Source organism: Tyto alba, unplaced genomic scaffold (assembly GCF_018691265.1).
Source record: "Tyto alba isolate M040663 unplaced genomic scaffold, T.alba_DEE_v4.0 Super-Scaffold_22, whole genome shotgun sequence".
Taxonomy (NCBI): domain Eukaryota; kingdom Metazoa; phylum Chordata; class Aves; order Strigiformes; family Tytonidae; genus Tyto; species Tyto alba.
Genome location: NW_024881296.1, coordinates 33,066,459 through 33,174,510, shown reverse-complemented (window position 1 = coordinate 33,174,510; position 108,052 = coordinate 33,066,459). Strand labels below are relative to the sequence as shown.

The following is a 108,052-nucleotide window of genomic DNA, read 5'->3' as shown; positions in this document are numbered from 1 at the left end:
TTTCCTATACAGGCAATCAGAAACACCAGATACTAGCACCACTTCTGGTAAATATAGCTTTCTTCTGACACCAGACTTACACACACAAGGCCTGTGCTAAATCATAGGACTGCACGCATAGCTGTCACCTGCAAGCAGAATGAGCTCAGACAAGAAATTTATTGTTGTAACAGGATCATCTGCTCAAGATGTTCAGGGCTCCCTGGCACACTTTCCCAGGTTTTATAGCTCATGTGATATGAGTAGTTCAAGGACTTTAGCTGCCTTTTCTGTCTGTCCCAGAAACACAATGGCAATGTGGGAGCCTACAGCCCAGGAGCAGTGGAGTTTTCATCCCCTCGTAGTAATAACATTTATTTCTTTCCAAGGGGGCTGCTCCTCTGTTCTTGCCTTATAAAGTCAAGGCAGGAAGGAACAAGGAACAAGGCATTAATAACAATGGCAGGTTTATACAGTGAAGACAGAAGGGAAGTGTCAGGAGAGTAACAAAAAAGTGGAGGAGGGGAAGAAGGTGTGTGGGGTGTTGTGCACAGAGAGCTTACTTGACCTCACCAAGACAGGAGTTAATCCAATCTATTTGCAAAAATGGCATTGGTGGGTCAATACTTTTGACATAAAGCAGAAGGATCCCTTGCTGTGGCCATGCTTTTTGAGCTTTGCAGCTTCAGGGCTTGTGCTGATAGGTAAACACTGTCTGTGTCCTATATCAACACCCAGGTGTCATCGTGTCTGGGGTGGCTGTATGGAACATGTCATAATCTATTTACTGAGGCTTGGGTGAGAAAACCAAGATTAATTTCTCTAGCATGTAACACTTCATGGTGACCCAGCTGGAGAAGAAACCAGGAAGCAATCTGTGTTTAGATAGATAGATAGATAGATAGATAGATAGATAGAGAGATAAAGATAGAGAGATAGATAGATAGATAGATAGAGAGAGAGAGAGAGAGAGAGAGAGAGAGAGAGAGGGGTGCATACAAATGATATTGGTCCAGTTTGACCTCACCATGCTCTTTGAAATAATGACGTATTTTGATAATCTTGAGGTACCTACTCTACAAAGCCTTGCCTCGTCATAAAACAAGAATGATAGTTTTAGCAGGAGGACCATCCTCTCTTTTGAGTTAAGGGTGGATGCTGAGAGCAGACACACAATTATTGTCTGAGCATGTCCTTCAGCCTCAGGTTCAGGTGCTGCACTGAATTTCTAGAGGCAAGTGCAATGAGGGGCTCTGTTTAGTCCCAGGGACTCAAAAGTCATAGAAACAGTGTGATTCATTGCAACATACCATGTAGCCCAGACTCAGACTCAGCCTACATTTGCCCCAGGACAGGGGTGGGATTGCCCCTTTCTTTCCCAGCACGAGTTGCTGCAGCCATGGCAGACTGGGGGAGAGTTTGCAGCACGGCTGCCTGCAGCTCACCGAGGCCAGAAGCAGAGGCTGCAAGCTCTGGTGCTCCTGCTCCCACCTGGGACAACCTGGGACCTGGGTCTGGGACAATCACTGGGTTTGCTTTAAAACAAATAATGGAGGAGCTGCTGGTTTTCTCAGCATTTCTGCCATATTAAACAATGTTATTAATCATTAATAGAGTTACAGGCATTCCTAAAGTAACTGAGTGATACTTTAACAAAATGAAATGAAAATACAGTTTTCTTGCAATAATAAGTCAATTCACATTTCCAGTAGGGTTAGACAAATGGGGAAGCCTAAAGTTTACAGCAGGACAGAGGAACACAGGACATCATAGCTGGGTGCTTTGATGATGCTAATGATACCAACTCCAGGAAAGGCAACACAGCAATCAATACGAATTTTAGTTTGGCCTGGTATTCACAACACAGGCTTGACTTCAACAAGGAAATAGCACAAAGCCTTGCACCTGAGGCTTGCCTCAGAGTGGAGACTTCGGGAGTTGCAACTTCTTGTTAGGAAAACACCTCAGCTCCTCATTTACTGCTGTCCTCACCCGGCTGTGAGGGATGGCCACGCTTTCCACAGTGGAGATGCCAGAGTGATTACACGGACAGGCAGGCGCTCGGGTACCGCTGAGGGTGACAGGCGAGGCAGGCAGCCCAAGCCTGCAGCACTCCTCCCACAGGAGCTGGGCTGAGGCTTGTGTATCACGTACTCCTTGGCTCAAGTTTGCCATCCTCATGCCTGCACCATGAGGAGGTACCAGCTTCTACATGGCCCTCTGTGCCAGCAGGGGAAAAAGTCATGATGTGGGCCAACGTGAACCAGTTAATACCAGGTGACAAATCTTTCATGTTTTCAAGCAAGAAAATAGACGCACGTTTTTTAAGCGCAGGGGTGGACTGGGAAATCAACCATGGAAATAAAGTCCAAGAGAACCAGTGGGGTTTTAACTCTTGGTGTGCTTTTGACTCAAGCGTCTTCCAATCAAATTCCCAAATAACTACACTCAGTGTAGGAATAAATGGGTGAAATGCATTGCTCTGTTTTTGTTCAGGCAGGCAGATGAGATGGTTCCCACTTTGTCCTGACGTTAGAGTTTATAAATCAGTGTCCAATACTGAGTGCCATCTTGAGTACACTGTGTTACAGAAGGCCAAATGCTCCCTGGGGATAAAAACAAGCATATTAAAAATATCAGTGTAGGCAAGGAATGTATGATGATATAATCTAAACTTCAGTCAATGGTGTCCAAAACTACTAAATGTGACTGCCCTACAAAGCTCTTCTACAGCTGTAGCCGCCAGAACAGGAACTGCCAGCTGTTTCTCTGTAATCCAGTATCACACCCTGCCTCTGGCCTGACTCCACTCCTGCCCTCACAGGCAGGCAGCAGAAGTTACATCACTGTAATTATAAAACGGCTTGGACACACTCATCAGACAGAGGCAGTTATATGTCCATCTCACTGTGCTATAATCCAACACAAACCCCATGCAATGTGTTTTCAGCTGTCTTGCAGGAGACTCTTTTCCAGTCCTGTTGTGGGAAGGAATCAGCTGCCTGCTGGCCATGAGCTGCTTTTCCAAGGTATATAGAAGAGGTGACCGTCTGTGATCAATAGCACATGGAAACTGGTGCTGTATAACCCTGCCAAAGTTGGCTCTTATTAGGGATTTGCAAAATGACCATGATTTGAGCAGATGGTTCCATCACCCTAGACTGAATTGCCTCTGCCCAGCCTTGGCTTTTTTCCTTGGTGATCCAGCTCCTCATTGTGCCTAAGTGATTTGACCAGAGAAGGTGGCCAAAGAGCCAATTTTCTAACATTCTGTGCAGAACACATATATCTGTCATTTTAAACTGAGATTTTCCAAGGTGCCACGTTAGGACCAGATCTGAGTCACTCTGAGTCTAAAGCTACATTCAGTTAATGACCTGAGTCGTCCACTGACGCACAGCAGCTACAAAGCACATTTTAGGAATACAGCCACTGTGTACCTGCAGCACTGCAAAACAGCTGCAGCAGGTGGATGGATCTGACCAAAGTGATAACCAAATATTTGGGAACCTGTGTGGAAATAAATGGGGTAGTGTAAAAATTGTTAACTGTGGGCAGGGTTTTGTGGGAGAACTGAGGAAAAAATATCCTGCAGTGGCAAAGACTGATGATATTTTTGAAACTGCTCATCATGAAGTTCAGTTATTTCTCTGTAGATCTATGCCAGGGAATACTCTATTCTCTCTTCCATACAGTTACCAGGGAAATTAAATAGGAGGTTGCTACTATTTCAAGACTCAGAATGAAATATGAAAGTGCTAGTTTGCTGCAACAGAGTGAATTTATAGGAAGTCTCTGGGCCAGGCTGTTGAAACGGACTGAAAAGTGCACATGGGTTTTTATTTTTCATGTCAAAAGCAGTCTTAAGCTCTGATTTTCCAAGCAGGAAAATTTTTAGTGGAAGTGTGTGCCCATTACCTTGCCTACAGTGTGAAGGGAAAGAAGTTAAATGTGCAGATCCTATTCAGTGAATCACAGCTCTGCCTAGCTGAAGGTGTTGCGAAGACTTTAATGGGAGGAGTGCTTTTCTGCTGTTAAATGACTGCTGTGCCTCATTTGTAACCCCTGGTAGCTCCTCTGACAGCTGCACACTGATACAAGAGGGTTGCCAACAGAGACCGAATGCTGCTCACAGGCCTGGAAGATGTGCTGGGGCTGAAGTAAGAACCAGAGCTTCAAACAGGAATTTCTGCAACATGACCCAAGAATGTTCCCTCCCCTTTCCAGGAAATCTAGTTTCTTTTTCATCACAAGCTTAAAAAAGCTCAGGTATATATATTGATGCAGGGATCTGGCATTAAACAATGAGGATAAATGTGGAGAAGCAGAGCTATTTGTTATACAGATTTATTAGGCCAAGTCACTAGAGGAAGAGCAGTGGCAAGCAAATCCCACCCCTAAGTTATATTTTGATAACTTCATAAAATTAATGACATGTTATTACATCCTGAAATTCACTTTCAGTTCCTCTGAAACTTCCTCTGTGCTCTGCAACGGCACATGAAAAATGCATCTTACTGCTCCAAGTCAGAGGAATGAGCGATCTCCTGTGAGGAACTGTATCTTCACTGCATTGACAGCATACCAAATGTCAGAAGTCCTTGGTGACCTCCAGAGCACCTATTTAAATGAACAGTGGGAGATGAGGGTAAAGAAGAGCAGGATGCCAATCAGATACTGCCAAGGGGTGTCTCTTTGCTCCAGCGACATGCTACCTTCACAGACTCCGGTGATCGCTGGGGCAGCGTGGAGTTAAATGGTGTCACTGGAAGAGCACAAGACCCCTGAAAACAAAATAGTCTCTCGGCAGAGCCCAGAACTGTCCTGTCAGGTTGTGCACCGCAGGGCAGCCGATATCACCTCTGCACCTGGAGGTGCAGCACTGCTGTACGCTGAATTCATGTCAAAAGTGACACAAGTCATCTTCAAATGCTGCTTCAAGACCTCTGCTGCCTTCCTCCCTCTCCCTGCCTGTAGCTACAAATGAAACATGTTTGTGCCTGTCATTTTGCAAAATATTTACTGTAAACCTCACAAAATGTGATTTTTACTAGAAATGCCACAAGGGTGAAGAATCCTGTTATTTACAGGGCATTATTCCTTTGAAACATTTGCTTTGTTCAGTCAGATTAAGACTCAGATTGTTCTACAAACCCTTTGTTGAGTGAGGCAGAGAGGGAACAAGGAGAAAGGATAGGGTCAAACAAATCCTTAAAACCTGAGGAAAACTCAGTCAAACTCTTCAAACAACTCTGATTTTGTATCCAGATGGGGCAAACTGAATTCCTGAATCATATTGGTAATAAAAGAAAAAAAAGTCTGGCTGTGCAAAACCAATCCCTTTCAAAAGCAGGCATCGTTTAACTCTTAGACAAACTGCTTTTGCTTCAGTTTTCCACTAATCTGTTCAACAAAAGATTATAAGGGTTCAGTTTAACAGTTTGCCCAGCTTTATAACTGACAGTGCTTCCTCTGATTTTAATAATAAATCATTTAATCCAGCCTCAATAAAGTTCATGCCGTGGCAGCATGGCCAAAGTGCCTGTAGGCTCAATGGGTATGATTCTCCTTTTAATTTTTTTTTTTTTTTCTTGTCACTCTAACAGTGTCTGAGCACCTTGGTGGAGAATGAAAATCCCAGCCCCGCACTTCAAGTTTGTTTCAAGGCGGCAGCTCTTGCTTAGCAAGCAGAGCTGTACGTTGTGCTAACTCTGCGCTCCACAGCACATCTGTATGACGATGTGGTGCTGGGTTTTTACAGAAAAGAAACGGAGGCCAAACCAACCTTCTGCTTCAGATTAGCGCATCAGCTTTACAACCTATGAGCCATAACTCCTAGAAATGCATGTATACATATACGAGTATCGTTATGCTTATGGATTGACATAATGAAGACATGCTTGCATGACGTCGTCATTTGGATGCTCTTAGATAGCTGAGCAGTTCAGTGAAATAGTGTAATGAAATACGGAGTGCTATTTGCTTTAAAATAATCTTGGATGTTCCCAGACTTTTGCCTGAGTGGTTTGACTATAAGAAGAGAAAGAAGAGAGGCACAGAATTAGCATTCCAGGGAAATGAATAAACAGTTGCAGCCCGATCAGGAAGGCAGACGTAACATTTTCTCTCCTCAGGAAGTAACGAAAGCTGAGTTCGTACTGCAAAACATAACGAGGGGTATTTGTCGTAAGTTAAAAATCAATGAACTCCATCTGTTCCTATGGTCCTTTAAGGTTCATTTTCAATAAAGAAACATTTCTTCTGGCAGGAGCATTCCAGAAAACAGACTTTGCCCTCAGTGACAGTGTGGAAAGTCAAATTGGATGGGGCACAGTTTTCCAAGCTAGTAGAAGCTCTCTGATGAGCCCTTAAAATGAAAAAATTAACATGCCAAATGAGGACTTTACCCCAATTTATACAATTAGAAAGTCAGCAGAATGATACTTGACTCTTCTTTTGAACAGAGGTTCAGCCTCTATTTCGAAAGCTGCCTCACGGCTCGCCAAGGGGCACTTTCTGTCACCAAACCATCACACTGAAGTATGCAGAAGTCAAACCAACTTCTGGCATGAACCAGACTAGCCTTAGGGTGACTATCTAGTAAAACATTGACTTATCTAACCAAGGAATTATCTTACTAACTGGAAGAGATGAATCATATAGGATTTTGGCTTCTCCATCTTCCAGTCTGGATCTGCTTCTGCTTTATCATTCAAGAAAGCCTTTTGGTTAAGTGTCTTGCCTCTGCACAGGGATTAAAGATGCTTCAAGTCCTCTGTGAATAGGAGGAGTTGCATCAGTGGTAGAAGGCATGTTAGGGATCTGGATCTCCAGTTCTGCTGTTTATTCCATATGGACATTGCAATAAACCTGTGTGATGGGGGGGAGGGAAAATTAAATGCAAATTGTGTACCCAGGCAATAAATCTGACAGAACCCTCTTTACTGTTGGAAAAATATCCCACATAGAGCCTGTTTGGTGGAAAACAAATGATTTCATAGTTTCTGGAGTTCTTCATTCCCATTTATGACAGTGTCTCCCAGAGAAAAAAAAAAAAAAAAAAAATCAAAATTCTAGTTGGATTTTTAAGCTGCAGTTGGAGCCAGCCAGCTAACCATCTGAAGCAATCACGTCACTCCTGAGAGCAAACACAGCAAGAAGCAGTGTCAGGGGGAATGGCTTCTGTGTCCAGTTTGCAACCTCTAATAATGCCAGCGCATGAGTGCATTTAGCCAAGAAACACACTGGAAGAAACCCACCTATACTGCAGGCAAATAAAGATCAAAATCACAGAGCAGTTTGGTCATTAACAATTATTCACACATAGTGAGTCAGTAGGAAAGAAGACAAGGGAAGTTACAGTTAAGTCTTGGTTTCACATTCTTCTTTTAAGAAATATGAAACCATAATAATTTCTTAGGGAAAGTGGGAATATTCCTGAAATTTCCTGAAATATTTCTCAGATTTCCTTTTATCCAGCATTTATTCAAAGGATCCCCAGCTATAAGTTGGAGCCATGACCTTCCAGAAGCTGAAGGCTCATAACTGATTAAAATGTAATGTTTCACAAATTTTATTATTTTCTGATGGTGATGCAACCAAAGGATTACATGGTCTCACCTACAGTGATGAATTTAGGTACTTCACTATCTATATTAAATGGTAAGTGTAAGTTATGTGCATTGATTTGCATAGTAAAATTATTAAAAAATGGGAGCATTTTTTTTTCTGTTTCCTCAGGCCACACCTTTCTTGTAAAGCTAATCCTTGCCACCAACTGCAGTAATAAGCAGTACTTGCCCACAAATGCATTTCTCTGGTGTCATGGATTTGGATTCAGTGATTCTGCTTTGGAATATGTTACTATAAGTTAATTCAATTTACCTAAACTGATGAAAAAGACATTTTTTAAACTACAATCAGCTCTCATTTAAAAAAACCCCACAATTTTGCAATCAACATGCACAAAATGTTCCAGAAAATAATGCATTTTTCTTAAAAAGATTTAAATAGGTTTTTTTGAAATCTGAATATGCAATACAGCCTGAGTTTTGATGGCTTTCATCCAGGAGTCATAGAAAAATAATTTGAAAAGATCAATGGCCTTCTGTCATTATTTCTGATAAATCTTAGTGTACCTGAGAAAATCCCAAGTCTGGAAGTATTTAAACAGAACACAAAAGAAGACTCAAATAATTACAGGTCATCTACCCTGATATCCCATTCCATGTAGTATGTGTGGACAGTGTCAGTCAATTCACATAGTTTATGGAAATGTTTAGTGTAAGACAGCTCTGATTTCAGCCATTGAAGTGTTCAGTTGATAAAAGTATCTTGCACATATAAAATCATAGAATTATTTAGGTTGAAAAAGACCTTTAAGATCATTGAGTCCAACTGTTAACCTAACTGCCGTGTCCACCACAAAACCATGTCCCTAAGCACCATATCTATATGTCTTTTAAATACCTCCAGGGATAGTGACCCCACCACTTACCTGGGCAGCCTTTTCCAATGCTTGACAACCCTTTTGGTGAAGAAATTTTCCCCGATATCCAATCTAAAGCTCCCCTGCCACAACTTGAAGCTGTTTCCTCTTGTCCTATCACTCGTTACTTGGGAAAAGAGACCAACACCCACCTCGCTACAATCTCCTTTCAGGTAGTTGTAGAGAGCGATAAGGTCTCTCCTGAGCCTCCTTTTCTCCAGGCTAAACCACCCCAGTTCCCTCAGCCACTCCTCACAAGAGGTGTACTCTAGACCCTGCACCAATTTCGTCGCTCTTCTTTGGATGCGATCCAGCACCTCAGTGTGTTTCTTGTAGTGAGGGGCCCAAAATTGAACACAGCATTTGATGTGCAGCCTCACCAGTGCCCCAGTACAGGGGGACAATCACTCCCCTGGTCCTGCTGGCCACACTGTTTCTGATACAAGCCAGGATGCTGTTGGCCTTCTGGGCCACCTGGCCACACTGCCGGTTCATATTCAGCCGGCTGTTGACCAACACCCCCAGATCCTTTTCCGCCAGGCAGCTTTCCAGCCACTCTTGCCCAAGCCTCTAGCATTGCATGGGGTTGTTGTTGACCCACGTGCAGGACCTGGCACTCAGCTTTGTTGAACGTCACACAGTTGGCCTTGGCCCATCAATCCAGTCCACCCAGATCCCTCTGTAGAGCCTTTCTACCCTCGAGCAGATCAACACTCCTTTCCAACTTGGTGTCATCTGCAAACTTACTGAGGGTGCACTTGATCCCCTCATCCAGATCGGTGATAAAGATATTAAACTTATGTAACTTGTCATTGTTTTGGATATTCTAATAAGAGATATGATCTTAAGCTAAAACTTTGTCCAGTTGTGTAATGCAATCAGCTTTCAAAGGCACAACATTCTTGTTTTAAAAATGAGTTCTCTCTGGCACTGTGGTCACTACGTGACCCCATATCTCAAAACTGGTTGTTAGTGAGGAATCACTGTTGAAAGAGGATGCATCTGGTAAGCTTCTGCAGACCTTAGCAATAGTCATCGTTTTCGTGTGGACCAAGAAGTGAATATAAAATCACTGATGCTAAAAGCAGTGGATGAGACAAGATGAAACAAAAAGATAAAATCAGACTTAACCATAATGTTAACCATAACGATCTTGATCTTGATCATTTGGTAAACTGGAACTATTCAGTGAAAATGGCTTTAACACAAACCTGAAAATTTTCACGTCAAGGAAGAAGAGATACAAGCGAGGCTAGCAGACTGGAAGGCACTATCCTAAGAAACAACTAAAAAAGCCAAAATGACCTAAAGAGGTCAATCATGAAAAAACAAGATGACACAATTACATGGTGACATTTCGTGAGGAAACACATAGGCTTTAAAACATCTCTAATTGTATAGACACGGTGTTACAAGAACAGTGGCTGGAAAATGAAGCCAAACTAATTAATGTGAGAAATCAGACATATAACTATAACCTGCTTTGCGTATGTGCGTGCACATGTGTATGTGTGTATACATATATAAACCCAGCAATCGAGAACATACTGAATGGTATGACAGATCCTTCATTGCTGTTGTCTTTAATTTCTTTCCAAAAGCTTAGCTAAACACATTACTTTTGGTTCAGGCATGAATTATTACACTCAATACAGAAATGTCTGGATGAAGTGTCATGGCCTGTTGTTTTAGAGGAAGCCAGATTTCAAGATCTAAAGGTTCCTTTAAATCACTGAAGCAACAAACTGGCACCATTAGCAGGAGTGTTAGCAACAGTTATTCAAAAATCCAGTCCCAAGGAAAGTATTCAGTCAGCAGCAGTGCTCACATTTTGTACTGATGCCCCAAAATTATTCTCTGGAAACACCACGATATGGGAGATTGTGTCCAGATGTTCAGAGACCCTTGGTTCCTGCGTGCCCAGAGAGGGGTTAGCTCATGGATCTGCCATCCTTTTTTTGCTGGTGTGTCTTTTTTACTGTGGCTTATGAAGTAGCTTGGGGAGGCAGAGTGGACTGAGTGGGCCAAGGGACTGCCTGCTGCATGGCAAAAAGCTTCACATAGCTTTTTACAAGAGTTTGTTTCTTATAGGTTTTATTCATACATATTGATTCAATAAAAGAAAGTTATACTTGAAAAGCAGATCTCCAATTCATTTTGTAGAGTCTAAACAGATTTTCCATTTAAATGGTTGCGGAGCAGGGACGTGGAGAAACACAAAAGAGAAAAATCAAAGGGAAGATATTATAAAATATGTCATCCTCAGTATGTACTAAAAATTTCTGCTGGGGTCCTTCATTATTATTACCATCATGACTTGCAATAGCAACAGTAACACTTAGGAATAGAAATCTTTATTATACCTACTTAAGGGCTGACAACAGACCTTATAGTTTGGTACTGATTTTTAACTTGCATGTTTCGTATGCAAAGTAATATATCCTGGGACAGTGTGTTGAAGCCTTTCTTGATTTACTGACTCCTAATTTTACTTTTTTTTTTTTTTAAGCATCTAGCCTGCCACTGAATTTAAACCTAGTGACAATAGGCTTAGTGCCTTCTCACAGAACTTTTAGAATTAGTCTACAAACCCTGGGTAAAAGACACACTGTATGAGCATGTTGAGTGGTTAGGGCTTGGTGACTTTTATCTTCACAGTATATAATGCCACTCACAGCACAGTAGGAGCACCCAGAAATGCTTGTGCCTGCTGGAATCGGGGAGCTCACTGGCATTCAGTAGAGCTTTTCTCTGACCACCATACCCAGTTGCTAGTGGTACGTACTTGGTGATACCTATTTGCAGCAATGTGTGCAGAAGGCTAGGACAGCTGCTGACAGATGACCATGTCCCTCAGTGGGGCGCACAGAGATGATGACCCCAAGAAAGCTGATATGTAAGTGCTAGGAAAATCCCAGGTGCAAAAAGAGACCAGAGTCTTTCTTCATGTAGGCAACACAATTGGAAGTACAGCAGCTGCCATCATCTAGAAATCCAGGTGATCATGTACTCCGATACCTGCTAGTGTCTTCAAACACTGCCTTAGCACTGCTTTAGATTTGGCAGCCTGGTTTGATGCGAGTACCCAGCGTATGACGTCAGCATTTGAAAGAAGACTTTAGTGGGGTAGGAAATGAATGATCGGGGAAAGCCCAGGGTTGAAGTTGGATTTCAGAGGCAGATAGTAAAACCCAGCAGCCAGGAGATAAAGCAAATTTAGAGCCTGCTTCTGCATGCCCTGGTTTTCCTGGCTGCAATAGAAATGCTAGTGAGGAAACTAATCCAGCAGTTAAAGGCAAAAAGGAGCCATCTGGGTTGTGATGGAGCACAGATATGTAGTAAATCTGTCAAAGTTCACTTCAGCTAACCAGGTCCCACCTATTTTTATATTTTACTTTGCAGAACACACAAGTTCGCTATCAGTTTACAAACTTCACACATCAGGGGGCCTCTCTCCTTCCATATCATTTTCTTTAGACAATGTAAACGTCAGCTGTCAGTTGTAAGTATTATTATATGAAGCTGTCGAGGAGGGAGGGGAAAATGATGCAGGCAGCTCACTTCTGTCTTGTTAGCTCTCAGGAAAGCTTAGTAGATCCCTTCGAAAAGGACATAGTCAAAGCTGAACCGTCTCCCCAGATCCACTCTGCAGAAACAGTGCAAGAAAGCACATGCTTTAATGTAAGGTAACACTGGAGTGCTGTTTTTTTCTGTTGTTGAAAAGCATGATTAGAGACTACTTGTGGTGTAAGAACCCAAAGTGGCCAGAGAATGGACAGAGCTCATGCTAGTAATTGCATCCAGCTGCATTTTGTTTGTTTTGGGGATTACTTTTTTTAGCCTTCTGTTTCACCTAACTTACATCTGAGCAAATGTCATCCTCTGATGAACATCCCCACTTATTCCCATTTCATCCTCCCTGAGCTGCCGGTGCACAGAGTGGCTCTCCACCCCACGACATGGATGGGAGCAGGGGAAGGCCTTTCTGATCTGTGCATCATTTCTTACCAAGCTGTACAGCTGCTAGCTCTAACACACTGAAGTAGATTTGGTCCTTGTAAATTCAGCAAAGGAATATGGGATGTATGGCTGAAAACACTAAGATTCAAGGCAGACTATGGCACTTGGCTGTGGATAGGCTGACCAGAAATTTTGTAAATGCAAAAAGGAGATCGCTTCACAAAGATTTGGCTTAAATCCCCAAAATACTTAGATGCCTAATTTCTAAGGATATCAATAGTGATCAAATGGCCTGTTACATAAAAGAAGCAGAAAGAAATTACTTTAGCTCTCCTGTCAGAATTTCTGGTACAATTCTGTGAAAATCTCCCCAAAGGGGTCAAGATTAAAGAAGGAAAGGCAATTTTCAGATGAACGCCATGAACAACTTAGTATCCAGAGGTGCTCTCTGAGGAACATCCCAGCCCAGAAATGCTCTGGAATAGTTTCAAGCATGTTGGGTTTCAGACTATTAAATCCACCTTCTAGTTTTTTGCTTCATCCAATTAAAAAAAATCAGAAACCCCTCACATTTCCCTGAAGACATCTAAAAGAGAAGAGACACCCACTTACTTTTGCCACGACATAATACTTCAAGAGACCAAAAATGAGCAGGGCTTTATGAACTCTGCCCACATCAATATTTACTGTTCTGGCTCCTCCTTAGCCAGATTCATGTTGTTAAAGAAATTAGATCTCTCCCCAGCAGGATGTGGGTGAAGCCATATAGGAGTGAGTCCCTCCCTCCTGCTCCCGGCTTTCCGATCCAAGGGCAATGCTGAGCCAGAGTGCGTGGTTGCGGAGCCTTCCTCCTCTCGGCATGGATACTCTGTCTATTTTTATTTTACTGGTGTGCACAGCTGTTCTTTTTCCCCTTGGCCTGCGCCATGCTGGGATCTCAGCTTCTGAGCCCTGCCTTCAAAATTCACAGACAGAAAGCACTGAGACAGAGAAGCATTAAAATTAAGAGTAGTTTCATGTGCACCTAAGCCTACCGTTACTGTGGGGCCAAGTCCTTTAAGAACACTGTGATGTGCTTAAATCAGAGATTGAGGAGCTTGCTTCCACTGCTGTTTCTGATTCTGCCATAGGAGGTCCTCAAGGAGCAGGAGCACATGAAGAAAGACAAAAGCCCACTGCCAGAACACATTCTGGATGAGGTTATCATGGCTTGAAAAATGCACTGCATGTTTACGCGTGAAGCTCTTTTCCCTTTGACACAGAGTTTGTCTTTGCTAGCAGATACTGCAAGTTCACTGGGAAGACTTGCCAGAAGCTGTGCTCAGCAGGGAGGGGGAAACGCTGATTCTTTGGTTCCTCCAACTCTTTGCCCTCAGTCATGCCCCTTCTGGGCAGCCCAGCAAGCCAAACACCTTCCAGTGGGAAGGGGAGACCACTCACCACAGTGCCTCAGCTCCCGGCTGGAGAGGGGGGACCGTCTGCTGCTGAGGCTCAACAGAGCTGGCCCGGGGTTTGCCAAGGTTTCCTGCAAGATGCCGGACAAACCCACCACCCACATATGCCCATCTTCACCTCCCCACCTGTAAAATGGGAGGAGGAGTGTTTACCCATTGCATACACTGCCTCTTTTTATGTCAGCGATGACTGGAAGTGCTTTGGATTAAGGGTTCATCAAAATATCAGTCCTTACCCTTTCCCCTCACCATGCCTATTTTGGCTATTTATCCCCAAAGAATTTTATCTGGAGTTTATTATTGCTCCACTTTTACGTACTCCCTGGAGATTTACATCCCCCCCCAGCCCCCTTTTTATTCCTTCAGTTTCTCTTTTAATTATCTTGTGCTCTTACTCTCCAATAACTGCCTGTGCCTTCTCTCAAGACTGTAGTTTCATGATAATTAGTACTAGCTACTTGTCCTAGCAGGACAAATGAGATCAAACAATCACATTCCTGCCAAATTAACCCAAGCCCATAGCGGTGGTTTCTGGCAGCCTGAAGCTTTCACACGAGCTGCAGGAGAACAGGCAGTACCTGATGTGGTGTGAAGTTAAAACAGTGATATAAAGCCAGCTGATAAAAGCTGAACCCACCAATGTTCTTTGAGCTACTGGGAGCTGGCAGAGTTTATTGGTGTCAGATTGGTTTTAGGGGGCTGGGGAGGTTTTGATCCAGTACTAGGAACCCCAACTTTCCTAATCTTAAAGGTCTTGTATTACCAAATTGCAGCCTTAGGTGTGTAAACACACCAGCTCTTCTCCTTGCCCCTCACCACTGGTGGGCTGCGCCCTTTCCCACATCCCTGCCTGGCTTTTCTGGTGCAGGGGTGAGAATGGGGGTGAAGAAAAGCAATGCAGGGCAGAGGGTGCTGAAAAGGCTTTCACTGATGGTGTAACATCTGAGCTTCTATTTAGCAGTTGCTCCCTCTATAAATAAGAAATGAATAAGAAATAAATAAAAAGGATCGGTGCACTGAACCCAGTAGCGCTGGTCACAGCGAGCACTGTCCTGGTTCGTGGAGGAGAGTGTGTGTGTGAAAGTCCTTGCTCACCCTGGGGGTTAGCTCCCGGGCTGCTTGTGGGCTCGTGGCCGGGCTGCGTGTGCCTCTCGGAGCGGTGAGGCTGGCCGGGCAGGCGGCTGGAGCTGCCGGTGCTGCGCCAAGCTCCCGTGCCTTCTTGGCCACCACGCGTGGCCCTTACAGCCACCTGGAGGGCTGTGTGAAGAAAGGCCAAACTCCCAACACCTCCCCCCCATTGCCCCTTTGGAATGTCTGGCACTGAGAAGCCTACTATCCCCATGCCTAAAAATCATTTAGTCCTCTCTGATGGCAGCATGGCTCTGGGACTAGTATTGTTAATCAAGTATTGCAAAAGGAGGCTTCATACTCATTGACATTTTATAGGTTCTGAAAACCTACTGTAGTTAAGAGGAAAATCAAAATTACACAACCACACAGCTCAGATTTATTGTAAAGATGGATTTTTAGAATTAAAAAATGTTAGAATTTAAGGGAAAGAGTTGTAACTAAGAGAACAATTTTCATATAGATTATCTCCGTGGGCAGTTTTGTAGGTTTATGTAAGAAGTTAAATTAATCCACCCAAGATGCACAGTCAGCTCTTTTCCACAAATAAAATAAGCCATCCAATCACATTTTGATAATAGGAAACAATATGTGTGTTGCAAGCTGGTTTGGCTGGGACTGAGTTAAATTTTAAGTTATTCCTATCTGTTTCAGATATCCTGATACTTTTATCACAGTGAAAATACTGAGGAGCATCATTTAATGATAACCCGAGAGAATAAACCACTTTACCTGGTTCTATGCACTGTCCCCATTTCCCTGACCTGTGAAAGTTGCTTTACAGTTTTTATGCAAATAAGCCAAAAGCCAGCAAAAATGTGGGTTGCCTTGGTAGAGGAACAGCCGTGTGTGTGTGTGGGGAGGGTTGTTTGAGCACAGACTATCCTGAGCAGACAGGTTTTTTTTTTTACATCCCTCTGGCTCTGCTTGTGCTCTGACAGCACCAATGGTTTAAATGAAGTAAAGAAGTCTGATCAAAGGTCTTGTCTAAAGCTGGTGCAGGACCATGTTGAGGCTTTCTACAGCAGAGACGCTTCTGGCAACCATTTTCTGCAGAGGGCAGACCAACATGGACAGGACTGCCCTGGAGTAGGAGCTTTGATGCAGAGACCTGGTGGACATGAAAGCGAATGCTGTGAGGAGAAAGGGAAAACCAATTCTCCATGGCAATAGCAGGTAAGACAAAAAAAGAAGGGTTTTAAATGAAGTCCAATACCAGATGTCCTGTTCAGCCTTTGGAGAAAGCTCTCCCAACATCAGGGATAGCAAGGTGTGGGAAGAAGAGCTCTCTGAGGCAGTTCAAGTCTTACTGACCTTGCCTTGATACTTGAGACTCTTCCTGAAGCTGCTTCCTTCCCTATTTCCTATCATTTTATGAGTTATTCCAGAAAGCAGATACATTTTCCTGGGATTAAGCTAGCCTGACCAGTGAAGCTGTCCTCTGTTTCAGACCTTGCACCATACAATTTTTCTTTTATTAAATCTCAAGGCATCAGAGAATTTCCCAGGCATTCCATGTGCTAATAGTTTTAGTGTCCTCTGCTTATGTGCAGAAAGACCTGCAATTCCCTGAGAATTCCTGCCTTAGCAGGTAGTCCTGCATCAGCCAATAGGCAGAAATCCACAGAAAGTATAGCTAATGTCCATGTCACCTATATATGACCATATAGCTCATACAATAGAAAAAAAAAAAAAAGGAGAAACAACGGCAGCTCTATAGCACACTCTGGCAAAGCCACAAGCATGTAAACTCACAGGCAGACCTTGCTGAAGAGAATCTAAGCTATCCCAGTCCTTTCCAACTTTGTTTGTTTTCAGAGCACCCGGCATCTCCCAGAGAAGGAAACCTTTCTTCCTCACTTTCCTTAGCTTGCTTTTCCTTCTATGAACCCCTCAAGAATCAGTCCCTGCACACAGCTGACCACAGATACTGCTAGGAGATAGAGCTAGTTCAGACTGCATTTCTGAGCTAATTGGAAATACCAGGGTGCAGAAGGAGAAGAAATGGACTGGCAGTTTCCATGGCAATTCATTACCCTATTAAAAATAATCAATATAATGAGAGTAAGAAGTAGCAATTTGTTACCACAGAGCACAAAGCAGGGAAGTGGGGAGCCGGTTCACGTTGTCCACACCATACCAACATGCTGTTCTTGAGATGTTGAAGTTGAACCAGCAAAACAGAAAACTACATTTGACCTGATTTTTAAAAGGTTGGTGCATCCAGAAATGTTCCTAACATGAACAGGAACATGTGTCAGCATCTCTGAAAAAACAAGGCCCTAACAAGTGTATACAGGAATGCAGTATCAGGATACGGACCGTGACAAGAAACAGCCTGCTCATATGCATGTGTATTTACAACCTATTTCAGTCAATGCAGTTCTATTTCTAATGCGATGCCAGAGCCTAAACCATTTCCCAAGAACACTTACATCAGTAAGGAAAGACTTATAAAAGCAGATGAAGATCTCAGGAGGCTTGTTTTAAGACATTATAACCTTGACATTTATGAAGTAAACAAAGCTGTTTTCCCATCTGTAAACAGAGATTTTGAAGAGTCAAATATTCTGAGGATTTTTACTCCTAATGCCAGGTATTCGTACTATTTTTTTCTTGTTCAGTAGAGATCATCAAACGCATGCTCTGTTTTTATGTTAAGTGATTCTCATTCCAACTTCATGGAACAAATGCCATTTCTTCCAGCTGGATTTCCAAAAGAGCTTGCTGATCAGGCACATCTGATTTTTATGGATTTTTACTTTACTCTAAGGGAGTCGCTGCCATTGGCAAATGCCTCCCCACCCAGTGTCACCGGTGGGCTTCTCACCACCATTCTAGTGTGTTTGCAGGGCTACCTCACAGCAGTTCCCCCTGTGCACACTGACATACATACCTCTTTGAACACGACATTAAAATGTGGCTCTGTAACGTCACATGCAGTAAGCAAGATACTTAAAATGCAGGAGCGTACTTAACTGCTGTATTTGCTAATGCCTTTTAAAGCTTTCAGCACATTTTAGCACAGAGAGATTCCTTTGGAGGAGAGCTCCAGTGCGTGGTGTCAGCCCGTGCCATCTGCTGAACTCGTTCAGCAGCAGCCTCTGCTCTGGGGTGCTAAAACACAGCGGCTTTTGTTAGGGGTGCACGTCTCCGTGGGCACTAGGAGAAGGGAGCTGGCACAGCTGGGGGGGGTGGGGTGTGGGGGGTGGCTTCCCATACAGTCGGTGGTACCAGACGAAAAGGTTTTTCCGCCCTGTGATCGGCCCTGCTCGCCGCCTGTCCTTGGCACACGTCCCAGGGCAGCCACACTCGCGGCACCGGGGCGGGGGCGCGGAGGGGGGGTGGGTTGCAGGGCACGGGGCGGGAGCACTCGTGGGAGCGGCTGGTGCATCCTGCATCCCGCCTGGCTCACCCACCCCTGCGTGGCCCTCCGGGCTTCAGCCGAGAGCCTCTGGGGACAGCGGCTGCAGAAATGAGCCAAAAATGCGCAGGCAATGCCACGTGCACCTCTTTTTTTTTTTTTTTTTTTTTTTTTTTTTTTTTGTGTGTGTGGCCTTTCCTTCCCCGTGCCAGGAACGGGGTAAGCTGTGAACTACTGAGGAGCCAAAATTCAAATGCCCTGGGTTGAGGAGCATACGCTAGAGATTAAAAGCAGCGCCATGCTATCAGGTAGGCACCTTGTGAAGCTCATGACAGCAAGGCATCCGATGGAAAGGCTGACCCTCCAGTCTCAGCCTTGCTCTCACGGCACTGCTTGCATGCAATTAAAGTCTCTGCTCTGAGAATTTGGCAGTACCAGAGGACGTGGAGAGTTGGCTGCGTTCGGGGCTGAATTCCCTTCCTTTTGTTCAGCCTTGGAGGCAGAAGAGGCCAAGCCAGCGGGAACTGGCTGGAAACCAGCCCCTTCCCAGCCGGCTGGTGACCGGCAGGGATCTGGGGTCCCCCAGGCAGAGGGGAAGGCATTGCTCCCCGCCAGGAGAGGAGACATTTCTCCCCTCAGACCCTGCTCTGGGAGCACAGCCCATCCAGCAGCACTGCAGCACTGGGCTGCCTAAAACCACTGGTGAAACTGCACCTCGGCTCCCCACCTGCTACCACGTGGTGTATGGCACAGGCATTATCCTACAGCATCCAAGCACTGGTTTGTCCAGCAGCAGGCAGTGATGCAAACACAGGTTGGATAATCTCTTACTACACTATGGTCCTTTTCCTCCCCAGTGACAGTTAATAAACAAAAATACTAGAATGATCCTTTAAAAACAGTTCTGCTATAAGAGCATGTGGTTGTAATTACTGTCTTTATGGACAAGTCTATTATTTTCTTTCCTTCCATCTCCTCTGTGTTATAGGAAACATGCCAGTTTTCAAGTATCCTGCTTCATTAGTATTGGAAGGAAATTTCCAAAAAGCAGTTTGTTTAACACAGACTCCTGAGCCCATCCCAAGAGTCACCCCCAAAAACTGGGCTGGAACAAGTCTGAATGAACTGAAATTTCTAAAAGTCCTGGGTACTTCCTTGCTTCTTCACTTTCATTATTTCTTTCCATTACATTAACCTCTTGTATGTTTTCTTTCCTTTTTCCTTCTCACGGTTCTTCTTACCCCAAGTCCAGCTTCCCTTCACCTCGTCCCCATTACCTTTTCTCTGTTTCATCTCTTTAGCCCACATCTTTCTCATCATCCCTCATGCTGTCCCCAATGCTGGTCTGCTCCCTGTGTCTCTCTGTCCCCTTAGACAGTTCCTTCCATTTCCCAGCATCTGATTTCCCTCCAAGGAGTCTGAAATCATCCGCTCCTTATTTTCCCTCTTCTGTCCTCTTTTCCATGGTTTCCCTTGTCATCATCTTTTCCCTTTCCTAGACCCCTGTCCTTACCCTGTCCCCCAGCTTTCCATCCCTCTGCTCAGCCACCCTCCAACATCCCTCTCCATCCCCATTTACCTTCCCAGGGGTTTTCCTCGCAGGTCTACCCCCTCCCACACCCCATTGCCCCCATCCACCACCCCCAGCCCTCTCTCGTGCCTCCCGTGGGTGCCGCCAGCGCTGGGGTCCCCACCCGGCAGTGCTCCATCGCTCTCCCCCAGCACTAGCTCATGCTCCAGTGGGGCTGGCACCGATGCAGCACGGGATTTGTGTGGGGCCACGGGGTCCGGACGGCTAGCCAGGGGGGCTGCTGCCGTGCTGGAGCAAGCACTGCTGGCTGGAGGTGTTGGCAACTCACTTTCCACCTCTGTGGTGCCCCGGGGAACCGCCGCCGCAGCCGGCGGGCACAAAGCAGCACGGGCTCCAGCCCGACCGTTAGAGGTTTGTGTATAATGAAAACAGTCCCGCTGGATTAGGGGAAGCTGCCTCTTCCAAAAAACACATCAGATTTCAGTATTAGATGGGGAGAAGTGGCCAAAGTAACACGACCCACGAAATAACTTTGAACTTTTGAGTTTTTGGCTTGATGGCAGCGGGCACGGTGTTGCATGCAGCCACGAAACCAATCCCGCTTGCATGGCTAAAACCACTCCTGCTACTACTGCTAAGGGTGACCGCAGAGTCCTGCCTCCCACCAGAGAATTTCAGAGTGCAATACAAATGCTAATTAATGAATTATCAGAACACTGAGGGCAGATAAATATTTTCATTATTTTCTCACACACAGGGATTCAGATCAGATGCAGTATGCATTTCCAGCGCCACTTGCCACCTTCATTCTCACATCATTTTGGTACAAGAAAGATAGTCTAGCAGGTTGGTGTGAGGCTTGATAATCCAGGAGAGTGGGACACTGGGCAGTCACTGGAGAACTCAGAAAATTAAAATGCATTTTTTATAACAGTATTTTTGGTTTAGAGATTTGGGGATTTCTTTTATTTTTTTGGAAGCATGAACACCACCAAAACCTGAAAATGCAAATGTCTGTATTTAGGATATTTCTATGTTCAAGAACTGAACCTTTTTTTAGGGAAAATCTGCTCTCTTACAATGCAAGGCTTGCATCTGCCACCTTTGGTGAAACCACACTGTCACATACCTGTCGCACGTGTAGACACGTATGCACACACAGTCAGAGTACTCCTCCTAGGTAATGGACTCAACACACCCCATAATGTTAATTGCCAGTCTTTGCAGGGCCATAACTGATCATTAATTCATAGTTTTATGTCTTTCTAGAAGAGAACAAAAAAAAAATGAAAGCAAATAGAAAATACTGGAAATGTACATGCTTCTAATTTTCCAATATTATTTTATTTCTTGATATTATTTATTATCAAAAACTATTGGCTCAAAGTTGGTTTGAGTTTCAGGGAGGTTCTCTGGCCTCTGAATGCCCATTGCTGGCAATCTCAAGTCTGTGCACATACAGACGTTTCAAGGCTGTGCACGTACTGACATTTCAAGGCTGTACAGACTGTTTTGCTGCAGTTCAAAACAGCTCCCAGAAACTGGGTGACCAGTCTGGGTCAAGCCAGTAAAAAAACGAGTAGTTGTACAGGGAGAGGGATATGCAGGGCTGCACATGGAACTAGGGAAAGGAACAAAAGGAAACAACACTATCCTGGCGGACAAAAACAGAACGGAAAGAACAAAGTATAGTATAAAGAGAAAATAATTGGACCAGGCATGAACAAACGAAAGAGAGAACCAGAATGTAAAAGCTGAAGAGTGGAAAAAAATACACAAGTACCAATACAAATACTAACCTCAGTGTTGCCCAGTGCAGACATGAGATACTTGCAGGACTAAGCCTCATGTAGGCAATGAATGGGTTTGTTGCATTAGAGTGAATCTCTGGCTTATATATGAGAGGGAAGAGAGGGCTGTACAGGGCTGTTCTCCTCTGCTATAGGGTACTTATGCAGAATAAAGACATCAGGAAATCAACCTCCTGAAGGTCTGTTTTCAAGAGTGTATAAGTCCTGACAGTTTTGCCTGTCCTAAAACAAGACTACGTGAGCGACATGACTGCAAACCAGAGATGTGGCGTGCACCTCTCCTGACTCAATGGGAGCAGCCACCAGCTGCTGTTAGGAAAACTTTATGAAAACAACAGGAGCAAACAGTGAAGGCTGCACAACACATTGTGGTGCTGACGTTTGCCAAGTCATAAGCCTGGGACGAGCATATCAGCTAAAGATAAATGTGTGTTGACAGCAAAAACCAAAGAGAAGTCATCATGGGTCTTTCTGGGAGGCAACAGAAACGGCTTCATGGGCACAGGGCTCGCAGGCGTAACAGGCTGGGGGATGCTGAGCATGGGAAATGCCCACTTCTTCCAACTGTGCTCAGGAGATCAAGGTTTTGTGCTCTGTAGGTTAAATATGTTCACACTGAAGGACACATGATTCATGTAATTGATTATTTCTCCTTATGGAAATGATCCCAAATATCAGTTGACTGCTCCAGCTGGACAAGACATCTCTTATTTCAACACCTCCTGTCTGCTGGCCACCAAGAGAAAGCAAGCCAAGAAAGCAAATCCACTGCATTTTTAAATTGTGATTGTCTCACTCAAAAGTAACTACAAAGCACTAGCAATATCAAAGGCTAAACTAACTCACCTTTCACTGTTTCTGCCATTCACAAAACAGGTCAGGAAACGCACTGTTTCAGACCAAAAGGTGGCTGTTCTGGGGCTGCTGTCCCAAAGGGGGAGCCTACACTGTTCCACGCACAGACTGCCACCGTTGCTACTCTTATCTTCCCTGTTTCCACCCTTTTCTGATGCAAAAGGAGTGTCAGTGCCCTGGACTGCTAGGGAAGAATTCATTTTCTTTTGATGGGTTAATGTGCTGAGGATTTAACACGCCAAACAGTCAGCATGGGGGTTCCCAGACCATTACAGCAAGGGGGCAGGACACAGCTGGGGAGGGGAAGGGAAAAAGGGAGAGAAGCCAGCTCAGCCAGCAACTGGGCTCTCAAGTGGCCTAAATTCATCTAAATACCTAGGGGGGTAAAATTCTTCGTGGTTAATGCTTATTTCTATTTTAGTTTAAAAGGACGGTCCAGATAAACAAACCGTCTCCTTGAAACAAACCCTCGAATGCTCCTCCAAGCCTGACCTTCATGAACCTGCCTGGGGTTTCACGTGGAGTTACACAGATCTGATTTCACACCGTCATCAAAAGGGACAAGACTGACCCTGCTGCACGTGTCCAAAGCCTCTCCTGCGCTGCCACCAGCAGAAATGGGACCCATGGCAAACTGAGTCAGGGAGAGCCTCAGGCTGAACATGAGTCTTTATTTTCCTTCTGTGTCAGTTTTCAGCTGGACCACGCTGGTGCCAGCCGCCTCGGGCCGCGTGTGCCTGAGCCGGGCGTGTGCCCTGTGCCTGCGCGACCGCGTCCACGCGTAGGTCCTTTCTCGTAGACATAGCAGAGCTGTCTTCACAGGCACGGAAACTGGCACGCGTGTGATTTTTGTCCTGACTTGGCAAGGCTCCCCCATCTTGCTGCCATCAGTGCATTTTTTCCTTTCAGTGGTCCAGCCCTGGAGACCACCCCGAGCTCTTCGTGGGATATGTTTGGCAGCGGCAAGAGTTTGCACGCCAATTGGATTATATTTTATGTATCAGCAGCCGTGCCTGGAACAGCGCCTGATCTTTTGGTTTCCTTTTGTGGTGACCTTCTCTTTCATTCAGCTGCTGCGTGCTCTGGTGCCCACCAGACCGTCAGGTGTCAGGGAAGCAGCAACAGGACAGAAATGCTTCAAGAATTTATTTGCCCTTTCCACAAGAGTTCAGGCACTACAAGTAGGTTCATGAGGAGCAGCTTATAGAACAATTCAGTTCATGTTGGACAATGTCCTCTGTGTCAAGCAGTGGGCCAGCAGGAGCTTCTGGGTTTGACAGCTTTGGCTTGTCTGAGTTAACAGCCATGCAGTCAACCCAGCTCTGGCCCATAAAAAACAATGAGAGCTCTTGTCATCCCTTAGAGATGATATATGTCCTTTGGCTAGTGGCCCTGTGAAAGTTTGTATGTTTTTACAGATCCTGCCCTAGCTGTACAGCAATTTGCATGTGCTCTCTAGCACTCTTATGCTGCTATGGGCCATCTCGTGACAAAATAGAGTGCTTACGATCAAACTCATATCCCACACCACATGGACCAAAGGATAGCGCCTGACTTTTCACAAACCACAAGACACTGCTAGCATCAAACCATTCCCTGCAGATGTAACAGATGCTAATCTTTCACATGGGGCTTCAGACTGCTCAGCATAACTCCATGGACCACATAGAGTGAGGAGTGGGACCCACATGTTCTTCTGGGACGCACAGGAATCTGACATGAGATGATCCAGCAGGCTTTTCCCACTCCTGCATCTCCTCCTGCACTTTGCCCTGTGCACTGGGAATGACAGGCACTCTTTCCTCTGGATAGATAATTTGCTTTCACCCTGGAGACACCTTAACAGCTCAAAGCTCATGATGAGCTATGGTCACTGAAGGCATGGGATGACAGCTCCTTCAGGGAGGAGGCAGGAGCACTGCTTTGTGGTCCTGCTCACAGATGCCACTGAGGCAGTGGGGAGCCTGGAGCGTGACAAGCACACCACTGAGGAATGTGGCTGCCTTTGGCACATTTTACATGAAGCAGAAAGTGTGAAAGACCTTGAAGTAGACATAAATTCTGTATCAACTTGATTGGTACTTTTACTGCCTATTTAGCTCTAAATGATAGCCAAGCTCAAAATATCCAGGTTAATATATCATAGCAATAGAATTTCATGTTGTGTCATACCATGAAGGACAAATGAAAGATCTAGTCCTGCAAAAATATTTAGTACCTTCAGAAGACTCTCAAACAGCCCTTGGTGGCTATTTATAGCAGGTGTACATTGCTCTGTGGTGCTCTGAGGTCCGGGATCAGCTATAGCAGAAGGGTGCACAATCTGGAGCAAGCTGTATTTGCTCATGGCTAGTAAACAACAGAGTTTACTGCATTTCTTCTTCCACTGCTGTTTGCTACTCACTTTTAAATACTGCTCACTTTCTCTGCCAGAAAAGCACACAATTATTATTAACAATCAGAATAAATTACACTCCTAAAGTAATTTTGGCTGAAACAGAGATCCCTCTAGGGTGAATCACTCCAGCTTAGCCCTGCATATCTGTGCAAGGGCACAAGCAGGGACAAAATAAAGACTATATAGAATGATAGGAATCTGAAAGAATTGTCATGAGCATTTCCAGTCACACACTTCTTTTCTTCTTTTTCAGTTGAATGTCCCCTTTGCTACCACTTTTTCCATCCTCTGGCTCCAGATTGGTGAGCTGCCTGGGCAGTTAATCATGTGCTTATATGCTTTGCTCACTTGGTAGCCTGATTATTAACTACCTGCTTCATACGACGAAGTAGGGCTGTGTATGACAGTAAGCATCTGCTAACCTCACCTCTGGGGCTCTGTGAGGTTACTCTAAAACATTGGACCAAACGGACTTGTTCAAGTACATTACAGTTGCTGTTTCCCCTGGGAGCACATCATGCTGTCTGTTGTGGTTTGAGCCTGGTCAGCAGCTAAGCGCCCCGCAGCCGCTCACCCACCCTCCCCCCACTCGGGAATGGGGAGGGAATCGGAGGGGCAAAGGGAGACTCGCGGGTTGAGATAAAAACAGTTTAATAACAGTGACAGAATAACACACTGACAGCAGTATCAGTGGGTAACGTACCACACAGCTGCTCACCACCCACCTGCTCCCAGCCGGCGATCCCCAACACAAAGGCCCCACAGCCACACCCCCAGAAGTGAGAGCCCCTCCCAGCCCACTCCTGCCTTTATATAGTGAGCGCAATGTCACATGACATGGACCATCGGCCAATCGGGGCCCAGCCCTCCAGCTGTGCTCCCCCCGCCCCCGCACACAGGTGAGGGCACTGGGGCCTGGGGAGCCCCTGGGGTCTCAGGGGGCTGCAGCTCCTCCCGCTGCCAGACCAACGGGAGCTCTAGGCCAGCCCCAACCGGGACACTGTCATGGTGTCAATCTCGGCCTATGTAATCCTCATTCTTGAGGTGGTAACTTTCTGTGTGCTTTGCAGAAAGCAGACTTTAAATCAGAGGCTTTGTGTGATACTGCACTATTACCACCCTGCAGCAGCAGCCCTGAAGAGAGCAGTCACCAAGTTAAACCGTCCATGGCATTCAAAGCAAGGGGTAGGAAGAGTATTTTGTCAGCACATTAGTTTCTCTCTAGTTGTGTGTGCAGTTGCACTGCATTAGCCTGAAGGTACCTTCCTGCTTATGTGCCTGTTAATATGCACCTCATTCAGTTGACTGCAATTTGAAGTGAATTTGGTCTGGCAGAACACAAGCCTTACTTTCCACTGCAAGCCTCTAAGAAAGGTTCTCCTGGGACTGCAGTTTCATGGAGGGAGTGGAGGGAAAGCTGCAGAGCTAGGCACAGAGCCACTTCTGCAGGGAGAAAGGACTCATGTAGTGCCATCTGCCCAGTAAATGTTTTTGGCAGTGTAAACACACATACCATAACTTCAACATGTAGCACGCCCCGTATAGAGAAAACTAACATGCTTTGCTAAATCACACCCCTTCTCCCCTGGATTTCACTCTACTTGGGTAGATACATACAGAAATGCTAAGTGCTAAATTCTCCAACTGACTTTAGTTCCTGTCATTTTTGACAGGCCTGAGTTAGTGTGCTAACAGGAATGCGTGTTTAGTGCTTTGCTCATGGTTGTGCAATGAGGATGGAAAAGCTGTAATGACTGTTCCATGATGCAGACACTATAAATAGTGTATGGAAAAGGATGCTCGCTAATGCATTATGTTCTAATCAATAACAACAAGCTGACTTCAATTATATTTTATTGTCTCTGGAAAAAGTATTTACATCGCAGAATGGCTGCGAGTCACAGCAGTGGTTTAGTTAGGAGTCAGATTCAATTAGGAATATTTCAGACTAGTGGCTATTGTCTTCTACACTCAGGCACTGTACCATTCACTGGTCTGGCTGCAGTTAATATGTAATCCCCTCATTGAACTTGCACTACTTACATACATGGCTCTCTTCACAAGGGTGTTCTCTAAGGTCATACGAGACAAAAGGTTCATATCTTAGTTGGCTGCAAACCTCAACAAACATAAGAATTATTTGCATGGGGAAGTCTATAGACCCCAAGTGCATATGATTCTTCAAGTTCTTTATTCTGAAGTAAACAAGACAGAGAAGAAAAATAAAAGAAAAGAGAGGAAGATGACAGGTCAAAGTGATTTGCCCAAAGTTGCACAGCAGATGAGTGGCAGAGAGGAGAAAACCCCAAGTTTCCTAACCCCTGCATTGTTAGGTCAGACTGCAGCCCTTGGGTAAGATGTTTTATTTTCACAATGATCTGATCTATGTTGCATTACCTTGTATCTATGGCAGACTAGCAGCTGGTACACAGGATTACTAGTAATACCCAAACCTTAGGTGGCACATGGCAATTAGCCAACAATTTAGCCATGTGGAAGAGACCTCATGTGTCCACATGAGCTTGAGGAAAACCTTCACAGAACATGATCAACCTGCAGATTTCAAATATTCAGAACACAAGTAAATAAAATCCAAATAGTGTGCACTAACACTTCATGAGAACTGAAGCTGGGAGAAGCATGTAGCTTCAACTTTCAGCATTTTGCTCCTTAAGACATGATGAGAAATACTAAGAAAAGTGCATGTTTTAACTTATTTTCCTAACAGATTTAAAAGCTTGGCTAATGCTTTAAAAAAAAAACCCTTCCAATTATACACTGTAGCATGGTAAGTACAATGTCATAACTATGATATAATTATTATATTTACGTTTACATTTACATGTGTATTTATATTTATATTTTACTATTATATAATAGCATATTATTATATAATTGTTATATAATTATTATAATTTCATATATCTATTTTTCATAGCAGCATTTGCATCCCTGGTTTCTCCAGAGCACTTAACACATTCTGACAGCCAGTGAGGATGACTTGTTGGGAGGTGGAAGGCAGGGAGGCAGAACGCATTTGGTATTCCAGGATAGCATTCATATCTACGTGGAGGTTGCCTACAGCAACTAATAGTATAAAGTTCCTTTTGTCTCCCTAAAGTGACAAATTTTAAGATACTGCTTGTGCTTTCCTGCTCTTTTCAATTGCTAGGCAAGGAGAGAAACATGGAGAGAGAGATTGAGAGGCAGCAAGAGAAATAGGTAGCAGTCAAGACCAAAATATAAGGTATCCTCAGAGATAAACCAAACAGATTCATTTGTCTCTTGGACACAGTTATGCTTTGGTGAGAAGAAACTCACTACTGGCAGTGAATTACAGATATCAGAAGCCAGGACCTGAAAAATATCCATTAATACATTATTGGCAGGCTGGGTCCCAAAATAGCTTTGTCTTTGAAAAAGATGAGGTTGGCTTGCTCTTAGTCAGTACTTCTTTACTGTTGACATTAGGGACTGTGACTGTGTCCCGGGGAGTTGCTAATGTCTGGAACCTGATTTCCAGAGAAACTGTGCATTATTGGGATGTACATTTTGCCAAAAGTTGTTCTTTCCCCCCTTTGTAAAGTCTTGGTAGTACTCAATTACCCAAAGCAAGCAGAGGTGCCAACATACACTTTTGCTAGGGATGTCCAATGGTTATTCTGACATAAAATGTGAATTCACATTACCAAATTACTGTTTACCCAGTGCTTTGGGGATCCAACATGCCACATAAGCATCAGGTGTGCTAAACTATCATGGCTGATTGGTGACATCCTCCTCCTCCACTGCTGGCAACACTATCCAGTTTCACAGGCAGTACTGAGGCCCATAGGGACAGAACAACCACAGCTACATAAATAGCATCACCAGGGTAAATAGGTAAACACACAATGTTAGGAGGTGTTCACACCTGATACTTCCAAAACAAAGCAATAGTTAGTACCTCTGCTATGACCTAGTCAGTCAGAAATGAGTTGCTGCTGATCTCTTGAACTTGGTGAGCTTATGAGTTCATGCAGAAGATTCATCTCGTTTTGCAGTAAAATGTCTTTTAGTATTTGTCTGCACAGTAATAAGAAATGCAGGGCGTAGGATGCCTCTTGGTGTGATAAATTACACTAGAGTATTTGGAGATGCAGTAGTTACACTCAATTAGGTTATAACATTTCCAGCAATAGTTTCTATCTGATTCTGCCTAGAGTAGGAACTTTCAGCACAAGGATAAATAACTTTTTTGTCTTTCCATCTCATCCATTTAATGCTGTATGCTGTTCATGCCCACAAGCTCTGATCAATGTGTGTTTGTAAGTGCCTGGCACAATGCTGTCCAAATCTCCCCTGGTGCCTCCAAAAAGTACTCAACTAGAATTGTGTTTCTCACATTAAAATGCATGTCTCTTAGTATTCTGATATTTTTAAACAATTACCCAGCATATGATTACCTTCCTACTTTCTTTTGTCTACCCTATTTTAAAGGGCAGCTTTTTCTCAACCCTAGCTTGGCAGAACACTAAATACTTAGCCTCTGGTAATCTAAGAGAATGGTTCACTTACTGAAACAAAATTATCCACTTAAACACTTCTTTAATAAAGGCAGGGATCAGAAGCACTAAACGGGATCAAGGTCTAAGCAATGGGATTCTGTGTACTGCATTTGCATGCTTTAATTACAATTTTCTTTAAAAATAGGTTTATATTTTACCAAACAACAAAACTAGCAACTTTAATGAGACGGTATGACAAAAATATCATGGCAGCGTGTTTCAGAGCAAGGGCTAACCTACTTTGTACCTGTGCAGGCTGCACTCTCATGCCTGGTTTTGGCTTGAACTCAGCCTCCTTTCAACCATCCCTTGCCCCATGTCAGGTGGCTCTTCTAGGAAGAGCTAAGGAGATTATTCCTAGGCAGGATCCAGGATCGACTTCTTTTCACCCGTGGTCTGCCAGTACCAGTGGCAATGGGGCCATGGGGTGCTTTGCACAGCAGGGAGGTGTGCCAGGGAAGCTGCCGTGGTGGAGGGGTCACGTCGGGGAGCATCATCTGGCTCTCCCTGGTGCCACGTCCCGAGATGCTCCCACTGGCAAGTGGTGCTGGCAAGGTGAACTCAACCCCATGGTTAGTCCAGGGGCTGCTCCTCAGCAGCTGCACAAGCCCAGCTGGTGAACTTCTTACGAGCAGGACTAACTTTTACATACATATTTCAAGCACAGCTTTCATCTAGATTTTTCCCTATATGGTTCTAGTGTTTGTCTGACTCTGAGGAACTTCTAGTATTTCTACTAGTCATTGGCAAAACTCCCATGGACTTCAATACAAGTTAAATTTGGCTGCAGAAAGAGACATGTCATTTAGTCTGTGTGATGGGTTTTGGTCTCTCATTAGCATTTACTGCCCACTGATATACAAAACAAAATTATAGGTTTCTAAAAGGAAAGCTTGTTCTTTTGTATGTGTGTTTTCTAACCACATGAGTAACAAATAGACGTGGTAATTTCACTGCCTGCAAATGAAAGGCTGGGGCTTCTTGAAAATCATCTTTCAGAGGCACCACGTGAACCTGCAGGACTCACTAACTGGGACCCAGGTGCTAATTCCATGACTAAACTGTGTTGAAGTGACTCAAAGACAACCACAAAGTGACATTTGGTGGCTTAGCAGCTCTCAGGTCAGTGCGTGCCCCAGCTCCATTTTGTTGTGTGGATGTGCTCCAGGGCATCTGTAACCCATGTTAGGAATTAACTTGGTGTTGGCATAGAGAACCACAAAAAAACCTCTGCCCAATTCACATCAGTGGTGAAAACAGCTGATGTAGGTCAGAATACAAAAAGAAGGGGATGCAGAACAGTATGAAATATCCTCTGTCATTTGATAATGCAGGGATAGTTTCTTATCCAAAACACATTGTTTACTCCTGCCTATTTTGAGAGGACAAAATAGTATTGGAAGCAATTCCAAAGCATCGTTAGAGGCAAGGCAAAATTCCCCTTAAAGGATGCGTGAAAAGTTTGAGACCATTTTCTTAGACTAAATCAAAAGTTTGAATAAAAATAAACAAGACTAAAAGCATATAGAATTACCTAGACAGAGAAATTGAATGAGGAATTTGCATTCATTCTCTCTCTCATTAGAGCAAGGGGAGGAATGAAAGAAAAGCAGGTTAAAAAAAATGTACATTTTCACCATATGCACAGCTAACCTATGTTGTCATTAAAGCAGGCACCTCCTAAGGCAGAAATGTGAGTTATGTATGTTTACAGCTTAAAGCAGTTTCCAGGGTCATAATAGTACAAGTAAACAGGGCTTAAATCCCAGTCTTAGTTGGTGGGGATGTAACTATAATGGTGGATATGAGAGGTGTGGGTTCAATTTCCTTCTCTACCCTGTAATCTCAGTTTGGCCAGGGAGGGAGGAAAGACAATAGCCAGCCAGATGCTGAAACTTGGTTTGGAAACCTGACTCCCACAAGAAGCCTCTGGAATGACACAATTCAATGCCTTTAAAATATGGGTCTCTCTGTGCCTCTGCTCTCCAGCTACTGAGTGGGAACAATGGCATTGCAATCCATCCAAAAAATATGAAAGGGCCAGTCCATCAATGTGCATAGATACATATTCCTGTGACCAAGAATAGGAGAAACATTATCTTTAGAACAAATAAACTCATGTTCCTACTTCTGGGGTTTTTTGTTGTTTGGTTGTGGGATTTTTCCCTCTCCTTCCCCTAAAGTACATGATACTGCTGACTGCTGTCAAGGTCTAGCTGGCCTAATACTGCAGCAGCAGAGATTATTCTAATGCCAGAGAGTCAGGAGGGCAGAAGCAGTGCTTGCTAAGTCTTGCCTGTGACTCAGCATTCCTCTCCTCTGCCTGTGTTTTTTAAAGTTCAGCAGCTGAACCTATATCCATGCTTTTTCTCCAGCATGGACCTTCAGTAACAAAGCAGCAGAAAGCATAGCACAAGTGACCTCATAGTGAATCTAGGAACCAACTGTTGCCACCAATGTGTTGATCCTTTACTTCCATACACTGATATAGTGCTGAAACTACAAGTCCCAGCATGCAATAGCACATTGTCATCAAAATGGAATATTTGTTGCCTAGCAATTAAAAATGTTGGTAACAAAACACCTATACTTATGACTATGTGAGCAAACATTACCTGGTTTGGTATTGCTGCCCCTTGTAAACTGTGTTTGAGGCATTTGGTAGAGCAAAATTCAGAAGTCAGCAGGTTCAGAGCACCAAAAAGCCACTAGATTCACATCAGAGGAGAAAAAAAGGGGATGCAGCACTTTTTGACCACACTCTGCAGTATATATTGATATGTAAATCACACACCAAATATCAGAAGATGCAGTTTGGCATTATGTCTGACCATGCTTGAACAATCAGGTCAGTCTTATTTGTTGCTGTTCCAACTTCTCCTACAAATACTAGCTTCCTTGTTTTATTCCGATTCACGCAGGCCCTATAGCCATCTGCAATTTGGCAGCTTCTACTGAGTCAGAGAATGTCAGCAGGAGAGAGGAGGGGTGATTAAAGAGAAGAGAAGAGACAGAAACTTTTCCAGCCATTAGCTTGCCTGCCTTTTCAGTGTGCTTTGTGTGAGCTCTGCTGGCAATACCTACAACTTCTTTCTTTCATTAGAACATCTGATTGTGCTAACTGTGGCTGCCCAGCACTTGATTAAAGACGTGTTTTTAACAGAGAAGAGTGCAATTAAATGTGAGAGCTGTATGGATCCAAGACCATAATCAGTGGCAGGAGAATAAAGTATTGCAGATTTGGAACCTGCTGCATGGAATCTGTTAAATCATACTGACAGTCACAGACCAGTCCCTTTCTGAATCCAATATGCCTTATTTGGTAAGTTCAGCAATATTTTAATAACTTTATCCACTACCTTGATAATATGAAGTTCTTTTGATCACAGTCTGCAAGACGGTCAGCTAGCCTTTGGGGTACCCACATTTTCCCAGAACTAGGACTAATACTCAGAAAATTTTGCAAAGGTGCAGTTGGAAGATATTTGTTAATCGAAGAAAATAATTATCTTTGCATCTGTTCAGGCCCTTCTTTCATGGCTCCTTTCCTTAGTGTTCTTAAAAATTCAGTGATAGGAAATGTTATCTGAAAATTGATCTTAAACACACAGGGCATGATCCAAGCTAGAAAAGACTTCTAATAATTTCAGTGGATTTTGAATTTGGTACTATTCATTCTGCACTGAAAGGGAGTTCCTGTTGTCTCTCTGCTATGTCTGCAGAGTGACTAACATAATCTAAACAGACCAGTCAGCCAAAGAAAGTATTATTATAACCATTATTTTGCACAAGGGGAATAAAAGCTGAGGCCCACAGAACTATGCAAGTGCCTCACTCACTCCTGTAGAAATAAGCAAGCGCTAGGTCCCTTTTTGAGAATCTCATGCAGTGGTTTGAGCAAGATCTCCTCAGGCATGTCCTGGTAGATCAAAAAAACTGAGCATAGATCTACAAAGTCCCAGTCCCCAAATCCATCTTGCTGCTGTTTCTGTTCTTTGGATTAAGCCCCTACAGATGAGCAAGAACAGAAAACTAATAGTAAGCATGCAGCTATTAGAGCAGAAATGTACATACAAGGGTAACCCTCTGTAAAACATACATCCATTTTGGAAAAAGACTCTTAAGATTACTTACAGAGCTACTTACCCAATTACTACACAGTTTGCTGGCTAGAGTAAGCTTGACAGAGTTAACAAATTACTTGAGATAATGACCAAATCTCTAAAAAATTCTTTCCTTGCTAATCTATGGAAGTAACTAAAGACTGTACCCAACCAGAAAGTTACTCAGTGTGAAGTGAGTCTAAACAGAACAAATGGTACCTCCTCAGTCTCCAGTAAGATCTATCATTAATATAATATAGATCTGAACTACTTAATAAGTTGATATTTCAAGTTGAGGGTGGGAGAGAAAGAGGTCTAAGAGTCTGAGGACCCACACAGAGAAGCAGGACGCAAAGCTCAGAGAACAGGTCTGCCTTCTCGTCTTTTCTGCACTCTAGCCAGAGACCTGCCACTTACCCATGGGTAGCCTGGTGCAGATCACTAGGGACTGATTTCTACCTCCCCCTTGGCTGTTCTTCCTTTGGCTATAACAAATCAACATGCTGCCAGACATATTGCAGGGTGTGTACAGGAACACCTTACACGGTTTTTCAGGCCAGGCTAATGCATTATCAGATGTGACCAACTCTACTAGGGCAGTGGTGACAGAAAGTCTTCCGTACCACAGCAAGCGCATGTTAATGGCACAGTAACATCTTTGGACTGGAGCACTGCTCTGGGCAGGGGAACCCTGCTCAGGGCGCAGTGAGTGGTCACATCAAGCACAGTGGTGCTGGCCCAGCATCAGGTGCCCCCTCCCACCAGCTGCCTCGCCTCCCCCTGTGAGAGTCACCCACCTTCCCAAGAAGAGCTGCTGGAATGTATCATACAAGTCCCTCACCCACTTCGATGCAAAATCAATCAGGTTTTCCCTTCCCCAGCGTCAGGTGATCTGACATCAGTCTCAGCACTTGGACTGTAAGGTGGCGAAGGTTTCACTCTTTCCTTCTTAAAAGCGTAGTAAAAAAAGAGCATGGCACATCTTACATTGCTACAGCTGTTTCTGCTCTGATCTTCTGCTTCACTTCCTCCCTCCCACTTCCCCCCAGAAAGCAGAGTTTCCTGCTATTTCTTTTTCTGCTTCATTTTCCTTCACTTCAAAAACAGGAATGTTAATAATTGCTCCACAAGGGCTGCAGAAAACACAGCTAGAAGATAAACATGCACCAGTGCAGTGCTTTAAGATTTAGTGTCTCATATCTAGTGTGCTCTCACATTTTAAGCTGCCTTTGGGGAGAAGCATGGTCTTCCCAACCCCTCAAATTTATGACTTAGCTGGATCACAATGATTCTATCCCCAAACAAAGCGTAGTGATCAGAAGTTCCCCTTGTGTGATAGCACTAAAGATTTCTGCAGATCAAGACCTGCCTGAAGCAATGGAGATGGACAAATGCTCTCTCCTCTTGACCAAATGGAAGCTAAAAGCTGTGTGTGTAATGAAAACCAAATTCTCTGTCTCTGACAAATAAGAAATTCAAGAATGGCATTTCCTCATTTCTGACCTACTGCAGCTGGCCTTTTCTGTATTATTCAATTAGTCAACAATGGGCAATATCGCTGTCATGAGGAACAGTTTTAGTCAACAGTGACGAGGTGTGTACACATAGCATTTCAGAACAAGTAGAAGTGAAGCTGTTGGGTTTTCTACTGTGTTTGTTTAGGAAAATAAATGCTGCAAGATTCACCCTTTGGCAATCCTAAACTTGCTATGGGTGGCAAGAAGACCCTTCTTTCCTCCCACCTTTCTTGTCCAGTTTGTTGTTGTTCTTTCTCCTGTGGGTGTTGGGGTTCATGGCTTTTACACAGTTGGTCTTACAGGCTAGAGTGGAGATCACCAGTGTGAAATATTAGCAGGAAATTTTGAGCTGCATTAAGTGCTTTGAGATTCATTACAGTCTCTGCATGCTGATAATACTTACACGTGCATGTAAAATTTGAAGTTTGTCTCTGCAGTCATTCAAGATTCCAACTCTGTGGGAGGTGTCGGGACTAGCAGATTAATTTGAGATTTGCTTTCGGATTTTAGGGAGGTTCAAGCAGCAATTAGACTAAACCAAAGGTCTGAATTTGAAGCCTCAGTTCCCCTCCAACTTTTGATAAATTCTGATCAGACACAGTTTACATTTGACCCCTGTGTGCCAAGTGAATGAATTGAATCCAGTCATCTTGAATTTGGGAAATCTTCAATCTTATTCAAAGTCCTTTTTCTACAGCCTGTTTTTCTCCAAATCGCAGAAAAATGCAGGTAGGGAAAAATATGAATATACTCAAACTGGACCTGTAAAGACAGCTACCAACCTATAATGTTTGAATGGAATAGTATGAGAAAGGATGAGGACTGCTTTAGCTGAAATGAATATTAAATGACTTGGTTCAGCTCCCTACCCTAAAATGTCTCAACATTTCCTTTCCCTGGGATTTTGGTTGGGATCCCAATTCCAGTGTAACACCACTGTTTGTTCCAGTTTAGCTAAAACTGATTGTAACTGTGTACAGGCCCCGCTGTTGCTGTTTCCATACAGTGGAGTGACAGCAAAGAGCAAGAAGGAAGCAGTAAAGAAACTGGGCAGTGTATGTATACGTGTGATGTGTACCTGTCTGTGCGTGTATAGGCATAACAGGAAAGCGGGCACTCAAGTCATGAGCTTTGATTTTCTCAAATGTTACAGATCAGAGAGATGGTGTCTTCAGCATTATATCAGCCTGGTTCTGCCAGATATATTTAAATGTATACCTCCTATGAAACTCAGCAGTCTCAACCAAAAGACATTCAGGCTGGCACTGAATGGCGTCCTTGGAAAACCAGAATATCTAACATGTAACTACTCACAGGAGGCAGTACAAGCAGCATAGTGCTACTTAAATCACTAGACTGCTCTTATCTTCATTTCTGAATGTTGCAAATTACTTTTATCATCCACTTTCCACTCACTACAACAGAAACAAGTTGGTTTATTTCCCAGAGCCAAGCTTAAAGAGACAGTTCAGTTCTAAAACCCTTGGTGGGCTGACTGCAGATCACTTTGGCTGCAGATTTTTAAACAGTTTTAAATTCTTCTTGGCCCTTTGTACATCTAGTTCAGCTTTTGGCTAACTTCCAACAGAGAATGAAGAATTCTTCACTTTCTGTCCAAACTGCTGGGAAATTTTGCTGTAAAATGAATTAAAATTGCAGAAACCCATCCAAGAGGTGGCTGAGAGGGAGACGGACTCCCGCACAGAAGAGGCAAAAGCTTTCTCCACACTACAATAGCAGAAAACCCCCATAAAACTACTCAGCCCCAAACCGGCTGCTTTAGTGCTTGTTGCAGAAAGACCACAAAATGCATCTTTCTCTGGCTTCTCAGAGCTGGTCCATGGAAATGCCGTGTGTTTTGTAGGTCTGGAGGCCTGCAGAATTGAAGCTGGAGGGTTAAGAGAAGCTTCCAGGCAGCTATTTTTACCAGGCCTATTTCTCTTCTCCTTGGGTGGTTGAATCTTCACCTCCCAATAGAAGGAGAGGGATGGAAGGAGTAAAACTACAGAGAGGAGCAATGGAAGGTCAGCTTCTCTGCCAGAACAATACTGTTTAATCTTCAGCTGTGAAAGTCTCATACCCATGTACAGGCAGAGCAGTACCAGTCATTTTGCAGTACCTAAGCTACAGGATTTTTCTGATATTTCTATTTCCACTCACTTTGTTTCTTTTTTTTTTTTTTTTTTTTTTTTCCCCTGCAGTACAAGAGGCAAATCAGGATCAAAGCTGTAAGGTAGGCTTACAATATTTGAAAGGTAAAGGTGTCATGCATAAGCACATTTTTTTTTTCATTAAAAGATTAGATTGCATTTACTTATATGAAAATGGGCTTTCAGAAACTGTTGGATCCCATTGAATCACATACTGTTTTTAATGTAAAGCATTTCAGTACCATTCTTTGGGAGGAGTCTGTTTACACAGAATATTAGACATCATTTTACTCTATGCACTATGTATCTGACTGTGTTACTCATATATGCAGTAAATGGTATCTTACAGCAAAAACAGCTGCATTGGACACTGTGGGACTTCTGGATGAAAAGTTCCTAAGATGTATCTCATATATATGCGCGTATGTGTATATATATATATGTATACATATATATATACACATATACACAGAGATGTGACAGTGTGCAAGCCAGTTGTGAACATCTTACCTCCTTTGGTAGCCAGCTACTTCTCTGAGTAGACGTTTCGGCTTCAGAAGAACTCCCTGTGTAACTTCTTACCAGCAGTAGCTTGGGTAGCTCAACTGTCTTCAGGTGAATTTGGAAAATAAATTCCCAAACTCCCCAAACAATGAGAATATCTTTGTGGAAACTAGAAAGGTTCTGCAAAGAAACAAGCAGACCGTATGTACACATATAGCTGCCTGTGGTGCACTTCCATCAATAATATCTTAAGCATCTCTACATCATACATGGTACCAGACTTGCTGCAGATATCTTGTGATGTAGAAGCAAAACTCAGTACTATTTTCTGTGTCACCATGCCAGATGGCAGTGTCATGTTTGCGGAGTTCACATATGAGTGCAATTTTCTTTAATAAAAGCCCTTTTCTGCTGTGAATATGATTTAGAAATTCTAGCTGCAGTAAACTACTTAGGGAAGCTTGAGGGGTGCTGGCAAAAGACTATGCAGGCACATCTGCCACAGGCAGTTGCATACTTCCAGCTGGAGGGGCAATCAAAACCAGACTCTTTAGCATTAAGATCCCTGTGACACGTTAGCGAGTTAGTAGAAGTCTATGCATTCCCTGACACCGAATACTAAAGACATTCCCTGAGATCAAATATTAAAGAACCTCTGGATTTACTGGTGTGACTAGTCCAGGGATTTTAGCTCACCCATTGTCAGCCAGTACACCTTGCTTAATTATATTACATGCCTTAGACATATCTGTGCAGTGCCTGCTCTCTTCCCCCCATTCATACTGGGATCACATCTATTCCATAATAAAGGGAAACATTAGCTCATGCAATAAGAGCAGTGTGTTTTGGGCTCACGCATTAGATAATCTGATTTAAAAGTGTAAGATGTATGGACGCTCCTACAGTGTCATTCTTCAGTGAATCTCGGCCATACACACACAAACATGCACTACCAGGAGGAATCAAACTCCGGACCCTTAAACAGAAATATTGTAGACTGTGGTTAATAGAGAAAAGGCATAAACCAGCAGCCCCTGAATAGGTACTAGGAAAACCATATGAACAAACACTTATTGGTATAGTGCAGTCACTTTTTCTTTCTCTTAATTTGTCTTTTCCCTCAAAAGCAGTAAGGGATTTAACACTACATGAATAGATCTGATCCAAATTCAGGAGATGACCCTAGGACAGGTTCTACTTCTTTGTTCCCCAGCTGTCCCTAGAGAAGAGCATCCCTCTGCAAAAGGGCTTAAGACTAATTTTGTCACAGTGTGGTAAAAAACATCCTATACTGAGAACTGAAGTTGCTTGTACTCTAGTCACACAGCTGGGCATGACCAGTGGAGTGGAGGTACAGTCTGGCTCTTGTTGTACTCAAGCACAAGGTTGGTTCATATTTATCTTCCAGGTATCTCCCCATTTCGGCAGCATGACTGTGCGCCCTTGTGCAGTGCTGGGAATCCAGCATGGGTGGGAGACAAAATATGTTGTGCATTCCATAATGTTCATGCTGTCAGCACCGCCATGCATCTCCTGGTAAAACTAACTGCTGCTACAGAAAGAATTAACAACTGAAACCTAAGCATTCTTCAATAACCACCACACCATCAAATATGGGAAGAGGAAGGACTGTTGTTAATCTGACAGGACTAACATCAGCCTTTCAGTGCCTCTTGCTATTATCGGCTCACACAGCAGGAAAAGCACACACATAAAGACACTGATTGAAAAAAGTCAGTACATTACTGGAAGTTTCACGTGGTATGAAGTAGGCAGCTCAGAGGGATCTTCCAGTAGAAGCAAAGAACTATTCACAACATTTACTACAAGTGTTGCACCCTCCTCTTTGATTCTTCTGTATTCTTTTTGATTTTTATTTGCACACTTTCACTTTGATCATATCGAGGGTTCGATCTCTTATCCCATGGAAATTCTGATACAATTCTTTTTAGAGTAACATAATTAGCAAGGCACCCTTAGGTATGAGCTCCCATAACCACACAGCAACTAGATCAACCATACACATCAGAAACATGTCTCTGCTGATGCAAGTACTTTGCAAAACAGAAAAGGTATGAGGGAGAGGGGTAGAAGCAAACCTCAAAAGCAGATTAATTGTCATTTCAAAAAAACAAGAGCGCAAGTTTTGTATCATGCATGCCACTAACAGTTGATGAAGAAAGCGCATTTTCAGTGATGCAAAACAATAGATAAAGATCTAATATATTTGTGAATGGCAACAGTAATATCAGCACTTTTTAAACTAGGCTGACCAAAAAATATTTTGACCGCGGTACAGATAGAAAGTCCTATGGTATGGCATATACAGATAGACCAATGGCAATAAACCACATAAAAATATACATCCACTGGAAATCAAGGAGGGATGGAAAGACCAAAGGCAACAAGTAGCTTTGATTTAGTGCATTTAAAGCAAATGCATTCTGCCTTCCAGTTTAAAGAGCATGTACACAACCAAAGACACCATTACAGATTAGCCCAGTAGAGAATATCAATAGAATAATGGCTAGAGTTGTATATTACAGATCTCAAAACCAAAGAAATTCTTTGCATAGCAGCACTGTGAGAATTGTCTAAGTTCTCGCATGCTAGGAAATTTAGGCTTGGTCCAGAAATAACAAAACTGTAAGGGAAATGGCCTGCCTGCTGGGTTGCTGTTGATCTTTGCTAAAATGCTGTTGAAGCCATCTGGATACAAAATCCCAGTTTACAGAAACAATTTTTCAAATAGATGACTGGAGAAATAAATTGGTATTCTGAATGCTCTGGAAAATTACATTACGCTGATTGCCAATTCTTTGCTATATATAACAGCTAACTCCCTTACAGTATGTGTAATAGTGAAAGATAATTGTGTTGTTACTGGAGAGCAAGCAAAGTACATCCCTTTAGCAACATTTTAAAGATACTTAAGAAGTCAATCACTAACACTGGAAAGACAAAACATTTAATGGAAAAGTACTCTGAGTTTGAGGAATGATATCTAGAGATTTTAAAGGAAATTTTTTTCCTCTACTCCTTCTGCCTCTCATAGAGGCTCTGAATCAAGTCAGTTTTCTAGCCTTCAGGTTGGCCTGCTTTGTTGAATGTGTAGGTAAGGTCTAACTGACTCCTCTGTGTGTTTCTACCTTGCCATACTCCTCCCTAAAAGGGTCTCTGGGAAAGATTATGGCTCCATCTCCCAGCATGAGGGAGAATAATACTTTTTCTCAACTAAGTACCAGCCAGCTGATTCCTAGTGGCATCTCCGTTTCAGTGGGCAGCAGACTCTGTGTGTGCAGGGAGCTTTGCATTTATTTCAGTATTAAAGCCCATAAACATGCAATAAAGAGAGCCTTAGACTGGTTCAGACCACAAGTAAGATGAACCTGTATCTGCATTAATACTTTAGACAGCATATGAAGGAATAATATTAACCTATTTTAAAAACAGGCTTATAAAACTCACCATTGGCATAGGTGACACTAGACTTACTAGGAAGGTCTAGTTATACTTAGATCACTTGTGGTTCTTGTGTGTGTTTGCGTGTGTATAGAGAGTCTCTTGCTTCAGAGCTTCAAATGTAACTACATTTCCTTGTCAGAGTTAACATGGGGAAACCTAAAAGTCCAATGGAGCTCTTCCCCCTATAGTAAATAAGTGTAATAAATACATCACTATAGTTCAGTAATCACAGCTCTGGGAACTAAAAAATTCACCACAGTGCACTGGCCCTGTTATGGGTGCAGCTGAAGAGAATATGTGAACAGTGTCAGTGTCAATTTTCTAAAATTGGCATGTCCAACTCACCACCTGAAGACCAAGATCACCAGTTTTGATACTTTTGGGCATGAGAACAACTGTCTGTAATTAGATGGACACAGAAAATTTTGACAAAATGGACTTGTCCTTGACCTATTAGTTTATTTCAAAAACCTTCTGTTCATTAAACTTACATACATCAGGGAATGTTGTAGATATTTGATCCTTTCTCTGTTATTCAACAAAGTGATATATGTCAAAGGCGATCAAAGAAACTGAAGGGAACTAAAGAAACACCTTCACTGACTAATCAAGGGAAATGCTTTCGTAGTTACACACTTCAAACAGAAGTGCACCACCATTTTTCAGAATAAAACTTCTTAACTTTACCATGAAGGTAATTTAAAGAAGTTTTATTGCAGTCAGCACTGACTGAAATTAAGAAACATATTTTTTTTACAATTCTCTCATATTACCCTTTCCTCAGCCTTAGGCATTTAAAGCTGCTCAGCTACTGAGGCATTTAAAAGGTCAATTTGCAAGGCATTTTGGTTTGCTAATTTCCACAGTTAGCTAGAATCTTAAGCCATGTTCCAAATTCACTATGAATCACCCCTAATTTTTCTAGTTCTAAGGAAGTTAATGGAGTGCAATCTCTAAATTAGGGCAAACAGGCAAATTTGATAGTACTCTTGATTTTTCACTCAAGCACACAGATTTTTGTCTCTGTCCAAACTGTATAAATTTTCTTCAAGATTTTCTGTCCTTGTATCCTTTCCAGTAATACCTTTGCAAAAATGTCTGAGTAAATTTTGATAAATTGTTTCCTGTTTGAGGCCTTCATACACTGTTGTGGGATTTTCCCACCACTCACACCTAGAAAGGACCAGAAGTCTTGATTGGGCAAATAACTCTGAGCATGTTTTTGCCATGCAGGCAGTCACAATGTCACGATAAAGTGAGATTTATGGCTCCAATGCCTGCTCGCTCCAATACTGGCATGCCTGAACAGTTACTGATACTACTATCCAGGCTATATTGCTCAGAACATAGGGCCTCTTGTTTTCTCTCTCTGCAAAACCGAAGTTGTGCAGAGGAAAGAAGAATAAGGCCCTGAAAGGAAGGAAAAAGATGTGGATTCTCAACATGACTGGAGTAGGACAATAGATCACTATCAAATTAAGCACAATTAATTTTCCCTATATTGCCACATATACAATTCACTAGGACAAAAGCCTACACTCTCTCTGAAATCCTTTTTACATTCACATAAGAAGATGTGCACATTAATGGATCCTGGGGTGATTTTTTAAATTCCTTTGAACACACTATGTTTTTCCAGGAGAAGAAGAAAAGTTGCAAGACAAGATCAGGCTGATGCTGAAGGAGTGCCTCTTTACTCCTTTTAACCTAGACATGCTGTTTAAAGGTAACATTTATCATCATTACCACACTGTGCATCCAGCAAAAGCCCAGAGAAGGGTGCAAAAATTCCAGGCTGAAGGACACTGTCTTTCTGAAAGTTCAGCAAGAGTCTCAGCAGCATCCATATTTCTTTCATGCTGTGGGAAGGAACAAGCCAGGCTCTGTGCATGTCATTCAGATGGCCCATAATACCGAGTCAAGTGATGGCAAAAACATACTTCCAACACCACGTGTCTAGGATTTTGGGCACCATTGTGATCATACCTTGATGCAGTATTTCCGTACCAGATGCAGCTTGTTGCCAGAGTGCAAGTAAACTTCATAACTGACTGCCACGAGTCAGTCCGGGAGCAGTACATTAGCAAGTGGCTCAGGCACTCTAGTCTAGAAGAGTAAAAAAGGAGTGTGGCTGCAGCACTGGGAACAATGGTCCTTGTTCTCCTGCCTTGAGTGAAAGTAAACAAGTTCACTGTTATCTGACTTTGCCAAACCTCAAAGTATAATGCTAGAAGGAAAAATAAATTTTACAGAATTGAGCATATACAACCCTTTTCTTCCCTTCATAAGTTGTGTGTTACGCTAGTTGAAACTACCGAAGTGTTTACAGTATGCTATATATATATATATAATGGCACATTTAAGCTTTTCAAAGGGATTGGAACATTTCAGGAATGTCTCTGGTGCTGAAAAAGGCTAAGGTATTACAAATCATATAGTATTTTAATTCAGAAAAAAATATGTTTGGGTATTTTGACCTAGCATCATAAGGGTTAGGAAACCGAACGAGGATGCCATGAAGCATGACTGACGAATCAGTCGAGCTAGTCTGCTTCAGATACATATTGTGCAAGGCATTATCGCTGCAATCAGTCACAAAAATGCATATTTAGTTTTTGTACATTAAATACTACACCTGTGAATCTATGTAAAAGATATACAAAATATAAATGTCATCAGGACTGTATATTTCAAACTTTTTAAAATAAACACAAAGTATATATATATGTAGGCATATAGGTTGTAATTTCAATGTCAACACTAGCACAGTTTGTCTCTTCTAAATACAGACCTGTATACTTCCTAGTCCAACACATGCACCTACAAACACATGATCATGCATACAGCTTTACGTTCTGCTGTTTGCAGAAGAGTCAGAATATACAGCACTATACATTGTATCAACTCAAAATTGATTGGCAAATTAGGGAAGATGCCATTCAAAAGAAATTCCTTGTGAGCTATTACCAAAAAAAAAACAGAGAAAACCAGGGGTATAGTTATTTTACCTCAATAAAAACACTGAAGACCATGGTGATGATGACCTAAGATTCAAAGCGCTTTGTCCAGCTTGTGGTGGGGGTCACTCCTGGACGCGATACAACAGTGTAGAACTGGTTGCTATAACACATACTGAACACGGTTATAGTGAGGCATAGAGCTTTCACAACACCGTCTAACCCAGCTCTGGGTTCAGACTACTGAAGTCTCTGACCGAAAGGAGACAGAGCAGTTGTACGCCGTTCTTCTCACAGCAGGCGGTGCTGAAGGTGACCTGGATGCCCATCTGGAAGGTAAGCGTCGATTCGCTGGCCGAGCGGGCCGGGAGAAACCCTTCCCACTTGGACATTTAGCTGGCACAGACATCTAGAACACAAAGGCAATTCCTCGCTTTAACAAGTTATGGCTTTTGTGGAATGCAGCGGGAACGTAGGAAGACATTTGGGGTGACCTCAGAACAGGTGGTCGGACGCTATTAAAAGGAGCACAGCAATGCGCAGAATGCAAAAGAACAGCTATTTCTGTGTATAGGGATATCTCACATCGGTTGCAGTTTAAAATACAGGGAGACAAGTGTCAGACACAAGGGAAGATATAAAGTGTGAATGCAAGCCAAAACTGACATTCACTTCTAATTTCTTTTCATTTTTGGAAGTTTCTTGGTGGATGAGCACTGTATAATGTTCTAAATGTAGCACTCAGAATACCATCTTATGATACTGGAGTATGATCTACATACTTTTCAGGTATTTTTTTGATAGACCCTATTTCAGCTGTCACATCTTGCTAAGAACTCAGTTTCCATTAGTGCAATGTGGAGCTGTTTACACTTGGTAACTAATTCAGAATGGTTATGTATTAATGCAGCATCATGTCTACATGCAGAGCCTTATATACACAACAGATTCTGATTGTACAGTAATGTAAATTGGAAAGAATGAAAATAAACCAGATGCCTCATGCCATGCATAGTTCTCTACATCTTTGTGATACGAATTCTGCTGGACCTGAAATGGTACCCCCTAATCAGGCAGTATTTTACGTTTAGTTTGTACAGAGAGAAACAACAATATAAAGTGTGAGCCTATGGACAAAAAAAAAAAATCCAATTGGCTTAGTAAAGTTATTCTGGGCTTACATCAATGTAAACTCAGTCATTATCTAATCACTATTTCTTCCCTACATATTCACTGATGAAAATTTGTTTTCCTACCAAAAGTTCATTGGATGAAAAAGAAATCAGAAGCTTCATGTTTTTTTTTCTTTCTGTACTGTAGTTAAGATGTGTCTGCTAAGCACAATGTTGCATCACTGCAAGGCTGTCAGAAAGACATGCAGAAGAAAATTTGCATGGTCAGATTCTCAGCTGTTTAAATCCCCATAGCTCCACTGAAGTCTGTGAATTTGTGACATCTTAAAGCATACCAGCTGACAGTCTGAACCCATTTAAGTTCCCCAGCTCCAAACACATTTGCCTTCTCTTTTCTGAGATACTAAGGGGCATATCTCCTTGTGTTCATTGGCTAAGGAGCTCTTCAGGAAAATAGGTTTTTCTTTCTTTGTGGACTTTTACAGAACCTGAAACTTATAATGTATTTTCAAAACCATGTGTTTCTCTTTTCATTAAGAAAGAATGTTGGCAAAGGCAATATTTCTAAACTTCTGCAAATAAAATTCAGCCAAATATAAATTAATTAGTCATGCCACACTCTTCTGTTTCTGTGAATCTATGCTTGAATATATAGGAGAAGCCTGGTACTGAGACATGAGTAGGAGGAGCTCACATTATTACCGGAAACTTTATGGAGCTAAAATACCCCTTTTCATAGGCAGTTCTAAGGAAATCCTGAACCAAGCAGTACCTTGGATGCTGAAGAATACTATCTAAGCCTGCTAGGATTTTGATACAGCCAAGTGTGCTTAAACCTTTTGGGAAGGCTTATGAAATAACTTGTCAGCTAAAGGAAGGAGGGAGGGAGCTAAAACCTGGTTGCAGTTCTCACAAGTTCAATCCTTGAGTAACTGCACTGCAGTTAAAATCTAGCTTTGCACAACAGCAGCAGAAATCAGAATCTGTCACGTGTCTTCACTGGTCATTCTTACTAACATGCTTTTGCCCTCCCACAACTCTATTATCTTCAGAGGAAATACTCCCAATTCATCCAGATCCTGGCCTAAACTGTCTATCTTCATGTAATTATTTACAATATCACATTACCCTGCCTCACTTTAGAACCTGAAGCTTGGTGTGAAACAATTATTTTGTTACTGCCATTCTTATGAACCTTACCTCTGGTAACTTCTGTCTCTCTTTTCCTTGCTTGAGTTGCTGCCCAATATGCCTGGCTGAATTCCTTGGACATTCTTGCTTTCCTTGCTCAATCTGGAGCATTTCTAAATACTGACTCAATGTCTCACAACCCCCATCAGTGATTTCAGAATTTGCCTGTGTCCACTTATCTTTGCAGCATTTCGCATTACACGGAGAAGTCACTGTTGATTTTTCATAGTTTTTCAAAAGCTTTTCAACAACACCATAGTTCGACCTTGAGTCAGCTGAACGTGGGCGACCGGATAAATTACTTGGTCTCCAGTCATGCTCGTGAAGCATGTGCCTATAACCACTAGTATTTGGAAATCCATTTATTGGCTTTTGTTGCCCTGCCGTTCTGACAGCTTTGCTAGGGTTGCTAGTTTCTTGCTCCTTTGCTGCAGGGAATTTGGGATTTGAAACACAAGATGTATTTACAGTTTCAGTCCCGCTAATAGCTGAGTCACACAGTGGGCTGCAGGGTTTGTGATCTTCTGATGCTGTTCGAAGCACCTGGTTTTCTTGCAAAGCATTGTTACATTTATCTGTGTGAAATACAGTCCGGTTAAACTCATCAATCTTTGCTGCTAAAACTTCATTTTTTTGGGTCTTTCCCAAAGTGTACCTAGAGTCTTCCAAAAGATCATTGTGCAGGGTAGCAGGGGCATAAAAGTCATTACTGTAATAAGGGCTGCTGTGAGATTTGGGATTTTGTTTCTGGTGCATCTTGTTGATTTGGGCCATATTTCCATCTGAACAGCTCTTTTGGGCTGACAGTGGGGAAAGTTCACTTTTATTGTCTTTTCCAAGTTTGCCCACATCATGTGCCCATGTGTTGTGGCAGAAACTTATTGGTACATTGCACTCATTTTTGGTTGCAGGTATTGCAGCAGTTACTGTCACAGGACCTTTCACAGCCTGCCCTTCATTTGCACAGGCTGCTGCAGTTTCACTCTGGTTTATAGGTTTCCTTCCACTCCGACAGTCCTGAGCCTTGCAATTACTTTTGATGCCTGGATCTCTTATTGGTGCTTCAGCAAGCTGTACAGCTGCAGAAAGTGAGTTTGTTAGGTGCCGAGAAGTGCTCCGTGGAGGAACTGGTGGAGCTTCTTTCTTCTGCCAAGATCTGAAGTCTGTTCCTTTGTCACAGGTAAGACCACTGTAAGACATGTCCTTGGTGGAGCTCATCAGATTCTTCCTATTATTATGTTGCTCTGTTTCAAAAGCAACTGCAGTCTGTGATTCATTTCTGGACACGTGGTTCATATCAGGCAGAATAACTGTGTTTTGGGTTTCCTCAAATTCCCCCAGGAAAGGAAGTGACTTCATTCTAGAAATAAAAGAAGAAGTGTTTTAGGGATGAACAATAATAGTATTCCCCCAGGGGACCACAGCATGGATTCATTCTCCCCTTCAGCAGGTGTTTTAACATTGCTTAAAAAGATTTGGGAGCAGTTTTCCTGCAGCTGGTACACCTAACATATTTGAAACATACATGAAGAATTGGAAGAAAGCTCAATAAAGGGAATCTTGTAGTCCTTTCCCTTGCTACTAAAATCCTTTTTCTGAGTTCTTGCAGATGATTGCTTGTTTTCTTACCGATCCTACAGTAAGAACAGTGGGATCTTGTGAGTTCTAATGACTCCAGTGAGAGTCTACCTGACTATGAACCAAAAGAAGAAAGCTTTAGGGCACAGTGCATCCCTTGTGTAAGTTACCTAACATTACACATGACAGTACAAAACGTGTCTTCTGAGATCTGTTCAAAAATCACTTTTCTCAGTCAGGATTTAGAAACTATGCATCAGATATGAATTTATTTGCTTTAAAGATACAAACACTAACCCAGATACAATAAGAAATTAGTGACAGCCAACTGATTGTATGAGGGAGTGTAAGAAGTCCCTCTGCTCTTTGGGAGAATCTGAGATGAGCTTGTCATGATGCAGACTTCCATGGGGTCTCAGCTGAGACTGCATCTTCAGTCTTACCTTCTAAGAATTTCTGCACAACTCTAGAGGAAGACTGGTGGTTAGTTTGCTAAAGGAGACCATGACCATAGAATTTTTAACAGATGGTGGAACGTTCATTTGACATACTTTTCAGGGTCTGGTTTACCATCTTTCCATTAGTACAAATGTATGGCTGTTCTTCCTTTTCTTGCCTTCTTCGCACTCTTGGATTGTCAGTCCCTGACACATCCCCCACACTTAAGGCTAGATCTGGACTTAATGAAATAAACCTCCCAGCCTAACAAACCTATACAGCGTTGTGTAGAACTGCATGGAAATGGGACCAGGGCAGACCAAAATATTTGTTCACTTTCCCAATCCTCTATATAGCCATTAGACACAAGTACAATTTCATCTCATATAAATATTGATTTCATTTTGTAGGTTCTATAGATAAACTCAATTTTGCTAATAAAATGTGCCCTTGTATCATATTTCAGTACATTTCATTTGAATGTTTTAAGCTGAGCACTGAAACACTAGGAGGATAGGAACAACCCAACTCCTAATAAATTCAAGAGCAAACTCCCTTTCAAAGCGAACTGCAGCACAGACTCATTATTCATTTTCTTCCTCTAATATAAAGAGTCCAAATATGTTTTTACCTTCTGTGGTTGGACTTCTTTCGAATTTCCTCTTGATAGCTGCATAATTCTTCACTGACTCTGGCAAGTTCTTTAAGAGCCTTTATAAATATAAAACCAGTCCTTTAATGTAAGACTTTCAAGTGTTATCTCCAGAATTATTTTGAAACTCTTGGTGATTTGCAGTTAAGACTCACAGCAGAGGAGCACAAGGGAAGACACAAAAATGCCCCCAGGTTGTGAAGGCAGGTAAAGAGCATGCTGTTAACACATTTAAACAGTAAGAAGACACTCATCAATAGCAAACCAAGGAGGAAGTAGAGACAGTGCCTTACTGGAAAGCTAAAACCAGGGAGATCAGTTCTTTAGGTTAAGCTGGCAGGTCAAAGCCCTCAGTATTTTCCCCACCCTTGTAACTGAAACATGCTCATACTTTACTTACTACATTGAGATCACCAATATAATTCTTGGCATTTTTCTCTGAAGTTCTGATGCTGAGGCTGTCTTCAGGTTCCTCACGGCTCTCAAAGGCCAGATTGTCCATTAACAGAGTATCATTTCTGCTCTGGGCTCTGGTTTCTTTACATTCGTGTCCTGTTTTACTGAGCAAACTCCCTTTTTCCATCCCGTCATTTGTCACATTTTGTTGATAGTTCAGCTCCACCGTGTCACTCTCTTCCGAAGTAGGGCAATGCATGGACAGCTGCAGCATCTTGCTCTGAATGGCCTTATTATCATGGATGTTCATATTGCCCTCCCTTCTAAGTTTTACCTCCTGGTAAAGCTGAAAGAACAATAGAAATGTCTAGTACTGTGATGAACATCATAGTAAAAGAACATATTCATCTTCTGTTTTGAATGATGCATTCCTCAGTAGCATCAAGTAGAAAGATTTTAATAGATGTGTTAGTAGAAAAGTGTTCAGTCACACACTGTGATTGTTCACAGACCATTATTGCCACAGGATGAGGGAAGGACTGTTACCATTCACAAACTCTTTGCCGTGGTTTTAATGTATGGCTTCCACCCATCAGATGGGATCAGAAGAGATCTCATGAGGTCAGTGGCCTTGCCTTGAGCCAGAAGCTGTATGGTTGTCTTCCTAGTAATATCAGTGCACTGTGTGGTAGACACAGCCCTGATCTGATGGATGGGGAAAGTGAGGGAATATGAGGGAAGGAGAGGGCTCTAGCCATGTTACAGCCTGTTAAAAGTATATTAGTTTAAGGAAGAGAAGTGGATTCTCGTCACATACAGCACCATCTGCACTAGAGCAGACTCTTCTCATTCTCAGGCAAGTGGAATTCTTCCCTATGACTGGAGTGATAAATCAGTACTGCAGAATGGTATTATTTGGCAATGTGCTGTCATTCTCCTATATTCTTTCATGCTATCTGCTGAGATACAGTGGCTTCATTAGTAAATGAAAAGGTGTTAATTCCTGTAACCCAGCACATTCAAACTAGTAAAATGTGATAAATTATAAATTAGAAAAAATAGCATCAGAAAAACCTCTTCTGCTTACAGTATCTTTTCCAGTGCCAAGAATCCCATGGCTCTTTGTAAACATTCATTCTTAACTTGCTCTTCTGAAGAAAGTGCAGAGCAGGCACCTCTGAACAGACATCTGCCTGCTCTCTCGCAGTGCACAAGGCCGTCACAACAGCTTTTGGAAGGATATTGAAAAAGAATAACAATATGAAGAACATGTGGCCATTTCATGCGTAGTGCTGTGGATTGGAAGTATTCTCACATTCAGAGACTTGACACTTGACCTCATCCTGGGCTTTCAGATTTCACTGCCCAGCTGCTCATGCAACCTGAGGGCTGAACTTTGTGATTTCCAAGAAATGAGGGCCTCACACGGACTCAGCATAGCAGTAAGAAGGAAGGATACCACCTCATAACTGTCCTGGTTTTGGCTGGGATAGAGTTAATATTCTCCCTAGTAGCTGGCACAGTGCTGTTTTGGATTTAGTAGGAGAATACTGTTGGTAACACACTGATGTTTTAGTTGTTCCTAAGTAGTGCTTAACCTAAGTCAAGGACTCTTCAGTTTCCCATGCTCTGCCAGAGAGCAGGTGCACAAGAAGCTGGGAGGGAGCACAGCCAGGACAGCTCACCTGAACTAGCCAAAGGGATGTTCCATACCACGGAATGTTATGCTCAGTGTATAAACGGGGGGGAGTTGGCTGGGAGGGGCGGATCGCTGCTCAGGAGCTGACAGCATCAGTCAGTGAGTGGTGAGCAACTGTACTGTGCATCACTTGTTTTGTATGTTTGAATTCTTTTATTATTGTAATTTTATTATTATTACCATTATTTTCTTCTTTTCTGTCATATTAAACTCCCTTTATCTCAGCCCGTGAGTTTTATCTTATCTTTTTTTTATTCTCTCCCTGATTCCACGGGGTGGGGGGGAGTGAGCAAGAAGTTGTGTGGTGCTTATTTGCCAGCTGGGGATAAACCATGACAATAACTCAACAATATCATATCCTAAACCACTTAAGTCTTCCTGGAGGAATCCAGGAATTAAGCTAGGATTTGGTGGGCTAGAGAAAACTACCAAACAAAAATACAAGCTGATAAGGTAGCACAAGTTTTATTGAGGAAATCCCTCCAGAGATGATGGCATTGAAAAGGTATCATCTCCCTTTTTCTCCAGCCATGTGGCTTTTGGCAAAGAAATGTCAGGCAACTGAAATCAAGGGCAGACACAGACACAGCTTAAGGGGGGGACGTTAGGATACCAGTAACCTCGGGGTATCATTTGCAGTTTTGTCTGGTCCTACAGCACTCAGCCATTTGCTTCATTCTCTCCCCCGCAGCCCCATTCCATTCTTTATCTCTTCTGTCTCTGTCATGCTTTCCTAATCCATGTGCTAATAAAGAACATGGAAAAAAACATGGTCTTCGCTGCCATTGTCAGGACTACTAATAGCCAGAATCCCTTTTCACAACACATTACCGTAATTCCAAAACAGCTGATATACCTAACAAACTGAAATTCAACTACACACACAGATCACATTACTAACTTTTGAAGCACTTTCACCTTGGCAGTGAAATTAGGTAAGACTGCACAGAAATGTCCTAACACTGAAGACAAAATGTGGTGAAGACTATCATAACAAAGTCTGCAAGAACTGCAGGTAAAACATAAAAGAGCTGACATTATGGAGTTATGCTGCAGGCTGGTTTAACGGGCAGTGTACGGCTGCAATTCATTTGGCTCTGATAATTTTCCTTCTCGTACTTTCATGTGAGCAATCTCTGTCATACATTCCTGTGTTGCTCAGCCACAGGACGGTGTTGGCAGAAAGCAAGCAAAACTATTCCATGTGTATATTAGAATGAAAAATGTGGAAACCTCAATGGCAAAAAACTTTGCTTCTGTATGTTGCCAAGGCAAATTCAATTTATGCATTACAGAGTGCCAGAGGGTTCTACTGCAGGGACAATTTTGGGATAAAAGAATAATAATTACCTTAACTATTTCTGGAAGATGTATTAGAAATGGCAGGGAGTATTTGTTAGTATGTGCAAACACAAGTGGTGTCAGGACTTTCATGCTATTGATTGTAGTTGTTTTCTCTGCTAAAAGCTGTCCATAAATGGAGCAGGTTCTAGACAGAATGATTCTGCATCATGCAGTGTTTAATGTATGATGTTCTTTTTAATATTATCACTTACCCCAGCAGACCTGTGCCATCTAATTCCTTTTTGCCAGAGAATTATGATACCTAGATTTTTTTGTTACTGAATATGTGTTTTCCTAAACCCCATATATGCAGTTGCTCAGCATGTACTTGTAAAAAGCATGTATAATATAGGCAGTGTGGCTCAAGCCCAGCAGAACTGGTGGCAGTACATACAGCCAACAGTATCATAGAAAACTTCACACAAAGTGACATTTAACCTGCTGCTTGATATTCATGATTATTAAATGAGCAATTGCAAATACTGCTTAACCCTAGTCTTTGAGCTATTAGAAACTTCCAGTGACAGATAAGAAATAGACTGTAATTCGGAAAAAAAGTAAAACGAAGTGAAACCTAGTCACTTCACTCCAAGTGAAAATGTTAGTGTTAAGAGTTTTGTTTAAAAGTACCTCTTCTATCTTCTTCTGCATGACCTTCCATTGACATTCCCATTCTTTCCTTTCATTGTCAAATCTCTCCAGCAATTCCATCTTCTCTTTATTCCAGTTCCTCTCAGTATTCTCCAGTTGTTTACGCAGGTCCATGGTTACAGTCTGTGTAACAGTAAGAAGACAGCTCTGCTTTTTCTCTTTCTTCCCTAACTGTTTCCTGGAAGTTTATCAGAATAAGTCTTAATTGTGTTTGATTCTAGCTTTCAGGGAAAAAAACCCCAACAAGCAAAACCCCGAAATAATTAACTGTAATGTGCTTCCAGTAGACAGCATCACACAATTTCATGATATAGATCTGGAGTATGACTGGAATATGGGCAAACTAAGCATTATAGGACACAAACCCAAGGGCAGAGAGGCCCAATCTGGAAGGGGGAAGAGGGACACACATCCAGCATCATAGAATTCAAGAATGTCTGCCACAGCGGGCTCTATACCATGGCCACTTCACATCTTTGCCATCACTTTTCACTGCAAACCTGTTTTCAATGAAATTCGAGTCTACATGATACTGAATGGCACTTCAGGACCTTGAGATCCTGCAACATCTGCCCTTGAGGGTGAAAGCTATTTTCACGTTTGTTCAAAAGACAACAGCGAGTGTAAAGGTATCATGTTTGCTCATGTACTTTTTTCACACACGCATGTAGCACAACAAAGACTGTGACATTCTTTTGGCAATTGAAGGCTCTACACTCGATACATGCAGAAAATTCTCATGGCTGTACGAATGCTTTAGAATACATGAAGGAAAACAGGACAGAAAAGCTAATAACAGGTAACAAACATACAGAGTAGAAAGCATCATTCTACTATATAAAGGACTGTAAGTCACTATAAAGACTTCATGTATTTTGGATTTACAAATCTAAATCTATAAATGCTAGTTCCAGGACCATCACAGGGAAAACTAGAAACTATTTTCCAACAGCATTAACTCAAATCTAGTTCAGAACCTTGCTCAGAATATTTAACTAATTTGTGCTTCAGTTTCTCCCCCTTCAGCGGTCTTTAGTATCTTAGTATCTGTGAATGAAAAATTATTCAATGAATCACTAAATAAATATATTTTAAGAGAAATATTTTGGATCTGCTCATCTGACTTTGGTGCAAAACACTTAGAGATTTTATGGGCCTGGTGTTGCTTTCATAGGTTTTACAATAGAAACTCCACTACCATCAGCACATTTACTATGCCAGCAAGGCCGAAATAACACTCCTTCATTCAGTTATGATGGCTCCGGTGGTACAATGGCTGGTACACAGACATTGATATTTGAGTTTGTTAACTCTGGCTCTCAAAGCTAGTTTTTGTGTTACTTAGGTGGTCGCAGAATCTACTCCTAGTCACAAAAGTCTCTGCATTGCTTTGGTCTCCTGACAGAAACCAAGCGTATGGGCAGGCAAATGAATTATCAGAGAGTTACCTAGGGATAAGCCCAGTTTACCTTCCTGGAATTTGTTCATTTCCCTGACTGATGGTCAGTGATGGTCAACTCACGGGAACTGCCAATTTTATCGCCCACATTTTCTTTGAAATAGTGAAAATTCATTCTTGAGCTTCACGCGAAGTTCTTCCCCATCTTGTATTTTATTGGACAAGTCTTGTTGACTCAACTGTGGCTACTGTGTAATCACTGTTTACCAGTGTCTGCATTATTTCAACTGACTGGGAAGCTGATGCCAAACTTGGAGTCAGCTTCTTTCATGAGCAAGTAAGCAGAAGAGCTCAGTTGAAGCCCAGTGGGTTACCCAGGTCTTCGGTCACAGGAAGTCCTGATACAGGATCTCTCAACTGACAGTCATCATGGGCCCAATCCTAACTCAGGGGTGGCAAAAACTGTTTACCCCAAGCGATTTTGGACAGAGGACTTAAAGAACAAGCCGATTATTCTTCAGACATCTCCATCAGCCCATTTCACAATGGTGTAACCATGTCACCATGTAACGTGGTATTGAAGCTTACTCCTGCAAACTCTGACTCGCCTAACTTGAAGCTCTGAAATGGCAGTATGTCCCTCAACTGTCTACGAACAGATTTCATACCCTTCTTCTTCCTTCACCTGACTAAAAACATACAGGGCAGTTTCATAAAAAACTAAAAATCCTTGAGACTAAGCGCTGCTGAAAGACAGCACAGCATTCTCATCACGAAAGAAGTCAAGCACTGGTTTGCTCATGGCTTCTTAGGGAAGGCAGCCAGGCTATAGAGACTTCACCTCTCCAGGCCAGCATTTCAGCTCTGTGCCAGACTTCAGTAAGGGTTGACCCAAAACAACTTACAAAAAAATTCCACTGCACTTAAGACTTGTTGCAATCTAAACATCTATTGCTAATGAACATTAAAACCATTTTAATACTTTTTCACTTTGATAATTCAAAGGTTGCAATTTTCAATTTTAGTGCAGTCATTTTCCTTTTTTTTTTTTTTTGGCTACATTTATGTCTTTATAACCTTTCAAGACATCTCTGAGAAATAAACAAAAGTCAATTCCCTGCTCCACTAGAATCCTTCAAATATCCTTCAAATACATGTCAGAAAGAAATAGAAAGAAGTATAAATGCTGCAAAATCATGAACAAAACAGGCAGGCATAATCTGTCTATAACTTGCACATATGGTGACTTTGCTAGTGCACCATTAGTAATAACGACCATGCTTCAATCAGCAGCATATTACTAGAAAGAAAGTCAGTTTCTTGGTGCTGGGAACTACTGTTGCCATATTTGCATGCATCCTAACAATTTCCAAGTTGTTTCATATGGGACTCTGATTATAAAAAGAGATTGGAGACCATCACAAAGAAATGAAGCCTTGGAGGAGGTTAGTTACAGAAGTTACAGATAGTTACTTGTAGCTCTAAGATCCACAAAAAGCTTGTATTGCTTCTTATGCTTCACTGATTTCCTCTTGACATAAATTCTGAGAAGAAAACTCATGTTTATTGATGTTAGCAGCTAGATGACTATGCAGTTTTGCTGCTATTGTACAGTGGATAATTTCATCAGAGAGTTTTAACTCTTATTTCTATGACTCCTTCCACTTTTTTCCCTTGGTGTGTGGGTTGTTGTTTTGTTTGTTTGTTTTTCTGTGGGGGGACACACATTGCTGTTTTTTTTCCCAACTAGCAATAAAATGCAATTTGTAGCCTGGGTAGTATACCTTCTGTCTGTACAGTGCACTGAGATGTTCCTATGGGTATTTCACATGGCTTAAGCAACCCAAAGAGATGTAAAATGCCACATTATAATTTACTGTGTGGATCAGAACAGTATCTGTGCTCTTGTAGTGTTTACTGCATGTCCTGGACAAGGTCAGAAGCTCATTACAGCAATCAAATTCAAGCAAATAATCAATTTTGTCCTCATCAGCTGCATTTTCCCTTAACGTTTCCTTTAGCCTTTCCTCCTCTTAAGCAAAAAATTTTTAAGCAACTATTTGATGTTAATGTTATTATTTCCCCATGTCTTACCCATGCCCCTTCTATCCACATATTAAAAATGTAACAGAGTTTGCAACCTACCGCTATCAACCTCTGAAAAAAATCTGCAGTGACATCAGCTGAGACGTTATTTTTCAACAGAGATTAATTAGATTGGATGTGCACAACCATTCCTATACACAAATCTTCCCTTGATTTTAGAGAAAAAAGCAATTAAATTATATTTCCAACAAAGTGCTATATTTTGGATGACTAAGGAAATTGTAAATTTACGTATTTCTTCAATTATAAAAGTGTGTTGTGTGTCACAATACTGTGCACTTTATACATAAAAAGAAACTATGAGTGAGAGAGTGAAAGAGAGAAGGGAAAAAAAAAGAGAAAGAGATAAATGAGAGAAAGTGAAAGAATTAGAAAGAAAAAAGGAAGAAAGGAAGGAATAAAAAGTAAAAAGGAAGTAAGAGAGAGAAAGAAAGACTCAAGTGCTCACAGTACTACCTGTCATCCTTGTTCTGTTCCTATATCTGTGCCTGCTCTGAAGAAACTGAACTAATGAAGAGTCCTTCTCTAAGAATAAAGACCATATATAACAAACATCAACACCACATGACATATAAATAACATTAGAGAGATATTTAAATAACTGCTTGCCACATTTGTAATTTGCTTTCTTTTTAAATCTTAACCATTCAAAAACACTGATTTAAAATAAACCATAACCATACCTTTCATGGAATAAGAAATCCTTTAGAAGTTTTTCAGTCCATTTCTAAACAGCAGTGAAAGCAATGAAACGCATAGCTAGCTGGGATCCAGTTCTGCGAATCTTGATCTTTAAGAGAAATAAGAAAGCTAAGCAAGACACAACCTTTCAACTAGGGCAGCATTTGCAACTCTCTTTGAATAACTCCGTAACTTTTGCAAACTGAAAAACAGTTCCGTTCAGCATCATCCCGGCAGCTGGCTTCCACGTGACGTCAGCGCATGGAGGATGGTTTTAAAGCCATCTCTTCCAACCCCCAGCTCTGTAACTTTATATCTCCTCATATTTTGTGTAAACAACTCCAAGTCCAGGACATTTTTAGGTTTTATAGTGCAGTCCAGTCTTTAACGCTTGCCAAAGCAGCTAGTGTTAATATTAAAGCTATGACAATAGGCAATTTTTTGTTTCTTTTATTAGCATCCAAGTTGTAAAGGAATATTTTTGCTGCCTTCCAGACCCAGTTTTCAAGGTTATATTTTTTAGTATGATCATTTTGAGCTTTGCAATTTGATCCTCATAAACTGCTCTGTAAAGGTAGTTTGTCTAAAGCAGCAGTTTTGTTGGTTAACAGCTATCCTAAAGAGCTAAAAGCAAACCACTCCTCCCTAAAATCTTTTTCTGTATTCTAAATATGCTATCACTTATGAAGTGCAGAGTTACTGGGCACTGTGTAATCCTACTGTCTTGCATTCTGGGAACAGTGATAATGGTTTCTTTGGGTTATACCCAAATATTCCTGCTACTTTACAGGGTTTCTGGATCAGATTCTCCAGTCTGTTAAGATACTTTGTGTCTCAGCAAAGGAAAGTGCTTGAAATTGGAAAGAGAATCTCCCTTGCGCCGGGAAACTCATCCCTGGCATAAGGCTAGCATGGAAGGTCCAGAAACACCTCGGCCTGGATTTAAAGCACTGGGAGTGCCAACAGCAAGTGTCAGCATGGGGCGAGGGAAGCGAGCATATATGATAAAAATGATCCAGCAAGTGAAAGTCCACAAGAGACCCTGAAGCCAGGATAGTGAAATTTAACTGCTCCCCCTGCTGAGCCACAGGCAGGAGGAGCTCAGCTCTGTCTTTGCATCTCTGCCCACTACAGCAACTCTCCTGTTGCACTCTGTGTTAAACCGCTTTCATTCGGCACACGGAGAGAGACCCCGGGCAGAAGCTTCACACACATACCACTGCCCTGCTGGGTAGTTGTGCTTGGATGAGTCTGTGGACAGTGACTGAGACCACCCATAGTCAGAAAATTCACATTTCAGGGAATATTTGACCCCATGTGTACCTGGATAAGGGCCACAAAGTACTTGACTCATGCAGCATAAAACTCTGGACAAATTCTGCTACCAGATGGGTGTCTTTGAATGCACTAAGCAGGAGTGGCGTGTATTTTTGTGGGCAGAGTAGCTGATGAAAAGAGGATCAGTGAGACAAAGGACACGATCGGAAGACTCATACATCCTTTGCTTAGTCAGCACTCTCCTCTTTAGAACAATAAGGTTTTATCTGTGATAAAATCCATGCACAGCATAAAGATTTTAGTTTTGGGTGCATTTCATAGTAAATACAAAAGCAGGTTCCAGGGAAAACACATATTTTCTCCTTATATGGTCGAGCTGTAAGTCTCAGTGAATACATTACTGGGGTGCTTATGCTGCTCACATGTGACATAAATAAAGGGACTTGGGCTGTTTGTGAAAATTTCAAAGATGATCTAAAAATTGAACAAAGATGCCCAAGTACACAACTGAATGTTCTTGAAGAAAAACCCCAGCCTCTAAACTGAGGATTTAAAAATTTCCTGTTCAGAAAGCAACAGTGTGACTTTCTTTTAGGAGGCTAAGTCCCAGCACGCCAGCTGACATGGCTGTGAGAGAAGCCCAAGGGCCTGGGAGCAGGACTCAGCCCACAGCTGGAGGCTGGGTGCCACAACACTGCCTCGTCCCCAAAGCCAGCACAGCTGCACTGCTGCAAATGCAGACGGACTCCGAAGACATGCTTGGTTTTTTTAGTCTTATCCATCAGCACAGGCTATTCTTCTTGCGTCTTTAATATTGCTAACTCAATGCCCCTCATCTTGTTACACAAACTCTTTGGAGTAAAACACAGTAAAATTAAAGAAAACAGTGGACTAAATCCCGTATTTCTGTCAGTGTAAGGAATTAGAAATGTGTGAGACTCCTAGGTCAAACGGCCGTGTTAAACTCATCCTAAAATGGGAAGGGCAGAAATAAAGTTGGGAGAAAGAAAACATGAAACTATGTCTAAAAATCTGGGCTCATTGCTCTGGACACCATTAAGTGTAGCAGTAGTGACTTCTGCTTTTGAGGAAAAAAAGTTATCCAACCGAGGTTGTCCCTCCTCCAACAGCAGCAGACAAAGCAGCAAATGTGGTTTTCTGGCCTCCCGCACAGGCAAAACAAGCAGGAAGGCTACTGTATGTTTACTACATCTGACACACTGCTTCCACAGGCAAAGTGTACTGTCTGTACCTGGTACCTGCTCTGCTTGTGTTAGAAGTCAGCACGTCAACAAAAAAAAACTGCGAGGGCACTTTAAACAAGCCCTCTGCTAAATTTCTCTTCATCATGCAGGACTGAAGACAAAGAAGTATGAGCTTCAGCATGGGCTATAATCTGATTGTATACTCAGGGTTAATAGTCTGCACTCAAGATCATTTTTGAGCATCTTCAGTTCTGCCGTACTAGCTTGGCTATGGCACACCCATTTTGCTATGCCCACATAAATTTGGTAACAAGAAGGAAGAACGGCACTGCTGCCGCTGCAATCAACCCAAACACAACATCAGATTCCTGAATGATGTATAACTTGATAATCTTGGCAAATACGTCTCAGGAGTGGATACATAAATCGGGAAATGGGCAGAAAGGAATACAAATTCTGACTCCTCTTACAATTACGCACTCCTGCCATAGTATATAACTTAGTGGAGAAACAAGGCCAACAAAGTGTTATGTCATGTCACTTCTCCAAGGTTACATTGGAAATCGGTGGCAGATACTTTAGATGTTTACTTTAAATAGAGCCACTGTAATTTTCCCCATAGGCAACTGCATGTGTAATGGCAAAAGTTGGGTTTGAGTATCACTTCCCCTGGCATTAAATCAGAGACAGAAATGTAAGCCAATGGGAATTACGGCCCTGATACTGATGCCTTTAGCAGTCTCCTACTCACCTATCAAATTCTGGGGTGATTAAGGAGAAGGGCATCTAATACCCTAAAGCTCTGCTTGTTTTTGTAAACAACTCCCAAAGTTCATGTGCAGTTCATCTCTTTTTAGAACACATATTTAGACAGCCATGTTTTTGACAATTTTCTATTTTCCGACTGCCGGGCATATTTCTGCATTATAGCACCTGCTCTCTCCGAGTTTTGATTTTGAAGCACTGGTGACATGTGTCAGCAGACACTTATTCTGTCTCTAACTGGAGCTTCAGGCATGGATATTTTTGGCTGAAAGAAATATCTCTGATCCTGGAGAAGATGATCATTCTAGTATCATGGGAATTTTTCCATAACAGTAAAGAAAATATCTGTAGAGGTATTTTGTCAGGGCATTCAGAGACAATTCTATATAGGAAACAAATTTGATTTAATTTATCTGGTTGCATTAAAGGAAAAAATGCATCTATTTTCTAAATGACATAAAAATTCATTGGTGTTACTGACAATTTACACTAGCGTAAAAATGTCAGAATTAGATCTATAGATGCAAGATCTCTTCCTTCTGAAAGAACACGGAATTAATTCCCTGGGAACACAGGAAACAGAAATTTAACCTTTCAGAGAAATGTAAAATTAAGACAATCTAGAGGTTCAAATTCAATTACATTTTTGCCAGAATATTAATATTTCACCAGAATATTCCAAAATGGGAACTGTGAATCAGCTATTTATTTCAAATCTAAGTGAAATTTGAACTGATAGGTAACCTAGCATATCCAGCTTGTTGCCCCATAAAAGCAAAATCTTACATTCTCTTTATTATCTCTTTTCAGAATGAGATGCTGTGCAACAGACAGAATCTAGTGAATCAGCAGTGTTTTGTCTGGCTCTGCCCTGCCTGACTCCCACGCACTCCTGCCAGAGGATCTGAACTGTTCAGCTGCATTTAATCACTCACCTCTGAGGTGGACTTTGCCCACCAGACAAATAACTGAGTGGGGAGAATCTGCTTCCTTTCTTGGCAGGTATAATTATTGCATTTCTTTGTAAGACCAAATTAATTCAATTTAGCAAGACACAGAACATTTACTTCTTTGGCCAGATGCTATCTTCTGGCTATGGATAGGTGTCTGTACTGATTTTATTAGCTTTCTCTGCAGCTTTTAAATACTGAAAAATGGAGGGCTGCAAATCTCTTCTCTGCAATATCTGGTGCGAAACAGATAAGCGGCTCAAATCACTCCCTTCAAGCTGAATGCAGAAAGACGTGAAAAAAGAGATTTCTCTGTACTGAGGTTTGCAGGGGTCCTCACCCTTCTCCTTGCTCATCATAGATTCAAAGACTGTGGGGAGCTTCTAGAATGATTTTGTATGTTTTAATTTCAGATTGTAGCCTGTGCAATAGCTCCCTAAATGTCCCCAAAGGTGTCACCTTTTATTTGCTTTGTTGATGCCTGACAGAATTAGGATGAGAAAAGCTCCAGCTGTATTTAAGAAAAAACATTGTGAGAAATCAATAGGGTTATAATTGCCACTCCTGTGCAGAGGTTATTTCCATCTTTTCTCAAGAGGTTCATCCCACCATTCTGATTCCTGAGAAAGAAGCAAATCTTTCCCAATTAATTCCAAGATGTATTCAATGTATGAATTCAGTGTATTAAACTTTCCTACTATTCTACAGTAGTACCGTTACTGATACACTCAGTGTAAATCAAACCCTCTCTACTCATCTTTATTACATACAAAGCTGAGAAAGGTGTAAACAAGAGTGAGGTAAAATCTGAAAGCCCAGAACTTCAGATCAGATTTAAGTATGATTTTTTTCTCTTTTGTGGGATTGAGCCCATAACTCTTAACAAAACCCAAATGATCTTTCCTTCCCCCAAAGGAGACAGCACAACAGAAAGAAACTCAAAAAGTCAGTCTGGTGCTAAGATTTGATATGACAAGTTTAAGCCTCAAATTATTATATTTCTAATGTCCAAATTGCAAATCCATGGGGAAAAAAAAAAAATTTCTCAGGCAGTTGCTGAAAAATTTCTTAGAGCAGTTGCTGAGAGAAAAGCAGCAAAAGGGCCTTTTGCCAGTGATTTGAGAACTATCTTTACAGTTACGGAAATATACTGTGAGGGGATGATATGCTTGACCATATCTTGCCATGATAGTTTCTAATATGTGGAACTAAACTTTTAGGCAACTGAGCATAAATTAAAGCATCTTAGAAACTCCTCAAAATTACTTTCAGCCTGACTTTCTCTTTAATCGGGACACCAGGCAAGGCTATCTATTAATCTCACATATATTAATTATCATTTTCTTTAGACATATCTTGCTAACTACAAAAATAAATAATGACAACATCATCCCCTGGTAGGAATAAATATTTAGATTAAATCAAGGTTAAGTGATTTAACTGATCAAAGTTACTACACCTGCAGAGTATGCTGAGGAAAAGCTAAACAAGGAGAAAACCACAAACTTTGCTTAATACTGAATATTGTGAGTTTACTATTTTTTTCATACTCATAAAATAAATTTCATTGACCAACCTCTGCTTCCTTCTGAGAGGTTTCCCCCAGAATGCTGTCTCTCTACTATTTCAGGTTGCAGAGCATGACCCAGATGTGGAGATGAACTGTTCTCACTGGGGAATGGGCTAAGTGAACAGAGAGCTATCATGATAAATCAAAGGGAATCCTTATTGCTAGCTAGAAAAACAGCTGCTTTATTTATTAACACTATTTATTACTAGATATTTTTATCATGGCATTTGCACAAAAAGATTTAATTCATACACTTACTTGTAAGTAATCACCTTTGGAGAAATCACATTTGTGGGACTCAGTGGTTTCAACACAGGTTGAATAAAACAGAAAAGAAAACTAAGCTCCTTCGGTCATTTCAGATGAGGTTTTCATAGTGGGAGATCTACTGTTTGTAGGAACTGCCTATGTTCAGTGTGATAGAAAGATCACGAGTCTCCTGTGCTCTCAGTGCAGCCTCTTGTAGGCAAGCCAGGAATATTCAGTGACTATTGATGCACAACTATGTACACAAGCTTCCCTCCCCTATGGTCGCTCACTACCAACAGCACAGTTAGACAGGTGTCACTCAGCAAGCCAAGAGCTACCATGTTCATTCAAAACTTGTTCTGATACCTGGAGAAGTAGTCCAGAGACCTGGTGCCTACAGACTGGAAAATGTTGCCTGATGAACTAGGTTGTCTGGAGAAAATATTTGACATTGGACAAAGTAACCAGCATCACTCTCTTCAGTTCGTCAGGCTGCAGTGTGGCCATTTTTCTAGAGCACAGGGAGAATGCAGACAGCCCAGCACACATCTCTCAGAAGACTCCTCGCCTACTCTGGTACCTCCTCCTCATGTATCTCATTCTCTGGGGCCCCAGCTCCTTGACACATTTGCAGATACAGTGCTCTATACAACAATCATTCTGCAATTGTCCCCTCTGTGGTGTCTAATCCACATAATACAGTGCTGAAAAACATTATCATCACGATCATGCAAAATATATACAAGCTGTGACATACACAGAATACACACTGAATGTGGTTTTACTATGCGTATGTGGCTAGAATACAAATTCTTTTTCTGGGAGTGGGAAGAGGAAAGGAAAAGACTCCTCACACCCACTCTGCACATTTCTGGTTCGCTTCTGATTTGGTGCAAATTAATGAATATTAAATTGATTCCAGTTCCTCAGGAAATTTTTATTCAAAAATGATAAAACCAGAAGAGGTAAAAATATCATTTTCTGTTTGCTTACCTGGAACACCATGGTGAGCAGGTTTCCTATTCAACTGGGTGACTTTTTGGTATCTTTTTTGCAGTTTTTTTGGTTTTGTTTTGGTTTTGTCAAACAAGTAGTCTTCAGTGTTTTTACAGCAGTGGCTATTACAGAAACTATGTCTCTTGCACTTCTTATCTTGGAGGGTGGACAAAATAAACAAACTGAAAATAATACTACAATGAACAGTAAATGATGAATGGTTTACAGTACAAAAAACAGTGTAAAAAGGAAGACAAGTTTAAATATTGTTGTGTATGAAAGGGATGAAAATAATACAAGGATGAGAATAAGTAAAATGATAGGCTGGAACATCTGGGAAAGTAAATACAAAGACAGAGAGAACAGTCAATTAATGGAATAGCAAGTCCAAAGTTTCAACAAAATAAATAGTGAATCAGACTATGCTTGTGGAGGGACCAAGTGTCCATCTCCCATTGACTTCAGTAGGAGTTCTGCATGGTCAAGTCCTGAAATGTCCAATTTAACTATTGCTGTTATTTGTTTAGAGAAAATATGAATGGAGTTTGCTTTAAATTTGTATAAGTCCATGCAGCGCTCTGCCTTTAAGCTAATGGGAGCTCTACAAGCTCAGAGCTATTGGTAGGTCAGAAAGTGAGCATGCTAAATGCCGTTTCTGTTGGATTTCATGCAATACATGTATAGTAAGTGATTAGCTTTAAACTCACTGCGTCTGTGACTTTCTGATACAAGGAAACAAAAGGCTAATTAGTCAGCATAGCAATAAGACATAATAGCTTTCAGCTTCACCTCGCAACTACTTAGACTGTAAACTAGTAGGACAGCACAAAGTAAATTAACACTGCAAGAGACTTACTAAAATATTGGATAATACCACGAGCAGTAACAAGATTTGTCAACTATAGCAAATGTACGATAAGGTAAGGGTAGGTAATTTTCATTTTTCATGGCAAAAGATCTTGAGTCAGCACGGAATTTGCTCCCCAAAACACCTCTGGAACAATTCTGCATAAAAATGAACTACGGAAAAGATACCCCTCACTGCTGCATTTAAGCAGTGACCCAAAGGCCTTCAACAAGATACAATCAGTTACAGCAATTCCCGTATCCACACTACCATGTGGCTCTGTGACTCTGTAAAGGAGATTTCACATGTTTTATTTTTCTCTGTGGTTTGTCATCTTCTCTATAATTTTGGAAATTTTATGTTTCCTCCTGTTTAAAATTAGTAAGATTTTCTTTCTATTCATTTAACAGGAACCCAACCACTAAGAAAACAATCATGGTAATTTGTGTGCCAAAAATGCCGTCTGAACTGCCTTTACGGGTGATGAAGGCACAACTCTGGCAAATGTAGCTGCAAAGACAGAAAGGAGTAAAATCTTCCACCTCCTAGAGCATAATTCTTTTAAATTTTCAGGAGACCAGACTTATTCACTGTTCACAAACAGCCCCATTGGTAGAACAAGGTTTCATATGGCCAAATGAGGATTTGAAATGATTTAAGAAACAGCGATCTCTGTCCACTGTCTAGAATAAAGACTTTTCATGTGCCAATCATCGAATTTGAGGTTTAATTCACTCAGCAGAGCCTTTTTACCTGTAGGCCGTAATAAGTAAAAGTCTACCTGACTCACTGACAAAGGTTCATCTGCACTTCGATCATCCGAAGACTTTGGAACTTCGAGTCTGTCGATGAAAGCCTGGAGCTCTTTCCTGAAGGCCTTCATCTGTGCGTTGATCCGGTAAAGAAGCTCATGCTCGCGTATTCTGCTGCCATCGTCTTCCTCATCCATCAGTCCAAAGAGGTCCCCGTTAGCTACATAGATTCTCGCCTCTGTTATGATGGTGCTCGTGTCAGAAATTAAGCGATCTATTGTCTTGCCCAGCCGCTCAGCTTCCGAGCGAATGTCCTTCATCTGCTGCCTGTCAGTGAAGCTTTTCTGCCACCCTGATGGTGTTGGATAAAAAGACCTCGTGGGTGTCAGGCACCGAATGTTGCGTACCTCTTCGGAGTCGCTTTCCCCACCAATGGGGCCTTCCCTTTTGCGGTGAGGGGGGCGGGAATCATCATCGCTCTCCTTTTTTCCTGCATCGCTTTCAGCATCACTGTCTCTGGGACTGCCACGGATCCCAAGATGAGAGGCCAAGTCGTAGCGCTGCATGTTGGACATTAAGACTCTGTTCTCATACTGGAGTTGCATGACTTTGCCACTCAGCTCATTGATCTGCATTCGTGCAGCTTTTAGCTCCTCCTGTAAGGCTTCTGTCTTGGCATTATCATGGTGCCTAGAGCTCTCATGGGCCCCGGACTTGTACTTGTATTTGTTCAGCTCAGCTGTTATGCGCTTGTTTTGTTCTTCCAAATCAGCTAAATTTCTCCTCAGCAATTCTGTTTCATCTTCTACTAGCTGCAAATGCTGCCGTAATTCTGAAATGGATTCACTCTGCTCTCCCAGGAGTGGATTAGCTGTCCCTGAGAAATCGTCTCCTCTTAAATCATCAAGCTCTGCTTTCAGTCCTCTATTTTCTACTTCTAATTCCACTATTTTCCTCCCAAGAATGTTAGCTTCCTCCTCTACAAGTCTCAATCGAAGCTTGAGTTCAGCTTCTCTTGTGGTAGGTGGCCCACCTGCTTCACCTTTTGGCAAGGGGCTGTCCAAATCCCCATAAAATGATCTATACTTTTGCAGCTCATGTTCAAATCTGTCTTTCTCTTTATCAATCTTAGCCATTTTCTTCCTCATCAAGGCTGCTTCTTCTTTGACAAACTGTAGCTGGCATTTCAGGTCTTCGTTGTCCTCCTTAGAAAAAATAAAAAGTAGTATTTGAAGAAACTTGATATAAAACAGGAGACCTCCAGTGGATGGTCTTAAATTACGAGATTAACAATCACAGGTACGTAGCTTTTGATACTAAGAGATTTTCCTGCAATCATTTTTTCACGGATCAATAAATTAAAGAGAGGGAAATAAAAACATACATTTAAGAGAGAGGAAAAGACTGTTTTACTTGTGACTAAAGTTTGCGCAGTCCCCAGAAAATACACTGTGGGGGCAGGGGGACCTTGTAAAAAAATCCTTACAGTTTCGAGGCTTTTAACACTGTAATAGACTTTACAGTCTGCACACAAAGGGTCTATAATCTTGTCTCACCCGTGCTCCCATTTACTTATTTTGCCTAAAATACAGAGTATGTGAAAGCTGGTGGGTTCTGTTGCATCAGCAGCAGTTTGTTTAGGTGGTCCTTGACATAGCGTTGTCTTACTGCAGGTCTGGGGTAAGAGCTCTCAGTTTCACAGCATACAGGAAAACAAAGAGCAAAGCAAACAAGCAAGCGAAGTGCAAATCTACAAATCACGTACATAATTTCCATAGTGTTCCTGAATCCTCCACAGGAGAATCCAGGCTACAATTATTACAACATACCTCTGTCGGTGTCTGCTGTGACTTTTTTTCTGATTTCGGTAGGTCTTTGCTCCCTCTTCTTTTCAGTGATTGCTGCAGCAACAACAAAATGAGATGCACTGAATATTTCACTAAGGAGGTAATATAATTCATATTTCATTCATTTTAAAACATAGCAAGTCAAATGCAACTATAAAAGACTTAATTTCTTGTAATCCTTGAGGTACCAAATACAGAGGGGAGACAGAGCTGCCCCAAAATGACACAGCAATGTTATACAAGTAAAATATTGGTTTAACCACCTTTTTTATTCAACACATTTTAAGACTAGTGCATAATGACTGTTTAACACATGACAAGACAGGTAAGAAAGCAGGTGTCCCCAGTGGTAACTTACAGATGGGAAAGCTGAGGCAAGCAGTGAAACCCAGCCTGCCCATTTGACATTAACCCTAACGGGGCCAAGGCACTTAGAGGTGCGTGTAGCCAGACGTGTACCCTTAGCCTTTGTGTAGGCAAGCTACATAAAACAGTGTCACTGAGATGCCATCAGCAGACTTGAGTGTACACCTACATGCACACCTTTCTCTCTGTCCCACCCGCCGGCTTTGAGCTTGCAGTGTATGGCGCTCGCACCTCTGTAGGTGTACACTGCAGACAAACTCTGTGCAGACAAATTCACACACAGATCTGGTCACTAGGTTTGTTCGGTTTTCAGAGCATATTCAAGTAAATACAATTTAAAACTGCTTGGACTACAGAGTCCTAGTGAGAAACAAAGTATCTCAGCTTAAGGGCAGCACCACACAAACACACCTATGCACCACTATATGATCAAGTTTCTTTGGTGTCTTCTCATCTGCTATGTAGCCAAAGTGAGTAGAAAAGAAACTCCTGCTTTTAGAGCAGGATGCACTGGGATCAAAGCGTACTAGTATTTCCAACAAAAACCTTGTAATTGCTGATGGTAGGAAGTTCATTAGTGGGCAAGTGGTAGCAGTGGAAAACAACTGCAACCATCCCCCTGTCAGCACTCAATATACACACCATCAGGAAAACAGCAGGAGAGAGGAAAGCGAGTGAGAGAACATGTTAATACGTAACATCCCACTTGCACTATTCCCAGTTTTTATGCTCCCCAGGTAAAAACACCATCCCCCTGTGAGATTATTCTCTGGTAGAAGGATCCTTTGTGCCCCTGAGAAACATGAATTTTGCCACAGCAGCTGGGAGAGAATCCAGCTGTATCCAAAAGCTATCCAGTTCCGTACAGCGGGAATTAAAATATGTTCATACTCCAGGAAGAGAGTACAGTGGGTGAGTATGCTGTACATAGCAGTCCTGTGTACCATAATAATACCACTATGGGTTATCACTTTGAAAAAACCCTTTTCAAATCAGTTAGCACTACAACATTATTCACCTGCTGGTACCAATTGTTTTCTTTCTTATGCAGATCATGCCCATAACAAATACTAAGCTTGTGGACTGCTCGCTCCAAAGGAACAGTCAATGCCATAGAAACGACTCACATTTAAGTCTGAGCAACCACAAGAGATGATTTCTCATGAGGCCTTTTGCTCAAATTTACTACAGAGTTATGCAAGAATTAAGAAAAATGATCTCAGATTCAGAATCAGAACTAAAATTCACAGATGGGTCCACCAAGAACCAGAATTAAAGTTTTTATGTCTCTTGCGGAAACACTGAATGCTCTCCATAGACAAAACAATAAAACCAAAGATCATCAGCTGTGATAGTTGGATAGCTGGATAGCTGTGAATCACAGTCTTCTAAAGGAATCCAAAAAAGACACAAAAAATAGTTAAATTAACATACTTTCTCCTTTTAAATATAAAACCAGCAACTTTAGGATCCTGTCTACAAACAAAATTATTTTTCTTCAGGGTCACCCATCAGTTATCCTATTGCAAAAATAGTATATGCAGGTGGAGGTTTGTTTGTTGTTTTTCTTTTTGAATTGGAAAATTTATAAAGTGTTAAACTTTCAGAGGAGCAGCTTCCTCCTCTGTATTACCATTAATTATACCACTATGTATCATCACTTTGAAAAAACCCTTTTCAAATCAGTTAGCACTATAAACTTCTCCTTGCTCAAGATTCTTGCCAATACCACCCACTGATAAAATAATTAAGGGGTAGTTGAACTATATTTCTGTTTGATTACCTAAATGCCTTCTATTCACCCTGCTGAGCTCAGCATCTCACCAGATATAATGAGGTTTTGAAATGCTGAGCTGCAACTTCTTGTGTACCCTACAACTTGTCAGAGGGTAAGAGATATATAAAGTTTTCTATGACAAAAAAAAAAAAAAAAAACAACCAAAAAACTACAGAGAGCAAAAAGTATTTTACTAGGTTTGACATAAAATGAAAAATGTGTTTTTCTCCTTTCTCTATACATCTTTAGCGTTCCTTTTGGTAGGGTAGCAACATTTTAATTACAACAATGGCTGTGGCTACGTAATGACTAGGCACTACTTTCTATTCTTCTCTACTTGAATTACAAGAAGCTATCCATGGAGCTTGCATTAATCACCAATGAAATGATGGTGTTTAGCAACAAAATTTTATAGCAGAAAGCAATGAAGAACATGCACAATTCAATTAGCAGGATGATTTGGGTAAGTGGATTAGGCCCAGCTGGAACTGGTATGATCTCTTTTCTTGTGAAAACCACCATGAGACAACTTCTGATCACTAGAGGTTAAAATCTTGCTTGCGCATCTCAGCTGACAGATGACATCTGCAAAATCACAGTGCCTCATAACATCATACTGAACAAAGAATGACACATATCAAGCAGTATATCCTGCTATAAATAATAATTTTTGGAGAGTTTTTTCAGAGGTACATTTCACAATTTACAGTGGCTACTCATTCTATCATTTCTCTCAAACCTTGCACTAGTCCACTCTTCCAATCCGATTTTCAACATTAAACAATTTATTGCTGCTAATGAATGGAAATGGAAAAAGGAGAAAAAAAAAGATCAAATAAATGTATGACAAAATCAAAAATAGCAACCCAGACAGGATCCTGCAAGTGAATCTTCATATCATCCCTGCAACTGGACACTATTAAAACTGTCTGCATGTTGCTTGTTTTGACATACTAACAAATGTTAAACAGGGTGAGTGAATCAACCACTTTCTTACTCAAAATCTGTTCAAAAATTTTTGTGTTAGATCACCCTTTAATACAATTCACCACCTGTTGATCCTTCTCCCATGTCACAGTGTACCACAAAGCATACTGTAGTGCCACTAAAAGCCACCTCTGCTGTTTTCTCAACTGTAGCAAAAAAATCTGCTCCCCGTATTCTAGAATTGATTTTGAGAGTTTGTTGTGAAAGATAAATTTGGGGATCAGATAATTTTTCTTCCATATAGTTTTAAAAATCATATTCAGTTCACTCTAATGATTATGAGTTAAAAAAATGACAAAGGTAAAGTAAGAAACATAGAACCGCTTTTGCACTATCTGGTCAGTAACGCTTACCAGGCAGTGTTACAGTTTTAATAACCTTGAACCAAGTTACCCATCTGCAGGAGAAAAGAATAAGCAAAAAATGCATACAGTACTGTTTCTAAAATGGGGACTGTGCTAAACTGTTCAAGTAATAATGAAATATTTCAACAGCACTGGGGATAAGACGACCAGCAACTGGGGCATGTATCATTATATTGTATAATCTCTGCTTACCTCTGAAACACTAGGAAGTAACAGCAGGTCTGACCTGACTATTCTAGCATTCACTGTAGCCAGCACACGTGGGGCTCCATGTGTGTTCTGGCAATGTTGAGAAGTTTCCACGGTCTAGGTAAGAGCACAGATAACGTTCATATTATCTGCACACCAGATCACATGCAATGGGCAATTCTGTTGTGATGTTCAGCAGCATCAATTCTCTAGTGAACTTTGCTGGAGTTTATCTAATGCCTTGCCAGAGATGCCAAGCACTTCTCCAGACCAGATGGTACAATCCTTCTCTTGCCATCCCTAAACTGAAAGCCAAGTGTGCAGTCCTAACATCACCTGTGATGCTCAGTGCTTCTCAGGTGTGGAAAAACCTGAAATCTACTCTGAGAGTAACACAATGCAGAAATAATAGCATCACACTCCACTGAGTAGGAAAGCTGTAAAATTAATTCAAATTCTTGCTACCTGATCCTAAGCTACAGTAAATCTCTCAACAATTAATAAAGAAGGCCTAAACAAAATATAGCAAGATTTTTCAAGACACTTGGGTTTGATTATTTCAAGACTGATCTGGGGATATATGATCTAAAAATCTATGTAGGCAACCACAGGAGGGATTCCTGACATATAAAGGGATTTAAGGGTGCACAGAGACCACAAAACTGCCCTTATCCCTCATCACAGAGCAGGCTAAGGCAAAGAGCATGCACCTTCTCAAATCTCCACAGCTACAACTGAACCTTCTCACCTGCACACAACTATACTGTATGTGGTTACAGTTAGCTGCCTCCCAAAGGCTGTGCCAGGTCTGTAGAGCTTGCAAAAATCGGTGCAAACCTAACAGCATCTTTACAATCTTGAAAAGCTGATGAATATTGAACAACTTTTGGGCTGCACAACCTTGCCTCTGTCTGGCACAGAGTGATTATGACCAGGGAAATAGGAATTTGCCCTAAGATTCTGCATTTTCCTTTCAGTCAGTAAGATCAGGTAGCTCATGGAGCTGGATCAAAACAGACGTAAGACAGATTATTTTTTTTTTAGTTTACTGCCATGAACTCTAATTCAATGTATTAGAATATGTAGCAAAAAATTAAATGGACACTATCAATTTTGGCAAATTGAAAATGCGTATTCTCCTCCAAAAAAAATCTTTGTTTTTCAAATGTCTCCCTTATTCTGCAACTCTATCAGTGCAATTTGCCAGCAACCAACTAGAGACACTGGCTTTGTCTGTCATTGGCACAAATACGTAGAATGATACAAACCTTTACTCCTTCCACTCCCCTTCAAGGGCAGGAGGAGTCCTGATGTATTTCAGTATTCTACTTGTCTGCAAAATTAAGGCAGGAAAAAAAAGCAGGGGATAAGTGAAATGCAGAGAAGCACAGCACCCCTGTCCATGAAGTATATCCCTACTAGCTCTGGCAACGATCTCCTCATATTACAACTCGCATATTTGAAAGCACTGCTGAGGAACGATATGAAATGAAAGCAATCTTTACTACTTCACCATGGAGAGAAAAATAGTTCTCATGTAGTCTTTTAAATGTCTTCATATTGCAGAAGAGAAAAGAGGATCTGACATCCAATATTTGTATTATTTCATTTGCATTTATTTAGGAGTCATTTCAGTTATCATTTTCAGATCCTTTACCATTATTCATTTTCCAATTAAATGGAACAAAAAAAAAAAAAAAGGAGAGAAAAAGATATACAATATCTGCACTTTACCTAGAGAAATCTTGCATTTTGAACCAAAACCACATTGCTAGAGCAAATAATGATAATTCAGTGATATAACTAGATAAAAACATTCTTTGCAATGCATAAAATGAAGCAGCACATTTATGCTTTCATTACACTTGCTTCCTGCTTTTTCTTATTTGAAAATAATCCTGAGCAGTACTAGATGAAAGCTGCTTTTTCAAAGCTCTTTATATGACCTGGTCAAATAGCTGGCCAAACTCTGATGCTTTGCTTTCTGTGATTACACACTCCTTCATCCACCAGGATATCATAAAATAGTGGAAGCAGCTTCTCTGAAGAGGAAGAGGTCTCCTGCCATTTGAACCTCTCAAAAGTTGGAAGAATTAGACATGCTTAGTTCCCCAGCCCTTTCCAACTAGGCCTTATTACAGATGCAGAGATCAGAGTCAGCTTACACTTGGCTCCCTAATCCTGAAATGCTAAAGCAAATCTCAGAACACCATCCACATTTTGTAGTGAAAATGCAGGAATAAGGTATTTTGTCGCATAGTGATGCTAGTTAAACCTATTTCCTAGGGCTTCCTAAATTGCTGTTTATTTGTCAGCTCAGCAATTTGTCTTTTTTGGGAGAAGAGTCAGTCTTTTTGTCAGGGTTTGCACAATGCCTAGTACAATGCACTGTCCCAGCCTTTATCTGGGACTGCCAGTATGACAGACAGTAAGTCAACATAGTTCAAAACACCACCATGTAACTATAGCAATAATCACAGTCACAAACACGGATATGGCAATTATGAATTAAATACATATGAGATTTTGCCAAATCTAAAAATTTTTCTTTCTTACACCTATTATCACATATAGAGTTTTTCAGTCATCTTAGAAGAATATCTCAGAAGAGATTCCAAAGAAATTTTCACGAGAATGGGAAAGTGCAAGCAACCAGATTAGGTTCATTGCCTTGGTTACAAAACTGCATATATATATATAAAAACCAAAGTGTAGTTACCATATCTCAACAAAAAAGGTTAGTCTGAAAATTAGAAGTAATGAGAGGGAAAATAAGAATGATTCAGCACACGATGTGCAACTCTACACTGCTTGCTGGAAATGTATACATAAGCCAGTTCTGCAGAGTTGTAGGCTGATCACGTGTACATTTGTGTTCAAGGTTATCTCATACTGAAGAGTTGTATTAAATGCACAGACAGCTCGAACAGTCCCTTACCTGGGTTCACAGGGTAGGATGGCATCAAGAACATGCACATCTGTGTAGGTTTGTAGGCACACAGCAGAGTAAGGAGCTTTGCTGCTCACCCTACAAGACTGTGCACCTTGGACACCACCTCCAGTTACAGGGACATCTCACCAAGAAATCAGATTTTAGAGTTCATTTGAGAGGATGCAAAGATTTAAGATGAATTCAGGTATAAAAAAAATCTGAAATCTGCGCTTGGTCTAAAAGCCTGATCAGCAAGCAGATTTTCTGTTAATAGGGCAAAGAAATCGATTTCTTACATGTCAGTAATCACCACTCTGTCCTCTACCTATAAGGAGGGGTCTTCTGTTACTCTTTGTCTCTTCTTTTCTCTGTGTTTGCTTGGGAATGTTCTACTGTAAAGCTAATTTTCTGTAATACAACATATGGGGAAGTTTCAAAGGTGTTTGGGAACTTCGGTCATTGAAAACAAAGGATCAGACCCTGCAGTGCTCTGAAGTTATGCCAGTGTGATCCTGCCACAAATTAAATCTAGAGTTATTGAGCAGCTCACGTAAAGAAGGTGCTCTGGAAAATAAACCATGGAGGCTAGAAGCTAAAATGGAAGGAAGGCATTTTAGAAGTCTGGACATCCCCACACCTACCTTTCTCACTCTGGTACCAGTCTGTTCTCCTGTAAGCCTGCACACAGTGCTTTTTCTGGTATTTTGACTATGTGAAGATGGAGGTGAAGGGAAGGAGAATATTGCAGCACTGGCTGAAGCAGAGTCCAGAGGCTTCACTGACTGCAAAAGGCTCAGAAGACCTGTGACTGATCCTCATGCCTCATCCTCCTAAAGGATGACTCTTTCCCCTAAATGAAACTTACTCAGGTTCTTAAGGGAAATGCTTAGTCCCAGCAATGGAAGGGGCTGTGGCTTTTAGGCTGACTCAAAACTTTGATGTAGAGGTTGACTTAAGACTGTTATTTAAAGGTTCCCTTTGCCAGAAATATGAAAATCTCATTCTGAAATGAAGATTGACAGCCATCAGCTCATTATAAATATTTGAGCACTGGGATGCATTTTTAACTAGCTATCATGAACAAACATCCGACTCTTCGGCATTTATCATAAATGTCACTGAACCAGCAAATCACCTGAGAATGAATGCCACAGCAGTCCTAATGGGGTTACACAAGAATCAATTCTTGGTCCTACACTAATTAACATTTTTTGCTGCTGCTTGGAATAAACATAAAATATTATTGGATATAGACTGCAGATAGAGTAAAGGTTGGAGAAGTGTTAAATACTGGAAAGGATGGTCACTGATACAAACTTTGGTGCAACCAAATAATATCTGTTTTAATATGACTAAATATGAAGATACACATGTAAGAACAAGGAGTGAAAGCTATGCTAAGACAATAAGAAAGCAGCCTAGAGAATATAGAAGATCTCTTGAAAAGCCGCATCTCTGAAAAACACTGCAGAGTCATAGAGTATGATCAGCTGAAATAATGTCCAAGTATAATTTTGTGACCAAAAAGGCTTAAGTTAGTCCTAGGATGTAGATGTCAAAATTGAGATTCACTGTGCAATAACTAGAAAGGGATGTGTCTCTCCTCAGAGTCAAACCACCCTCAGACAAGTGGAATGAATCACTTCCAAGTAGTGCCCATCTTTCTCCTTTAAGGGAAGTCAAATTCCTAACTTAGGTTAAATGCTTACTTTTTAGATGGCTAAATGAGATCAACCCTAAGCATTAAGATTAAAACAAACAAACAAACAAACAAACAAACAAAAACAATGAAAAAACACCACAAACAATAAAAAAACACACCAAAAATCACACCATCAAAGCATTGATACTGGACTCTTGAATTTAGCGTGGTAGTAATAACACATATTTCCTGGATAGTAACTGGCTTTCAGCAAATTCAGATGGAAGGGAGGTGCAAATATTTAACTGTTCCTGGGACAGCTGAGGAAGAGTTGTGGTAGATAGTTCTCAGCTGTCAATTTTTAACACAGACCAGCATCCTTTTCTGAAAAGTAGGCATCCATTTAAATAAAATAGCTGGGGGTATCTTACGATTCATGTTATTCAGGAGGCCAGACTGGTTGGTCATATAATACAGATTTGGCCTCATAATTTCTGAATGCATGAAACCTGACCAAAGTTTGGGGACTCAGCAACAATACTCCTAGAACCACACCACAAGGAAAATGAACCTCTGAGTATATCTATGTGTACCACCAAGGCAATGTTCCAGTTCAAAACTCTTTCTGGAGCACTGTTACTGGTGCTTCTAATTAATCATTTAATCAAAGACCTAAACTACTAGCATCTGTAAAAATTAGAATAATTCAGACAAGCCTATAATATAAAACACTCTTGGTAATTAGGCCAGTTGGATGTCGTCATCAGTCATGCTTTACAGGGATGTAGAAGCCTCTCATTATACACACACTGATGGAAACAGATGCATGGCAAATACCTTCTAAGTGCAAGTACTCATCTGAGACCTAAACAAAGAGCTTAGTTATTATCCTAACCTGGATTCATTGCTCAGACAGCCAGTCAATTAACACAATCATACAACTGGGATCAGACAAAGCAAAACGGAATTGATAACCACAGGTTTCATTCTACAGATCTCGATATATGCCGTTGTTAATACCAGCAATGGGAAGAAAAAAAGATAACTCATATAACATGTCAAAACATCTCAGCAGAAACGAACACTTCAGAAAAGCACATCTGCACATCTAAAAGGTTAATCCACTGCCTTTGCTTCAAAATAAGAAATGAAGTGCTCGCAATGCCTACCTATTGAGCTTTATCAAAACCTGAATCTGTTAAAATGCCAGGGGGTTACATTTTTTGATATTATGAACACTGTGGTAAGCGAAAAATAAACCTGCAGGTTGTAGTAAACAAACACCAAAAGCCTGGTGTTCTTGTTCCCAGCTAGTACTGATTCCATGCAATTCAGAAGAATAGCTGGGTTGATCCCAGAGCCCAGCACACCCTACAGCTGAGTGTTTTCCCTGTCAAGCGACCCGTCTCTAATATGCAGTGACATACACCATAGAATATGTCTATAAATGCGTGCAAATGACGGGGTCTAAAAGAAGAGGGCCTAAACCATGCCATTCTGCTCTCTGCAGAGAGTGTAGTACTTACAGGGTGGTTCGGAGGTAGAGCACAACCAACACACTGGCAGTCAATGAAGAATCAGCTGGCTGTCTTGCACAATCACATAGTCTCTATTCCTGTCCAGCCTGGCCGGAGAAGCCATTTGTTCGGCAGTATTCCCCACCACTGTACCATGTTTAATACCTTCTTTGTTATACTTTGTTCTTTGTACATCACTCCCCTTACTGCATGTGAGGTATCTGGCTAATGGAAGGTTTAGTACTTTGCACTCAGACACACACACACACATACAGCTGTATTGCACAAACACAACTTATTACTCAAAACTCTGTGCATATCAGTGCATCATGAAAAATGCCCTGCTTGATGGCATGTACCTGCCTCTGACCTGTTCAGTCGCTGTGTTTTGCCTGAGAAGGCAGACAGCTTGCACAGACCCAGAACTCTCCCTTGTTTAACAGAAATAACCTGGAAACCATTTCCTTTCTCCCCTTCCAGAAGTGACCTTTCTAACCCCTGTATGCTCTGCTGCAAAATGAAAAATTAGATTCTGCTTATTATTAACAAGTAGAGACCACAGAGTTGAGAAAAATCACAGACTATTTGAGGCTGAAAGGAACCTCCGGAGATTTAGTCCAGTCCCCCTGCTCACAGAAGGCAACTAAAGCAGGCTTCTCAGGGCCATGTCCTGGAGATTCTTGAATATCTCCAAGGATGGAGACTCCTTCCTCTACAGGCAATGTGTTCAGTGTTTGACCACTTTCACAAAAAAAGTTTGGTTTTGTCCTGTCACTGGACACCACTGAAAAGTTTGACTCCTTCTTTACACCCTCCTATCAGGTATTTATATGCATTGATAAAATTCACCCCACACAGCGTTCCCTACCCTTCTTCTGTCAGAGCCCTGAGGGCACCCACAGACCTTACTTAGTGGCCCTGACCAGCCTCCCCTGGGGCTTCCCACACACCCCGTACATGGGGCCAGGAGCCCTATTTCAGCTCAGCCCAGGAGGCTTCAGGTCATGCTTAAGCTATGTGAGGGGAATACTGGTCTCCAGCTCACCACAGACGTGCTTGTGCCCAGCCATGGACCCTGTTGATCTGGCCTTGACCTGCAGATTGCTTTCTTGGCTTCACTTCAGACCTGCCTCATCACCCTGAACCTGCCTGGTAACCTGGACTCTTGTTCAAACCTTGCCCTAATCTCTGTGTCTGCCCTGCTCACCCTGCTGAGATACCACAAAACTGAGTCTTGGTTGGCAGCACCTCTGTCCTGCCAGCTGTGTTTTCCACTCAGCCACCCATCCCACAGGGAGCTGCCAGCCCTTGCTTCTCCCCAACATCTCCAGGCTGAACAGTCCCAGCTCTTTCAGCCTCCCCTCATACAATACATGCTCCACTCCCTTGCCTTCATGGCCCTTTGTTGGACTCCCTCCAGTGTGTCCATGTCTCTCTCGTACTGAGGAGCCAAGAACTGGACCCAGCACTCCAGTGTTGAGTAGAGGGGAAGGATCACCTCCCTCAATCTGCTTGTGACACACCTCCTAATGCAGCCCAGGATACCATTAACCTTCTTTGTTGCCAGGGCACATTGCTGGCTCATGGTCAACTTGGTGTCCACCAGGTCCTTCTCTGAAAATCTGCTTTCCAGCCAATTTGCCCTCAACCTGTACTAGTGCCTGTGGTTGTTCCTTCCCAGCTGCAGAACTTTGCTTTGCTGAACTTCATGACATTCTTGTCAGTCCATTTCTCCAGCCTGCTGAAGTCCCCCTGAATGTCAGTAACACGACTGCATGTATCAACCACTCCATGGTTTTGTAGCATATTCAAACTTGCTGAGAGTACACTCAGCCTTATCGCCCAGGTCAATAAAGAAGCTATCAAACATGACTGTCCAAGTGTTGACTCCTGGGGTCCTGCCAAACACCTGAATGTGTTAATAGGCCTTCATTACCCTGATGAACTTCACCAAGGGCTTACACACACACCCCTACCCATGGACCCAAGAGCTTCCATCAGACCTGGGCCTTGAGTCCCCTCCTGAACTATGTTGCAGCTGTATCCAGCTCTGTCATAGCTGTGCATGGCCATGGACGCTCTTTATCTTAACCCCAATCTGTAGCCTGATTTCCTGGCTTAGCCTTGCACTTGCCTCATCACTTACCTCATGATCACGGGATCTGTGGATTGACTTTGTGGCTTGATCTCAGACCTGCCTTGTCACCACGAACCTGTCAGATGATCTGGACTTTTGGTTGATCCCAGCTGCTTTCCCTGAGCCAGTTCAGGTCACTTCTCTCAGGTACTGGGCCATAGTCTGCAGGGCCCCAGCCCTATGGGCTGTGTTATTATGCATGGCTCCTGGCTCCCAGTTCCTCAGAGCAGCTGGCCCTTGCTGTTCCCTGACAGGCACACCACTTGTCATCAGCCTCCATATGGACTTTGTGCTGCTGATCACAACTATTTGAGCCTGGTAGTTCATCAGCCAGTTTTCAATCAATCTCACTGACCAGTTATCTAGCCCATACTTCATCATCTTGTCTAGGAGAATGTTATGGAAGATTGTATCAAAAGCCTTACTAAAGTCAAGATAAATGACCGCCAGCACTCTCATCCACCAAGCTAGTCATCTCTTTATAGAAAGTTATCAGTTTGGTCAAGCACAATTTCCTCTTCGTAAATCCATGCTGACTGTTTCATATTATCTTATTTTCTCCAGTAAGTTTGGAAATAGTTTCTAGAACTATTTCTCCATCACATTCCCAGGGATCGAGGTGAGGCTGACCAGCCTGTACTTCCCCACACCGTTCTTCCTGCCCTTCCAGAAGACTGAAGTGACATATGCTTTCTTTCAGTCCTCAGGAATATGCCCTAATCACCATGATCTATCTTTCAAAGATAATCAAGAGTGGCCTTGCAATGACACCAATCAGCTCCCTCAGCACTCATGGATGCATCCTATCATGTCCCATGAACTTGTGCACACCTAGTTTGTTTAAATGTTTCCTAACTTGGTCATCATCCATCTTTCTTGCTCCAGACTTCCTTATTGATGTCAGAGGCCTCACATTCCTGAAGGCTGGTCTTACCAGTAAAGGCTAATGCAAAGAACATTCCCTGCACCATTCACCAGTGTGCACACATTTTCTCTCATCTTCATTTTGCTGCCGATATACCTGTAGAAGCCCTTCTTGTTGACCTTCGACATCTCTCACCAGAATTCAGCTCCAGCTGGGTTTTGGCTTTTCTAATCCCATCCCTGTATGTTTGGACAGTGTCTCTGCGTTCCTCTAGGATCACCTTTACTTGGTTTCCTACACACCAACATGGACCACTCAGAAATTCACAACTCTGCAACCAATAGCCTCACCATACTGCATAATTTTTTTTTACTTTTAAGTGCACTGGAGACAAACACAAGAGACATTATCAAGAATTTGCAACAAAACATTTAAGTTGGATTGCCTCTTTTTCAGGGGGGCAGAAAGATGGCTTAAGCAACAACTTTGAAAGAAAAAGACCAAGACTTACAGTCTAATCAAATCCCAGAGTATCACACTATATCTTTTGCATCCTACTATGTGCCATTAGCATACTAGTTATCAAACAGTATTTTCTCCCTCTCAGAACCTACTTATTAAGCATATATAGAAGCACATAAAGATGCTATACTTGCTTCAGTTGGCTCTTCTGATTCTGTAAGAATTATGCTAGCCACCCAAGTTCTCAGAACCATCATTGTGAAGAAGTAATGAGTGATGTACTGAATAGTAAATATAGCGATCTCTCTGGTAGTTTTGTTGCATATGGCTCTGTTATCTATGTTCCCATTTGAGGTCTTGTCAGTCTCTTTCACCTGTTTTTACACTGGAAACAGCACTGAGGTTATGCCCTGAGAGCCCATGACATGCTCTAGAATAGCCATCTGAACTATGACAAGAGAAGGTTCTCCTTCCTCATGCTGGCACCTGAGTCCAGCCGAAATACAGGACAGCACTTACCTCCATGGTGCTACTCTCTTTTTACTCTCTAAAGCCAGGATAAACTGCCTAGGGCCATGAGGCTCTGCCAAAGAGTCATCAGGAAAGCAGGCATCTGAAAGATGCACTCGGAAATTCTATGTGCAGAATAACTAATAAATATATTAAGCTACATAGTGCCCAGGTTTTTTAAGTGTAGACTTGCTAGCAGCACCGGAGAATGTAAACACAGAAAACTGTTTCATCTGGGATTGCTGAAGAGTTCAGTTTAAGACTCTGAGAAAGACAGCCCTGAAGACAGCAGTGAGCACATGCACTACACAGACATAAAGCTGTGGTAATTTTCCTTTCGATCTGAAACAAGCTCAGCTTTGACCTGTATCAGCACATTGCAAATACTGTTTTTTCCAGGTGCTTCTTGAAGGGAATGGCACAGTTAAGCAGCGTACTGAACACAGTGGTATAAGGGATAGAAATCATGTATTACTATTATTCACCAAAGCCTTGGTGAGACTTCCAGTAAGGTTATAACATTTGGTGTATATCGATTCTGTACAAAAACATTTATCTCGACCTCTGGTTCAGCACTTAGTAAGTGTTTCTGTTTTGCCTCTGTGAAGCCTTCGAGCCAGTAGAAATTAATTTTGCCAAGCCTTATGGATTTCCTCTAAATTTAGAGAAATCTGGCCTACCTCTACCTCTATACTCCCTTTCATGCTCTTCAAGCAGTACAAAGGGGTTAAACTTGGTCTCTCTTTCATGCACTCTCTTTCTTTAAGAAACTAAGCAAGCCATAAGCAGCGTCTCACAAAAAATTTCAGAGAACTGCCAAAAATGACAAAATGTTCATAAATAAAATTATAGTTGGAATTTAAAAAGCATAATATATTATTTACAAATATTAAGGAAAACAACCACAAAAAAACCAATGTGGAGTACATACTGTCTGTGGATATAAGTATAGATACAACTGTGAAAGGCAGCATGACATCTATGGAAAAGCCAGCTAAACCAGGGAGCTCATTTTTACACTTGGACTTTTAAGCTACCTAGCAACTTTTTCTTTCATTTGAGTAATCAAGTTGGTACCTCTATGTTTAAATTGCGTATTTGGACACTTGAACATCCATGCCAGTAAATAAATACTGAAACTGGGAAGTGCAAAGATAAAAACTTGTATTCTGCGATTGAGGACCATTACAGACTCCTACAAAACTTTGTATCTTTTCTTAGAAAATCTATAAACTTCTCAGGTTTACAAACAGCACAGTGCCAAAAAAAGATTAGGAGATGACTAAATATAAAAGAAGCAATTCTGGATTTCCCAAACTTTCCTCCGTTTGTTAATGTGGTATGGTACTTTGAGGACCTTACTGAAGACGTTACCAACATTGCCTACTTAGGTAATGAGATATAAAAGGCCTACTTTCTCCTTTAGATCTCAAGGAAGTAGGACCCTAAAGTTTGTAGCAAGAGAGATACATATTTCCAGCCTGCCTCACGGTGAGTTCATGCTCACAAACCATTTTCTCTGGTAACCAGTTACCATCCAGCACCTGAGCCACTGTTACGGCACTATCCATTACTCCCACAGACAACTGGGCATGCCGGTTGTGTTGGCTTTGTCACTACTTCCAATTGCCCCTGGCCAGTAATTCTCAGCAGTAGGAATTCACATGGCAGCAATGGACTGGACTTGCTGTTCTGTGTCTCATTTGCCATCTCATCTGGCTCCATACCAAGCCAGAGACCCTTTGCTTAGTTTTTACACTAGTAAGTGAAACAGTCAGGGTCTGTTCTCAGGACCTGATGCCAACTGGCACTCCACAACTTGGTCTCTTTTCAGCTAAAATGGCAATACTGCTAAACTTCCTTAAAGCTTCCTTCCAAACAAGCATGACCACATCCAAACTGTCAATCAGGAATGAACTCTGCCCCAAGCTAGACCCTGAATCATGCCCAAGCACTGAAGCAGTGGTAGCCAACCCAGGCCAAAACCATCTGAGGGATGTGCTAGTATTGATTGCCAGTGTGTGGACCCTTCCTTAGCTTGATTTACTTTACAAACTCAGTTGTTGACTAATGGAAGCAGATCTGTAGCAAAGAACAGCTTTGAGAAGTGTGTTCCAAGCAAAAATTGGTCTCAGGTGCTGAGCTGACACCAAGATGTAGGGACTCACATCCTCTCTCTAACACAGAGTTTCTATGTGTTTGGAAGCCCAGCTTTGATTCAGTGCCTCTGTTTTCGTTAGTTTTTTTTTTGGTTTTGGTTTTGATTTTCATTGGGTTTTGGTGGTGGTTTTGTTTTTTTTACATAGAGCTTACTGCAAAGAGACCCTGATTTTAGCTGGAGACTGTATGTAGTATCAATAATAACCACTTTCACGAGAGAACTGCAAAGCTAAGACTACTCGTATCCATCACAGGAATGAAGGAAAACAAGGTAACACTCTGCCACAAGGAAGGGTCTCCCATACTCCCATCAGACCAGAGAAGCAGCATTATGTTTACAGATTCAAAAGAATCAGTCAAACTTAACTTTATTTTGTGATGGTTAAATTCTTTTTTGTTTGAAGCATATTCCAGATACATTATTTTTTACTAAAATTGCCACTCTTTCATTATTAGTTCCCCATTAGCAAGCAATCCTGACACTCCTTTTACACATCCTTGCTAATTTTAAAACAAATCAATAGGAATCCACAAAGCAGCACACCAGCTTTAATGATGGTCTGAAAAAAAACCCTCTCTAGGCATCTATACTCACAAAACGTCTTTACAATGAGATATTTATGGAGCTTTATTTTTTTGAAATCATTCACTATTTATTATATGTTTTGGAGCTATATTATTATTGACCATCAGGCTGTTTATGTTCAGTTTTGATAAACTCTCTTGAACCAAATGGCTCATGTGAATTGCTGATGGCTGATACATAATTAAAATGTAATTTTATTATGTTTAAGTGTAAACTGCTTCTCAAACGCAGCTTTTTTTTTCCTGTTTATTGCATGACAGTTTCAGAAAATTACTAGAACAGATTTTATAAGACAGATTAATTTCTTTCTCCATTATGATTCTTTTGTCATATTCAAAGACCTAAACTGAAGCAAACTCTGCTTATCCTGCTCACTGTGAAATCATCGTGTGATCTGAGCAAAGGTGTCAGAATCACACCCTCACAGATTATGAATAGCATCCTTGCTAAGGATTCCTTTTTAAAGGAACAAAATACTTGGGCAGGATACCAAAGGTAACAGAATTTCACACAAGCAAGTCTGACAGAAGTAACTGGGGATTTTGAATCTGAAGGGATGTAGCACTTAGAGAATCACTGAGCCGCGCTTGGAGACTGAGACCTTTTTTGCTTTTTCCTGTATAAACTCAGGCACAGTCTTGTTTGTCATCTTTTTTAAAAGACTCCTCATTATCCTGTTGTTCTTTTCACCAAAGCAAACTGAATTTTCATGGGGCAACAAACTGAGATTCCAGGTCATGGAATCCCTCTGCTGAATGGTACTTTTAGCAGAGGTGTTGCTGATATTGGTATTTGGGTTCTCCAAAAGACCCAGGAAAGAACCAGGTTTGTGAGAGGCCTATTAAATCCTCCCCTGCTGCCATCTGGTGCCAGGAACAAGTAAATTACTTGTAAGTCTTCAAAGAGTACCACTTACTACACCAATCCTGTGAAGCTGATCAGCTACATCAGCAGGCATACTAGTGTCTCATCTCTCTCTCTGACTGGTCCCTACTCCCTCCATTACCAGCTGTTTGAAATGAGGCTCAAACTCTGAAGATAAATTAAAACATGACGTACAATTAAGAAGTAGTTGGGGGACACAGTATGATGGAGGAGACTCAAACTTTCCCTTTCAAAGCAGCACAACAAAGTATCCATCTCCAGTGACTTGTACACATGCAGAATGGGCAACAAACAAAAGCTAGAAAACCGTGAATGTTTACAGAGCTACGACCTCACCGAGATCACAGACACATGACAGGATAGCTCACATGCCTGGAGTGCAGCCATAGATTGATAAAAACTCTAATGGTGAGGAAAAAGGGTTGTGCTCTATATAGAAGAGCAGTTCAACTGCATGTAGCATTGCCTTGTAACGGGTGATGGGCCAGATGTGAGCTATGAGTAAGAATCAGAGGACAGAGAAGCACAAGTGGCATAATTTGGGGTATCTTCTACAAACCATCTGATGAATAAGAGGAAATAGATGAAGCATTTTTCAGACAACTAGAGTAAGCCACATGATTTCTGCAATGGGATGAAGACAATTTTTGCCACAGGTGATACACAAGTCAGCTGTGGGAATCACCTTGATGGACTACTTGCAAATAAGGGATCATTGGTCAGTGTTCTGATGGCCAATGGTAGCACTGGCAGCGCTGACTGTAAGATGGTGAAGTTTAAGGTCCTGAGAGAAAGGACCAAGACAAATAGTGGATGAGAGTTTCGATTCTGAAGGCATCCAAAAAATTAATGCTGCTGTTGCATGTAATGCTGCCTTGCCTATTGGAAATGCTGCAAACCACCATGCATTATGAGACTTGTTTCCAGTTTCTTACAACTTTACCACATTTTAGATGTTGCAGGTTTTCCACACCAAACATCTGTTTCAGCGTAAGCTATCAACATTGTTAATATTTTGGAAAATTTCAGCAAAATTATTCAGCTCTTTCCAAGACAAGAATAGCCTGGTTTGCTCACATTAAATTATTCTAGCAACTGTTCTTTCAAGAAGTTCCAGTATGTCTGTGCTCTGGAATATTTTTATGTCTGTGTATGATATATACCTCATACTTTCCTAATTCATCCAAATCATAACTGGCCAAACCCTAACCTTTCAGAAATCTTCCATTGATATACATTACCAGGTAATTATTTCTTGGAGTTTACCAGTTTAAATTTCTGAAAATTCTGTATTTATGAACTACTACATCCTCTTCCACCCAAGCTATCAATCTGCATACTTTCTTCACCTGAGAGATTATGTTCCAACTCCAGGTCAGAAGGCAAAGCCTAACTAGTCCTGGAATTGTTGCTCCATGTGGGTCTAGATAAAGCCAAGTCTAGGCATTAGAACCAGAAACCATTTCTACAGTGCTCACAGTGACAGTGACATAGTTGCTGTTTCCTAGAACAGTAAGTGATCCTCCACTGCTCTCAGTCCAGATGCAAAAGTGAAGAGCTAAGGCTTGGAAACAAGGAAAGGAACAGATCAAACCAAGGAAGCTGACAGATTTGTATGAGGGGGTGGACGAATCAGGGGAAGGGACAAATTTCACAGAAGAGAGAAGCTGTAACTAAGAAATAAAATACTTAGAATAAGAGGAAAATTAACTGGACAAGACTTGAAATCCAGAGAGGAGATTGGACACTCATGAAGAGTTGGAAGGATGCAGGGAAGGAGGGAATAGGAGGGGGAAGGACAAAACTAGGACTTAGAAATCAGAAGACAGCAAAACAGCCACTACTATAAAGCACACCAAAAAAAAAAAAAAAAAAAACAGACACAGGATCAAATCAAGACTGAGAGAGAGAACCTGGACAATCTTAGACTTTGTGAGTTATAGGAGAAAGACTGGAAATAAGTGGTTGTTGTTAAATGGCAGAAGGGGCTTAGAAAGGGCTGTGAGAAAGGAGAGACACTGGATTTTTATCACAGACATAGTGGGCAAGCTGATATTGGTGATCGAGGGGACTGGGACAGGACCATCCCTTACCAGTTCTTTTCACAGCTCTCCAGTTTTTGGCTTGGGGGGTGAAAGGGGCAAGCATTATTTGGTTTGTTGGGTTTTTTTGTTTGTTTTTTTTTTTTTTACAGCAGCTTTTGTTGTGAAATTTCCAGCTACGCTCCTGATTTCTGTGTAGCCTGAGCACCTGGAGATGTATAGAGAGCTAATCTGTGCATAAAGAGGGCAGACAAAGGTTGCAAGAGTAAGCAGAAAAGCGTAATTACTTTCCTGTGGTCCTACAGCAGGTTAGTATCAAAATCAGGAACAGAATTCAGATTTCTCCTCTCAGATCCAGTGCTCAGTTCCCCAGATCCTGCTGCCTTCTTCCACTTCCACGCAGTGTACAAAACTGACTGACAAGACAGGCACCACTCCAGCAAAACACAGACCCATGTAGGGGGGCGTAAACTCCTCTGCCTGCAGTCTGAACTGAAGGGACTAAAGACATCTCTGGTTCACATGCTGTGTAGCCATGGTTATTACGAGCTCTGTATCTGAGCTAATAACCTATGCTCAGAAGAAGAAAATGGTAGCTTGACAACATCACCCTAATGCGGCTGTGAGAACTGAGATGTCTTGCATCTGCCCACCTTGGAGCAGTAGCAGAGCAATCTATTTCTATCCAGAAAGACATCTGTCTCTGAAAAATTGCCTCTCGCAATTACATAGCTGCATTGCAATGAGGATTTGTAAAGCCCAGGGTCCACTACACCTGTCAGATTTTCCCCCTACTTCATTCGTCTCACAACAAACCATCTAAAGCATGGCTAACTGGGCACTTCCTACTAGCTGTAGCAAATTAATAAATTCTTAGTTCATACTGTGATCGTTAAAAGCTCTACAAGAGCTAGCTACACTTTAACAAATTTACCAACAAATTAATGAACAAGTCATTAACATTTTTTTTTATATCTGAAAAAATTACATCTAGCTACAGTTGGCTTCTCTTTGTTTCAGGAAACTATTTCTACTAATAATAACAAATAATAAAAACGATATCAGCAGCAGTTGCTACAAATAAATTCCAAGAACTGACAATGGAGATCAAAAATCTTGTGTTTCTGTGTGGACATTTGCATGAATAAAACTAAAAGAAATAGCTGCAGGCTTGGGGACTGAAAGTAAAAGTAACTGATAGAAAACATGTGCTTTGCTGGAACACCTTACAAATCCTGGATGCTTTCAAGCTTCTGCTGCCATCAACAACAACTTCTATTTGTCATAGAATATATCATCTTTTTTTTTTTTTTTTTAAAGCTCCAAACCAAGAAAGCAAATAGCAACTCTCTCTATGTATTAATGGACAAATACATTCACATGTCTATATTCACCCCAATGTTCACTGGAGAACTCTAGATTTGTCTCTACAAAAACACATCTGCTAGCATTTATCTTTTATACATGTTTCCATTCAAGTCTACGATGTTCTTTAAAACAATATAGAATCTACACAGAGACAACTTTGGCTTTGGTCCCGCTCTAGAGACTACCTAACAAAAAATTATGCTTCTGCCTCCAACATTTATACTAAGTCTTTTAACCATTCTCTGCTGTCTCACACTGTTCATTATAAAAGGAGAATGAATTTCCCATCACAGTCACACATAGATTTTAAGAAAAATGGAAAGGTGTGTGTTTTTGTGGTACATTTGATGACATATAAATACAGAAATCAGTTATTACATACTCTAAGCAGTGTTATTATGCTGGAAAATAAAAATGCTTCATTGTCTCTGGAGATTAACTCTTCCATTAATTCTAAACTCAATGAAGTGAAGATCACAATCCAGAGAAAAGGTCTTGACTCTGCATTTCTATTTATGCTAAGTAGAACTTCCTTAAGCAGGAGGTCCCACTGGTTATAATGGCTGTACTGAAATGAGAAAGGGTTCTAAACCCATGAACCTAGAGGAAATAACTCACAAGCAAACAGAAAATTAACATTATGACCGTCTGACAATGACATTTAAGTTGTATGAAAAATTCAATTGCCAGAGAACAAGAAAGGGTATTTGTCACAGAAAAATTCTAATGTACTTCAGACTGCTTTGGGTTATTTCCACGGTTGTCTCATGTTAACATTTTCATAGCTTCTTCACAGATTCTAAATTTCAAATCTGTAAGAATTAGTATTCTTCACCAGCATCCTTCCACTGGTCCCCCAAGTCATAGCATTCTTGCAAAGTGCATAACAATTTGGCTTCAATTCAAACTTGCTTTTCTCTGACTTGCACCTCCTCAGCCATCCCCCAACTTTCCCCCATGCTGGGCTGAAAGTCTTAGCCTGAAAAGCAGCCTTCTCCTACTGACAGGGACTCAGCAGCCTGTTTGAAATACATAAATTAAAACTCCTGCCTAATTATGATGATACATATGACTGGCCATGGCAGTTCTCCTCTCCAGTTCAGTATAAGGATGTATTTCTGACTCTTTGTTCACTCCACCTCTACGCTGGTGTAAAGTCTTACTGCATTTTTCTGTTCTGGCTCAGTGCCCCCATTCTGTGCCAGTAGGAATCATCCATCTGTTTCAGCTTCATTAAAATAGTATTGTGTAGAATAGCCCCTAGCTTAAACACGACACTCTCTTCTGGAGTCTCCAGTATCCTTCCACTGATACCATCAGCAAAGAGAAAAAGAGGCAAACACCTAAGCCAAAGAAAGAAGTGGAGAGCAGTATGAGAGCAACAGAACCATAGTTCAGCACAGCAGGTCAGAGGGAAGAATCAGGATAAGGAAAAAGTGACTGCTGATAACAAAGAAGCCTATTTATTGGGTTAATTTCCTGCAGATGCACAGATCCCACAGAACATAAGCTATTAAATTGCCACTATGCTTCATCGTAATCCAAAGGCATGTAAGAAGGGAGGCAAAAAAAGCTTACAGTGGTACAACGTATCAGAAGGCAGGATGAAAGGATCCAGAAATAGGAATCTACAAGAAAGTAGAGTCTGAATGGACAAGGATAATGAATAATTTGGAGTAAAGCCAAGCTTAACAACAAGTTGTAAGGATAATTACGGAAAGATCATGCTCTCATAAAGAAGATGGTCCTGGAAACAGTCATGCGTTTGATGGCAGAAAGCAGAGTGAAAACAAAGAAGAAAGTCTTAGGCAGAGGAGAGGGAAGCTGAATAAGGCTCAGATTTCATGTCCTTTTCAAATCTGAAATTATCTGGAAAAGCAGTAGAAGGTGGAAAAAAACACCTGTTTATCCTCTATTAATAGGTTTGAAATTCAGTTCCTGTAAAGAAAACATCAATATTTTTAATATTGCACCACTTGAAGTAAGCACTTGCAACTCCTAAAAATACTGTAACTTATTACACAACTGAAAATTTCCTGCCTTTCTTAACAACTGAAATACATGTCTTCTGTTTCATGCAAGATCAAAGTAGACACTGGTATTCCCGCTGAGGAATATTACTAAAAGTGAAAATCAGTGGCATTCATTGAATTTTAAACACTGAACTGGAGAGCCATTTCTAAAAACTGTTCTGAGAAGTCATTCTTAGTCAACAATTTCTCTTTTTACTGCATGCTTTGTTATCTCTGTCGGCCAGGCTATTACTGATGTAATACAATTTTCTGCTTATTTAATGGCAGTGTCTTGCATCTATATAATGGCAAATGGAGTAATTTTGAAGATTAATTAGATATCATGTAAAATTATGCTTAGACTGAAAGGCCAAGTAGAATCTCTCACTTCCCAATACTCCAAAGAGCATGAGTGAACAAGGTGGGGGAGGTGGCTAGATCCTCAGTCTCAGTGTGCCTGCTAGTCTCTAGTGGCAATTAGCAAGGGAAAAATACTGGTCTTTGTATAAACATGTGGGGAACATCATCTTCAAAGTTACATGCCTCTGACTCCATTCAGCACTCTTCCTGCATGTATCTTACTGTAAGAACAAAGTCTCAAAGCCTCTGAAATCAGCTACCATCAGTTCCACATTTCCTTCCTTGTACAGGAAAAATAAAGCCACAGTTTGGTTTCTGTTTCGCCTAGGAAACAGCAAATATTTTAGTTGGTTCTCAGCTTCTCAACCACCAAGCTGTACTTCAGGACTCTGCAACTTTCAACTTTTGCCTGCCACATTTCGTGCCCCCCAAAACAAGTTACAGGAAGAAAGGCAGTTAGTTCAGCAATAAGAATTTGAGAATTTCAAATACTTTGTGTAGAAGTAAATAGCAACACTAACCTCTTTCATTTTTTCCAGTTCATTCTGTAGTGCTTGTTTCGCAATTTCCACTTCTATAAGCTGCTGTCTTAATTTTTCATTTTCATCTTCAGTTACAGTACGTTTTTCTTCCACGTTTTCTAACTCATGATGAAGTCTCACCGATACATCTTTTGCAACCTAAATGAAATGGTATTTCAAAAGAAAGATTAAAAAACCATAATTACTGCTGCAGTGCTTAGTGCCTAAGCAACCATTCAGAGATTAATTCTGGATGTTTTGATGGAAGAGGCATGTAAGAAAGCATGTAGACAAGGACACCCACAGATAGAATTCTAAATGATGCCAAATTCAAGACAACTCCTTTCAAAAATGGTACATTATTCCTACGGACTTCACTGGAAACAACATTAGACACTAAACCCTGACTCTATCTTAGGTTCTGTTATGTCAGCGGTGAAACAGGACTTTCATTACTCCTGGAGACAGGGCAGCATCTACTTTCTCTCAACCACTTCGAGCTTGTGTTTTCCAACGCACTAAGGCATACGCCCTCCAAATACTGCAGAAGCATCTAAAAGCAGATCCCACCTTCTCCAGGCCTTCCCTACCTGCGCCTGGTATAGGACCACAAACTGACACATCTTTATTTCAACCCAGCTGGTTTCTCTCCCGTTCATGGACTGTTAATCTAAGTATCTGGCATTTACTACTATTGGTTCATTTAAAAAGTAAAATATGAACAAACTACATCTTTACTGACCTTCTGTTCACACAACTGATGTCCAACATTTTAACTGAAAATGAACACTAAGATTTTTGATTGGTTTGGTTTGGTTTGGGGTTTTTTAAATGCATTTTCGCAGGATTAGAGTTAAAAGTCACATGTCAAGATTTAATTCCTCTTCTTCGTGTAAACTAATGAGAATTCTGCCAGTCAAGCCACTTGCACTGTATTTTGTGAAGCCACCAGAAACTACAATCATGTACCAAAAATACTGAAATATACACTAATTACTGTTATGATGGTGATTTAGACATAGAATTTGAAAATCCTCATTTCCTGCTTTTTTTAGAACATTGTAAAGTATAATTAATCCTTCTTAGCATTAGCTGGGGGAGCTCAGAGAACTATCCTTTATGGCCTTCACTATAGCGATCTTCATGTTTGTATATCAAAGAACTCTCTTTGACATACTAAAACTCTAAAGAAAAATATAATAATTCTAAGCAAGCAGTCTAGAAGAATCCAATCTATCAGAAAACAGCAGCAGCTAGTGACTCAGCCTCCCCTGACAAGAAACGCAGTGTGTGTGAATTACAGATACAACGCTGCAGTGTAGCACAGGATCATTCAATAACCTCCCCCACTGCACACGCACTCAAGACACATAATGCCCAACAGAAAGAGCGAGTGGAGGGGAATTTCAATTATAACCATACTCTAAAGAGACTGCAGGATGAGCTGAGAATTACATGACAGGGCTGTGGTGTAGCTTGATGTCTTTTCCTACACTTGGTATTAAACTGCTCATCTGGTTGTCCAACCAAAGTAAATGGAAAATCATAGGGGACATTTTTAACACCATCCTACCAAAATTCATCTTCAGATACAGTCTGGAACAGTAAATACAACCAAAGAACAAAATCATTCCTGGTAGTGCTTTTTTGACACGAAGTTTGGTGGAGCAGCAGTTAATGCAGGGAAATCCTACAGAGCGTTCTTGACTGCATGGGAAATGGAACTCACTTATGCAAGATGCATTTTAATACAGCTATATGCAAGACTGTACCTCTGAAGGATTAAGTTCCCTAATATATTACCTGTGCAAAATGAACAGCATGAATTTGGATAAAAATTCTTCAGAAGGGGACTCAGGAAAACTTCAGAGAACTGCACGTGAGTTACAAGTACTGTTAGACAGCATGCAGAATTCGATTGGGCAGAAATTTGGCATTAGATATTCATCCCTACTCCAAAGCAGAACACACTCATGATCTATAGCAATGTTTTGCAAAAACACTGTTCCTTTCCAAAGAGCCAGTTGTATGATTATTGGGAAAGACATGGGAGAAATCCTAATTAAAGTGAGCTCTTTGTCCAGCTCAACCAAAGGCCTTAGCTGCTACCTTCTATACTGCAGGTGAGCACCTCAACTGAGGTGCCCTCACCATTTCCCTCCCGGGCCCTGCACACGTATGACTTGTTAACATTTAGACAACAAAGAAATCAACTCTATAAGCTGGAATCACAGTGTTCACTTGGGACACGAAGGCTCACGTTCAAACTCTGCCTGCAAAGGTGTGTGTCCCAACTATTCACCCAAGCATCATTCTGAGTGTGCAAAATATCCCTTGCTTTGATCAGAAATTCCCCTGACGAAGGGGTTGTTTTGCTTCTGACCAGGAAGACTCTACTTTGTCAAGAGCCACATGGACAGCTGTACTTACAGAACTGCCATGGCCACGACAGCAAATGTGGGATTTGAATATGTACAGAAAAGGAATATCAAATAGAAATAGAGAGAATGATATGAGCATTTTAGATGGCATTAGTGAGAAAACTACTAGAGCGTGTCTTGGACCAGTTTCTACATTTTAATAAGAACAATGACGAGAGGGAAGATTTTCAGAAAAGATGATCCAAGTCTGTAAACCAGGCCTAGGAATAAGAGACTCTCAATCCATTATACTTATCAGAAAGAATTTTAAAAATTACCTTGTTCCTGATCATGTATTAAATTATCATTTTTAACTGCAGTCTGCAGAATCCAATGAGCCATAGGTAACTAGGGTCCTAGGCAGAAGTGTGGTCAATAAGCTCACATGTGCTATACAGAGGTCTGTTCTGTGAGAAATGGCACACCAGTCAACTGAAAAAAGTTTAGGAGTCGTGCTTCAGTAGGAGCCTTGACAAAGTCAAGTGGATGGAAGCAGAGATTGAACAACTTCCAACTAACACAAGAAAGGCGTTTTTTTTTTTTCTGTAATTGGACCAATCTAGAATGGAGATAGTGGATATTTTACCAATGGCAATCTTTAAACAAGGACCGAAACTCTTCCTCAGCAATGGGCTGTGGTTCATTCAGACTCTATAGATGAAATACAGTTGATTACACATTGAAATTTGATGAGTTGTGTCTACGGTTTCAGGTGGATGTGGAAAATCCTGGCTTCACTGAAGATAACAGCAGTTCTTCCACTGACACCAATGGAGTCACGATTTTGTGTTGTGACTCTGCAAGTATTCAATCTGCTAGTCCTCTGAAATCTTTACTGAAGAGCACTGTAACCCCCTCAAAGCCAATGGGACTATTTGGTGAGGTTGGTTTAATTTTGCAGTGGTAGGGTAATGATTTACATTCATCACAAAAGAGACAAAACCTCTAGATCCTAATTTGTATTCAAGTCACTTCTTGCACATTAACTTTATGAAAAAAATGATTGAACTAAAGCTGAAAACAGCCTACCTACGTACTGAAGGGCTTCTATCAGCAAGGTGAGCCTGGCCATTGCTATCCTACGAGCTGCCCTGGGTGCACAGCACACGACAGAACAGATGGAACAGATGGAAATGCCCGAGTCACGAGGGCCAAGAGCGCTCCCACCCCCTTGACACCCGCTAATGTCTGTACCTTGAGGTCCTGCTCCATGCTGCGCAGGAGTTCGCCGTCGATCTCGCCAGTCTGGGCGTAACGGAGCCTCTTGCGCTCGGCCTTGCGCAGCCGGTACTGAAGGATCCGGCAGTTCTTGTTGGCTCGCTCCAGTTCGTGGCGCATTTCTTGTAGCTGACAAGCGTCCTCCTCGAAGAAGCTGTCCCTCATCTCGTCCATCTCTGTCCTCAGCTCATCTATCTCATTCTGGCACCGGGGCGAGAAGGGGACAGGGACGCAACAGGTGGGTCAAAAGCACAAATACCAGCACGCACAGGGGAAGGCGGCCAAAAGAGAGCTTCTGCCCGCAGGGCCACCAGCCAGACACAACCCCGGCTCATCAAAAGCACCGCAAGGAAGCGGAGAGGTGCCGCTGCCCGCAGGCCCCACGGCAGGGCCATCTTAACTCTGCCTCCAGCGCTCCTGCCGGGGGAGAAGGTGGTGGGGAAGCCCCCTCCTGGCACGGGGGTGGGGAGGCCGCCCTCCCCAGTGCCCCCCTCTCCCCCCGCCACCGCCACGCCCCGGCCCCCCCCCCCACCGCCCCGGCCCCTCACCTTGAGGCTCTCGTTCTCCTCCCGCAGCTTCTCCATCTCTTCCTGCATCTCCTCCTGCAGCTGCGGGCTCAGGGCGCCCTCGGGGACGCCGCTCCTGCCGCCGCCGCCGCCCGCCTCGCCCTGCCGCAGCCCCTCCGCCCCGGCCGCCGCCATGGCAGAGGGCGAGGAGGCGGAGGCGGCCGGGGGAGGCTCGGCCGGGGCGGCGGCCGCGGAGGCGGCGGCGGAGGAAGCGCTGCCGCTGCTGCTGTGGTTGCTGCCCTTGGTTTGCATCTGGGCAGCCGCCGCCAGCCCCTTCCTGAGGTGGAACTGGATGAGCTCACTTTGCAGGCATCCCTCCTTCCAGTACCCGCCGCCGCCGCCGCCGCCCGCCGCCCCGCGGCCCTTCCCCGCGCCCGAGGAAGATGGAGGCGCCGGGGCCGGGGCCGCCTCCCCCGCGCCCTTCAGCGGAGACCGCCCCGCTTTCCCCCGCCACTGCTTGGGCGGCGGCGGCGGCTGCGGCGCCACCGCCCCCTCCCGCTCCCGCTCCCGCTCCCGCTCCCGCTCCCGCTCCCGCTCCCCCCCGCCGCCGCCGCCGCCGCCTCCTGCAGGGGGCGCCTCCTCGGCGGCGCGCGGCGGCGGCGGCTCCTCGGCGGCGGCGGCGGCTCTCCCGGCGGCGGGCGGCGGTTCAGCACCGGCGCCGGGCTGGACAGCTCCCGGCGGCCCCGCGCCGCGCGGCGGCCTGTCGGCGGCGCGGCCGCGGGCGGCTCTGGGGGCCTGGCCCGGCGGCGGCCGCGCTGAAGCGGCCTTGGCGGCGGCGGCGGCGGCGGCGGCGGCGGCGGGCGGGCCGCGGGAGGCGGCGGCGGCGGCGGCGGCGGGCGGCGGCCGCGACGGGGTGTCGCGGGCCCTGGCCGGGGAGGAGGCTCGCTGCTGCTTCCGGCCGCTGCTGCCCTCGGGGTGCAGGCGAGGCTCGGCGGCGGCGCCCCCTGCAGGCGGCTGGCTCATGGCAGCGGCGGCGGCGGCGGCTATCTCGGGGCGGCGTCCATCACGGGCGGCGTCCTCCGCCTCCGCCGCCGCCGCCGCCCCGAGAGCTGGGGGAGGAGAAGCGGAGAAGGCGGTCGGGGTGGGGGGCGGCGAGGACAGCCCGGGGAAGGGGGTGGGGGGGCGGGGGGGGAACTATCCCTGGCAGCGCCGGCGGGCCCGCTCCCTGCCGCCGGCGAGCCCGGCCCCGCGGGCACAGCGGCGGCCGGGGACGGGCCGGCCGAGGCTGAAGCACCAGCGCAGAGCCGGAGCGGCTGCCGGGAGGGAGGCCACACGGCGGGGCTGAGGCCGAGACCCGTACCGGCTCCGCTTGCACCTAGGGGCGCTTCCCCCCTCCCCGAAGCCGAACCCTTCCCCCTGCGGGGTGCCCCGTCACGGCGGCGTTTCCATCCGGGCGCAACCTTCCCCCTCGCCCATCCTCTCTGCCAGGCTGAGCGCCGGTCCGGGTCGCTACTGCACCCGTCTGCCTGCTCAAAGGCCTCTTCCAGGTGTCTGTCACAGCCGAGGGGGGAACGGCCGCTGTACAAAGGGCTGCACACGTGGAAGCAACGACAGATTTCCCTTCGGCTTTCAGAGGGACCCTTCCGGGACAAGGTTGGGGCTCCGAAATTCAGGAATCGAGGGCCATAAAGGAAAGGGGCCGTTCAACCAGCTTCTAAAGCCAGATTTCTCCCAGTTCGTTTTCCAGAGGCATTGTCAGGACTTAAGGCTGATTCAGGTTTGTTACTGGTGATGCTGACATAGGACTGAGGCATACTCACTCCAGAAGATTTTCAAAACGGAGGAAGCAAGGAATACGCCCTCAACCAGTACGAGATGTTATGTGGTATTTGCCAAAGGGTGCTCACATGGGAATTTTCCCCCATAGTGACAAAGCTAGACCTTTCACGGCCATAACAGATTATTAAAAAGGATTGTTAAGAGCCATATCATGCTGCTAGTGTTTAACATATTCTGAAAATAATGGCTATGATCCACAAACTGTTTTTGCATAGCCTTTATTCAATTGTCCTTAAAGGGGAAATGTAGGCAAAAGTAGAAACAACAGCAGCCCCAAAACGGCCTAATGATTCCCTCCTAGAACGTGGCTTAACCATTCCCTACTAGAACAGAGAATAAAGAAACACGAGTGGGTAAAGTCAGTGTAGGCATTACACCATACCCTGACAATTGGTTTACTCCCTAGAACATACTAGACAATGAGACTGTGTTTGCTCTGCTCTCGCTGGCGGGAGCACAGGGTTTCCTCTCAAGTGCCCTGTCATTATCACCCTGATTTTAACCAATATACTGGAAATTAATGCTCAGAACACCGCAATTTGGCAGAAACTTCCCAGGCATTAGTTAGTAAAAAGGGAGCACGGGAGTGTAAACCTGTCAAAACTTGCACTTGTATCACAACACTTTTTTATAAAAGACTTGCTTTGCATCTATATTAACCACCACAAAGCTGAATTCCCACGCTTCTGTTGTTCAGAGCTACACAGGTACAAAATGTCACTCTTGAAATCCAAACCTAAAAAAACCTGCAAAAAGCCAGGACTCAGCTTAGTTCCCGTATCTTGCTCATTACTCTGCTTTTACCTACTGTTCAAAATTCAATTTAAAATAATAATCGGGAACCCTATGCTCTGCCTGGATCTTTCCGGGAAGTTGCACTGCCGCAAAGTCATCAGGCTCAGCCGCGACCTGCGGGATCACACCGTGCCTGCCCCCAATTCCAGGACCGGCTACCACCTACACTTCAGTTGGCCAATTTTTATTATTTTCTTTTAACAGACACAACGAAAGCCCCGTTTGAGCCCAGGTCCGAAACCTCCGGCCTCCCAAAACTCCGCCACACAACCTCCTCCCCAGAGGCAAACCCACGTGGCGCCAGGCTTTCCTGCCGGGAACAGCTGGCCGGGCGGAAAAAAAAAAAAAAAAAAAAAAAAAAATAAAAAAAGCATAAATAAACGGCAGCAACAAAAGGGAGAAGGCCGGTGGCTCCACCCGCCGGCGTGGGGATCCCCCCTGGCCGGGGCTTCGGGCAGGGTTTCCCCCGGCCCCCCTTGCCCCTCGCCTCTCCCGCATCCCAGTTCGCGGCAGCGGTTTATGGTTTGGGAGCGCTTCTGCCTTTTGTCCGGGCTTAAAAGGGGCGGGAGGGTTTTCGCTGTGTCCCCCTTTATACCTGGCGGGTTTGTTACGACTGAATCCCGAGTAATATTCCCTCTTTGAAGGGGGGAAAAAAACAACAAAAATAAAAAAATAAAAAAAAAAAATATCTTGGATCTAAAGCAGCCGCATTACTCACCACCACTTTGTCTGCTGCCGGGCTGGCGAAATGCATGCACAGAGACGGGCACCCGCACACGAGGTACCCGGCGCTGCCAGAGCCTCTCAGGAAAATGAAGCAATATTCATGAGCTGACCTCACTGGGCCTGGGAGACGGAAAGAGGGGCGGGGGGGGGGGGGGGGGAGGGAGGAAAGCAGCGAAGGGAAGAGAAAAGAAAAGATTAAACGGCAAGAACCCCGCCCAGGCCTGAAGGCTGAGTTGCGTCCCCCTTATCGATCTGCACATGGTGGAGAATGGGGGAAGGAGCAGGCGGCGCGCAAGGGATGCGCCCGGTTTGCCTTCCCGCTGCATCCCGGCAATCGATTCTGCTCAAATATTTAGTGTCCCGCTTCGGGGGAGCCTGCTCGGGCCGGGCAGGGGTGCCGGGCGCTCCCGCACCCCGCGGGGTTTTCCTTTGTTCGCCGCGTCCCTCGGCAGCGGCCGGGGCAGGGACAAAGGGGACCCGCTCTGCTCTGCTGGGGACCGGCCCCTCCGCTTATTTATTCGCGTGAATACGGGGGCTAAGGGGGCCCCGGCCGTTCACTCGTACCGTGGGCAAACCCCAGAAGCGGTCGTCTGCTTTTATCATGCGGAGAATCTACCTGTGCTCTGAAGCACCTCAAGGCTTCGCGCTTGAACTCTTTCCCAATTACAGACAAAGAAAAGCAGAGAAAAGGCTTGCTTTCCTTTCCCCTCCCCTGCCCCCCGAGGTGCGGGAGGATTTCCATCTGATGGCTGGGCATGGGGGTGTCCTGGACCCACTCGTGTCCGTGTGTCCGGGCTCGGTCCTTGGGCTCTGCCTCAGCCCCGCCGCCGGGAGGCTGGCTTTCCGGGCTGGAAATTCCTCCCCAGGGGTTATCAGCGGAGGATTTCGTGCCCAGAGGTATACCAGCATATACATACATGCATACATCTATATACAAAATACTTATGCACAAATACACTGTACATATATATACACATAAATGTGTGTGCATGCACACCTGTGAACACGTGTATAAAATATACATGTATATTATACATGGGTTTATATATAGTATATACATGTTTTGCCTGTGAGGTCTTTGTGCAGCCCTTGGGGGAGGGCAAGCTCAGGGGAGACCAGCTGCCCCTGCCCCCCAGTCCTCTCTGCCTCTGCTGATGCAACAAGCAGGACCCAACACATCCGAAACCGCATATCCTGGGATGTGGAAATGCGCTCCCCCCCATGCAGATGTGTCCCCTCCAGCCTTGAGCCCAGGCACTGTGTGAACTGGATATATATAGATGTGATGAGTTGAGGACAATCAGAAAATAGGAAATGGAACATTCATGCTGAAGAAGGAGAACACTGGAATGATGAAAATCTACCTTTAATATTCATAATATTTAATTATTTGTTAGGCCTTTGAAACTCATAAATATTGACTGCAGTCATACCAACTGAACAGAATGACTGGTTGAAAACATGAGAAATTAAAAGACAAAATATTTCTGGAGTTGGAGCTGAGAAATTTTCCTATGAAAGTGGTGGATAGATTATGCTAGAAGAACACTTAAGCTCCTTGTTTCAGTGAATATACAGAATAGCAGTGATGGGGTCATCACAATAACATAACGTTTCATCTACACAATGTCCTCCAGAAGGACAAGCAGAGCAGTCCCTGCCTTTAAGCACTGGAGAGCAATTAGCATCCTTTCTGCTCCCTCAGTGGGTGAGATCCCTGGATGGACTTTTCACAGTAAAACAAAAAAGGGATGTGATGACATCTCACACCACCTACAACAAGTTTTATTGTGGTTTGGGAAAGATACAGATACCTATTTTCTCACAGTAGTGTCCAAATAAAAACCAGATCATCAGATTATCTTCAGCCATATTGTCAGGCCATATGTCTGATAGTAGAGATCAATTTTATGGTAGAAAAATTTGCCTATCTCAGTATCATTTGGGATTGTTGACTTTATTCTCAAAATTTCTATTCTGGCTAAAACCTTAGTGCTGACACAGTTATAAATATTGACATGGACACAAAAATGCTTCTACTCACATCATTTAATCTTCTGGGGGGAATGGGTATAATCTACACAAGCTAAAGCACTCTTGATAGTAAAAGCTGTATTTCCATTAGGAAATTGCTGCTAGATCTCTGTAGGTACTTTACATCACCAGCAGATCATGATATAATAGATACAATAATTATATCTACTCTAGAATAAGTCCAGTATTGAGATATATACAGAAAAGTTAAACCGGTAAAAGTTCCATTTACGATCAGATTTTTTTTTAGAGTCTCTAAAAACCTGTGGATGGAAATAATATGCAGAAAGAAAGATCTTAACTTCACATAGAAAACAAGGGGCTCTCAGCTGACTATTAAAATTCAGGAATGAAGTACTGACATGATGCTAAACAGTTATATAAATACATTGGTTCAAATGTCAGTGGCAGGCAAAACAAAGGAAATCAAATATTAGAAATTATTTAAGGAGAAGTAGAGAACGAACCAGAAAAATACCATTATTGCTCCAGTATAATTCCATGGTAAAGACAAATTTTGATTACCTAGAGCAGTTCTGGTCCCCCATTTCAAACTAGGCATGGTGGAAGGGGGTGAGGTATGGAGAGGGGCAGCCAGGGTCTGACGTGGCTCTGCTGAAGGAGTGACTAGATATGGTAGGAGTCTTCAGGCTGAAAATGAGGTGACTGGAGAGAAATATGATGCAGGTCCCTACAACTTTTAGTAAGGAAGGTAAACAAGGTTAAAGTGTTCACTGTTACTCACAGTCTCTTCCCATACAAGTAGTGCAAAGATGCAAATGTGAATGAAAGAAACAAACAGGTGATGGATTCCAAAGAAAAACCAGAAAATAAAATGGTCCCTGAGGTTAAGCCATTCAGCTCCCTACCAGAGGGTGTTGTGAATATAAGGGTCTATGTGGGTTTAAAAAGGGATTGAACAAAGTCATGGAAGAAGACAAAGAACAAAGGCAAACCACGTAGCTCAAAAAAACCCTCTCCACTGACATTTTTTTTTGATTTGGGAAATTGTCTGGGAGAGATATCAGTATGTGGGTTTGTGTTCTCTTCTAGCATCCACTACTGACCACAGTCAGATACTTATCAGTAAGTTAAAAGATCTTTGATCTGGATCCATATGAAAATTCTCACCCTGTTAGTATCACCTTATAGTTTTGCCTCTCTTTCCCACCTTTTTAAATTTTCCTCATTCATTTTTCATTCTTCCTCCTTAGATTTCTTGTCATTCAGAGCATTGGTAACCTACTGCACCCTGGTAGAGCATACCTATGACTTTTTCCGTACTTTTTTGCCTATAATAGCTAAAAGTACTTTGGCTGAAATTAAAGCTGTGAATACCTTGTTTTCTAGTCCTCATCACTGCTTGCTCATGTAAAGACATATTTTTTTATTCAGCCTGTGATTGCATTTAATTGCATGTGGTTGTGCAAGAGATGAAAGGACACCAGATTGAAAGAGGAGAAGAGGAAGAGAAAGGAGAGAAAAAATTTCTCCTCCAAGCAGAGTTGCAGTTTAAATCATATAGGCTTCTTTTCCCACGTTAAGATGAGAATCCCTTTACATAACACCCTCAAAGCATGACCCAAGCATGACCTCCTAGCTTTCAGCAGAGAATACTTCAATAGCGGATTTCAGAAGCGAGTTGGAGAGGATGCTTTTCCAGGAGGATGCCTGGGTGGCACGCACTCACTGCACTTTGGCCACATTGCTTACTCACCTCCTCTGCCCTTTTGGGAATACGCTGGGTTATGCTGGGGCAGAACGTGGAGTAGCTGCAGCTGCTGCAGCGTGCTGTGCTAGTTCATGGTACTGGCATTGCCCCAACTGGCAGAGGCTGCAGCTTATCTCCCTGACCAAGGAGATGTGCTGGACACGACTAACTGTATGCCAGACCTGAGCTCTTTTTCTCTATCCATGGAAAACTGAAAGCTTGAGGCCTTAACTCACCAATTTTTAATATATTGACTAAATGGCCCTGATATCTATTGTACCAAGCAGTAATTTGAAAATAAACAATGAATACTTTATAACTGTTCTCCTTTCTTATTTACTTGGAAATAGAAGAGCTTTCCAGGTGTACTGTGTAGCAGAATTGCACAGCACCAAATAATGATGTTGCAAAAAGAAGAAAGCTCTATGTTAAAGAGGAATAACACCTGCGTGAAAAAGCAAAGCTAAGAAAAAAATAACATTCTAAGTTCATACAACTCATCAAATAGAAACATGCTAGTAGCACCAAATAGTTTATTAAAACAGGCATATTTTGTCACACACATTTGACCAGATCATTATATAAAATCATCGTGGTCCTGGTTGTCATGTCTCTCCTTTTTCCTCCTCATCTTCTTTAACGGCTGCTCCTCAGCCAGAGACAACTGTATCATGGCACATTGAGGCTGCACCTTCTGTTCATCTACATCCTCATACCCACAGAACCCACCAAGGGGACAGATGCCCCACCAAAGGGACAGCGATACCATCTGCACCCTCCCTGACAATTCATCCCAATGGGAGAGGTAGGTCATGCTGCTTTTTACCACGATGTAAAGGAAACAACTTCAGCCTCCATATCTGTAAGTGTTCTCCTATATCCCAGTCATGTGTGAAGCCTGCATGTCATGCACTGTGTCATACCTGTCTTGGTTTAACCCTTGCATTCCAAAACCTGGCTGCTTTCTCAACCTCACAGGGGGTGAGAAAGCACAAAAAATTGAAAGCGTAATGAAAATTAGAGGAATCTTTGGCTCTGTCAATGGAGAATAGAACTAGGTGAAATTAGGTCTGTTGCTTATTATAACTCAATTCTTATAAAATAAAGGCTTGGCTCTATTTTTGCTATGAGACATTTCATTCAGCCTTTCTGAAGGCTTCAGGAAGTTTTATACTCCTGCTTTTTGTTCCTACAGCAATCAATTGTACCTATTGTTCAGAGATAAGGACAGAACTGAGCATGCCCTGAAACAGACCAGTGCTGCTCAACCATTTCTAATGAAAAAACGACCTCTACCATTCTCTCTCCGTCTCTCCTGGACTTTCTATATCTTATGTTACTAGAATGAGTTTTTTAAAATAAAATTATTAATTTGGAACTTAAGACATTATTTACAGTGAAAAAAAGTCTTCCTGCATTGCTGTGTTTGCTTCCATTCTACTTTTTCATATTTGGAGGATAGGATTATTCCAAACTTGCGTAAAACCTATCATGCATGCATATATCTGCATAGTCTATATATTGCATTAGCATCTAAAGCTCATTGTTTACTTAATGAGGCTAACAGGAGAGGAACAGTACAGAAAAGTTTATAGCTAAGACTGTAGGAATGAAAGCCAAAATACAGAATTTCTCTAGATTATTCAGTCTTGTACCCTGTCTCACTGCATTTTATGTAACATGCTCACTGCTGTAGAAAAACAATATCCCTGTTTGGGCACTAACACAATACTGGTATGTTCAAACAGCCATTTCTACGAAGAGATTTCAAATATACGGGACAATGATTGCAGGTAACCTCAGAGCTCTTCGGTAGCATTAAATGGATGATCTTAAAAGAAGTTAGTCATGAACAAGCTGTACTCCAGGGTCCACCTGCTTCCTCCCATGAGGGAGGCTGTGCCACAGCATGTGCATCACACTGAGTGGTGGCCCAGGGTCAAGATGAAGGGTTTGTTGCTCATTTTGATCTTTAAAGTCCTCATCATGATGTGCTCAGGCAGGCTGCAGAGGTTCTTACCCCATTGTGTTCCACCACAGCTTAAAGTGACAACAATGGTGCCTGCATCTGGGTGGGTTTACAAACTCCTTTCTCGGTGCCTGAAGAGAGTTCAGAAGCAGCATCATCCCAGTCTCACACACCTAGTGATTAATGAGGAAAAGTCCTTTCCAGAGGTTTCCACAGTAGGTGCTTTTTCTTTGTTAACCCATTACAGCCCAGCAGTTGGCCATTGCATCAGTCAGACGCGGGGAAAATGAAGCTGCGCAACTTTAAAGGCAGTAAAGTGTCCAATTCCTTTGATTGCTGGGAGACTTAGGCCCTCATCTTGAAAAGCCAGGGGCTAAAGTGAGGAAGCAGGTGATGAAACAGTCTGTGTTTTGTTAGTTGAGAGGCTTTGTGAATGTTTCATTTTTTAATTTATTGCTCATTTAATGTTAATTTAATTTTTATTTCCTCCTTGTTAATTTGGGATGCTTGTTTTGATAACTTATGGATGTGTATAATTGTTTAGGCTGGAACTGTATCTTGCTGCTGTGACTTCCAGGTGGCATCACATTACCATACACATAAGCTTCCAGATGCAAAATTCAACACAGATTTTCCAAGAGCTGGTGTTAGACAATCAGTTGCTTTCCCCCTGTGGTGCCTCCAGAATGACTCTCTGCCTTATTGTTATCTTACTACTGATAATCTGTCTTTTTATTTTGTTACTAGTCTCTTCAATAATTATTCTCTATAACTTGTATTTCAAGATCAGTGGATTTTTGTACATATCTAAGTCATTTGTGAGTTTAATGCCATTTAAAGAGATAACACTTGGACTAGTAACTTTTGAAAATGTTGGCAAGTTTATCTCTGTTCTTTATTCTTCTAACTGCTCAATGTAAGTAATTTTGAATATAAGGCTTTTCATTCCTATGCCTCAATGGATTTTGGATATGATGAGTTTACATTTTATTTGTTAATGTACACTTGCAGAGACTAGGGAAAAATCACTGTATTTATGCAAGCTGAAAATTAATAAATCAATAGTGAATCTGATCCTTTGTTCACCAATTTGTTGGGCTTTCTATCACGCCTGTTATGCTGTTATCTACGTCCTGGATCGTATCCAAGCTTCTTACATAATGCCTTAGTGCTTTTGGAGAAATTCTGGCACACATCAAAATAGTAAAATCAGGATATCAGGTTTTCTGCCTGGTACATGTGCATGGAAAAAGCTCTGTAGGTGTTTTGAGAAGCACATATAATAGGTTCGTTCTGTGGCTTTTGATTCAGGGGCTGAATATGAGAACAATTGAAAAAATAGTTTGCCCCAAATACCCTTCCTTGTGTACGCTGATGACACTGCTTTGCATGGTTTTGAAGGACAGGCGGTATCGACTGTCTGTGATTATACCTACAGCAGCTTCTGTGCTCTCTCTGGGCTGCCAGGGAGCAGCTCGGTGTGCGAATGAGGCCAGAGTCCCCGTTTCTATGGTGACTTCACCCTCACTGTCACCCCATCAAGCAGCCCCTCTTCAATGCCTTCGCGCTGGAGGGGGGCAGGGAGGGGGGTGGAGGAGAGGAAGGAGTATTTCTGAGGAGGAGCCTGGGAAATCAGAGTCGGTGTGTTATGTTTGTAGCCTTTATGGCAATCTCGGGGGATCGGAGAATGGAAATAGGAGAGATCTCGCTCCTGCAGGGCAAACTGCAGGGGGATGCTGGGCTTCTCCAACCTAACTCCCTCCTGCATGCTTTGCATCTCGCAGAAGCACAGCAGAGACAAGGTGCTGATAGCCTGATCTTGTCTGGAGTCCCAGTGGAGTAATGTTACAAAGCACAGCACACCTACCTTGGTGTAACTCTATTACCAGCGAAATAACAGGCTTTGTGGAGCATGGGCAGGGTGAGTGATGTTGGAGTCTGGCAACAAGGCTCTGGGTCACATTGACATAGCAAAACGTAAGCCCTGGACGGCTGATGCTGCTGCCGACAGAAAATCAGAATGCTATATGACAGATCTGAGATAATGCTTTATTGATCTGAGGCACTAGACACCATGATAAAAGGGTACCCTTAAGCTTATGGTAATGCCTTTGGGTAGGAAAGGGTTCTGCTGTGTGAATCTTTCTCTCTCCCTCCCCTCTGAGTGTGGGGTTAACCTGGTATCTATCCCAGCAAAGTCAGCAATAAATTCAAGTGTTCGTGTTTGGCCTAACTACTCAGTTATTAATAAAATATATATACAAGAGAGGATGCCCCACTGGTTTCATTCATTACTGAGGGAGAAAGTCCAAGGAAGGCACATAAACTCACCCTCCTGTAAATCCATACTTGATCAAAAGAACTGTGATCCTCTCTTTCCAAACTCACCTCCTTTTCAAGTGGTCTTTCAGTAGTGGAAGAGGCATGTAGAGGAAGCAATAAAACCTCATATGTACATATGTAATCATACTCGCTTGGCAGGGACCAGAGTTTCTCTCAGGCTCTAGCAGAACATCATAAAACCCTGTGCTTTAGTTCTTATAAGGCTAAAATTCAAGTATGCTAAACTCTTACCACTGCAGCTCTTTCTTGTCTTCTACAACAACAGCAACAGCCTTCACATCTGCCCTACTGTGTCTTATCTGAGAATGGGCATCTTTGCTAGAGTGGTGGTTGCCTTGAGCAGGACTTCTCAGTGATGTTTTGCTGGGTCTACCCAATGATTTCGCAGAAATACACCAATTTTTGCAGAAGCTTGCTGAGCAATTTTAACCAGGTATGCTCCTTTTTTGCCGTGCACTGTTGACTAAACTTGGCTGCTCCATGCCTCTCGGGACACTGAGGAGGCACACACCTTCACAGGCAGGAGCATGACACTTCTGAGTCCCTGCAGGCAAGGGCCACGCAAATCGTCCCACAACAGGACTTGTAATTGGATTTTGCCGAGAGTCCAACAGTAGAGGATTACTAAACCCAACCCTGTGTCTTATGATCTTCACGTGCATTTTCATGTATTTTCTTCTTCAATATAGACAGTAAATGAAAAGGAGCTGCAACAAGAAGAGGGTATAAATATGGTCAGAGAAGACATCTTAAAAAAGATGGATAAGTTGCATACAGATGGAATTGCTCTACCTTTCTCTCCCCTGTATTAATTACAGGATGTGTTCAGTAATACATATATTTTCTCAGACACTACAAATACTTTCTGCA

The 108,052-nt window shown here is 42.4% G+C and overlaps 2 protein-coding genes across 7 annotated transcripts; both read right to left on the bottom strand.

The window, feature by feature from the left end:
* Positions 1 to 39,634: 39,634 nt before the first annotated feature.
* On the bottom strand, positions 39,635 to 64,756 carry KIAA0408 (KIAA0408 ortholog). Of its 3 annotated transcripts, none has more exons than XM_032998056.2 (7): positions 64,490 to 64,756; positions 57,482 to 57,588; positions 53,273 to 53,471; positions 49,604 to 49,945; positions 49,183 to 49,262; positions 46,545 to 47,895; positions 39,635 to 44,620 (listed from the first exon to the last, which is right to left on the bottom strand). In XM_032998056.2, exons 3-7 carry the CDS (start codon positions 53,405 to 53,407, stop codon positions 44,447 to 44,449), a joined length of 2,082 nt encoding a protein of 693 aa, XP_032853947.2. In that variant the 5' UTR covers positions 53,408 to 53,471; positions 57,482 to 57,588; positions 64,490 to 64,756; the 3' UTR covers positions 39,635 to 44,446. The 3 variants fall into 3 exon arrangements, with proteins under 3 accessions (XP_032853947.2, XP_032853946.2, XP_032853948.2); XM_032998055.2 differs by having other exon boundaries at positions 53,273 to 53,416; positions 64,490 to 64,686; XM_032998057.2 differs by lacking the exons at positions 57,482 to 57,588; positions 64,490 to 64,756 and adding an exon at positions 50,687 to 50,827 and having other exon boundaries at positions 53,273 to 53,362.
* Positions 64,490 to 96,868, bottom strand: SOGA3 (SOGA family member 3). Of its 4 annotated transcripts, XM_032998059.2 has the most exons (7): positions 95,808 to 96,868; positions 95,236 to 95,460; positions 91,622 to 91,780; positions 67,921 to 67,992; positions 66,130 to 67,296; positions 65,200 to 65,214; positions 64,490 to 64,825 (listed from the first exon to the last, which is right to left on the bottom strand). In XM_032998059.2, exons 1-7 carry the CDS (start codon positions 96,786 to 96,788, stop codon positions 64,715 to 64,717), a joined length of 2,730 nt encoding a protein of 909 aa, XP_032853950.2. In that variant the 5' UTR covers positions 96,789 to 96,868; the 3' UTR covers positions 64,490 to 64,714. The 4 variants fall into 4 exon arrangements, with proteins under 4 accessions (XP_032853950.2, XP_032853951.2, XP_032853952.2 ...); XM_032998060.2 differs by lacking the exon at positions 65,200 to 65,214 and having other exon boundaries at positions 66,121 to 67,296; XM_032998061.2 differs by lacking the exon at positions 65,200 to 65,214.
* Positions 96,869 to 108,052: the final 11,184 nt, after the last annotated feature.

What these genes read in the sequence shown, in the direction of transcription:
- KIAA0408 (XM_032998056.2), bottom strand. Translation starts at nt 53,407, where the DNA reads ATGGACCTGCGTAAACAACTGGAGAATACTGAGAGGAACTGGAATAAA. An exon ending in TGCAGAAGAAGATAGAAGAG is followed by an intron (nt 49,946 to 53,272) that starts GTACTTTTAAAC and finishes TTGTTCTTTCAG; the next exon opens with CTTTACCAGGAGGTAAAACT. An exon ending in AAGAAGTCCAACCACAGAAG is followed by an intron (nt 47,896 to 49,182) that starts GTAAAAACATAT and finishes TTTTATTTCTAG; the next exon opens with AATGAAGTCACTTCCTTTCC.
- SOGA3 (XM_032998059.2), bottom strand. Translation starts at nt 96,788, where the DNA reads ATGAGCCAGCCGCCTGCAGGGGGCGCCGCCGCCGAGCCTCGCCTGCAC. An exon ending in GCATGGAGCAGGACCTCAAG is followed by an intron (nt 91,781 to 95,235) that starts GTACAGACATTA and finishes CATTTCATTTAG; the next exon opens with GTTGCAAAAGATGTATCGGT. An exon ending in AACTGGAAAAAATGAAAGAG is followed by an intron (nt 67,993 to 91,621) that starts GTTAGTGTTGCT and finishes TTGTTGCTGCAG; the next exon opens with CAATCACTGAAAAGAAGAGG.